The 144,179-nt window shown below is 44.7% G+C and overlaps 2 protein-coding genes across 3 annotated transcripts; both read left to right on the top strand.

Moving 5' to 3' along the window:
• The first annotated feature begins 1,795 nt into the window (after nt 1–1,795).
• On the top strand, nt 1,796–5,997 carry DNAJC22 (DnaJ heat shock protein family (Hsp40) member C22). The gene is made up of 2 exons (XM_044287421.1): nt 1,796–2,777; nt 5,676–5,997. Exons 1-2 carry the CDS (start codon nt 1,935–1,937, stop codon nt 5,859–5,861), a joined length of 1,029 nt encoding a protein of 342 aa, XP_044143356.1. The 5' UTR covers nt 1,796–1,934; the 3' UTR covers nt 5,862–5,997.
• A 42,287-nt stretch (nt 5,998–48,284) lies between these two features.
• Nucleotides 48,285–142,391, top strand: SPATS2 (spermatogenesis associated serine rich 2). 2 transcript variants are annotated; one of them, XM_044286235.1, is made up of 13 exons: nt 48,285–48,406; nt 78,922–79,118; nt 108,116–108,195; nt 109,001–109,109; nt 114,809–114,858; nt 116,939–117,200; nt 118,759–118,956; nt 121,173–121,308; nt 133,291–133,349; nt 134,169–134,278; nt 135,549–135,651; nt 138,166–138,359; nt 140,402–142,391. In XM_044286235.1, exons 2-13 carry the CDS (start codon nt 79,094–79,096, stop codon nt 140,708–140,710), a joined length of 1,635 nt encoding a protein of 544 aa, XP_044142170.1. In that variant the 5' UTR covers nt 48,285–48,406; nt 78,922–79,093; the 3' UTR covers nt 140,711–142,391. The 2 variants fall into 2 exon arrangements, with proteins under 2 accessions (XP_044142170.1, XP_044142172.1); XM_044286237.1 differs by lacking the exons at nt 48,285–48,406; nt 78,922–79,118 and adding an exon at nt 105,677–105,700.
• The last annotated feature ends 1,788 nt before the right edge of the window (nt 142,392–144,179 follow it).

Below are 144,179 nucleotides of genomic sequence, written 5' to 3'. Positions count from 1 at the left end.
AATACATGTAGGGTTGTGGTCCTGGTCAAGACAATCTCCTGAACTCCAAACTGAATGTCAGAATGGGAAAGAAAGGTGGCCTACAACAGCAGAAGACCCCACCAGGTACCACTCATCTCCACTACAAATAGGAAAAAGAGGCTACAATTTGCACAAGCTCACCAAAATTGGACTGTTGAAGACTGGAAAAATGTTGCCTGGTCTAATGAGTCTTGATTTCTGTTGAGACATTCAAATGGTAGAGTCCGAATTTGGCGTAAACAGAATGAGAACATGTATCCATCGTGCCTTGTTACCACTGTGCAGGCTGGTGGTGGTGGTGTAATGGTGTGGGGGGTGTTTTCTGGGCACACTTTAGGCCCCTTAGTGCCAATTGGCCATCGTTTAAATGCCACGGGCTACCTGAGCATTGTTTCTAACCATGTCCATCCCTTCATGACCACCATGTACCCATCCTCTGATGGCTACTTCCAGCAGGATAATGCACCATGTCACAAAGCTCGAATCATTTCAAATTGGTTTCTTGAACATGACAATGAGTTCACTGTACTAAAATGGCCCCCACAGTCACCATATCTCAACCCAATAGAGCATCTTTGGGATGTGGTGGAACGGGAGCTTCGTGCCCTGGATGTGCATCCCTCAAATCTCCATCAACTGCAAGATGCTATCCTATCAATATGGGCCAACATTTCTAAAGAATGCTATCAGCACCTTGTTGAATCAATGCCACGTAGAATTAAGGCAGTTCTGAAGGCAAAAGGGGGTCCAACACCGTATTAGTATGGTGTTCCTAATAATTCTTTAGGTGAGTGTATATTATATATATATATATATATACACACTGCCTGTCCCCCAAAAAAGTCGCTACCTGGATTTAACTAAGCAAATAGTTATGAGCCTCCTATTGGATAATTACTGCATGGGCGATTATCTTTCAGCTGGCAATAAGTTATTTAACCCCAACTGGTGCAATGAGTTGCTTCTCATTTCTTAAACAACCACGTTGAAAGACACATCTCGTGGTCGTGGAAAATATGTTTGTCTGTTTGAGAATGGTCAAATCATTGGCATGCATCAATCAGAGAAAACATCTAAGGAGATTGGAGAAACTACTAAAACAACACATTGCCCCTGGCAACCAGCATGCACGGCACACGTGTCACGGCGAACAACAACAATACCGTGACACAGCCGTGACACTGGTAGGCTTGAAGAAAAAGAAGTGCCTGAGACATATAAGATGTGGCCTCAAAGTTATGCAATAAGATGCAGTTCTATAAGAACAAGTCCTGTAAGTAGTTAAATGGGGCATCCATGGATAAGACTTTTTTCCCAGCATATCCCATTGTGCTCAGATTGTGATCTGGAAAATTTGGAGGCATGACGAATTTTGATGAGAATTAAGGCCCATCACATGCCTGCATGCAATCCCAATGGGTGCATTTTTACAAAGATTGTTGTCCCCCACTCACTGACAAACAGAATGGAGCAAAAAAGACATTATACATTCTGATGATATTACCTTCTTGCAGATTCAAATTAGAATTTTTACCAAATGAGGCTATGTAGACTGCAGTATCATTGCATTGGTAAATCATTTAGTAGCTTTAAAGATAGACAAAATAGTTTCTCAATCCAAAAAGTGCAATTATTCAGTGATTGTGTAATAACTGATCTAGCATGTATCTGGGTGGAACTACTCATACCGAGTTATGTCTGACTGTGACCTTTGGGACAAATGCTCCCTGAGATAATACAGTTGGTGCTAACAAGAGCAAAGTCTAGGTACATGCCTGAGTAAAGCCATTCACGTGAGACACTGCAAATCACCCACCCCATATGGATGATCAGCTTCTCCTCTCCTGAACTCAACAAAATGTCCAGAAGAAAGCGTTCTTCACAAGTTATCTGGTGACTGGTACTTTCCTAAAATGGGGAAACGGCTTATAGTAGCTTTTGGCCTTTGGGCCATAGGTGGTCCACTTGGATTACACCATATATATTTGGGCCGAGACAGCCATGCCTTGCTTCTGATGCTTACTTTAGGAGGTTTTGGAATGGGGTGGATGTGGGACTTCTGGAAGATTCCACGACTTGTCTCCCAAGTAAATAAGCAAGAAAAAAAAGGAAACAACAAGTTAAAAGAAGGAACACCACCAGCAAGCTCTATTCGTTTCATGGCACAGGTTACTACTGGCATTTATTTTGGTCTAGTGGCAGCTATTGGATTATCTTCCCTTACCAGTTACTATGTGATCGCTCTGCCACTAGCTGTTGGTCTAGGAGTCCATCTTGTTGCGACTGTAGGTGAGCAAACCTCTAACCTGAAGAACACACTGGTAGCTGCATTCATGACTTCACCAATTTTTTATGGCCGTGCTGTCTCCATGATCCCAATCAGCCTCACTGCAAGCATCACCTCTCAGCAACACCGGCAATATCGACGACAGCAACAGAAAGATGAAAATCTCAGCTTACGTCTATACCGCATTGGGCTAGCCTACCTAGCTTTCACTGGCCCACTGGCTTATAGTGCTCTTATAAATACAAGCCGCACTATTAGCTATGTGGCCGGATGTATTGGGTCTCTGCTTGATTGGCTGAGCTTTTTCCCCAGCCTGAGTGCAATGGTGGAAAGAATCCTCTTGCTGCCATACAGAGCCTGGGGGCTTTTTACAGGAGGAGGTTTTCATGATAATAACTTCAAACAATGGGAAAAAATCTATGAATTTGTGGCAAGTTTCCAGAATGTAAAGGAGGAGATGGCCTGCAAGGTAGGACAGTAACATATACTGCTTGTAGGACAGTAACATATACTGCTTGTATTTTATTATTATTATTCGCTTAAGAATTATTATAAATACATTATGAATAATGGGTGAGGGTGATTCTTTTATCACCAGACATAGGTCTTAGTCTGATCTGCAAGTAAAGGATTACCAAAAATTTTCCACCATCAATAAGACAACACATAGAAAAGTGACCAGAAAAGTTTCTTTTACATGCCCTGATGTGGGGCCATAACAAGCGCCAATCAATGATATAACAAGTCGCTTGGTCCACGTTTAAAGTGACAAACTGCCTAATGAAACCTGCATGGAGGACAATTACTATTACATTTGGTTGTCCCCCATAACGTTTGAATACTGTTGGCAGCTCAAGATGATGTGCTGCTAACAGGGCTGGATTAAGGGGACACCTAGAGCTCCAAGAGGAAGAAGGGGCCAGATCTGCAGTACCCTGCATGTGCAGCATGGGGCTAGAGACTGAAACTGTACCTGCTGCCTGCCTGCACCTAAGGGCTTGTTCACACGACCGTATGGCTTTTTCAGTGTTTTGCGGGCCGTTTTTTAACATAGCCGTTTTTCAGTTTTTTGTTTCAGTAGTGTTTCCGGTTCCATTCCGTATGGCATATACAGTATACAGTAAATACATAGAAAAATTTGGTCTGGGCATAAAATTTAAATAGATGGTTCCGCAAAAACGGAACGGATACGGAAGACATACGGCGTATATTTTTGCAGACTTATTGACTTGAATGGAGCCACGGAATGTTATTTGCGGGCAATAATAGGACATGTTCTATCTTTGAACGGAAAAACGGAAATGAATGGTTCCGAATATGGACCATATACAGAACTCCAAAAACGGTCCGTATACGGAACGCAAAAAACGTTCGTGTGAACGAGCCCTAACGCTGCTAGGAGGAAAGAGAGAGATGCCTATATCTCCAGATTCAGAAAGCATAAATAACTATCTCTCCCATGTTCTCGAGGTAAAAAATTATTGTGACCAGTAGGTGGCACTGTGATGCTACCGATGGCACTGTGACTACGCAGGAGGTCGACTGAGCTGGAGCACTACTAGTCAGTTAAGGAAAAAGGAGAGGAGGAGAAAGAACATGGGATGTTTACCTGCATCCCTTTCTCTGCCATAAGAAGTGGCTGGTATAATGAGAAGTCTTTACAGGTCAGTGGTACATGTTTGGTGGGAGCCAGAGATCTCTTGAAGCTGCTGTCTATGTTATGTACAGGAAGCAGCTTTAGTCGGATGGATTTTTTTTTGTGTCCCTCTACTCCCACACAAAGCCCATGATACCCATTTTCTCCCCTCTTCTTACACCAAAACCCCAGCCCACCTAACGTCCCTTTCACTACGAATTGGTATATTCACCTTGTCCTCCCTCCACCACAGAGCCTCTGGTGGGTTGTGTCTCACACTGCCCCTTACTGTCCTAACCTACCATATGCCTTACCCCCAGGTATCCCTATCAGACAGGTGCCCCCCGTGTGATTAGGACAGGTTTTGTTTAGACTAATAGGACGGCGGCCATTTTAATTTCCCTGATGATAACTCCCTATCCTAGCGATATGCCCCTGTAACACTCCAGAGTTGTGTTACTACACTCCTCTACTCTGCTACTGTCTTCTAGGAGCTTTTATATTGTCATCTGATATGATTTTGCTCATGTCTTCACAACTGTGCATTTAAAACTATGTTCAATGTAAATTTCCTTGTAATTTTCCATGTTCACCAGCAGGTGGCAGCATCATTGGTAGAGATAGTTTTAATGTTATGGCCGTTCAGAGTGGAACAATCCTGTTCTATTCTGCCCCCCTGCTGAAGAGAAGTGGAGGTTTCCAGCTTCCTGCAGCAAGGGAGGATAAAAACAGTTAGGACCAGTTCTAGTTTCCCCTGCATAGGGAAGACAGCAAGGACCAAGTCTCCTTCTCGTCCTCCAGAATTCCAGGAAGAAAGCATCCCCTGAGAATATATCAGTGAGTCAAGTCCAGAGACCCAGGAGAAGCCTATTCCTCCTCAGCTAGTCTGTCCCCAACAAAGCAGAAGCGTCTATTCCTGCCAATCATTGCCAAAACCTGCTGGGACCAAGAGACCAAAGCTGTTTACTGTTTGGATACAAGTTATCTTCAGTAAAGAAAAGTTTGAACTTCATCTAAAGGTCTGGACATAATTTCTGCTGCAAAATTCCTCTATTACTCCTACTATCACTACACTCAATTTATTGCAAGTGAGCCAGGAGTCCAGCCGTACCCAGGTAGGAGACACCGTTGACACTATTATAATCACCATACAGAGACATTATAGACCATTACACCACTCTGGCATTCCTACTCTGGGACGTGCGTTATAACACTTTAGAAGGGCCCTGGGGTAGTACCCTGCGCACGCTGCAATTGGCGTCACGACTAATACAGAACATTAAACAACCCGTACCTGGCCACTGCACCCCCATTGTCTGAGATGGGAATAAAAAAACATCATAAGGTCCATTTACACAGTGCAACTCCAACGCTATGAGGAGACCAGAAAGAGGACAATGCCTTCATTGTAGGTGACATGCAGGGCACTGTAAGGCCCAATCTATGTGCTGTTCTATATAACTAGCAATGCAGCAATTTCGTCTCCGCTCAAAAATCATGTTCTGAGCGTACACCAAACGGACCCCATTATAGTCTATGGGGTCTTTAGGCTCTGTTACGCTCAGTTAGGTGTCAGTTATCTGCAGAATCCGTCCTTTTCGTTCTCCTGCTCCTCAACGGAGCCGGAGAACGGAAAGGAGAAACGGTGATGTGAACGAGGCCTAAAACGTAATTGTGCTAATCATAGCACCTATATGCCCTCTTAAGTGTTGTTTTGTGCTTCTTCCTCAGATTCTAGGAGTGAACTCTGATGCCACCATAGAAGAAATAAGCCACCATTATCGAGACCTTGTAAAGGTTTGGCACCCAGATCACAACAGGCATCGCCCTGCAGAGGCTGAAAAGCATTTTCTTGAAATTCAGGCAGCTTATGAAACTCTCATTCAAATTCTGAAAATGAAAAATCGTGGACAATAAGAACTGTTCAACTATGTCCTGTCAATAGCTCAGCAACAGGTGAATGGAGACAACCTGTATTACATACATTCTCTGTTCTAACTGCTCCCAGGCAAAAAGTCCAAAAAATAAAGTTCACATGAACTGTGATAACAAAGTATTAAAGGGAAATTCACATCACACTGTAATGAGAAGGAGTCCGACCTCTCTGGCCTTTGCAGATCCGGGTAACAAAAGAATGTTTTGGATAGATGCCTTTAAAGAGGACCTTTCACCTCTCCTGACATGTCTGTTTTAGGGTACTTTCACACTAGCGTTTTTCTTTTCCGGCATTGAGTTCCGTCCTAGGGGCTCAATACCAGAAAAGAACTGATCAGGTATATCCCCTGCATTCCAAGGCCCCTTTCACACAGGCGAGTTTTCCGTGCGGGTGCGATGCATGCGGTGAACGTATTGCACTCGCACTGAATCCTGACCCATTAATTTCTGTGGGGCTGTGCACATGAGCGGTGATTTTCACGCATCACTTGTGCGTTGAGTGAAAATCACAGCATGCTCTATATTGTGCGATTTTCACGTGACGCAGGCCCCATAGAAGTGAATGGGGTGCGTTAAAATCGCATAGCATCCGCAAGCAAGTGCGGATGCGGTGCGATTTTCATGCACGGTTGCTAGGAAACGATCGGGATGGAGACCCGATCATTATTATTTTCCCTTATAACACGGTTATAAGGGAAAATAATAGCATTCTGAATACAGAATGCATAGTAAAACAGCGCTGGAGGGGTTAAAAAAAATAAAAAAATTATTTAACTCACCTTAGTCCACTTGATCGCGAAGCCCGGCATCTCCTTCTGTATCCTTTGTTGAGCAGGACCTGGGGTGAGCATTAAATACAGGTAAAGGACCTTTGATGACATCAGATCACATGCTCAATCACCACGGTGATGGACCATGTGATTGGAGCATGTGATCTGACGTCACCACAGGTCATTTAGCCCACAGCTAGTAAAGAAGAGACCGGGAACTACGCGATCAAGAGGATAAGGTGAGTTAACTTCTTTTTTTTTTTTTAACCCCTCCAGCACTATTATACTATGCATTCTGTATTCAGAATGCTATTATTTTCCCTTATAACCATGTTATAAGGGAAAATAATACAATCTTCAGAACATCAATCCCAAGCCCGAACTTCTGTGAAGAAGTTCGGGTTTGGGAACCAAACATGCGCGATTTTTCTCTACAATGCTTTGCACTCGCGCAGAAAAATCGCGCATTTTCCCGCAACGCACCCGCCTCTTATCCGGGCAAAAAAACTGACGCCCGTGTGAAAGAGGCCTAAATGGAGAGCAATCCGTTCAGAATGCATCAGGATGTCTTCAGTTCAGTCTTTTTGACTTTTCAGGACGGAGATAATACCGCAGCATGCTACGGTTTTATCTCCGGAACACTTGCCGGCATTTTTTTCCCATTGAAAGGCATTAATGCCAGATCCGGCCCCGAGTGTCTCGGCAAAACGGATCCGTCATTGTGGTCTGCGCATGCTTAGACCGGAAAAAATAAATAAATAAATGCCGGATCCATTTTTTCCGGATGACACCAGAGAAACGGATATGACATTTCAATGCATTTGTCATACGGATCAGGATCCTGATCCATCTGACAAATGGCATCAGTTTGCATACGTTTTGACGGATCCGGCGACGGAACTGCCTGCTGGAATCCTCTGCCTGAAGTGTGAAAGTAGCCTTAATAGCTTCATGCATTCCCCATGTAATAACAATTCTGGAACATTCCTTTCTTATTTCTACTAGAAGTTATGAATGAATTGCTAGCAGTCTGCAGTAAGGGTACAGAGGGGAGGTAACCAGTTGGGTCTGTACATGTACAGACTCACTTTATCCAATCAGTGCTGCCATTGCCAGACTGTGCCGGGACAACCCCCCCACCAACTGGTTACCACCCCTCTGTACCCTTACTGCAGACTGCTAGGAATTCATTTATAACTTCAAGTTAAAATAATAAAGGAAGGGCACAACACAGAGTCATAAGAATAGATGCCGCAGAATTATTATTATATGGGGTATCCATGACGCTATTAAAACATGGCATGTCAGGAGAGGGGACAGGACCTCCTTAAATGGAATGCTATATCTAGTATTCTAATTACTGTAGCCAAGTTTTCCAGGCCTGCTTTCAGGAATAGTTCGATTTTTCTCTTTTTGGGGAAGAAGCGGTGGTTGCTCTATTGTGCTTTCCTCTCTCCATTTCCCCACACACTTTTCCTTTAGAACAATTAGATAGATAGACAGATAGATACTTAGATAGATAGATAAATAGATACACCTAGTTACACGTAGAGGCTCTGCTCTCTCTGCAACTGCCGCGTCCTCTGCACTTTGATTCACAGGACCAGTTATTATGATGTTTTCACTGCCTGGCCTATCAATGAAAATGCCCAATTACTTTTGAGTCCCTGAAATGAGGAGGCTTTGTAGAGAAATGGTTGCAGTTCCTAAACATTTTTGTTCAATTCCTTGTATTAAGGAATTGAACAAAACCTTAAAGTCTACACTTTAATGGCATCTCAGTTGTTTCATTTCAAATCAAATATGGTGGCATGCAGAGCCCAAATCAGGAAGCTTGTGTCACTGTCCAAATATTTCTGGACCTAACTGTATCTGTATTGCTGGCTCACTGAGAAGGCCACAAATGCTCAGTTTCATCCTTCAATTGGCTCCTGATCTGTGATAGGGAGAGAGCTGCAGCAGAAAGGACACATCCCCTGAGCTGAAGCAGAAAGGACACTACCCTTTAACTGCCAGCTTGATATAAATCTAGCAGAAAATGTGAGCAATAAATGGGAAGATCTCTGGATCCTTGTGTGGTACAGGGCTGGTTCTAGCTTTGTTAGAAAGAGGTCGTCATGTACTATATGATGTTTGATTACAAATGTTTATATTAATCATGGCATAACCTCTTTAGTTGTCATATTCACATAAACAACCCTACCAGTTTTCCACAAGGGACAAACACAGATTACTAGTGTTGAGCGAGCATGCTCGGCCAAATACCTGTTCGGCTCGAGCACCGCTATGCTCGGCACATGGAAGTACTCGGCCGAGTACAGCATGTGCTCGAGCGCCATGCTCGAGTCTCCTCCCTGCACGTTTCGTGGCTGATAAGCAGCCAATAGACATGCAGGTAAGTACTGCCATCACTGTAATGACAGTAGCCATGTTGGCTACTGGGATTACAGTGATTGGCTGGCTGGAAATATAGCACCCAATGACGCAGGGTTGAGCTCATTGTGAGTCAGGGAGAGCTGCGCTTAGGAAGGGACAGAGAGTGTAGGGAGTGTGATCGCAATATATTCAATAGAAAAATGTTTGAAAGACCCAAAAGTCCTTGGACTATTGTGTGTGGTGGCAGGCTGGCAGCAATATAATATAGCCAGCAAATTTTTTCCCCCATACTTTTTAGATAGAGGGTGTCTGCAGTGACTTGTGACATCTGTGCTGCAATACCTTCTGTGTGCCAGATATTGGGAAAAATCTTTGCGAAAACAATTATACTTTTTCCATAATTTATCCACACTTTGCCTATAAACGGTGTCTGCAGTCAATTGTCACATCTGCGCTGCAATAGCTTGTGTGTGTCAGGGCCAGATATTGGGAAAAATATTACTGACAACAAATATATTTTTTACATAATTTATCCATAAATTTCCTATAAACGGTCCATGCAATCAATTGTCACATCTGCGCTGCGATAGCGTGTGTCAGGGCCAAATATTGAGAAAAATAGAGGCCGTGGTCCTGGACGCGGTGAAACTGTGTCTGCTGCCAGAGCACAAGAAAAACAATCATCCAAGATACCTAGCTTCATGTCCCAGTTTGCGGGGTGGTGCAGGACACTACTCTTGAAGTCAGCCCAGTGCGAGCAGGCGGTCGGTTAGATTGCAGCAGATAGTGCTTCCAGACGGTTAAGCACCACCCTGTCTTCCACCAAGTCCAGTCTCAGTAGCCAGGAGTCTGGTCCACATAATCCTCACCCTGATCCTCCTTCCTCCCACCATTTACAGTCTGGCCAAACAAGTGATCCCACACTCGGATATTGCGAGGACCTGTTTTCATCTCCATTAATTGATTTGGCCCTCTCGCCAAGCAAGATTGAAGAGGGACCTGATATCTTGTGCCCCGATTCCCAACCTCTTGAGTATCCAGAGTCACAAGAGCATGACACTGGGGAATGGCAATTAGTGTTTAATGAGGTGGATGATGATGAGACACAGTTGCCAATGACTCAACCACAATTACTGTCTCAAGAGGTTGAGGAAGAGGATGACACACAGTTGTCAATCACTGAGGTTGTGGTTAGGTCAACAAATCAGGAGGATCATCAGAGTGAGGAAGTGGAAGAAGAGGTGCTGGACGACAAGGTCACTGACCCAACCTGGGAAGGTGGCAACAAGCCGAGCGAGGAGAGCAGTACAGAGGGCAAGGGATCTGCAGCACTGCAACAGGAAGAGGCAGTGGGGTGGCAAAAGGTAGAATGCGGGCACCACCGAACAGGCCCGTAACTGTTCCACGGAGCACCCCCTTGCGTAAATCTCCCTTGCCAAGGGGTAGGTGTTCGGCAGTATGGCACTTCTTTGAGGAGAGTGCGGACGACAAAAGAATAGTAGTTTGCAACCTGTGCCACATCAAAATGAGCCAGGGCGCGAACACTAGCAACGTCGCCACCATCAGCATGATCCGCCACATGGCATCAAAGCACCCTAATAGGTGGGCCGAACGCCTAGGTAAACAATTTTTGGCAGCACTTGCAATTTATGTACAAGTAAATATACAGAAAAGAATATTTTTACTTTGGTTTTGTGCGTAAAACCTTAATTCAATTGTGGGCCTGATTATCAGTTTAAGGACTTTTAAGCAGCATCAGCAGCAGCATGGGGATAAAAATGAGTGGCAAGGTGACATACTGTGGAGATCGCAGAATGAGGACGCCACATAGTGGCACAATGACTGAGTCTTGATAAAAGACTAAGGACACAGATTGTTTAGAAAGATGCAGATGGAAACAAATCTGTGGAGCTGTATGACGTTCACCTGCAGATTAATGCAGACCAGGGGTGTGGCTATAGGGGAAGCAGGGGAAGCTGCAGCTTTGGGGCCCTGACCCAGAAGGGGCCCATTTAGGAGGAGAAGGACTAAAGGATAGAGTCAGGGCCCCTCAACAGTATTACACAATGAAACTATATACAGTAACAGTATAGACAGTGTATAAAACGGATGGAACAGCTGCCGTCCCTGGTCTGAGAGAGCGATCTTTACTAGCCACAGGAATGGGGGCGGCATGAGGGGGTTGCTAAATAATTACTGTGGGATGGAGCCCCATTCAAAAATTTGCTGTGGGGCCCAGTCATGTCTAACTTTGCCATTGATGCAGCCCACAAAAGCAAGTTGGGTTTATCGATTCCAAGACCTTAATTAAATTGTGGGCCTGGTGATCAGTTTATAACCTTAAATAAACACACCTTCCTCTGACACCCTGATTATCAATTTATCAGGGGTTATCTTGTCTAAAGATGAAATGTCTATTTTGAGGAAAGGACTGTCACGGCCATGGCCATGACCGTGACTCCTTAACCGCATGCGGTTGCCTGCGGTTTGTTTTTGGTTGTTTCAACCACAGGTGAGGGCTGCTTGTGTGTTGCCTCACTTGTGGTTGCCGCGGGCAACAAGTGGTTGGAGATTGTCGCAGATAGCAGCCTGAGCTGGTGCTAGGCAGCTTGCGGCATCTTCATGCGGTTACACCTAGCTACCTCTTTGTTAGGTGTGTGTGTATGTGTGCACTAGGTTTTATGTATTGTGTGCACGTCCCCTCTAAGTTGGTGTTTCCCTTCCCTGGTGCTGGAAGGGTTAACTCCCTTCCCAGTGTGTATGTGTGTCACTGGGTGTGTCTGACCGTTGGGTGTGGCCACTTAGGCCTATAAAGCCTCTGTCTTTGGCATGGCTCAGGAGGTTTCTTCAGCCAGGCATAGCTGGAGCAGCCTCCTGTGTGTTACCATCTTCCAGTAAGGGCCACCCTTCCGGTCATATGTTTCACTTCCTTGATGTTCTGTTGGATGTCCTATGTTTTCCTTGTTCTTCTGTGCAGCTATGGATCTGGGTCTCTGTGTATGGATGTGTGGGTATCTTCGGCTGGCCAGCACAGGGATCCAGTCAGCAAGGCTGTGGCAGGTAGGTGGGACTGGTTCTGTTCACCTGCCATATCCATAGATCTTTTGGTGTTCCCCTTTTCCCTGCAGCTTGGCCCGTGAGACCCCTGTTCCTCCGCGTCCAGTAGGAACAGGCCGTCTTACCCTGACTCCTAGCTCAGGGACCGGACAGAGGGTGAGTTAGGGATCCGAGGTTCCTGAGTATGGGCCCTCCTACCTTCAAGGTCGGCCCATGCAGCTAGGAGTTAGGGTCAGGTTAGGGACGCTTCAGGAGATGACCTGCTCCCTAATTCTGTGGCCCTGGCCGAGTAGCGACCGGGCATCTTCTGACATCGCACGGCTGAGGATTTTCCCCATCCTCAGCCGTGACAAGGACTCACTTTTGTTCCAACTACACGTTTTAACTGCTTTGATTGGATCAAAGATATACATCTCTTCACCAGAAAACTCTGATGGCACAAGATATTTGCGACATCGGACAAAAAGAGGTGCTCTGAGTTAGGTCTAGATAGAGAAGATCTAGAGAGTCTAGACAATTTGACACACCTACTAGATGAGAACGAACACCCAAGTGGACAAGGCCCCTTTACCTCCCTGAGAAATAAAAGTGTGAAAATGCCACCAAAAACACTGAACGAAGCCAACATTGATATTTTTCTCAGGTAAGTTACACGTGATTTGGAGAAAATTTTACACAATCACCCTAATAAAAACTATACTCGAACAGAGATGATGGCGCTACAAAATCTAAGTACAAACGAAAAAATTATAGTAAAGCCATCTGACAAAGAGGGAAATACTGTGATTCTCTCCCTTCAACAATATACAGGTATGTGTCTTTCTCTACTATCAGACAAAAATAGTTATGAAGTACTAAAGGGGACCCCACCAGCCTATATTCGGCTGGGTTATTCCAAATTGTGCACCGGGGTCTGGTAGACAAATGCATAGACCGTAAAGAACTTGAATTCCGGTTACCCACCAATCCGAAAAAAGCAACATTTTACGGACTCCCTAAAATACATAAGGGAACGGTCCACTTAAAAGGACGCCCTATAGTGTCAGGAATTGACAGTCTCACTCAACATGCGGGGACCTATATTGATCATGTATTACGCCCCTTTGTGTCATCTTTACCGTCGTATCTTCGTGATACGACGGATTTATTAAAAAGAGTGGAGGGTATAACCATGGAACCAGAGAGTTGGTTTGCCTCTATTGACATAGAGGCACTGTATAAGTCTATCTCCCATGAGAAAGGCCTCACAGCAGCCAAATATTTCTTAGACTCCAGATCCAAAGATATATACCACCATAACTTATTTGTCTTGCAACTTCTCAACTTTATTTTAACACACAATTATTTTTTGTTCGAGGACCGTTTCTACCACCAGCTGATGGGTAGCCCTTGTGCACCGACATATGCTAATCTGCTCCTGGGCTGGTGGGAGGACACAGAGGTCTTCTCGGAATCACCTTTCTGGACGTTGTTTTAGAGAGAGATGATAATAACTATATTAAAACAACGTTATTCCGAAAAAAGGCCTCAACCAACAGCCTATTACGATGGGAGAGCTTTCACCCCAAGCCCCTAAAGAAAGGGATTCCCAAAGGACAGTTCCTGAGGGTGCAGCGAAACTGTTCTGAACCTGAGACATTTACACGCGAGGCGTCTAAGTTATTCAATCGCTTTAAGGATAGGGGGTATCCCAGTCCGTGCCTCTATGAGGCATGGAACTGGGCTAAATCTAGAGACCGCTCCTCTATACTGCGACTACAATTAAAGAAAACCAACTCAAAAGGACCTATAAGAGTCATTGGGACCTTTGACTCTGAGTCACAACAGGTCCGCAACATCCTGAGTCGCTACTGGTCACTAATCAAAACGGATCCGCATTTAACGACCGTTCTACCTGAAAATCCGTCCATTACCTTTAGATGTGGTCGCAGTATAGGGGATACGTTAGTCCACAGTCATCTGGATCCACCTGTAATCAATACTTGGCTATCCAATAGACAAGTAGGTACCTTTAAATGCGGTAAATGCAAGGCATGCAATTTTATTTCTCTAGGAAATGCGTTCAAGAATAGCTCTGAAGATAGACTTTTTCATGCCAGGAGTTTTGCGAACTGCAATACTTCGGGAATTATCTATTTGGCTCAGTGTACTTGCGGACTTAAATATGTAGGGAAAACAAAGAGGATGTTCAAAAAAAGAATTCTTGAACATATTGGGGACATCCACAACAGACGGGATAAACCCATTTCCCGACATGAATGGGCCAGTCATGCTGGAACTATAAATGTCATTCAGTTCTCTATGATTGAAGTTTTGAAATCAACAAATAGGGGGGGGCGGGGTTTAGATAAATTCCTCAGACAAAAGGAGCCCAGATGGATTTCTATGCTGAATACTGTTGCACCTGCTGGACTAAACTAATATATTGATTTTGCGTGCTTTTTATAAAATGGTCTCCCACATCTGTCCTGGATTTGGTGGTTTAAACACCATTGACATCATATGTATATAATTAGTGGGAGGAGGAAGCTCCGACACTTATCCCCAATCCCTTAGAGCCAATAATCCTCTTATTTGACTAAAGGTATCTATTCTCAGTTTTTTTAAAATCAAGATAGTTTTTATTGAAAAACTAAAACACAGTGTACAACATATACACATACTGTATATCTATTCTCTGTTTTAAAAAAAAATTGACATGTCATCATGTCCAGCCGGGCACACAGTTTATACTCACAAGACAAGCACAAAACGTCGCCCTCTGTTTTAATCATAATAAATTACAATATGATTAAACATCTGTCGCATCTAGTATTGGGCGATTGATAATAGGCCACTATGTATGGCCATTTTGTTCATAATGGGATCGTCTGTGATAATTAATATAAATATATATATACAGTACAGACCAAAAGTTTGGACACACCTTCTCATTCAAAGAGTTTTCTTTATTGTCATGACTATGAAAATTGTAGTATCACACTGAAGACTATGAATTAACACATGTGGAATTATATACATAACAAACAAGTGTGAAACAACTGAAAATATGTCATATTCTAGGTTCTTCAAAGTAGCCACCTTTTGCTTTGATTACTGCTTTGCACACTCTTGGCATTCTCTTGATGAGCTTCAAGAGGTAGTCACATGAAATGGTCTTCCAACAGTCTTGAAGGAGTTCCCAGCGATGCTTAGCACTTGTTGGCCCTTTTGCCTTCACTCTGCGGTCCAGCTCACCCCAAACCATCTTGATTGGGTTCAGGTCGGTGACTGTGGAGGCCAGGTCATCTGGCACAGCACCCCATCATTCTCCTTCATGGTCAAATAGCCCTTACACAGCCTGGAGGTGTGTTTGGGGTCATTGTCCTGTTGAAAAATAACTGATGGTCCAACTAAACGCAAACCGGATGGAATAGCATGCCGCTGCAAGATGCTGTGGTAGCCATGCTGGTTCAGTATTGAATATCAATTTTGAATAAATCCCCAACAGTGTCACCAGCAAAGCACCCCCGCACCATCACACCTCCTCCTCCATGCTTCACGGTGGGAACCAGGCATGTAGAGTCCATCCGTTCACCTTTTCTGAGTCGCACAAAGACACGGTGGTTGGAACCAAAGATCTCAAATTTGGACTCATCAGACCAAAGCACAGATTTCCACTGGTCTAATGTCCATTCCTTCTGTTCTTTAGCCCAAACAAGTCTCTTCTGCTTGTTGCCTGTCCTTAGCAGTGGTTTCCTAGCAGATATTCTACCATGAAGGCCTGATTCACACAGTCTCCTCTTAACAGTTGTTCTAGAGATGTGTCTGCTGCTAGAACTCTGTGTGGCATTGACCTGGTCTCTAATCTGAGCTGCTGCTAACCTGCGATTTCTGAGGCTGGTGACTCGGATGAACTTATCCTCCGCAGCAGAGGTGACTCTTGGTCTTCCTTTCCTGGGGCGGTCCGCATGTGAACCAGTTTCTTTGTAGCGCTTGATGGTTTTTGTGACTGCACTTGGGGACACTTTCAAAGTTTTCAGACCCACTGACCTTCATTTCTTAAAGTAATGATGGCCACTTGTTTTTCTTTACTTAGCTGCTTTTTTCTTGCCATAATACAAATTCTAACAGTCTATTCAGTAGGACTATCAGCTGTGTATCCACCTGACTTCTCCACAACGCAACTGATGATCCCAACTCCATTTATAAGGCAAGAAATCCCACTTATTAAACTTGACAGGGCACACCTGTGAAGTGAAAACCATTTCAGGTGACTACCTCTTGAAGCTCATCAAGAGAATGCCAAGAGTGTGCAAAGCAGTAATCAAAGCAAAAGGTGGCTGCTTTGAAGAACCTAGAATATGACATATTTTCAGTTGTTTCACACTTTTTTGTTATGTATATAATTCCACATGTGTTAATTCATAGTTTTGATGTCTTCAGTGTGAATCTACAATTTTCATAGTTATGAAAATAAAGAAAACTCTTTGAATCAGAAGGTGTGTCCAAACTTTTGGTCTGTACTGTATATCCAAATGAGCTAATACATAGGTCACCTTGTCCATATGTAGAATCACCTAACTATGCGATCTCTATTTACCCTGACGATCGGCGCCTCAAATGGGAAGGCGGGGTCACGTGATTGGGATATAGACACGTGATCAATCGCGCCAGCCACTGGTGCGATCACATGATCGGAAGGTTGGTCAGCTGCACACACGTCATACCCGGAAGGGGGATTTAAATAGTGTGAGCGCGCCCTACCCAGTGCTGCCTCCATCTGCTGCACATCTTGGAGACTCCGGGCCGCCCAACATGCATCTATATGTAATTACTGCATGCTGCCTCCTCTGCACGGACATCTAATAAGCTGCCATATACATCCTATGGACACGCAAGTACTGCTGGTGGCCACCAGCTGATATACATATGCCAGGGGGATATTTATGATTGAACATGCTATGGCACCTATGTGTATTATCTTCATTTCTGAAATCTTTATCGACAACCATTAGCTTATACACCCATTTTGCCTCTAAAGGGCTCCCCCCTCCTTTCTTGTATCTAGCTATCATGTCCTTATAATATAAGAAAGGTATAGGTAGGGTTCACTACGAGTCTTAAAACTTGTTGATTGTCCTATGTGATGAAACTGTCTGTCCTCGTTCTTATTATTAACACTACTGAGTGATATAGCGGGGGCTTATCATAATAACGCCGACTCGGCCATGATGGTTTATCTAGGTTTTGAATACCTTTAGTTCAGAATTTATTTAATAATCTATATAGCGATGGTGTTTCATATTAATGATCACTAACCTATGGGACAAGCAATATCTTGGCTTTTTCCATTTAGGTTCTGAGTCTATTCATTCTAGAAGCTGCCTAACAATCTATATAGTGGTAGTTTATAAATAATAACTATTGATCTATGGGAGGAGCCACATTCGGACCTCTCTCTACTCTGGTGTTAAATTTTGGGTGATGAACACCCTTCCATTTAGGTATATATGTTATGTCCCCTGAGGAGCCTGTAACCAACTAGGCGAAACGTGTAGGGACGAATACAAGTGTCTGATTGACACTGGACTGATATAACTGTTGCACCACTTATTATTTTCATTGTATGTCATTGGGTGGCTCTCTTGTCACTCCACGGGGGGTTCTATTAGTGTACATTGTTTATTATTTTTTGGTATTTAGCCTAGGTCTCATCTTAGGACCAGCATCTCACATCCCCGAGTCAGGGTCTTCCAGGGGTTACCAGGAGGCACGAGACACGGGATCGCCCTTATCAGGGCGGCTATTCCGTTTGCAGGCAGGGAGACATTAATTAGGGCCAGAATTAGGAATATCGCCCCATGAGCCCATGCTATAGTTGTCTGCCACGCTGCAAACATAGGTGAGTGGAACATTATTTCCACATCTAGTTTTTTTTATTTATTTCATGATTTATATTTTCTTTTTGTAATATAAGGTGTCATTGGCTTTTATTAGTGATTTAATAAAAGTTATGTTTTAGTAATATGGTATTGCTGCGAAGGTTATTCTAAATTGACCATATTCTACTATAAGCCCGTGAACAGGGTTAAGTTCAATCTGTGGGACTCCAGTTTATAGCCTTTTAAGCAGCATCAGCAGCAGCATGGTGATAAAAATTAGTGGCAAGGTGACATGGTGTGGAGATGGCAGCATGAGGAGGCCACATAGTGGCACAATGACAAAGTCTGGATAAAAGACTGAGGCCACAGATTGTTGAGAAAGATTCAGATGGAAACAAATCTGCAGAGCTGTATGACAGTCACCTGCAGATTAATGCAGCCATCAAAATCAAGTTGGGTTTGTCGGTTCCACCTCAGCTCACCAGCAGGCCCGCACCTAAAATCTTTTACTGGGTCAGCTCACCTGCAGGCCCGCAACTCAAATGTTTTACAGGGTCAGCTCAGCTGCAGGCTCGCAACTCAAATCTTTTACGGGGTAAGCTCACATGCAGGCCCACACCTAAAATCTTTTAAAGGGTCAGCTCACCTGCAAGCTCGCAACTCAAATCTTTTACAGGGTCAGTTCACCTGCAGGCCCGCAACTCAAATCTTTTACTGGGTCAGCTCACATGTAGGCCCTTACCTAAAATCTTTTACTGGGTCAGCTCACCTGCAGGCCCGCAACTCAAATATTTTACAGGGTCAGCTCACATGCAGGCCCGCAACTCAAATCTTTTACAGGGTCAGCCTACATGCAGGCCCCCGCATAGAATTTTTTAGAGGGTCAGTTCAGCTGCAGGCCCTTGCATATAATGTTTTACAGGATCAGCTCACCCGCAGGCACTCGCATATAAGGTTTTACAGGGTCAGCTCACAAGCAGGCCTGCACCTAAACTCTTTTACAGGGTCAGCTCACCTGCAGGCCCGCAACTCAAATCTTTTACAGGGTAAGCTCACCTGCAGGCCTACAACTCATGCTGCCTTGCTTTAAAGTAGTAGTCGTTTATCAGGCTCCCTCTCCAAAATCGAACAATGATTCCCCGTTACCGGTGGTCACCATGTTAGGCACATAAAAGAACATGAAAGTTGATAGGGAAGATATCCAAATGGATCATGGATGTCACAGGGACGTTTGATCAGGCAGAAGTTATCTAGAGTCAGCAAAGCGGCAGCAGGGCCTCTCCTGTATAATGTTCCCTCCTCCAAAATACCGCAGTGACATTCCCTGTAATTTTTTATTACTCATTCCAATAACAGGGCATCTTAAGAGTCTTGTATTGTTATTTATCGTCTCTACCTCCACGAGTCAGGAGCGTGTGATTTGCGCGCAACCCACTTGCCTTCCTTGAATGTGGTAGCCGTTTCTCAGGCTCCCTCTCCGGAATCAAACACTGATTCCCCATTACCTGTAGTTTACATCGGTTTTGAGCTGACAATTACATTGAAAGTTGATAGACCAGACATCCGGATGGATCATCGCCGTCATGGGGACATGCCATCGGCCCCAGTTTAACTAGAGTCATCAAAGCGGCAGCAGGCCACCGCCCATAATGTTTTAGATGGTCCGATCAGCAGGCCCTTGCTCCTAATGTTTTTGAGGGTCACCAGCAGGCCATCAATCATAATTTTTAAAGGGTGTGTATGATGCCCTCCTTTATGTGTAACTAAGGGTGTATTGGAGTGCCTCTTGTAATTTTTGGCAGAACTTGCACTTTATATACTGACATTTTCTTATGAACCAGGCACCCTTCCCTCTTCAGAGCAGGGGGTACCTGGTTTAATGCTCGGGTTCTTCTATTGACTTCCATTATATTCAGGTGCTTGGTCGAGCACCCGAATATCACGATGTGTTCGGCCCAAACCCTTGAGCACTACGGTGCTCGATCAACACTACAGATTACTTTTCCCCATTGATAATATATTTATTCACGATGCTACTCCCATCTCACATTCTTGTGGGTGCAGTGTGTTATGCCATGGAGGCGATCAAATGGTACCTGGATAGTACAGCGTAATGTAAAATGCAATTGCTATTTGGATCTTCTTAATCTTTGATGGTCGTCAATTTGGAGACTGGAGTTGAATTTACTTGGCCATCACGTACTCTGATACCAGTAGAGCGTGACAAGTAACTTAACATTCATTTTACATAAAATACACCACAAAAATACAAATGAAATATGCTATCTCCCTGAAATGCATCAAAAGCACTTTACTACCACATGTATTGAATTCATATCCTTTCATGAGGGATGAACCTGCTATCCCCATTACCCACAAACACACGTAACACTTTCCTTTGGCAAAAAGATTTGCAATTACTGTATTATTAAAATAAAATCAGGACACAGCATTTCACCCCAATGGTCTTCCACTCAAACATCAAACATGCTCACTTTGCTCTGTATTTTTTGAAAGTGTATTGTGTCCATACAAAGTTCATTTGTTAAAACTGTAGATTTTATTTTTGTTAAACATAATTTTTTGCTATTACAATTAAATTATGTTAAACCACATTGTATCATATTTGTCTTGCTTCATAACATAAAAATCAGTTATAAAACAAGGAAAAGGTGGGCGTGGACGGTGAGCTAATTGGGTGGTGCTATGGGCCACTTGACTGGATTTGCCCCCCAGGACGGCTGCCAGCCCTCCCCTGGGGAAAAGTCACAGATTTTGTCGCAAACCACCCTTTTGCAACCTAAATATGACTAAAAATGGTGTAAAACAAATAATAAATGGCCGCTATATTCATATTTTTGCAAAACGGACATACAGTTGTGTTCAAAATAATAGCAGTCAGACATCACTAACCTGATCAATCACTGTTTTTGGTAGAAATGATATTTCTACATGGCAAATAATTTACTAGCAGGTGTAGTAGAGTAATAGAAACCCAACAGTCATGACATGCATGCTGCTGATTCTCTGTAATTCAATCACTTATTAAAAGGGGCATGTTCAAAATAATAGCAGTGTGGAGTTGAATGAGTGAGGTCATTCATTCTTTGAAAAACAGGTGGCAATTATTTCCCTTATTTAAGGAAGGAAGCAAATTTTATACATGCTGGTTACAGGGCATTTCTCTCTGAAATTCTGAGGGAAATAGGTCGTTTCAGATATTGTTCAGAAGAACAGCATACCTTGATTAAAAAGTTGATTGGAGAGGGGAAAACATATAAAGAAGCGCAGAAAATGATAGGCTGCTCAGCTAAAATGATCGCAAATGCTTTAAAATGGCAACCAAAACCTGAAAGACGTGGAAGAAAGTGAAAACTACCATTTAAATGGATAGAAGAATAGCCAAAATGGCAAGGACTCAGCCAACAATCAGCTCCAGGAAGATCAAAGAAGGTGAGTACTGTTACAATTAGAAGACGCCTATGTGAAGCAACGCTATCTGCAAGAAGCCCCCGCAAAGTCCCACTGTTGAAAAAAGACATGTGCTGAAGAGTTTGCCAAAGAGAAACTGGCCTAAAGAGACTGGCCTAAAGAGACATTTTGTGGACTGATGAAAGTAAGATTGTTCTTTTTGGGTCTAGTGGCCGGAGACAGTTTTTCAGACGACCCCCAAACACTGAATTCAAACCACAGTACACTGAAGACAGTGAAGCATGGTGGCACAAGCATCATGATATGGGGATGCTTCTCATACTAAGGTGTTGGGTCTATTTATCGCATACCAGGGTTCATGGATCAGTTTGAATACATCAGAATACTTGAAGAGGTCATGCTGCCTTATGCTGAAGAGGATATGCCCTTGAAATGGGGTTTCCAACAAGACAACAACTCCAAACACACCAGTAAATGTGCAACATCTTGGTTCCAGACTAACAAGATTACGGTATGGAGTGGTCAGCCCAAATCCTGTATCTTAATCCAATAGAAAACTTGTAGGGTGACATAAAAAATGCAGTTTCTGAGGCAAAACCAAGAAATAGAGAAGAACTGTGGAATGTAGTCAATCATCCTGGGCTGGAAAACCTGTTCACACGTGCCAGAAGTTGGTTGACTCCATGCAACACAGATGTACAGCATTTCTTAGAAACAATGGTTATACAACTAAATATTAGTTAAATGATTCAAAGGAAAGCAAAATCTTCAAACATTTTTCAGTTTATATAGTGAATGTTTGAGTTTGTAAAGAAGATTACAAACACTGCTATTTTCTTGAAAAGTCTAATATTCACTTTTCTTCAACTTTTTTAGAGGAACAACACAAATTTGATATATTTTTTTCATGTTTTGATTTGGAATAGAAATCGTAGTGTTCCCAATTCATTTGTGTGTATGGAAATAAAAGCTATTAGAAGGAATTTGAGCTTTATTCACTTTTTTAAATACATTGCTATTATTTTTAACACAACTTTATAGATGAAGAAAGCACTGTATATCTGTGCAAAATGCGGACCACAGACCCATTGAAGTACAAACCGGATTCCAAAAAAGTTGGGACACTATACAAATCGTGAATAAAAACTGAATGCAATGATGTGGAGGTGCCAACTTCTAATATTTTATTCAGAATAGAACATAAATCACGGAACAAAATTTTAAACTGAGAAAATGTACCATTTTAAGGGGAAAATATGTTGAATCAGAATTTCATGGTGTCAACAAATCCCCAAAAAGTTGGGACAAGGCCATTTTCACCACTGTGTGGCATCTCCCCTTCTTCTTACAACACTCAACAGACGTCTGGGGACCAAGGAGACCAGTTTCTCAAGTTTAGAAATAGGAATGCTCTCCCATTCTTGTCTAATACAGGCCTCTAACTGTTCAATCGTCTTGGGCCTTCTTTGTTGCACCTTCCTCTTTATGATGCGCCAAATGTTCTCTATAGGTGAAAGATCTGGACTGCAGACTGGCCATTTCAGAACCCGGATCCTTCTCCTACGCAGCCATGATGTTGTGATTGATGCAGAATGTGGTCTGGCATTATCTTGTTGAAAAATGCAGGGTCTTCCCTGAAAGAGATGACGTCTGGATGGGAGCATATGTTCTTCTCGAACCTGAATATATTTTTCTGCATTAATGGTGCCTTTCCAGACATGCAAGCTGCCCATGCCACACACACTCATGCAGCCCCATACCATCAGAGATGCAGGCTTCTGAACTGAGCGTTGATAACAACTTGGGTTGTCCTTGTCCTCTTTGGTCCGGATGACATGGCGTCCCAGATTTCCAAAAAGAACTTTGAATCGTGACTCGTCTGACCACAGAACAGTCTTCCATTTTGCCACACTCCATTTTAAATGATCCCTGGCCCAGTGAAAACGCCTGAGCTTGTGGATCTTGCTTAGAAATGGCTTCTTCTTTGCACTGTAGAGTTTCAGCTGGCAACGGCGGATGGCACGGTGGATTGTGTTCACTGACAATGGTTTCTGGAAGTATTCCTGAGCCCATTCTGTGATTTCCTTTACAGTAGCATACCTGTTTGTGGTGCAGTGTCGTTTAAGGGCCCGGAGATCACGGGCATCCAGTATGGTTTTACGGCCTTGACCCTTACGCACAGAGATTGTTCCAGATTCTCTGAATCTTTGGATGATGTTATGCACAGTTGATGATGAGAGATGCAAAGTCTTTGCAATTTTTCGCTGGGTAACACCTTTCTGATATTGCTCCACTATCTTTCTGCGCAACATTGTGGGAATTGGTGATCCTCTACCCATCTTGGCGGCTTCTGAGAGACACTGCCACTCTGAGAAGCTCTTTTCATACCCGATCATGTTGCCAATTGACCTAATTAGTGTTAATTGGTCTTCCAGCTCTTCGTTATGCTCAAATTGACTTTTTCCAGCCTCTTATTGCTACTTGTCCCAACTTTTTGAGGATTTGTTGACACCGTGAAAATTTGAATCAACGTATTTTTCCTTTAAAATTATACATTTACTCGGATTAAACGTTTGATCTGTCATCTACGTTCTATTACAAATAAAATATTGACATTTGCCATCTCCACATCATTGCATTCAGTTTTTATTCACAATTTGTTTAGAGTCCCAACTTTTTGGGAATCCGGTTTGTAAATGGGTCCATAAAAAATGTGGATGCAACACGGATGGTATCCGTATTTTGCAGATCTGCAATTTGTGGACCACAAAATACATACATACAGTTGTCTGAGTTTGTTCCTCGGACAGCTCTCTCTTTGCTGCCTCAGCTCAGGAGTTTCTCTTGTCTTTCAGCCCATCTTGTGATTGCTCGATACGGCCTCCTGCTGTTACAGCACTTGCATCCGCTTCCACTGTCTGCACACAAAGTCAGAGCTGCACTCCCTGCACAGTTTACTACTTTAACCTCCTTGTAACTCCATCCTATGCCAGCGCCATGGCACAGTATTCAGAGCCGCAACACTGTCAACTATAAGCTCTGTAAATGAGAGAGAGTGTGACTAGGATGAGAGACTGCCTACTCTTTATTGTTTTTGTGTTTCTTGATGTACCCTAGTGCCTCTCTACCTTAAAGGCACTCCACCATCTTTAAATCTCTACGTTAAGCACATTACACTTCCTCATTCCAACGTGCCTGAGATGTTTGCAACATTTCATGCCAAGTACCCAATGAATGTTTCTGACATCACTAGAGCTCTATGTGCTTTTCTTCTGTATAAATTAAAAGATCTTCACCATTGCCATGAACTCACACCTACTTGAGCTGCAATGTGCCCTTGATTTGTGTTTCAATGGACTTGTTACTTTATTTAGGTAGGCATCTCTCCCTATGGCCTGCTACTTGGGATTCCTGCATTTTTACCACCGTGGTAGTTAGTTAGTGCTTAGGGCTTGTCTTGTTTTTGTTTATTCATGTACTTTAAACCTTTGCCTTGCAGTTAAAAAACAAGGAAAGGGAGCCAGCTGGTACCTGTATCTTTGAGCTGATGCATCCCACTGCCAGAGATGTAAAAGAGCACCAACCAGATGATGACTTGCCTTTCAATAGGGGTATGTGCAGTATCCCAGAGGAGGTGTTCTTCCAAATGGTTTGATGTGTAATGCTTATCATGTTATTTAATGTCATTTTATGCTCTGTATATCCAATATGGTAATGTCTAGTACTGGAGTCAATCAACTTTGGCACAGCCCCTACAGGAAGCTTGGGTGTATATACTGGATTCGTCCCTTGCTGAGTCTAGAGAGTTCTAGCCTGGAGTTAGCTTGCAGAAGTAGAGTGAGGAAGCAACTTTATGTACTCTATTTCTCACACGACTGGACTAAAGCTACAGAGACTCACCGATCTCTGGATGATCTACAGAAAGGAAGGAAGAGAGGAGAATACAGAAATCTGTATGGCTGAGCACTAGAGTCAGTAAGTTATCCTGCTACCTAAGCTGTTTAGACTTTACTGCATTGAGGGGAATACTGTTAAGACCACCTTTACACATGGACACAACTTGGCCAGTCACACGTAAATTTGCACTATATATTGTGGGAACTGTGTTTTTGCTATCGTTGGATGTACTACAACTTCAATTTTTCACTACAGTCAAAAAGGGACATCCTCTTAAATCTGGCCTGGTTACTGACTTGTACTCCATACACTGACCACTGCACTTTACACGCCCTGCCTTGCACCTATAAAAACACTCAACGCTCATAGGCACCCCAACTACCATCAGGCAGGAGCCCCAGAACCTGGGTGTGCACTGGGGGAAGAAAGGTTGTGTGCTCCATTTATTGCACTGGCCCTAGGGTGCAACGGTGTGAGGAAAGCCATTGTGATTGTTACAACCAGAGCCACTACCACTCCCATCCTCTCCTACAGCTCCTCAGGGGCTTTCTGCAAATACACGGTTTTGCAACTTTTTTATGTGAGAAAACTGTTGTGAAGAGGATGATAAATTCCTCCCAACGTGGCAGCTGTCTTGTAGACTTTAAGATGCACACAGGAACTGTTCTTGTTCAGATCTCACAAAATACTTGAACAATTGCACAGAAAATGATAACATAATACATTTATGATCCACACAGTAAGCAATTTCTGAAACATTAGATTCTTCCGTTTCTACAGCAGCTAAAACCCAAGTGAATGGACTTTGGATGTTCCTTTTCAAGGAAACACTTGTCACTTTACAACAATCAATTCTAGTGTCGATGTCTTAATTCAGTTGTGGATATCTCATCTTCTTCACAGAGCCTCCATATCAGCAATACAACAGATATGAAGAGCAGGATGTTATCTACAGTTTCTCAAGTCATTCTCATATAGAAACAAACCTCTAGTTTCATAAAGTGTGACATGGTCTCCTGAGAATTCTCACAAGAGAAAATGATGGTTTCAGATGCATTCTTTGCCTTTATCGTAGATTTATTCATTAAAATGAAGCATCACGAATGTTGTACAAGTCATAATCTAAGAGGGTTCAAAATGCTTGCACCTCATCCTACAGAAAAGTGTATCCTTTCTAGTAATGTCTAGTTACTGTCCTATTGCTTATCACTCATATTGAACTGTTTGGGGCCATTCACATGGCAGAACACCACACCAAAATACCAGTGGTGCCATGTGGCATATGCCTCCCATTGTCTTCAATATGAGGCTGCGTTGCAGTTCCTGGTCTGGCAATTAGAAGTCAGGACCGCGCCAAGAAGGGACTTTTCCCTTCTTGAGATGGTGTGTGGACAGCTGGCACTTGAAGCTGCAGAAGCTGTCCAAGCATGGCATACCTTATGTGCCTGAAGCTGCTTTGAGACACCAGGGTGTAACCTAAATGACGTATGCACCACTGTGGATAAACACCTTCGGTATTCATGGCATGTTTAAAGAGATTCTGTCACCTAGATTTTGCATATAGAGCCATTTATAGTGTCTGCCAGATCTCCTATAACATGTCGCAATATTCCTTTGCCAATAAATATGAATGCTTTAGTTTATCCTGAAAAATCTATTTGATGAGTATGCAAAAAAAAATAAAAAAGAGACCAAGGGGTTGTTTCTAATGTCTCTGGAGCCCAGACGCGCCCATTCTGAAGGAGCTCCGCATCCCTAATTTTCCATCCTAGCTCCCCCGACGTCACTCAGAGGACTCAGCGCGAGAACTTCAGAATGGGCGCGGATGGGCTCCAGAGACATTAGGAACAACCCCTTGGGCTGTTTTCAGATGGAATTTTCATATTGATAAAATCGATTTTTTGAAAAAACTAAAGCATTCATATCTATGGCAGCGGACATGCTATAGGAGATCTGGTAGACCCTATAAACAGCTCTATATGCAAAATCTAAGTGACAGAATCCCTTTAAGCATACTGTGAGCAGGGACGTCACAGGTGATCAGAGAAATGTAGATAATGCCTGTGTGGGCCATGTAGGATATCAATCGATGCTACAGATGTGTGAAACTGCGCTGTGAGGGACATAAGTCACATTGTATTCATTGATAAACTGCATTGTAAATTGTTGCCATGTGCCTGGAAGTAAAGACTCAATTGCACTGCAGGCCACAACACTGGGCTTAGTCAGCGGTTAGAGTAGGAGTCAAGCCTAGAATGTCCTCACCTTGTGTAGTATGTTTAAACATTTGATAAATAGACATGCCCAGGAGAACTTTGTGGTAAGTATCAACTATGCACAAAAGCATAGGAACTTGGGTGCAGAAAATTGGCAGCAGGTGCTCCAGACTAATGAGTCAAAATGTGAAATATTTGGCTGTAACAGAAAGCAGTTTGTTCACCGAAGTTGTAGATTTGGTTATTATTAATGGGTTTCTCAATGATGTCGCCAAATACAGGCAGATAATTATCCATCATGCAATACCATCAGGGAGGAGTTTGATTGGCTCCAAATTTGTTCTGCAGAAGGACAAAGACTCCAAACATACAACTAGGGTTGAGCAAATCAGGTTTGGATTGCTGTAGCCGTTTCTTACTGTAAAATGTATGTCCTCTGCAGAGGTTATTCTGAAGGTTCTGCAAATATCGCGAGACTTACTTAAGTCTGGCGATATTTGCCGAAACTTCGAAAATACCTCTGCGGAGGACATGTATTTTAGAGTATGACAGAGCCCATATTATTAAGTTAGTTTTGAAAAGAATCAGGTTTGGATACAGCAATCCAAACCTGATTCGCTCAAACCTACATGTAACCAATATGATTAAGAACTCTTCAGTGCAAAGAAGAACAAGGAAATGGAAATTATGATATGGCCCCTCAGAGCCCTGATCTCAATCAACATCATCGAGTCTGACTGGAGTTACATGAAAAGACTGTCACGGATGGTGTTGCAGATAACTAGAAGACACAAATAAAGATCCGACTGACTTTATCCAAAACTAAGGAACATAAGGGTGAGCCCTATAAAAGCCCTAGAGCTCTCCCTGACTGCTCAGCCCATGCAAAGATCTTTATGATAGATAATTGCATGCCCTCGTACCGAGACTGTGTGACACCTGAAAACCCAATAAAAGTGAGGGGACACGACCTCCGGCTCCCTACACTTAATACGGAGGGAGTTAGGGTCACCTAGGATCAAGCCAACAGGAAAACACAAATAAAGGAACAGGCTTATCTGAGAAACCAGCAGTTGCAGCATCTAGCAGTGTGTAACAGTCCTACGGGCTCACCTGAGTCAGAGGACAGCTAGATGGAGGTAGGAGTGGAGCCCAGTGCCAAGGACCGCAGGCAGGTAGTAGGTGCAAGAAGCCTAGTAAGCAGGGCTACCGCCTGGGATGTGGCTGGTCACAGGTTTGAATCCTGACACAGTGAGCACAATCCAGGAAGTTGTATAAACCGCAAAGTGATGCAGTATGGGAGGGGATATAAAGGGATGCAATCAGTGCAACTAGATGACAGCTGAGAGAGGGAAACGAGATGACAAAACGAAAACAAAACAATAGAACCTCAAGCAAGAGGTACTGAAGAACGTCTGTCAGAGATCTGGCGGTGACAGTACCCTTCCTTCTACGAGTGGACTCCGGACACTCAGAGCCCACCTTCTCAGGATGAGACCTATAGAAAGCCCTGATGAGACGAGTGGCCTTATTGTCCGCTACTGGGACCCACATCCTCTCCTCAGGACCATAACCCTCCCAATGAACGAGGTACTGGAGAGAACTGCGGATAATGCGAGAATCCACAATCCTAGAGACCTGAAATTCAAGATTACCATCAACCACAAACGGAGGAGGAGGCAAAGAGGAGGGTACAGTGGGTTGGACATTAGGTTTTAACAGGGATTTGTGAAAAACATTATGGTTCTTTCAAGTCTGAGGAATCAAGCAACAGGATTGATGACGGACAGAATCTTGTATGGCCCAATAAACTTAGGACTCAACTTCCAGGAGGGAACCTTCAATTTGATATTCTTAGTAGACAACCACACCAGATCACCCACATTCAGGTCCGGACCAGGCACACGTTTCATATCCGCCACATGCTTATATCTCTCACTCATCCTCTTCAGATTACCCTGAGGCCTCTTGCACACTGCCGTGTTTCACGGCCGTATGCGGGCCGTGGAACCGCGGCCTGGATCCCTCCTGAGAGCAGGAGCGCACGGCGTCACTGGTTGCTATGACGCCGTGCGCTCCCTGCTGCCGGCACAGTACAGTAATACACTGGTATAGATCATACCAGTGTATTACTGTATTGCGGCGGCAGCAGGGAGCGCACGGCGTCATAGCAACCAGTGACGCCGTGCGCTCCTGCTCTCAGGAGGGATCCAGGCCGCGGTTCCACGGCCCGCATAAGGCCGTGAAACACGGCAGTGTGCAAGAGGCCTGAATCTTTTGCCAAATAAATGACAAAGATGAATAAAATTTCTCCTCATCAGGTAAACCAAAGGGCATAACCAAATTCTCAAAATGGCCCTTAGGAGTATTGAAGGCCGTCTTCCATTCATCCTCTTCCCTGACCTTGACTAGGTTGTATGCCCCTCTTAAATCTAACTTAGAAAAAACTTTAGCCCCAACAATCTGGTTAAACAGGTCCGGGATCAGAGGAAGCGGATAAGGGTCACGAATTGTGATAGTGTTCAGCTCCCTGAAATCCAGACATGGTCTTAAAGAACCATCTTTTTTCTTAACAAAAAAAAAAAACAGCGGCAACAGGTGACTTCGAGGGTCAGATGTGTCCCTTTCTCAGGCTCTCAGAGATATACGTACGCAGAGCGACCCTTTCAGGTTGGGAGAGATTGTATAAACGAGATTTAGGCAGCTTGGCGCCTGGGATGAGATTAATAGGGCAATCGTACTCCCAGTGAGGGGGCAGCTCCTGGACACCTCTCTCTGAAAACACATCCGAAAATTCAGAGAGAAAAGATGGTTGAGTCTTGGTAGAAACCTCTGAAAGAGACGCCAAGAGGCAATTCTCTCTGCAAAAGTCACTCTAATCATTTATTTGCCTTGCTTGCCAATCAATGGTGGGGTTATGTTTAGTGAGCCAGGGTAGCCCCAACACTATAGGCGTAGGTAATCCGCTTAGGATGAAACATGAGACATCCTCAACATGAGCATCACCCACAGTCAAACGGATATTGTGAACTATGCCCTTTAACGGTTTTTGAGAAAGTGGAGCGGAATCGATCGCAAAAACAGGCATATCTTTTCCCAAAGTGCATACCTGAAAACCATGTGTTATAGCAAATTGATTATCAATGAGATTGACAGCTGCTCCACTATCTACAAAAATCTCACAAAAAATGTTCTTGCTCTCTAGCGCCACCCTGGCAGGTAGGACAAAACGGAAACTACAAGCAAACTGAAAAGCTTAAATTTCCGCATCAAACTTGCCAATGGTAACATATGGAAAGTTTTTAGAGGATTTTTTTCTTTTAGTTTCTTTATTACCCTCAAAATTCTCCCTGAATCTTCTAGAGGGGCAAACATTTGCCAAATGAATTATACCTCCACAACAGAAACAAACCCAGCCCTGAGAGCTGAATCTTCTACTATCAGAGGCAAGCAAACCCATCTGCATGGTCTCCTGCTCAGAGGGGATTAAGAGACTGAGACCCCTGTGCACTGAATGAGACCGCCCCACTGTCCTTGAACTGAATATGACAGGAAGGAGTGATCTCTCCTCTCTCTTTAAGACGCCTGTCAATACAAACAGCCTGAGACATAGCAGACTGCAAGGAGGCAGGTCTCTCATGAAAGGCAAATGCATCTTTTAATCCCTCCGAAAGACCATAGCAAAATTGACTTTGGAGTGCAGCATCATTCCAACCAGTATCAGCTGCCTATCTCCGAAATTCTGAACAGTATATCTCAGCGGACTGTTTACCCTGGCATAAAAGACGCAATTTAGATTCAGCCAGAGCAATACGATCCGGGTCATCATATATCTGACCCAGGGCTGCAAAAAATTCATCCACCGATCGGATGGGGCCGTGCCCCCACCGGCAGCGAAAAGGCCCAAGACTGAGCGTTATCCCTGAGCAGCGAGATGATAATCCCCACCCTCTGCTCCTCATCACCAGAGGAATGGGGAAGTAGGCAAAAATGAAGTTTGCAAGCCTCTCTAAAACGAACAAAATTCTCACTACCCCCGGAGAACGTATCCGGGAGCGAGATCTTAGGCTCGGAACAAACTCCATGAACGCAAGCTGAACCGGTCACCTGAAACTGAGATACGGTTTTAAGGAGATCTGCTACCTCCAGTGAAAGACCCTGCATACGTTCAGTCAAGAGTGAAACTGGATCCATGCTTAAGACGGTTTTGGCGGTTTATAATGTCACGGATGGTGTTGCAGATAACTGACTTGATCCCAAACTAAGGAACATAAGGGTGAGCCCTACAAAAGCCCTAGAGCTCTCCCTGACTGCTCAGCCCATACAAAGATCTTTATGATAGATAATTGCATGCCCTCGTGCCTCCACTGTATGACACCTGAACACCCTATAATAGTGAGGGGACACAACCACCAGCTCCCTACACTTAATACGGAGGGAGTCAGGGTCACCTAGGATCAAGCCAACAGGAAAACACAAATAAAGGAACAGACTTATCTGAGGAACCAGCAGTTGCAGCATCTAGCAGTGAGCACAATCCAGGACGTTGTATAAACCGCAGAGTGATGCAGTATGGGAGGGGATATAAAGGGATGCAATCAGTGCAACCAGATGACAGCTGAGAGCGGGAAACGAGATGACAAAACGAAACCAAAACAAAAGAACCTCAAGCAAGAGGTACTGAAGAACGTCTGTCAGAGCTTCTCAGAGATCTGGCGGTGACAAAGACAGAAGGATTTGAGCAAGACTACATCCACATAAGCTCTGCCGAGGTCCTTCAAATACTGTATGCAAGTGTACATAGAAGAACTGATGTTGTTTTGAAGGCCAAATACAGCAGCACTGGTGATATTGTATAATTTGACGAGTGTATGTGAAGAAATAAGCTAGACAACAGCAAAGTAGAATTGCAGCATTGTAAATTTGAAGGTCAAGTACTAATCACAGGATTTGCGGCATTCCTGAATGGCCTCTCAGAAAGGAGATCCAGCTGGTAGTGAGTCCTTGCAAATATGTATGCAAAGAGTCTGTTATGAAACATGATTCAGGTTATCAGTCAAACCAGAGGCATCTATCCGTAGACAGCAATATTTCAGAATTGACGCTTCTCATCAGTAGAAGAGGGTTCTGGTTGTGTATTACCGGAACAGAACTCATCAGCAGTGCAAGACTTGATTTGGAGATATTCTGTGCATGATTAGGAGTTCACAACAGCTGAAACCTAGGTAAAAGTACTTTAAGAAGACTTCCTCAGATCATGGGCTAGAGGTAAACCAAGAAAATAATTCCTTGCACTGGCCGAACATCGGCCAGATAATCGCTAACATGCGTACATACGAATGCTCGGTAGTGATTGTCTGTCTTGTTCATATGGTAATATGATCGTTTGTGCGCTCACCAAAATCATTGTTTGCAGTCAGCAGATTGTGATATCTAAACACACTCTGCTGACTGCAAACAATGATTCAGTATGGGGACGAGCGATGGCATTAGCTATTGCACTTCCCCATACTGTGGAGGAGATTGCTGCATGTAAATGCAGTGGTCTCCTTCAGTGACGAGCATGCACTTGCTGGGAAGGGACATTTCCTTTCCGACAATCGTCTGTTTTATTGAACAGTATAAAAGGGACTTTAGGCTTTTAGGGTTGCACACACTGTTTTTGTCCAGCTGAAACCCGGCATTTGTGCTGGAAACCATCTGAATCCCTGCCAGTTAATGGGGTCCTGCGGTGAACAGCCCTATCCGGATACGATGAACTCTTGCTGTTCCTCTGCCGGATACTGTGCTCCCCACTTACCTGCCCAATTCTCTATATCACACACTCTATATAGGGTGATTTAGGGTTGACCTATAATATTCCTAATAGACTAGTGTAGTTTAGAGGCTAATTCTAACTATGGCTGGTGGTCTAGCGTGGGTAACCTGATATCACTGAATGCCTAGAGTGAGTTAAAGCGATTGTGTCATCAGAAAATAATCTATTGTTTAAATTAAGTTTTTATGGTAAACATATATTTAAAAAATTTTCAGCAGTCATCTCATTATCACAAGTGGGATTAGAATGACAAATATCACCTATATATAAATAACACAGGACCCACTATTCACAATAGGTGATATCATGGAGAAAAATTCTCCCAAAGAAGTCCATGAGTCAGCTACTGTCCATTGTGTCACTGGTCCATGGTAGCTGCTGTAAAGCATATCTCTAAATGCTGTTAACAACAGCTCAGGCAAGAAGGCCGCCCCATGAATAGGTTCAGGAAACAGAATAAAAAAAAATCTACAATCATAAAATAAAAACTGCTTAGAAAAAAGGATGTTTTGCTATCTGGTAGAAAAAAATTATTGGCGACACATTCCCTTTTAATGAGTTCCCGGATTTTAAGAAACTAAATCGTATAATAAAACCAGCATTGCTCACCCGCCTCAGACAATGACTGGTTAAAAAGCATACTGCCTGGCAGGGCTGATCATGGTTACTAAAATGAGCCCTTTCTCTCTGCAATCGGTATTACTGATGCAGATATATTCATATTTTACATATATGTAAATGGAGTGCTCAGACCACCGAGGGGCTGGCCTAGTCCCTCGGAGCACCACTTCATCTTCACCTCTCTCTGTAACCACTTCCATAAGGCCTCTTGCACATGACCGTATGTATTTTGCAGACGGCAAAAAACGTATCCGCAAAAAATACAGATGACATCCGTGTGCATTCCGTATTTTCCAGAACGGAACAGCTGGCTCTTCATGAAACAGTACTATCCTTGCCCGTAATGTGGATAATAATAGGACATGTCCTATTTTTGTGTGGAACCGAAATACGGACATACGGAATCGGAATGCACACTGAGTAACTTCCGTTTTTTTTGCGGACCCATTGAGGTGAATGGTTCCGCATACGGTCCGTAAGAAAAACGGAACTGACACGGAAAGAAAATACGTTCGTGTACATTAGCCGTTCCGTTTTTGCGGGTTCCGTTTGCGGTCCCTATGTGGAACAATTCATTTCAATGGTTCCACAAAAAATAAAAAAATAAAAACGGAATGTACTCCGTATGCATTCTATTTCCGTATATTCGTTCCGTGAAAAGATAGAACTTGTTCTATTATTGCCCGCAAATAAAGTTCCGTCGCTCCATTCAAGTCAATGAGTCCGCAAAAAATACGGAAACATACGGAACACATCCGTATTTTGCGGATCCATGCCTACTTTGCCCATGTGTTTACTTACAGTACATTACAGTAAGGATTACAAATTTTATGTTTCCGTTTGCGATCCGCAAAAAACGGATCACATACGGAAACCATACGGAGAAGTTTTTGTGGAAATACGGAACGGAAACAAAAAAAGGAACAACGGATCTGTGAAGAACGGACCATAAAATACAGAAAAATACATACGGTCGTGTACAAGAGGCCTAAGACTGACAGGGTCAGGTATCCTTACAGCTGTTATGCCTGGACCTCAAATCTCGCACATGCGCCAACGCAGTGAAGATTGCAGGGCGGCCATCCCAATTTCCAGATGGGAAATAGATAGAAAGGTGGCTGAGCACGGCTCTTTACATTCACTTTTCTCTGTGTCACAGACACAGCCAAGCATGAGCTGAGCAATATACACAGATTTTCCCATTTCAAATTTGTTCTCATATGAAAAGGCTCTCTGTTTAATATTGAAAACATGCCGAGTAGTGATGGACGAACATCGGCCCGGATGGTTTGCGATCAAATGTTCGCAAGCCGCGCGTTCGCGGCAGGCCCCATTGACTTTAATGGCAGACGAACCTGAAAAACCAGGTCATATTTGCAGCCACCAAATACTTACTAGAAGTGCACAAATAGTCCCACAACATGGACAGTAACATACCAGAGGGAGATCATTGGCAAAAATTTCCACAAAAAATATGTATTTTAATCAGGGGCCATTTTTATGCATCTTAAAGGGAAACTCTTAGAAATGTGCCCTGCTGGAGCCTAGAATTTTTTTATTTTAGGCCACGGGAGTACAGGCCCCAATAATTAGGCATTCACCTGACAGAAAAGAACTTGTAATGATGTGGCTGAAGGTACTTTAGGCGGTCACTGGATACAAATTAGGCACGAAAAGGTCTTTTATGCCGCTGTATATACATAAGACAAGGAACATTCTTTGTTCTGCGTGGTGGTGGATATGTGTGGTCTGGCATGAGGAAATTCAATTACACGTGGTCGTCACAGGTGTTGAATTCCTCCAAGATCCATGCCTCATTCATTTTTAGAAATGTGAGGTAGTCCACACTGTCGTGAGCTAGGCGAGTGCGCTTATCAGTCACGATCCCCTCTGCTGCGCTGAACGTCCTTTCGGACAGAACACTGGACGAGGGGCAAGCCAAGACGTTCTTCTCTACCTGTTGTATGATGTTCTTTGTTTTGGTTTCACTTTCTATCTCCTTTCCTTCTCACACCTGTCACCTTTTTGCATTGATTGTCTCCCTTTATATTCCCTCCCATACTGCCTCACTTTGCGGTTTATACTTCTTCCTGGATTGTCTTCACTGCTGGAGGCTGCTTCTCCTGATTCCTCAGATAAGTCTGTTTCCTTTATTTGTGTTTTCTTGCTGGCTTAATTGTAGGTGACCCTGACTCCGTCCGTATTAAGTGCAGGGAGCCGGTGTGTAACAGGGTTCCGAAGGCGCACTCGGTCTCCCATCAGCCGCAGACCTGCTGCTTAGCTTCGGGAGCGAGGATCTGTGTTTGACCTCGTTCCCAGGGTGGCTTTGCTAGCTGGGAGGCTCCCTGCTCCTAGGTCTGCCTTGAGCGCCGAGCTGATCACTCGGCGCTCGACTGGTCGGTCTGTCGGTCATGTGACGCTGGCCACGTCATATGACCCTCACTCCCCACTATACATACAGGCAGCCTGCTGGCCACAGGTTGCCTGTTAATTTAGTTTCCTGGCAGTTGTTGGATACCTGTGTACTTACCTGATCCTGTTCCCTGACGATCCTTTACCTGCTCCTCCTGTACTGCGCATCCTTCCTGGTATATTGACCTCGGCTTCCACCTGACTATTCTTTGCGGACTCCTTTGGAACTTCTCGACTCTCCTGGTATTTATGACCCCGGCTTCTCCTGACCTTTCTTTGCTTATCCCTCTGTACTGTGTTGTCCTCTTGGTTTTGACCCGGTCCGTTCACTATCCGTTATTTGTCTTGTCTGTCCTTCCCGCACGTATTCTAAGTTAGGGACTGCCGTCCAGTTGTCCCCTGTCATCAGGACTCGTGAGGCAAGTAGGCAGGGCCAGGGTTGAGGGTGGAGCGCAGTGGTCACTATTCTCCCCCCTGTGTGTGTGTGTGTGTGCACGTAACCGTTACACAGTGGTTGTGTCCCCTCTTTATTGTAGGGTTTTCAGGTGTCACATAGTATAAGGTACGAGAGCATGCAATTGTCTACCATAAAGATCTTTGCATGGGCAGACACTGGCGCGGTGAAAAGAAACCAAGATCCCCAGAACTTGTCCTGCTGCAGAGTTCGTACAGGTAGTCGTTAACTTAACGGCACGTTGCTGCTGGAGCAGCCTATTAAGCATATACAAGGTAGAATTCCAGCGCGTTGGGCTGTCACAAATCAGACGTCTGACGGGCAAGTGGTGTCGCTGCTGAACGTTAGCAAGGCGAGCCATGGCCATGTAAGATCTTCTAAAATGGCCAATGATTTTCCTGGCCTGCCGCAAGACATCCTGGACCCCGGGGTATTTGGCAATGAATCGCTGCACGACTAAGTTCAGGATGTGTGCCATGCACGGCACGTGTGTCATTTTGCCCTGTTTCAGCGCGCTCAGCTGATTGGCACCGTTGTCGCACACCACTTTACCAACTGTCAAATTGAGCGGGGTTAGCCACTGACCGCAGAGCTGAAAGCAGTGCAGGACTAGTGTGACTCTTCGCTTCCAGGCACAACAGCAGCAGCACAGCATGAAAACGTCTCACCTGGCAAGTCGAATAGGTTCTGGGAGCTCAGCGGAAGAGGCAGTAGTAGTGGAAAAGGAGGAGTCAGCCGAGGAGGAGATGGAGGATGGAGTAGGAGAAGAGGCAGGCCTGCATGCAATCCTTGGCTGTAACACCAAATCCACATGGGAGCCACGGGTTACATGCTTGACAGCCGTCAGAAGGTTCACCTAGTGGGCAGTAAGTTATGTACCTTCGCTGCCGGTGTTTGCTAGACCACGTGTCTGTGGTCAGATGTATCTTGGCACTGACACTGTGTGCCAGAGATATATTCACTTGCCGCTGAATGTTGCCATATAGCTCTGGGATGCTCTTCTCGGAGAAATATTTACTTCCAGAGACCTTCCATTGCGGTGTGCAAATGGCCACAAATTTTCTAAAGGAATCCGAGTCCACAAGTTTATAAGGCAGTAGTTGGGCTAGCAGTTCTGACAAGCCAGCAGTCAGCCATTGGGCAAGAGGGTTATTCGGCGTGATCAACTTTTTACGCTCGAACATTTGGGCTACAGAAGCCTGCCTTCTGCCATATGAATGCGACGACGGCACGGTGAAAGGTGGAGTGGGGGACAAATGGGAGGAGAGAGGAGAAGAGGCAGGACGTGGAGCACCAGGAGTGTGGCTTTGTGGGTTCTAACGGCGTTGCTCCCACTGGGCTCGGGGATGGGAGGCCAGGTGCCTTCTTAAGGCGGTCGTCCCTAGGTGAGTGTAGGGCTTACTGCGACTTATGCATTGACAGCACAAGCTGCAGATGGCAACAGTATTGTCAGCAGCTGACGTTAAAAAAATCCCACACTGCAGAGCTATGTGCCGGCATCCTGGGAGCACCAGATGTGACCGTGCATGGTGGATGGCTCGCTCCAGATACATTTGCAGTCTGCTTTTTGCCTCCTGTGCCCTGCGAGCTCTGCCTGCTTCTCCTCCCTCTCTGCTGCTCCGTCTCTCCCTCTGAACTCCCCTCCTCTCTTGTGGGCACCCACATGACGTCCATCGACACGTCATCATCATCATCAACATGGTCTGGGAAAATAATTCCTCTGACTCGAGTGGAGGGGCTATGGTGGTGGAGGTGTATTTGGGGGTGCACACAGCAGAGAGTGAGGACGGTGTAGAAGCAGAAGGGTGAGTGAGCCACTCAATCAACTCTGGTGCGCCCTTTGAAGTAATCGCACGCGCCTTCTCCAACTTCCCACTTAGGCTCTGGCCTGGTGCACCTGCCTGACCCCTACTACCCCTGCAGAACGGACTGCCTCTTTCTCTGCCTGTCATTTTCAAAATGACCCTGTGACTAAGTCTTTAGAGAAGAGCAGTATTTGTGGAAGCAGGTATATCGCAGGCCTCAATCAATATTTGGTGGAAACAGGTATATCGGACACCTTAATCTGTATTTTATGGAAGCAGGTATATCGCAGGCCTCAATAAGTATTTTGAGGAAGCAGGTATATCAAACCCCTTAATCATTATTTTGTGGTAGCAGGTATATTGCAGCCCTCAATCAGTATTTTGTTGAAGCAGGTATATCAAACCCCTTAATCAGGATTTTGTGGAAGGAGGTATATCGCAGCCCTCAATTAGTATTTTGAGGAAGCAGGTATATCAAACCCCTTAATCATTATTTTGTGGTAGCAGGTATATTGCAGCCCTCAATCAGTATTTTGTTGAAGCAGGTATATCAAACCCCTTTATCAGTATTTTGTGGAAGCAGGTATATCGCAGCCCTCAATCAGTATTTTGTGGTAGCAGGTATATCAAACCCCTTAATCAGTATTTTGTGGAAGCAGGTATATCGCAGCCCTCAATCAATATTTTGTGGAAGCAGGTATATCGCAGCCCTCAAACAGTATTTTGTGGAAGCAGGCATATTAAACCCCTTAATCAGTATTTTGTGGAAGCAGGTATATCGCAGGCCTCAATCAATATTTGGTGGAAGCAGGTATATTGAACCCCTTAATCAGTATTTTATGGAAGCAGGTATATCGCAGCCCTCAATTAATATTTGGTGGAAGCAGGTATATCAAACCCCTTAATCAGTATTTTATGGAAGCAGGTATATCACACCCCTCAATCAATATTTGGTGGAAGCAGGTATATCAAACCCCTTAATCAGTATTTTGTGGAAGCAGGTATATCACACCCCTCAATTATTTTTTTTGCCACAACTGTTATATCACACCACCCTGTTTATTTGGGGCAACAGGTATATCGCAGCCCTAAATCAGTATTTTGTGGAAGAAGGTATATCACACCCCATAATCATTTTTTTTTCAAATAGTTGTTCCAATAGCACTTGTCTTTCTATATAGCTGCGATATCGCAGCAGAACCGCACACAACTGCTGCACAATAAAAATGCACTATATACTTCCTATGTTAGAAAGTATATCACAGCCCTCAGTATATCACACTTATCGATAGCACACCTATACCAGTACTTAAAAAGACTTTTGTGGCCCTATTAGCTAGCGTTTGGTGTCCCTAACAGCCTGTCCCTGCTCCACAAAGCAACCTCTCCCTACACTGGCAAAACACAGAATGCAAAACGGCTGCCAGATCGGGTTCTTTGATAGGGTGGGGGTGTGTCCATGTGCTGAAACGTCTCAATTGGCTGTCCTGTCCCACCTGATGGATGTGTCATGGGTTGAACGCGCAAAGTTCGGCGTGAAACGACCGCCGGGCGAACCGCAAGGCCATCTCAAATGCCGAGCCACTTGTTGGATCTTTCGATTAATGCAAATTGCCAGGTATTAATCAAAGGTGATGCATAAAGCATGAGGTGACTTGACAATCTCACCAAAGGTGCACTGGCATACCATTGAAGCAGACCATGGCACTGTTACATGGCCCGTGGTGAGGGAGCTGGCACCAAACTACTCCTGAATCCTGCTGATTCTCTGCACTCCCTCATTAATGATTCAATTCTGTTTACCTGCAACGTCCACTGAGTTATACAGATCTTAGTGAGTTTGATGCTAGATGTCTACATCCTCATATATTCCATCACCGTATAAATGAACAACAAAAAAATTGAATACTGCCTTCTTCTGTAATAAAAGGGCTTTCACACCAAAGACATTTATGGCATAAACACAGAAAAGCAGGAGAATGGCAGGTTCTGCCAGGTGAGGCAAAGAAATAATGGAGAGATGACCATGCATGTTCAAGCCTCTCTCCATGGGGGATATAAAAAACATCTGAGCTTTCCCAGTCAGTCTCTGCCTGGATGGCAGGTGACCTCTGTCTCAGTTTTCTGGTACTGCCATTCTGACACAGGGCTCTCTTGTTTTTCACTGAGTAGTGCCCATAACCCTACAGCCTATTTACTGCATACCTTATTCTAGTCAACTCCTGCCCCACATGTTCTCTGCTCTTCATTTTGTGCCCCACATAGTCTCTGCTCCTCAATCTGTGCCTGTTCTCAGTTTCTCGTTTTGTGTCCCACATGTTCTCAGCTCCTCATTCTGTGCCCCACATATTCTATGTCCTCATTCTGTGCCTTGTGTTCTCTGCCCCACATGGTCTCTATTCCTCATTCTATGCCCCACATGTTCTCTGCTCCTCATTCTGTGTCCCACACATTCTCTGCTCCTCATTCTGTGCCCCACATTTTCTCTGCTCCTAATTCTGCGCCCCAAATATTCTCTGCCTCACATGGTCTCAGCTACTCATTCTGTGCCCCGCGTTCTTTGCCCAACATGGTCTCTATTCCTCATTCTGTGTCCCACACATTCTCTGCTCCTCAATCTGTGCCCCACATGGTCTCTGTTCCTAACGGTGTGCCCCACATATTTTCTGCTCCTCATTCTGTGTCCCACATGTTCTCTGCTCCTCATTATGTACCCCACATATTCCCTGCTCCTCATTCTGTGCCCCACATGTTCTCTGCCCCGCATGGTCTCTGTTCCTAATTCTGTGCCCCGCATATTTTCTGCTCCTCATTCTGTGCACAACATGTTCTCTACTCCTAATTCTGTGCCCCACATGTTGTCAGCTCCTCACTGTGTGCCCCACATATTTTATGTCCTCATTCTGTGCCCCACATGGTCTCTGTTGCTCATTCTGTGCCCCACGTTGTCTGCCCCACATGGTTTCTATTCCTCATTCTGTGCCCCACATATTCTCTACTCCTCATTCTGTGCCCCACATATTCCCTGCTTCTAATTCTGTGCCCCGTATTCTCTGCCCTACATGGTCTCTATCCCTCATTCTATGCCCCACATATTCTCTGATCCTCATTATGTGCTCCACATGGTCTCTGCTTCTTATTTTGTGCCCCTTATTCTGTGTCCCACATGGTCTCTGCTCCTCATTCTGTGCCCCAGGTTCTCTGTCCCAAATGGTCTCTATTCCTCATTCCATGCCCCACATGGTCTCTATTCCTCATTCCATTCCCCACATATTCTCTGCTTCTCATTCTGTGCCCCACATGGTCTCTGCTTCTCATTTTGTGCCCCTTATTCTGTGTCCCACATGTTCTCTGCTCCTCATTCTGCGCCCCATATATTCTCTGCCCCACATGTTCTCAGCTACTCATTCTGTGTCCCGCTTTCTCTGCCCCACATGGTCTCTATTCCTCATTCTGTGCCCCACATGTTCTCTGCACCTCATTTTGTGCATCACATGGTCTCTGCTCCTTATTCTGTGCCCCACACATACTCTGCTCTTCATTCTGTGCCCCACATGTTCTCTGCTCCTTGTTCTGTTCCCCACATGTTCTCAGCTACTCATTCTGTGCCACGTGTTCTCTGCCCCACATGGTCTCTATTCCTCATTCTGTGCCCCACATGTTCTCTGCACCTCATTTTGTGCCCCACATATTCTATGTCCTCATTCTGTGCCTCACATGGTCTCTGTTGCACATTCTGTGCTACGCGTTGTGTGTCCCACATGGTTTCTATTCCTCATTTTCTGCCCCACATATTCTCTGTTCCACATTCTGTTGTTAACTCTTTAGGTGTTCCACAAGAATTAATGGAAAATGGAGATGAAATTTCAGAATTTTACTTTTTTGGCAGATTTTCCATTTTAACCATTTTTCCCCCCGCTAACAAAGCAAAGGTTAACAGCCAAACAAAACTCAATATTTATTGCCCTGATTCTGTAGTTTACAGAAACACCCCATATGTGGTCATAAACTGCTGTACTGGCACACGGCAGGGCGCAGAAGGAAATTAACACCATATGGTTTTTGGAAGGCAGATTTTGAGGGACTGTTTTTTTTGACACAATATCCTATTTGAAGCCCCCCTGATGCACCCCTAGAGTAGAAACTCCAAAAAAGTGACCCCATTTTAGAAACGACACCCCTCAAGGTATTCAAAACTGATTTTACAAACTTTGTTAACCGTTTAGGTGTTCCACAAGAATTAATTGAAAATGAATAAGACATTTCAGAATTTCACTTTTTTAGGCAGATTTTCCATTTTAATCATTTTTTCCCACTAACAAAGCAAGGATTAACAGCCAAACTAAATTCAATATTTATTGCCCTGATTCTGTAGTTTACAGAAACTCCCCAAATGTGGTCGTAAACTGCTGTACGGGCACACAGCAGGGCGCAGAAGGAAAGGAATGCCATATGGCTTTTGGAGGACAGATTTCACTGGGATAATTTTAACTTGCCATGTCACATTTGAAGACCCCCTGATGCACCCCTAGAGTAGAAACTACAAAAAAGTAACCCCATTTTGGAAACTACGGGATAAGGTGGCAGTTTTGTTGGTACTATTTTAGGGTACAGATGATTATTTGTTGCTCTATATTACACTTTTTGAGAGGCAAGGTAAAAAAAGAAATAGCTGCTTTGGCACTGTTTTTATCTTTTGCTATTTACAACGTTCATCTGACAGGTTAGATCATGAGCTACTTTTATAGAGCAGGTTGTTACGGAGGCAACAATACCAAATATGACTATTCAGAAAGCTATATTTATTTTTTGGGTGACTGTCTTATGTAGAGGCTAATTTTTTTCAGTATGAGATGACGGTTTGATTGATACTATTTTGGGGTGCGTATGACTGTTTGATCGCTTGCTATTACACTTCTTGTGATGTAAAGTGACAAAATGGCTTTTTGATACAATTTTTTATTAGATTTCTTTTACAGTGTTCACCTGAGGGGTTAAATCATGTGATATTTTTATAGAGCAGGTCGTTACAGATGCGGCGATACCTAATATGTATACTTTTTATTTATTTAAGCTTTATACACTAATATTTTTGAAACAAAAAGAAAATAATGTTTTAGTGTCACCATAGTCTGAGAGCCATTTTTTTTTTTTTTTTGGGCGATTCTCTTAGGTAGGGTATAATTTTTGTGAGATGAGATGACGGTTTGATTGGTACAATTTTGGGGTGCATATGACTTTTTGATCGCTTGCTATTCCACTTTTTGTGATGTAAGGTGACAAAATGGCTTTTTGACACAGTTTTTTTATTTTTTTTACGGTGTTCACCTGAGGGATTAAATCATGTGATATTTTTATAGAGAAGGTTGTTAAAGTTTTAGGCTAGTTTCACACTAGCGTTCGTCGGTCCGCTCGTGAGCTTCGTTTGAAGGAGCTCACGAGCGGACCCGAACGCCTCCGTCCAGCCCTGATGCAGTCTGAATGGAGCGGATCCGCTCAGACTGCATCAGTCTGGCGGCGCTCAGCCTCCGCTCCGCTCGCCTCCGCACGGACAGGCGGACAGCTGAACGCTGCTTGCAGCGTTCAGCTGTCCGCCTGGCCGTGCGGAGGCGAGCGGATCCGTTCAGACTTACAATGTAAGTCAATGGGAACGGATCCGTTTGAAGATGACACCATATGGCTCAATCTTCAAGCGGATCCGTCCCCCATTGACTTTACATTGAAAGTCTGAACGGATCTGCTCAGGCATCTTGCGCACTTAGAAAATTTTCTAAGTTATTAATGCAGACGGATCCGTACTGAACGGAGCCTCCGTCTGCATTAATATGATCGGATCCGTTCAGAACGGATCCGATCAAGCGCAAGTGTGAAAGTAGCCTTATACACTAATATTTTTTAAGCAAAAAAAAAAATCATGTTTTAGTCTCACCATAGTCTGAGAGCCATATATATATATATACAGACGTGGACAAAATTGTTGGTACCCTTTGGTCAATGAAAGAAAAAGTCACAATGGTCACAGAAATAACTTTAATCTGACAAAAGTAATAATAAATTAAAATTCTATAAATGTTAACCAATGAAAGTCAGACATTGTTTTTCAACCATGCTTCAACAGAATTATGTAAAAAAATAAACTCATGAAACAGGCATGGACAAAAATGATGGTACCCCTAACTTAATATTTTGTTGCGCAACCTTTTGAGGCAATCACTGCAATCAAACGCTTCCTGTAACTGTCAATGAGACATCTGCACCTCTCAGCAGGTATTTTGGCCCACTCCTCATGAGCAAACTGCTCCAGTTGTGTCCGGTTTGAAGGGTGCCTTTTCCAGACTGCATGTTTCAGCTCCTTCCAAAGATGCTCAATAGGATTGAGGTCAGGGCTCATAGAAGGCCACTTTAGAATAGTCCAATTTTTTCCTCTTAGCCATTCTTGGGTGTTTTTAGCGGTGTGTTTTGGGTCATTGTCCTGTTGCAAGACCCATGACCTGCGACTGAGACCAAGCTTTCTGACACTGGCTAGTACATTTCTCTCTAGAATTCCTTGATAGTCTTGAGATTTCATTGTACCCTGCACAGATTCAAGACACCCTGTGCCAGACGCAGCAAAGCAGCCCCAGAACATAACAGAGCCTCCTCCATGTTTCACAGTAGGGACAGTGTTCTTTTCTTGATATGCTTCATTTTTTCGTCTGTGAACATACAGCTGATGTGCCTTGGCAAAAACTTCGATTTTTGTCTCATCTGTCCACAGGACATTCTCCCAGAAGCTTTGTGGCTTGTCAACATGTAGTTTGGCATATTCCAGTCTTGCTTTTTTATGATTCGTTTTCAACAATGGTGTCCTCCTTGGTCGTCTCCCATGTAGTCCACTTTGGCTCAAACAACGACGGATGGTGCGATCTGACACTGATGTTCCTTGAGCATGAAGTTCACCTTGAATCTCTTTAGAAGTCTTTCTAGGCTCTTTTGTTACCATTCGGATTATCCGTCTCTTAGATTTGTCATCAATTTTCCTCCTGCGGCCACGTCCAGGGAGGTTGGCTACAGTCCCATGGATCTTAAACTTATGAATAATATGTGCAACTGTACTCACAGGAACATCTAGTTGCTTGGAGATGGTCTTATAGCCTTTACCTTTAACATGCTTGTCTATAATTTTCTTTCTGATCTCTTGAGACAGCTCTTTCCTTTGCTTCCTCTGGTCCATGTCGAGTGTGGTACACACCATATCACCAAACAACACAGTGATTACCTGGAGCCATATATATAGGCCCAATGGCTGATTACAAGGTTGTAGACACCTGTGATGCTAATTAATGGACACACCTTGAATTAACATGTCCCTTTGGTCACATTATGTTCTGTGTTTTCTAGGGGTACCATCATTTTTGTCCATGCCTGTTTCATGAGTTTATTTTTTTACATAATTCTGTTGAAGCATGGTTGAAAAACAATGTCTGACTTTCATTGGTTAACATTTATAGAATTTTAATTTATTATTACTTTTGTCAGATTAAAGTTATTTCTGTGACCATTGTGACTTTTTCTTTCATTGACCAAAGGGTACCAACAATTTTGTCCACGTCTGTATATTTTTATTTGGGCGATTCTCTTATGTAGGGTATCATTTTTGCGGGATGAGATATGACTTTTTGATCGCTTGCTATTACACTTTTAGTTATGTAAGGTGACAAAAATGGCTTTTTTTGACAGTTTTTATTTTTTATGGTGTCTATCGGACGAGATGGATCATGTGATATATTTATAGAGCTGGTCGCTACGAACGCGGCGATATCTAATGTGTGTTTTTTCTTTATCTTTTCTATTTTTTACTATAAAATCAGGGGAAAGGGGCATTTTTTTTTCTTTTTTTAACTTGAAACTTTTTTTTTTTTACTTTTTTTCTGTCCCACTCTGGGACTTCAACTTTTGGCGGTCTGATCCCCTCTGCAATGCATTACAATACATCTATATTGTAATGCATTGCCTGTTAGTGTATGACACTGAGTAATACACTAACAGGTTGCCTTGGAGACCTAGCCTGAGGCTGGATCTCCTGGGCACCCATAGAAGAAAGGTCACAATGCCGTGCAAGGCTTCGGACAGCCTCTGCACGGCATCGGGCTGCCTTCTGAGACATCGAGTCCCCGCCACAGCAGCGCGTGGACTCAATGCGCTCCTTCACCCAACACAAACCCCTTCTATGTTGCGGTCAGTGTGGACCGCGGCGTAGAAGGGATTAATCCGCCGGCATCAGGTTTTACAGCGATGCTGGCGGATAAAGCAGGGGCCCGGCTACCAGGGACTGCCGGTCCCCTGCAGTGATCGGATGCGCACTGCTCCGGTGCCTGCCTGATCAGCTTGCATGTACAGCGGAATGCATTCTGGCAATACATCCCCCGTCGTACATGCACAGCGTTTTGCGTTAAGGGGTTAAAGGAGGTCACTGTGACCAAGTTCACCTTTTCACATGTGCAGGCAGGGTGCAGGGAAAAAAATGACTTAGGGGGTTATTTATCAAACTGGTGTAAAGTAGAACTGGCTTAGTTGCCCATAGCAACCAATCAGATTCCTCCTTTCATCTTCCAAAAGAGCTGTCTAAAATGAAAGGTGGAATCTGATTGGTTGCTATGGGCAACTAACCAGTTTGATAAATAACTCCCCGTAGTGCTGGGGCAACTGATTGCTGATTGGCAGGCAGACGTGACGCGTGCGTAGACAGCATGTCACACTTCCGGTCCATTGGGAACCAGAAGCAGAGAACAGTGACAGGAGAGTCTCTTTTTTTTAACCCCAGTCTGTACATATGAAAAGACGTTCCTGATCTCAGAGGTCCCCTTTAAATTATTCAATTGCAAGACATTTTGTTTTTCTTGGCATGGCTTTGAGGACGTTCCCAAACAAAGTTGATCTTTAAGGGATTGATCACCCCTGAAACCTCTCAGGTAGACCTCCCAGCTTGGTGGTCCTGTGGAGGGAATCATAATGACCTGACCCTGGTTTGATGCAGGTCACGTAGGCAATGAAGGTGGCATATCTCCCATGTGTCATAGGAGACATTTCACCGCTGCAACCAGTCTTGGGCTGCAGTGTTGACTGCGGCAGCCCCAGAGACAGAGCTGAGGCTCAGGTATGATTCCCCTCACAGGTCTGGCCATCAGTGGCCTCCAGGGATAGACAACCCCTTTAGTAACTGTGGCCATTTTGCCTTGTCCATCCCCTTTCTATAAATACAGGATATTATGGAGGGGTAACTGCTGGGACCACCACGCTGTCACCAGCTGCATAGTCAGTGGACGGTATTCTTCATAAAAACAGTTTTCAGGTCTTTGTGTATGATCGGTGTCACCCATAGCAATCACTGGCTGGTGACTACCATCCCGGCGCCGCCATGTATGCAGCACGTCACAACGTCCCATACTTCCATGGTAGGTCGTCCAGTTATTTCCCCTGGAATTGACCCCTCTCCCCTCGGTCATTTTCGCCCCCCTCCGTCTCTGATCGGAAATCTTCGTACATTTCCGGAGACTCCGTCCAATCCTAGCTTTTCTTTCAAATTTGCCCGTGGGACTACGACTATTTTTTTGTTCGCCTGTTGGCCACGCCTCCCTTGCGCGTATCGGAATGCGGCCTTCTCATTGGCGGATTCTGTTTTCCCCACCCACTGCCTGCTCGAAGCCCCGCCTACGGCTCCCCCTAGTTAGAGAATCCTCTAGCACGGCGGCTTCACAGGACCCGGCACCGGAGCCTCGGTGGTTTAGTCGGTGCAGTCAGCTCGGTATCCAGCAGGCGTATAACGGTAGGTGTGCACGGGGAGGACGGTGCGGGGGTGCGGCTCGTGCTCTGCTCCCATGGTAATCACGGAATTTCAATTGTGTGCTGCGCGGTGCGATGAGGGCCGCACACGGTTGTCTGGGTGGGGGGTGCGCACCGGCTGCAGAGGCTACGTGTGAGGATGCCCGGGGGAGAGGGGAAGAAGGCAGGGCAGGATGGAGCTGCCTGCACCTATGGGTGGCGCTATAGGACCTGAGCTATGTGCCTGGGTAGTAGTCGTCACCTTGAAGGATGCTGAGGGGCCGGACTATGGCGAGGTGGCAGGCCACTTACCGGTATCTCAGGGCTGATGTGGCTTCTAGACTGTCTCCATTCACTGCCCTGGAAATCTTAAAGGGTGTCTCCATTGTGGCCCCCTGCTCCTGAAGTCTGTTCTGTGCAGGTCTGTCCTCCTTGTCTACCTGTCAGATGTAGCCTGGAATAGGCTTCTGAGGGTACTTCTTGGCTCTGGGTTTTGACTGTTGGCCACTTAAAAAAAGCCATTTGACTGCTGAACTTTCCTGGCTCGCTCCTAACGTGTGCACCCAAATCTGTAGGCTCCCTTTATTGCTATAGGTGCCCTGGTGGCTTCTGGTTGTCAGAGGCCACAGCTTGGTAAGTGTTCGCTGCAGGGTAGATCTCCTCCTGGGTTGTTAGTCCTGAGGAGCGAAAGGTATATGAATAAGGCTACTTTCACACTTGCGGCAGAGTGATCCGGCAAGCAGTCCTGTCGCCAGGAACTGCCTGCCGGATTCGGCAATCTGCAAGCAAACGGACAGCATTTGTAGACGGATCTGTCTTACAAATCCATTGCAAGAACGGATCCGTCTCTCCGGATGTCATCAGGAGAAACGGATCCGTTATATATTTTTTTTCAAATTTTTTTTACTCGTTGTTCAGTGTCTGAACTGAAGACATCCTGATGCGTCCTGAATGGATTTCTCTCCATTCAGAATGCATGGGGATAAAACTGATCAGTTCTTTTCCGGTATAGAGCCCCTGTGATGGAAATTTATGCCGGAAAAGAATAACGCTAGTGTGCAAGTACCCTAAAATAATGCTGAAGTTATATAAAAGTAAATACATATTTCTAAATGAAGCTGAATTTATATAAATAACAGTAACTGTACTTTCACACTAGCGTATTTCTTTTCCGGCATAGAGTTTCGTCCTAGGGGCTCTATACCCGAAAAGAACTGATCAGTTTTATCCCCATGCATTCTGAATGGAGAGCAACCTGTTCAGGATGTCTTCAGTTCAGTCTTTTTGACTGATCAGGACAGAGATAAAACTTCAGCCTGCTACGGTCTTGTCTCCGGCCAAAAATCCAGAACACTTGCTGGAATGCCGTGTCCCGCGTTTTTTTTTTTTTTTTTTTTACATAGGAATGTATTAGTGCCGGATCCAACATTAAAATTACCAGGATGCCTGATCCGTCCTTCCAGTCTGCGCATGCGCAGACTGAAAGAAATGTGAAAAAAACTAAATGCCGGATCCGTTTTTCCGGATGACACTGGAAAGACGGATCCTGCATTTTAATGAATTTGTAAGACGGATCAGGATCCTGATCCGTCTTACAAATGCCATCAGTTTGCATAAGTTTTGACGGATCCGGCAGGCAGTTCCAGCGACGGAACTGCCTGCGGAATCCTCTGCCGCACGTGTGAAAGTACCCTTAATAAAGCTGAATCTGTCTAAAATAATATATAAACAACTAATAAATATTTTTAAAAAGCTGAGTGATCTGCAGGATGGGTGTGAAGTTGGTAGATTGACCTGAATTTGCCATGAATTAGAAGTAAATGCTGTTTACACCGCACAGGTCTCCAGAGATTGAGCAGTGAATCAGCGCTGATCGGGTCGACATAATGATGTATCATTAGGGCTGTTTGCACGCAAAAGGCCTTGTGTTTTTAGAAAGTGTAGTAGATTTTGTGACTGATTGACATTCTTTTGTGACTGACGCTTATTATTGCCCTCCCTGTAAATGGCCTTAGGCGGTGCGGAGCTCGGCCATGTAATAAATACCCCCGTCTAGCAGAGTCCTGTACTGCACTGTTTTCATAATATGCTGTTCAATGCTTGCCATGGCTTCCAGGTGGAAACAACGAAGGGTGGTCACATATGGATCATTGAATGTCGGCATAGGGTTTCTGATACCACGCGCACATGCTGTAAGAATTGACATGAAGTATCGGACACACAAGTTCATTAGATGGAATTCTTTCTTGGAAAACAAAGTCCATAACTCATTTCAGGGTCTAGCTCCTTCCTTGATCTCCGGATAATTGGAGGAAGGGGCTAGATCCTGAAGTGCATTATTGATCGAATTTATTTTCCAGTGTAGATTTTCATCTGCTGCAGCGTGTGCTTGGTACTTCAGCATTTTTACGGCGTCCGTGTGGCAAACTGGGAGGCCTTACCACACCATCAGGTGGGCACTAGTGTTGAGCGAACTTGTGTTTTATGTTCGGTGTCTAAAGTTCGGGTTATCGAAAAATTGCGTTATGGATTCTAAATTCCATTATGGTCCGTGGTAGCGGAATCCATAACGCGATTCTTCGATGACGCAGAACTTAAAACACAAGGTCGCTCAACACTACACTGTATAGACAAGTCTTCTGGACGGCGCTCCGCCCTTTTTTTTTTCTACTAAGGGCTCATGCACACGACTTATATGTATTTTGCGGTCTGCAAATAGAACAGCTGGTCCCTAATAGAACAGAACTGTCCTTGTCTGTAAGGCTACTTTCACACTAGCGTTCGTCGGTCCGCTCGTGAGCTCCGTTTGAAGGGGGTCACGAGCGGACCCGAACGCTTCCGTCCAGCCCTGATGCAGTCTGAATGGAGCGGATCCGCTCAGACTGCATCAGTCTGGCGGCGTTCAGCCTCCGCTCCGCTCGCCTCCGCACGGACAGGCGGACAGCTGAACGCTGCTTGTAGCGTTCGGGTGTCCGCCTGGCCGTGCGGAGGCGTGCGGATCCGTCCAGACTTACAATGTAAGTCAATGGGGACGGATCCGTTTGAAGATGCCACAATATGGCTCAATCTTCAGGCGGATCCGTCCCCCATTGACTTTACATTGAAAGTCTGGACGGATCCGTCCCAGGCTATTTTCACACTTAGCTGTTATATGCTAAAATAATGCAGACGGATCCGTTCTGAACGGAGCCTCCGTCTGCATTATTATGATCGGATCCGTTCAGAACGGATCCGATCGAACGCTAGTGTGAAAGTAGCCTTAGGCCCCATGCACACGGCCGTTGTTCACAGCCGTGTGCGGGCCGTGGAACCGCGGCCTGGATCCCTCCTGAGAGCAGGAGCGCACGGCGTCACTGGTTGCTATGACGCCGTGCGCTCCCTGCTGCCGGCACAGTACAGTAATACACTGGTATAGATCATACCAGTGTATTACTGTATTGCGGCAGCAGGGAGCGCACGGCGTCATAGCAACCCATGACGCCGTGCGCTCCTGCTCTCAGGAGGGATCCAGGCCGCGGTTCCACGGCTGTGAAACACGGCCGTGTGCATGGGGCCTAATGCGGAGAATAACAGGACATGTTCTATATATTTTTTTTTTTTAGAACGGACATACGGAAACGGAATGCACACGGAGTAACTTCATTTTTTTTTTTTTTTTTGCAGACCCATTGAAATGAATGGTTCCGCATATGGTCTGCAAAAAAAAAAAAAACTGAACGAACACGGAAAGAAAATACATTTGTGTGTATGAGCCCTAATTCTGATAGATCCCATCCTGTGTACCGCGTGAGTGAGGGATACTGCCGCCCAGACCCCATTGGTTTTTGGTTTTCCTCCATTTATCCAAACCTTGGCACTGAAAATATTAGTGAAGTAAGGGCTCTTTCACACTTGCGTTGTTCTTTTCTTCCGGCATACAGTTCCGTCGTCGGGGCTCTATGCCGGAAGAATCCTGATCAGTTTTATCCTAATGCATTCTGAATGGAGAGAAATCTGTTCAGGATGCATCAGGATGTCTTCAGTTCCGGACCGGAACGTTTTTTGGCCGGCGAAAATACTGCAGCATGCTGCGCTTTTTGCTCCGGCCAAAAATCCTGAACACTTGCCGCAAGGCCGGATCCGGAATGAATGCCCATTGAAAGGCATTGATCCGGATCCGGCCTTAAGCTAAACGTCGTTTTGGCGCATTGCCGGATCCGACGTTTAGCTTTTTCTGAATGGTTACCATGGCTGCCGGGACGCTAAAGTCCTGGCAGCCATGGTAAAGTGTAGTGGGGAGCAGTATACTTACCGTCCGTGCGGCTCCCGGAGCGCCCCATGCTCATGGATGACGTGATCGCATGGCACGTCATCCATGCGCATGGGGCGCTCTGACGTCATTCTGGAGCGCCCCGGGAGCCGCACGGACTGTGTGTATAGCGCTCCCCGCTACTACTATAGCAACCAGGACTTTAAATGCTTTCAGTTCACTTGCATTTTTCCGGATCCGGCGTGTAATTCCGGCAAATGGAGTACACGACGGATCCGGACAACGCAAGTGTGAAAGGAAAGAGGCCTAAATATTTGCACCGTGAAGAAGACCTATTAGTCAGTTTACAGACCGGCTATTTAAGGAAACACATGCAAATCGAAAATTTGGTTTTAGAGTTTATTTTTTGAGAAGATGCTGTAGACACCATCCAGACTTCCAGGGCTTGTGAAAGCCAGGTGTCTGAGACAGCCAGCTGAGGCTCTGTGACTGGGGTTTTTAAGGGGGGAGGGGAGTGGTCATTTTAATGTCAGTATGGTGTTGTAACTGGCTGAGATTCTGTCTGCAGACTTGGATGAGCATGTCTCGCCCACTGTGTCTACCCAACCTCACTTCTGCCACACGTCCCTTTGATGACTATTTAGAAATGCATGTGGTATTGGAAGTTGTGTAGAAAACTTTTTGGCAGATCTCAGGAGCCAGAAATCCTCTTGAATGGCTTCTGGTGATGCCTTTGCTTCCACTACTCCAACCACCGGGTTTTGAAACTTCAGAATATTGAGGAGCCTACCCTTTTCAGTTTAGGAACCCAAGTTAAGAGCCAGAGACTAGTCCGTGAAGGATAGGTCTACTCTTGACCCCTGTTTGCCCGTAATTTAAGCTTTGGGGAAATGTGATGCCAGGCCAACTAGGTTAGCAATATTTAATCCTCAGAAAACCCTGTAAAGTGTTTTGTCCCAAAATAACAACTTATCACCTATCCACAGGATAAAGCCTAATGCAGATTCTGCAGACGGATCCAGACATATTCAACTTCAGTTTTTTTTTGTAGTGCGGAGGCACAGAAAGAAACCTCAAGGAAGCACTCCATGGTGCTTCCGTGGGGTTCCGTGCCTCTGTTATGCACCGACATTCCAGATTGTGGACTTATTCAAGCGAGTGGGTCCACATCCGTGATGCGGTGAGCACATGGCCAGTGCCCACATATTGCTGACCCTCTGTTTGTGGGCATGAGGCCTAAATGTCTGGTGGCGGTTTGACCGCTGGGACCCACTGATTATAAGAAAGGAGTTCCTGTGTCCTTGGTTGAATAGAGTGGTGGTCAGATGCAATGGAACTGCTGGAGATAGCCATCCTTGGCAGTCCTGTAGACTTTGAATGGATTGTGCAGCTACTTTGCTCAGCAGCGGCTTTGGACACCCATCAATAAGACACTTATAGGGACATTTATCAAACATTACACTTAGGCCTCTTTCACACTGGCGTGTGCGCCCCATTGCCGTATTGCGGACCGCATTTGCGGATCTGCAATACACGGGTGGCGTTCCATGGGCATTCCGCATCACAGGTCTGGACCCATTAACTTGAATGGGTCCGCAAATCAAGAGATGCGGAATGGTGTGAAACGGAACCCTACGGAAGCACTACGGGGTGCTTCCGTAGGGTTTCGTCCCGTACTTCCGTTCCGCAAAAAGATAGGACATGTCCTATCTTTTTGCAAAACGGCAGGATCATGGACTGATTCAAGTGAATGGGTCCGCTGCGGCTGCCCCGCGGACTGTGCTCGTGTTTTGCGTGCCGAAATACTGCAATGGGGCTCACACGCTAGTGTGAAAGAGGCCTTATCCTGAACCTATAAAATCCATGTGCTGCGTCCATAAATTTGGTGCAAGTTAGCATAGCAATTCCAATGTTAAAACTAACTTCAAACACACTTACGATGATAACATTTCCCCCTCATTGGTTATCCTGTGTGACTAGGGAATAAGTTAAATATTACAATGTTGTTGTCTGGTTATTGCAATATGACGCCAGAAGAACCCCCCCCCCAGAACCTCCAGCAGTTCTGAAACTACTACTTCCATCATTCCTTTCATTCCTTGATAGGGTTCTGATTGACAGAGAGCCATAGGTGGGAGACCAGTGCCCCCAATGTGTGTACAGTGTATATTTTTTCAGTTAGGGGTTGGCATAGACTTGAGCTGTAACTTGCGCCAGTTATAGTAAGTCTGGCAGGCTGCGGGAGGCCCTGCCTCCTTTCTAACTACTTTACAAAAGTGTTGAAGCTCAAAAAGTCTCAATTTCTGCCACCAATATACCTACCACACCATACTTTGTGACTTTGTTACGCAACAATAGTGACAGAATATTCCCCCCCTCCCACAGTTACAGTTTTTCATGCTAGGTTCCCAGGCTGTCACTTTGCTGTAATAACCTATGAATTTATGGCTGCCGAGCCCCCCAGCCACATTCTTCCTCATTCTGGCATCGTGACTTCTGGAAAGAAAATGGATGCCTTGCATTGGCTACAATGAAGTCCTAATACCAAAAGTATGTGAAGGTTTACGACACCATACTGATTTGTTGGCCCATTTTTATTTATTTTTTTTGGAAGGAATTCAATGGCTAATGGAGTGGTTAGCGTACTTTCACACCTTCCACACTTGCGTTGCTGGATTCCAGCAGGCAGTTCCGTCGCCGGAATCTGTATGCAAACTGATCCCATTTGTAGACGGATCCGTCTCACAAATGCATTGCAATATCGGATCCATCTGTCCGGTGCCATCCGGAAAAACGGATCCGGTATTTATTATTTTCACATTTTTAAAGGTCTACGCATGCGCAGCCCGGAAGAACGGATCCGTCAATGCGGCAATTTTAATACCGGATCCGGAACTAATACATTTCAATGGAAATTAATGCCAGCACATATTCCAGAATTCTGGACGGAGAGAAAAATGCAGCCTGCTGCTTTTTTTTTTTTTTTTTTTTTTTTTTTTTCCCCCCTCCGTCCAAATACCTTGAAAGGACTGAACTGAAGACATCCTGATGCGTCCTGAACGGATTGCTCTCCATTCAGAATGCATTAGGATAAAACTGATTAGTTATTTTCCGGTATTGAGCCCGTAGGACGGAACGCATTACCGGAAAACTTTAACGCAAGTGTGAAGGTACCCTTAGATCCGACCAAGGACAACATCCGCATGGAGTTTTTATGTTCCTCCCATGTTTGTGCTCCGGTTTCTCTCCACTCCAATGACATTCTGATGGGGAATTTAGATTGTGAGCCTCTTTTGGAGACGGCTTTTGAAGCTCTACAGAATGTCTGCTTTATATGTAAAGCAAGGGTGACAACAGTCTTATAAATCTTATCAACCAGATGTCTTCTAGTAGCCACATAATACAAAGTTTTATTGACTTGGATAGAAAATAGCTCTAAAAGTTAGGTGCCAGCAGCCACCATCTCCTTGGATTTCACCAGCCCTGCCATGGTGGACACTAGCCATCTACCTCTGGAAGAGAAAATAATATCCAGACACAGGTTTCCTTGCAGTAGTTGATATCTAATTATGGAATCTGCTTGCTCAGCAGCTGTAGGTACCTGCCATTTCCTTCACATGGGCGTGCAGGTTACTGGCATTAGCAAAGTTCTGTAATGCTGTATAATGTGTTACTACACAGCCACATGCCCGGCAGTGTAATAGCGCAGAAGGCTACTTGCACGTAATACAATGCCAGCTAAGTAGATTATATTTTCATAAATCAGAAATGTGTGTAAATTGAGCTGCAGTTTGGATTTTGAAATCTGCAGCTTATCGATTGGTTGTGTGGACTTTCATCGCAGAGTTTACCCTTTCACAGTGAATAGGGTGAAATCCATGGTACAACCCACATGTAACATGCAGATTTTCCACAGGTTTTGTGTGGAAACTTGGCAAAATCTGGATCCATGCAGAAAACCAGCATTAGGCTATATGCCATGCACACGAACGTTGTTTGTTTCCGTGTCCTTTCCGGATAGGATGCAGACCCCTTAATTTTAATGAGTCTGCAAAAAATGCGGACAGCACACCGTGTGCTGTCCGCATCAGTATGTCCGTTCCATAGCCCTGCAAAAAAAAAAATATATAGAACATGTCCTATTCTTGTCCATTTTAGGCATTGCTACAATGGATCCGCTAAAAAAAAACTAACGGATGGCATACGATGTCATATTTTTTTAGGATCTGCAATTTGCCGACTGCAAAACGCATACAGTCGTGTGCATGTAGCCTAAATTACACTGCTGTGTACATGTAGCCTAAGGGTACGGTGACACTGGTTGGGTCATGGCCAGGATTGCTGACTAGCAGTTATCCCATGGAAATGAATGGGATTGCCACGACCGTTGAAAGAAATCCAACACTGCTGGATTTCTTGTGACAGGTGCAGCAATCCTATTCATTTCTGTGGGGTCCCCGCTACTCAGCGAGCCCAGCTGCGACCATGTAGCCGTACCCTAAAGGAGTCGCAAGGTCTTAAAAAAAATCCTGATTTTATTTTTGGCCTCATGCACACGACTGTTCCGTTTTTTATGAAATGCCTATTCTTATCCGCAAAACGGGCATGCTATATTTTTGGGGCGGGGCCACGGAACAGAGCGGCAGAATTATTGCCTTAGATGTGCAGTGTGCGCGTTAGTGGATCCGCAAAAGATTAGTCTGTTTAAGTGGCCGTTAAGCCTCATGCACACGACCAAGAGGCATGGAGGGTCTTAGTTTTGAAGAAAGATGAAAAGAATTTAATTTATTTAGTCTTGAAAAGAGACGTCTAAGGGCTCTTTCACACTTGCGTTCTTTTCTTCCGGCATAGAGTTCCGTCGTCGGGGCTCTATGCCGGAAGAATCCTGATCAGTTTTATCCTAATGCATTCTGAATGGAGAGAAATCCGTTCAGGATGCATCAGGATGTCTTCAGTTCCGGACCGGAACGTTTTTTGGCCGGAGAAAATACCGCAGCATGCTGCGCTTTTTGCTCCGGCCAAAAATCCTGAACACTTGCCGCAAGGCCGGATCCGGAATTAATGCCCATTGAAAGGCATTGATCTGGATCCGGCCTTAAGCTAAACATCGTTTCGGCGCATTGCCGGATCCGACGTTTAGCTTTTTCTGAATGGTTACCATGGCTGCCAGGACGCTAAAGTCCTGGCAGCCATGGTAAAGTGTAGTGGGGAGCAGTATACTTACCGTCCGTGGGGCTCCCGGGGCGCTTCAGAGTGACGTCAGGGCGCCCCAAGCGCATGGATCACGTGATCGCATGGCACATCATCCATGCGCATGGGGCGCTCTGACGTCATTCTGGAGCGCCCCGGGAGCCGCACGGACTGTGTGTATACCGCTCCCCACTACTACTATGGCAACCAGGACTTTAATATCGTCCTGGCTGCTATAGTAACACTGAACGCATTTTGAAGACGGATCCGTCTTCAAATGCTTTCAGTTCACTTGCGTTTTTTCCGGATCCGGCGTGTAATTCCGGCAAGAGGAGTACACGCCGGATCTGAACAACGCAAGTGTGAAAGAGGCCTTAGGGGGGAAATGATTAACCTGTACCAGTATATAAATGGACTATACAAAAAATACGGCGAAAAACTGTTCCATGTAAAATGTGCTCAAAAGACAAGGGGGCACTGCCTCCAATTGGAGAGGAAAAAGTTCAGTCTCCGGAAGTGTCAAAGCTTCTTTACTGTAAGAACTGTGAATCTGTGGAATAGGCACCTCCGGACGTGGTCACAGCAGGAACAGTGGACAGTTTCAAAAAGGGCTTAGACGAATTCTTTAAAAGTAAAAAAACATTAAGGCCTCATGCACACGACCGTTGTGTGCATCCGTGGCCGTTGTGCCGTTTTCAGTTTTTTTTCACGGACCCATTGACTTTCAATGGGTCCGTGGAAAAATCGGAAAATGCACCGTTTGGCAGCCGCATCCGTGAGCCGTGTTTCCTGGCCGTGAAAAAAATATGACCTGTCCTATTTTTTTCACGGCCAACGGTTCATGGGCCCATTCAAGTCAATGGGTCCGTGAAAGAACACGGATGCACACAAGATTGGCATCCGTGTCCGTGATCCGTGGCCGTAGGTTGCTTTCATACAGACGGATCTGAAGATCCGTCTGCATAAAAGCTTTTTCTGATCTAAGTTTTCACTTCGTGAAAACTCATTTCCGACAGTATATTCTAACACAGAAGCGTTCCCATGGTGATGGGGACGCTTCTAGTTAGAATACACTGCAAACTTTGTACAAGACTGCCCCCTGCTGCCTGGCAGCACCCGATCTCTTACAGGGGGATATGATAGTACAATTAACCCCATCATATCCCCCTGTAAGAGATCAGGGCTGCCAGGCAGCAGGGGGCAGACCCCCCCCCCCCCCCTCCCCAGTTTGAATATCATTGTGCGGCCCCCCCCCCCTTGTTAACTCGTTGGTGGCCAGTGTGCGCACCCCCCTCCCTCCCTCCCTCCCTCTATTGTTTTAATACATTGGGGCCAGTGTGCGCGCGCCCCCCCAACCCCCCCAACCCCCCCTCCCTCCCTCTATAGTTTTAATACATTGGGGCCAGTGTGCGCGCGCCCCCCCAACCCCCCCTCCCTCCCTCCCTCTATTGTTTTAATACATTGGGGCCAGTGTGCGCGCGCCCCCCCCCCCCTCCCTCCCTCTATTGTAATCATCATCGGTGGCAGCGGAGTGGAAGATTTTCATACTTACCTGGCTGCTGGCTGCTGCGATGTCTGCGTCCGGCCGGGAGCTCCTCCTACTGGTAAGTGACAGCAATGCGCCGCACAGACCTGTCACTTACCAGTAGGAGGAGCTCCCGGCCGGACACAGAGATCGCAGCAGCCAGCAGCCAGGTAAGTATGAAAATCTTCTACTCCGCTGCCACCGATGATGATTACAATAGAGGGAGGGAGGGGGGGGGGGGGGGTTGGGGGGGTGCGCACACTGGCCCCAATGTATTAAAACAATAGAGGGAGGGAGGGAGGGGGGTGCGCACACTGGCCACCAACGAGTTAACAACAGGGGAGGGGGGGCCCACTGGCCACCAATGAGTTAAAAACAGGGGGGGGGTAGGGGGGTCTGCCCCCTGCTGCCTGGCAGCACCTGCCAGGCAGCAGGGGACAGTCATGTACACAGTTTTTTTTGTATATTCTAACCTGAAGCGTCTCCATCACCATGGGAACGCCTCTGTGTTAGAATATACTGTCGGAAATGAGTTTCACGATGTAGCTCATATCCGACAGTATATTCTAACATAGAGGCGTTCCCATGGTGATGGGGACGCTACAAGTTAAAATATACCATCGGATTGGAGAAAACTCCAATCCGATGGTATAACAGAACTCCAGACTTTACATTGAAAGTCAATGGGGACGGATCCGTTTGAAATGGCACCATATTGTGTCAACATCAAACGGATCCGTCCCCATTGACTTGCATTGTAATTCAGGACGGATCCGTTTGGCTCCGCACGGCCAGGCGGACACCAAAATGACTTTTTTTTCATGTCCGTGGATCCTCCAAAAATCAAGGAAGACCCACAGACGGAAAAACGGTCACGGATCACGGACCAACGGAACCCCGTTTTGCGGACCGTGAAAAAAAACGTCCGTGTGCATGAGGCCTAATGCTTATGAAAACGTGTAGAAAGTCTCACTTCCTTCTGGGATTCGTGTCCCCACCAATCCCTTGTCTTTTTTTTTTTTTTCAACCGTATTAACTATGTAACATATTCTTATGTCCGCATTCGATCTGCATCTTTTTGCAAATATGATGTGGACCGCGTTCGTATGTCTGTTCCCTGGCCCCACAAAAGAGAGAACATGTCCTATTCTTGTCGGTTTTGCAGACAAAGATGGGAGATTTCTACAGGAGTTTAATAAATAAAAAAAATGGCGGCATGCACATGGCTGGGATTCGTGATTTATGATCGTTGTGTACATGAGGCCTTAATCTGCAAGATTGGACATGCTCCTTATTATTCTGCAGTGCAGACAAACACCCACTGGCGTTTATAAAATACCCCATCCACTTGTGTTGAATACCGAATTTTAGAGATTTTGGCAGAAAGTCCACACTGTAATCCTCATCTACTATGGCACAGCAGTCATATTTGATGTAGGGCTAGAACTCCTGAGCCTCTTGGGCACTGCCATATGGTTATAAAGGGCACTGACAGGCAGCAGGACATGTACAGAACATTTAAAGAGGACCTTTCACCTGAAAATTAAAGTTAAACTAAAGATATAGCCTTACTTACATGCCCCCGGTATTGCTTATTCAGTCATTCATTTTTCAATCAGTGCCCCCGTTTCTCCGCGCTGCCCCCGGAATATTTGCCGTCTTGTATGCAAATGAGCCTTTCGGCTCAACTGGGCGGGCCTTCAAAAGTTCTCCCGGGCGTGTCATTCTTCTCCCTGGCACGGAGCGCATCCAATCAGCACGCTCTGCTCTTAGCCAGGAAGAAGATGCTCCAGTTCTCGCGAGATGGCTCCGGATGGATGAAATTGCTCCAGTTCTCGCGAATCTCGCGAGAACTGGAGCTTCTTCTCCCTCGCTAAGAGCGGAGCATGCTGATTGGATGCGCTCTGTGCCAGGGAGAAGAATGACACGCCCGGGAGAACTTTTGAAGGCCCGCCCAGTTGAGCCGAATGGCTCATTAGCATACAAGGCGGCAGATATTCCGTGGGGCACTGATTGAAAAATGACTGAATAAGCAATACCGGGGGCATGTAAGTAAGGCTATATCTTTAGTTTAACTTTAATTTTCAGGTGAAGGGTCCTCTTTAACCGCCTCCGGACCGCCTAATGCAGATCTGCGGTCCGGAGGCGGCAGCTCTGCGCAGAGTCACGCATATACGCGTCATCTAGCGAGAGCCGTGATTTCCTGTGAACGCGCGCACACAGGCGCGTGTGTTCACAGGATCGCAAGGTAAGCGAGTGGATCTCCAGCCTGCCAGCGGCGATCGTTCGCTGGCAGGCTGGAGATGTGATTTTTTTTTTTAACCCCTAACAGGTATATTAGACGCTGTTTTGATAACAGCGTCTAATATACCTGCTACCTGGTCCTCTGGTGGTCCCTTTTGTTTGGATCGACCACCAGAGGACACACGTAGCTGTGTAAAGTACCACAAAACACTACACTACATCACCACCCCCCCCCCCCCCTGTCATTGATTACACCCCCCCCCCTGTCATTGATTACACCCCCCCCCCTGTCATTGATTACACCCCCCCCCCCTGTCATTGATTACACCCCCCCCCCTGTCATTGATTACACCCCCCCCCCTGTCATTGATTACACCCCCCCCCCTGTCATTGATTACACCCCCCCCCTGTCATTGATTACACCCCCCCCTGTCATTGATTACACCCCCCCCCTGTCATTGATTACACCCCCCCCCCCTGTCATTGATTACACCCCCCCCCCTGTCATTGATTACACCCCCCCCCCCTGTCATTGATCATCCCCCTGTCAGGCTCCGTTCAGACGTCCGTATGATTTTTATGGATCCACGGATACATGGATCGGATCCGCAAAACGCATACGGACGTCTGAATGGAGCCTTACAGGGGGGTGATCAATGACAGGCGGGTGATCAATGACAGGCGGGTGATCACCCATATAGATTCCCTGATCACCCCCCCTGTCATTGATCACCCCCTGTAAGGCTCCATTCAGACATTTTTTTTGGGCCCAAGTTAGCGAAAATAGTTTTTTGTTTTTGTTTTTTCTTACGAAGTCTCATATTTCACTAACTTGTGTCAAAAAATAAAATCTCACATGAACTCACCATACCCCTCACGGAATCCAAATGCGTAAATTTTTTTAGACATTTATATTCCAAACTTCTTCTCACGCTTTCGGGCCCCTAAAATGCCAGGGCAGTATAAATACCCCACATGTGACCCCATTTCGGAAAGAAGACACCCCAAGGTATTCCGTGAGGGGCATATTGAGTCCATGAAAGATTGAAATTTTTGTCCCAAGTTAGCGGAAAGGGAGACTTTGTGAGAAAATACAAAAAAATATAAAAAATTTCCGCTAACTTGTGCCAAAAAAAAATAATTCTATGAACTCGCCGTGCCTCTCATTGAATACCTTGGGGTGTCTTCTTTCCAAAATGGGGTCACATGTGGGGTATTTATACTGCCCTGGCTTTTTAGGGGCCCAGAAGCGTGAGAAGAAGTCTGGGATCCAAATGTCTAAAAAATGCCCTCCTAAAAGGAATTTGGGCCGCTTTGCGCATCTAGGCTGCAAAAAAGTGTCACACATCTGGTATCGCCGTACTCAGGAGAAGTTGGGGAATGTGTTTTGGGGTGTCATTTTACATATACCCATGCTGGGTGAGATAATATCTTGGTCAAATGCCAACTTTGTATAAAAAAAATGGGAAAAGTTGTCTTTTGCCAAGATATTTCTCTCACCCAGCATGGGTATATGTAAAATGACACCCCAAAACACATTCCCCAACTTCTCCTGAGTACGGCGATACCAGATGTGTGACACTTTTTTGCCGCCTAGGTGGGCAAAGGGGCACACATTCCAAAGAGCACCTTTAGGATTTCACAGGTCATTTTTTACAGTTTGATTTCAAACTACTTACCACACATTAGGGCCCCTAGAATGCCAGGGCAGTATAACTACCCCACAAGTGACCCCATTTTGGAAAGAAGACACCCCAAGGTATTCCGTGAGGGGCATGGCGAGTTCCTATAATGTATAATTTTCTGTCGCAAGTTAGCGGAAAATTATGATTTTTTTTTTTCTTTTTTCTTACAAAGTCTCATATTCCACTAACTTGTGACAAAAAATAAAAAATTCTAGGAACTCGCCATGCCCCTCACGGGAATACCTTGGGGTGTCTTCTTTCCAAAATGGGTTCACTTGTGGCGTAGTTATACTGCCCTGGCAATTTAGGGGCCCATATGTGTGAGAAGTCGTTTGCAATCAAAATGTGTAAAAAATGGCCTGCGAAATGCGAAAGGTGCACTTTGGAATATGTGCCCCTTTGCCCACCTTGGCTGCAAAAAAGTGTCACACATCTGGTATCGCCGTACTCAGGAGAAGTTGGGGAATGTGTTTTGGGGTGTCATTTTACATATACCCATGCTGGGTGAGATAAATATCTTGGTCAAATGCCAACTTTGTATAAAAATATTGGAAAAGTTGTCTTTTGCCAAGATATTTCTCTCACCCAGCATGGGTATATGTAAAATGACACCCCAAAACACATTCCCCAACTTCTTCTGAGTACGGCGATACCACATGTGTGACACCTTTTTGCAGCCTAGGTGGGCAAAGGGACCCACGTCCCAAAGTGCACCTTTTTGATTGCAAACTACTTCTCACACATATGGGCCCCTAAATTGCCAGGGCAGTATAACTACGCCACAAGTGACCACATTTTGGAAAGAAGACACCCCAAGGTATTTTGTGATGGGCATAGTGAGTTCATGGAAGTTTTTATTTTTTGTCACAAGTTAGTGGAATATGAGACTTTGTAAGAAAAAAATAAATAAAAAAAATCATCATATTCCGCTAACTTGTGACAAAAAATAAAAAGTTCTATGAACTCACTATGCCCATCAGCGAATACCTTAGGGTGTCTACTTTCCGAAATGGGGTCATTTGTGGGGGTTTTCTACTGTTTGGGCATTGTAGAACCTCAGGAAACATGACAGGTGCTCAGAAAGTCAGTGCTGCTTCAAAAAGCGGAAATTCACATTTTTGTACCATAGTTTGTAAACGCTATAACTTTTACCCAAACCATTTTTTTTTTTTTTTTTTTTATCAAAGACATGTAGAACAATAAATTTAGCGAAAAATTTATATATGGATGTCATTTTTTTTGCTAAATTTTACAACTGAAAGTGAAAAAGGTCTTTTTTTTTTTTTTTTTTTTTTTTTTGCAAAAAAAATCGTTACATTTCGATTAATAACAAAAAAGTAAAAATGTCAGCAGCAATGAAATACCACCAAATGAAAGCTCTATTAGTGAGCAGAAAAGGAGGTAAAATTCATTTGGGTGGTAAGTTGCATGACCGAGCGATAAACGGTGAAAGTAGTGTAGTGCAGAAGTGTAAAAAGTGGCCTGGTCATTAAGGGGGTTTCAGCTAGCGGGGTTGAAGTGGTTAAAGTGTCTATCACTGTATCAGTATCTGATCTGTGGGGGGCTGACTTCCTGCATCCCCACCAATCTGCTGTCTGAAGAGGCTGCAGCGCCCTGTGAGCACCGCAGCCTTTTCTTAGGCCAGTGACGTAACGTTCATCCGTTGCATGCCTAAGCACAGCTCAGCCCCATTGAAGTGAATGGGACTAATCTGCAATACCAAGCACAACAGACTTTTTCTGCCACCTGCCAGGCCCCTTTTCATTAAAATGTGGTGCTTTTTGGAGGCAGCTGAACTTTGTAATTCTGGATCCTTTAGGCCTCTTTCACACGAGCGTGACTGATTAGGTCCGGATGCATTCAGGGTGCGTTCAGTGAAACAAGTTCAGTCAGTTTTGTCTGCGATTGCGTTCAGTTGTTCATTTTTTTGATGCGCGTGTTAAAAAAACCGAAGGTTTACAAACAACATCTCTTAGCAACCATTAGTGAAAAACGCGTTGCATCCACACTTGCTTCCAGAAGCAATGCGTTTTTAATTGAAGACCCGTTCACTTCTATGGAGCCAGGGCTGCGTGAAAAACATAGAATATAGAACATGCTGCATTTTTTCACGCAACGCAGAACTGCGTGGAAAAACCCCCGCTCCTGTGCACAGACCCATTCAAAAACGAATGGGTCAGGATTCAGTGCGGGTGCTATGCGTTCACGTCATGCATTGCACCCGCCCGGAAAACTTGCTCGTGTGAAAGGGGCCTTAGGCTACTTTCACACTAGCGTTCGATCGGATCCGTTCTGAACGGATCCGATCATAATAATGCAGACGGAGGCTCCGTTCAGAACGGATCCGTCTGCATTATATTAGCATATAAAAGCTAAGTGTGAAAATAGCCTCGGACGGATCCGTCCAGACTTTCAATGTAAAGTCAATGGGGGACGGATCCGCTTGAAGATTGAGCCATATTGTGGCATCTTCAAACGGATCCGTCCCCATTGACTTACATTGTAAGTCTGGACGGATCCGCACGGCCAGGCGGACACCCGAACGCTGCAAGCAGCGTTCAGCTGTCCGCCTGTCTGTGCGGAGGCGAGCGGAGCGGAGGCTGAACGCCGCCAGACTGATGCAGTCTGAGCGGATCCGCATCCATTCAGACTGCATCAGCGCTGGACGGAAGCGTTCGGGTCCGCTCGTGAGCCCCTTCAAACGGAGCTCACGAGCGGACCGACGAACGCTAGTGTGAAAGTAGCCTAACTTGGCCTTTGTAGTCTTTTCCGTTAACGATGTAGAAAGCGGCAAAGGCTTCCCCTGTGTTGCTTGGGTAAATCCTCTGCTTTTGCTGTGGCTCTTTGTCTACCTGTTGTGGAGTCGTAGCGCCTTCCTCACTATCCTGCAAACTGCCACGCAGACAAGAACTGCCGGCTGCCAAGATTCTCCACTGTGAGCTCCTCTGGAAAAGATTTCTGCCATTTAACTCCATATTTTTATACTGCGTGCTGTCATCGTTCGCTAATCCTTTCCACTAGTCGTGCCTCCCCGGGCTGCCAAGAGCAAATATTCTGCCTGATGGTTCTAAAACGCGCTGGGAATTCCAACAGATAGCAGGCTGAGGAAAGTTGCTTTCCTTTTGAACTTGTCTTAGCCCCTGTGACACAGCTGGGATTATTTTCAGGTAGACTGGCCAGTGGCAGACAAGCCTCCTTTGTGCGGCTGGGGAGTCTGTGCCTCCGGTTTCAGCTTTCCTGCTCAGTCAGACAGGAGCGATGTGTTCCCAGTCATGCTTATTGAATGGGAGCGTAGGGGTGGAGGGAGCACAAGGCTGAGCAATTTCTCATTTCCCCCCCCCCCCCCCCCCCCCTTAGTGGCTTTAAAAAGGAAGAAACGCGCTGAATAAGACAGTCTTTTTACGATCTCTATTCCATATCCATTTAATTGCTAATCCCTATATAATCTGCTAATCGTACATTGGAAGATTCTATCCTGCAATGGCTGGGTCCTGGATTACACTGTATTGTGCTCCTAATCCATAATTTATTGTGCAGCTTCACATTTGATTAGTTGCTTATTGGGAAATTGCATAAGTGAGTGTTATCGGCCCCCTGGATTGTGCTTCCCCACGGCCTCCTTGTCAGCCCATCTGCACACACTGGTTACTTCTTGCCTGCTGATGTGTCTGCGGGGCACGGAGGTGGGCAATTACCGCAGCCCAGGGAGCTTACTATTGGATTGTTACAGCTGAAGAAAATCATTCTAAGTAGAGACCGACCGATTATCGGTTTTACAGATATATTATCGGCCGATATTCTGAATTTTCAAAGTTATCGGTATCTGCATCTATTTTGCCGATAACGAATCGGGAACAAGGATAGTGCTGCTGTCAGCGTGATCTGTGTTCCCTCAGCAGGACAGGGGAGAAGGAAGCAGTGTCTCCCTACCCCCTGTGCCACCGCTGCCGCCAATGAAAGGAGGGAGGAGCTGTGGCCACTGCGCCACCAATGATGTTAACTCATTCATTCAAATTCAACAGGCGATGGGAGCTGGCTGCAGAATCATATAGCCGCACCCAACCTCTGACAAGTAGCTGCCATCCGTGGCAGTTAACCGCTGCCACACCTGAGGGGTTAACTGCTGCAGATCGCAGCTACTGCTCAGAGGTTGGGTGCGGCTATATGATTCTGCAGCCAGCACCCGCCTTCTGTATATGAATTAATGGGCGAGTTATCTTCTCCAATCTCAGTATCAAAAACATTGGTGGCACAGTGCGCCCCGCCCCAGTATTAATCATTGGTGGCAGTGGCCACAGGGTACCCTCCTCCTCACTGGTGGCAGTGGCAGCTTCTGATCGGCGCCCCAGCAGTGTAATCCTGGGGCTCCGATCGGTTATCATGGCAGCCAGGACGCTACTGTGATAGAGCTCTCAGGGTGAATAGGACAAGGGTTCTAGCCCCTGAGGGGGCTAAAAGTAAGTAAAAAAAAAAAAAAAAAAGGAAAACCCGCCAAAATATTACGTATAAATGAAAAGGAAAGATTTTACAAAAAAAAGCTACACGTTAACAATAAACATGTTCATTTTCAGCAGATTTGTGTAGGAATTTTGTTTTTTCAAAAATGAAAATGCGCAGAATATCAGTATAAATTATTGGCTATCGGCCTGAAAGTTCACAGATTGTTGGTATCGGCTCTAAAAAATGTAATATCGTTCGATCCCTAATTCTAAGTGTAGATTTGCGAAACAGTTGGGTCAACTCCTTATTTCCTGTCACTTCTATAGAAATAAAAATGTTGGTAATGCAAATTAATCTAGCACATGGTGAAAGCGCACAAACTATATCTTGGCATTGGAAAATTCACAGGAACTGAAAAAGCCATAGGTTCCTGTCCAAGTGCATAGAAAGGAGCTGTTCCATAGAAGTGAATGGGGACGCCATACTTGTAATTACGCCTGCTCACCACTGCAACTTCTGCGGCAAGCAGGTAAACAGAGCAGAGAAGGCAGCACTCATATGAGCGCTGCCTTCTTTCAAACAGCTGATCGGCAAGGGTGCCAGATGTCAGACCGCTGCCGATCTGATATTTATTTATGATCCATTAGTAAAAAGCGGACAAACCCTTTAACCATCCACCTTACAGTCCAGACCTGGCTCCGAGTGATTACTTTCTCTTCCGGGAACTTGAAGATATATCTGCATGGGCAACAATTCCCTGATGATGAGGCGATAACAGGGTTCCTGCAACAGCAAGAAGTCTCCTATTCTGAGGGCATCTGACCACTGGTGAAGTGGAATAAGTCTATTGAAGTCAAAGGGGATTACACTGAAAAGTAATAAGTTTAAATCTTCTCAGAAAATGTTGTTTTCATATTCGGGTAGATACCTTATTGAACACCCCTTGTATTCTGCAGCACTTTGCAGACATTATCATTGCTTGTTGTCTCCAACAGAGCTCCTGTGGATGTTCGTAAAAACTATATTTTTAAGAATTTTTGGCTGTTTTTATTTTCATTTTGGCAGTACTTTTGTATTGAGGAGGAATCCATTCTTAGCTTACTGCTGCTGTGAAGGGAAGATGTCATCTGCTAGTGTAATAGTAGATTAGTAGTATTAGGGCTGTATTACACCAACAGATTATCTGACAGATTTTCTGACCAATCATTGGTCAGATGTCCAGTTACACACTCCTACTATTGGTCTGATTGGACAGAAATTGGTCAGATAATCTGTTGGTGTAATACAGCCCTTAGGATAACATAAGTTATAACTATTGTTCTATTGATGGGCCTGAATAAAGATGTCTGCAGAGGAGCACTACACTTATCAGTGTGATGATTCGAGTCCTACCTAGTTTTCGGGCCTAGGAGAAATCAAACACGATGGATTGGTGATTCTGTTTTCATCTTGCGGCATTGACAGGGGCTCGCAATCGAAATCATTATGTCTTAGGAGTATGGGAGGAAACCCACACAAAGATGAGAACATGCAAACTACATGCAGATGTTGTCCTTGGTCGGATCCTGGTGCCTCAGTGGTTATCCACCAGGGATAGGACAAAAATGCAGTTTCAGGAATTTAGCATTCGGAATGTGCTTTTTCCACAAAGGGAAAAGTTGACTTGCATGGAGAGTTTGGTGGTACAGTGCGCTTCTGGGTGCGGGCGTCTGCTTTTTTGGGCAGTCACATACGCAACACAGACCTCTGCCACACAGACAGTTGAATGCTGTACTGACAGTGAACTGAACCCACCAGTTCCTTGTCACTAAAACCACTGAACACAGGGCTCCGTATGAGAGAAGCTGGCTCTTCTGCATTTGGGGAACCCATTACAGGTACTCATTGTGCAGAAGGAGGCACAGTGGCCCAAATCTAGTGAAGTGATTGCACCTAGACATTGTAAAATGTGCCATCTAGTTTCTGGCCAACCATACAGTGGGAGCTTGGCAGTCAGTGGTGATCCGCATTGATCTGGAGCAGTATGTCTGTGTGGGATCTGTTCAGTCCCTGCCACCTGTGCCAGGATTAAAGGTGTTGTCCGGGCTTTTACTATTGATAACCTATCCGAAAACCAGTTAGCTATATGAGACAGCACATGCCGTCTCCTGTCTCTCTTCCCGTCCACCGCTGCTGTCTATAGCAAAGACCCCTGACGATCTGAGGCTAGGTTATCAATAGTAAAAGCCCGGACAACCCTTTATAATGGTGCGATCAGCAGGGATTCTACATAGGTTGCGCTGATGCACCACTCAAGACCAAAAAGTCTTTTGTAGAAATATGCATGAAACGTTTTGCAACATTGCATGTACAGCTGGCACTCCTAGATATTGGGTGTAAAAATAAAGTTACAAGACCCCTTTTTAGAGTACTTTCACACTTGCGGCAGGAGGGATCCGACAGGCTGTTCACCCTGTCGGATCCGTCCGTCCTGCTATTTTGTTGTGCCGCCGGACCGCAGCTCCGTCCCCATTGGCTATAATGGGGACGGGGGCGGAGCTCCGGCGCAGCACGGCTGTGCACTGCGAAAGGCCACCGGACTAAAAGTCCTGCATGTCCGACTTTTTAGTCCGACGGCCTCTCACCGCGAACTGTCGTACTGCTCCGGAGCTCTGCCCCCCTTTATAGTCAATGGGGACTGAGCGGTGGCACGGTGAAATAGCGGAAGGACTGATCCGACCCGGTAAACAGCCTGTCGGATCCGTCCTGCCGCAAGTGTGAAAGTACCCTAACCCTAAGTTCACACCTGAGCGTTTTACAGCGCGTTCAAACGCGCTGTAAAACGCTCAACACATGAAAACCAATGCTTCCCTATGGGAATGGTTCTCACCTGGGCGTTTTACAGCGCGTACGATCGCGCTGTAAAACGCCCGACGCATAATCAAGTACTTGAGCTTCTTTGGGGCGTTTTGACGCGCGTTTGTGGCCATAGGACACCGCAGTCAATCACACAAACGCGCGTTTACTATTACAAAAAACACGCGTTTGAGAAACGCTCAGGTGTGAAAGCAGGGTTACTCCTTCTCCCAGCTCACCAATCACAGCGCTGCACATTGTATAGTGGCTGGGACTGAGCTGCACCTAGGCCATGTGACTGATGAATGTGACTGGCCTAGGGTAAACTGTGGCGCTCAGTAGCACCAGTGCCTTCCTGGGTGTCAGACCCCCACCGATCAGAAACTAACAACCCCCCCCCAGGCTGAAAACGCAGCATAAAAACATGTGTTACAAAAAACGCTTGCACGTTTTTGATGTGTGTGTGTGTGTGTGTGTGTGTGTGTGTGGTTTTTTTGTTTGTTTTTTGGTGCCACTTGCGGTAGTGCTCTGGAGGTGCTAACGCCCCTGTTTCCGTAGAAGCAAGTATTTAGTGTTTGTGAGGATCTCCATAGAGGCCAATTACATTTATTAGATCTCCATTTGTTCTTTAGAAACTCAACATGTGGGAGCAAAGCATCTAAAGAAAGGGCCTTGTGTGCAGTTTGTTGTATGTAGTCTAGGTAAGCGCACAGTGGAATATTTATTATTAGATGCAATGGAGCAAAAGTGTACATGGCCTTAAATTAGGAATTTTTGTGTATGCAGCTCCTCTGCAGAAAGGATTGGTGCAGCTTCTGCTCCATGGTTACAGACCTCAAACAATTCCTGGAGTAGTCTGATCCTGTAGTCGTTTATTAGGGTGGCCATACCTCTACGTAAACATTGAAGGTCCTTAAAACAAACTGTTCATCCTCGAGCAGGGGGCCAAGCTGCATTTACATGCAGCACCCATCCCCTTTGTATGGGAATGAGTGAGTGCTACTGCAGTCGCCTGTCCCCATGCAGATTCATTGGGGTCCTTTAACAAAGAATGGCTTTTTACAAAGGTCTATGATAGCCCCTGTGCTGCTGGTGGATGGGCCTAATTTATGATGCGGCACATGCCTCTTCATAAATAAGGGTCAGTGTCCGGCAGTCTGTGCGCCTAAACTAAACGCCTAAATTTAGATGCATGGATGTTTTAAAAAGTCTGAGGGGATCATGTGACTGGTGTGAACAGTCTTGCTTGCAGGTCCCTGTTCATGCAGGATGCTTTGCTGACAGCAAATGATTATTTCTGGTGTTTTTATTAACAAGGTTTTCAGTTCTCGGTATACGTCATCAGTATCTGATAAGTGGGGGTCCAGCTCTCAGCAACCCCGCTGATCAATGGTTTAGAGGCCTTGGCGCTCCATCCTAGGCCAGTGATGTCATGTTCATCGGACACATTGCCTATGCGGACCTGGGCTGCAATACCAAGTGCAGCCACTATTCAATGTATGGCACTGCGCTTGGTAAGCAATGAGGAGGCCACACCACTCATCGGAGCACCACAGCCTCTTCAAACAGCTGATTGGCTGGGGTGCTTGGTGTTGGATCACTTCCAATCAGATATCAATGGACTGTTTTGTGGACAAGGCCATCAGTATCAAAATCCCATTGAATGATTACTTGCTCGCACATCAGGTAGTCAGCAGCATATTTACATGGGGCAATTATAGTGAACGAGTATTCCTAGGAGTGCTCCTACCCATTAACTGCACCAATTCATGAAAGTAGCTGTAGTTATGTAATGTTTCTTTCCCTTTATTGCTGCTATCTCCCGTTCTGGGCTGTGGTCACATGACCATGTCCATGCAGCTCTTATTTCCTGTGATGTTATGTCCATGGGCGGAGCAGTGATAGGGGAGCGTCTATGTAACTAGCTGGTGGGAGGAGCTGTAAACTAGCTGAGCGTTAAAGGGATTGTCTCACCATGCAATTAGCCTGCATCTGTAGCTGTGCACTTCCAGTTCAATCTGGGGGCGGTCACACCTCACTTGATTATTACAGAGCTGTCTGTGCCAGTCCCTCGCCCCCCTGGTCACGGGTTAAAGGGCAGCTGTCATGTATCACAGCAGACGGCCTAGATCCTGCACATGTAATAGGTTAGTCTCCCCCCCCCCAATGCCTGTAGCTGTTTTTTCTTGTGTTGAACTGCTCCGAGGCTTCTTACATTGCCGGTAGCTGTTCAACACAGCATATACGAGGTGGCTGGCTGGGACTGGAGGGACCAAATGCGCATGTGATCCCGGCCTCCATACAGGCCCTTTACTTCCCAATGAGCAGACGCGGCCACCACTGCAGGACCGTTACGGTCTGATAATGAGCATCCTATAAAGGGCTTCAAGATGAGGATTATCTAGGAGAGGAGGCAGTTTTGAAACATAACGTATGTTGTTTCCTAGGGGGCTATATTGAACATAACTATTATTGTGCCAAGTGAGACAACCCCTTTAAGGGTGGTGCTGAAAGGAAGTACATCATGGGTTTGGTTGGATACAGCAGCAGTCGATGTTACATACGAGATGAAAATGAACCAGAGTAATTTGTTCTCGTGATAAAACCGGGTTAGGCTACTTTCACACTTGCGCTTGATCGGCTCTGTTCTGAACGGATCCGATCATATTAATGCAGACGGAGGCTCCGTTCAGTACGGATCCGTCTGCATTAATAACTTAGAAAAATTTCTAAGTGCGCAAGATGCCTGAGCGGATCCGTTCAGACTTTCAATGTAAAGTCAATGGGGGACGGATCCGCTTGAAGATTGAGCCATATGGTGTCATCTTCAAGCGGATCCGTTCCCATTGACTTACATTGTAATTCTGAACGGATCCGCACGGCCAGGCGGACAGCTGAACGCTGCAAGCAGCGTTCAGCTGTCCGCCTGTCCGTGCGGAGGCGAGCGGAGCGGAGGCTGAACGCCGCCAGACTGATGCAGTCTGAGCGTATCCGCTCCATTCAGACTCCATCAGGGCTGGACGGAGGCGTTCGGGTCCGCTCGTGAGCTCCTTCAAACGGAGCTCACGAGCGGACCGACGAACTCTAGTGTGAAAGTAGCCTTAGAGTACAAATGGTGAAGATCTACAGGAGCGTATCTGATCCAGCATTTCATCTTCTGGCTATTTGCTACTGTTCTGGTGGCCATGTACTTGGAGAGGATATTGCTGCCTGAGAGCGTCCTCCTATTCCGGGTGCCAAGGAGTCTGAGAAAAAGATTGTTTTTCAGGTGCCATGCATCGTGTTGCCGACCAGTGTTTACAATGGCATTATATTTATGCCAAGCTTCTTTTCCAGCACTCGATCAACAAGCTGAAAATAGCGCGTTTAGGGACAGCTTTACTCAAAAGCCAATTAGCCAGATGTTGCCACAAGACGTTGACTTTGTTGTTTAAGCCGAAGAACAAAATCTCGCTCTCTGATAAATCTCCAGTGGTGTTTATGAAATCCTTTTAAGTAGCAGATTTCGGCTAAGTTTTAGCAGCATTTTTGTGAAATCTGCTATTCTTTCGTCTGGTGACTGATAAACCATGTGTGATTATTTGGAATTCTCCAATCCTGTTACAGAGCAGAGCTGCTGCAGAGCCTCCTGGGGCTCCCCGCTGTTGACCTGGTCTATCTGCCTGATCAGTTACTGAAACCGTCACCAGGTTTCCAATAAATGTCAGAGGCTTCTTTTTTCTCTTTTGGGTGGTCTTGTACATGACATTTTTAGACAACATTTTTATTTTATTTTTAATTCTGATGAAACAAAAAAAAAAAAAAACGGTGGCCAGATGTCTGCTGTAAGCTAATGCAGGAAATATTAATTTTATTAAAATGTTATGTTTTGTAGCTTTTTCTCACCTTTTTATTCTTTATAACATAGCATGCTCTAGGCATGGCAATTTTTTTTAGGTGTTTCTTATGGACATGTGTCAGAAGTCATGTCAAGAATATGAGCAGAAAGAAAACCCACCAAAAAACGCTTATAAATGGCACATGATGCTCGTGGCATTTTCAATAGGCCCTAAAAAATGTGAATGAACGAAGCCCAAAAGCAAATATTATAATAAAAGAAGAATCAAAGGGGTAGTCCTGTCTTGGGGCTGACAACTAGAGATGAGCGAATTTCATATTTTGAAATTCGTTCATGCTTCGTTTGGTGGTAAAAGCAGATTTGCATGCGGCATATAGAGAAGATAACAAAGGATCGTGCGGCACTCACCGAAGTAGCGAATATGTATCTCTTTATTCTTCCTTCTTCAGGACAATAGTGGAAGGGGTGCTGGGGCGGACAAACTATTGAAGATGATTAGCGACTACGGCTGTTTCGCGCGTACTATCGCGCTTCTTCTGGCTGCTATAGACATCATCGCCCAATGTTGCGCTTTATAGAAGTGACGCCCCACAGCCGAAGCCATCAGCAACCGTTAGTGTTGTTAAAACCATACATGTGAAGAGAACAGACACATGCAAATCAATACCAATGGTTAATTCAATCTTCATAGTCCATATTAACATACTCATATATTGCATATCGCTGTTCAATAGTACTAATTCATGTAGCATATAAAAGCAATTGCTATACAAGAGGGTCCATCTCGTAAGGGGTCCAAAAATCTTAACTTGACAAGGCTCAATACAAATGGGTTTCCTGGTGTCCTACTTCGAATCTTAAAGCAATACGGACATGTCATTTCTATCGTTCAGCCCCGCTGGTCCGGTGGCTCTGGTGAGTAAAATCCACCTTGCTTCCCTCTGCAGGAGCAGCGGGTGTCGATCCCCTCCCCTAGGGATGGGTAGAACCTGTTCCACTCCCGCAAAGGAAAGACAACGCGGACGACCACCATGCGCAGCTCTGATATGGTCAATCAAGCGGGGGACATCCCTTACCTGAACGGATAGAATTGACATGTTCTCGTATTCGCTCAAAAAGTGGACGAATTGTTTTGCTAATATAAAATCTCTTACACGGACAAAAAACAACATAGGGTGTACGGCAAGTTATAAAATCCCGCACAACGTGTTTAACTCCTCCTATGTGTAGCCACTTGCTACACACATTTAATGCACTAAAAGAGCAATGCCCACACTTCTAGTTTCCTCTTGACTTTTTGCTCGTGAGCCAAGTCTCCACCTGTGATTTGTGGAGTACACTATTGACCAACTTATCTTTAAGAGTTGGACACTTTCTGAACGTGACCAATGGTCGCTGTCTAGTGAGATTGCTCAAAGCTGGATCCCCTTTCAACAGATCCCAATTTTCATTTATGACCCGCTTAATAATGTCTGCGGCGGGGCTGTATTTAAATGCGAAGGCAAAACGAGGTTGTTCAATACTCCTGTCCTTCTCAGCCAGCAATGAGTTCCAATCGAGTGCAGCTGTAGGGCTGCTGAGACTACTCTCGGCGGGTAACCCCGGTCCAGCAACCGGCTACTAAGCTCATTCGCTTGCCTGTAAAACCTGGCGTCAGTGTCGTTGCTCCTCCGCAAACTGACAAATTGTCTGTATGGGACGGCTCCCTACACCGACGGCGGATAAAAACTGGTCTGATGGAGCAGCGAGTTAGTCGCAGTCGGCTTACGAAAGCCCGTGGTATGTAGTACACCATCCTTAGCTACGACGCGCACATCCAGAAAGTCAAGCAACTCACCCCCAAAATTGAGGGTGAATTGCATGTTCATTCGGTTGTGCGCGTTAAGGTAGTCCACGAATTTGAGACACGACTCCTCGCCACACGACTAGACCAGGAAAATATCGTCGACATAGCGTAAAAATAAATGTATCAACCGCAGGAAGGAGTTACCCACCGAGAATATGTATGTCTCTTCGAATACCGCCAGGTACAGGTTCGCAAATGTGCACGACACAGGCGTTACCACGGACCATAACGCAATTCTATGATGGAATGCATAACAGAATGCCTTTAGAGGACGCATCCGTTATGCAGGCCATAGTATTTTATTATGACGGAATGCCTCTAAAGGCATTCTATTATGCATTCCTTCATAGAATTGCGTTATGGTCCGTGGTAACGGAATCCTTAACGCAATTCTGCTTTTACCACTAAACGAAGCGTGAACAAATTTCATAACATGAAATTCGCTTATCTCTACTGACAACCCCTCTGGGGTCATCCCCTGTCTCCCTCAACATAACAAATTAACTAACTAAAAAAATCATCATTTCTCCAGTCCCAGGCCGTCGCAGTGGTCGAGGAACAAAGCCACTCCCTAGTCCTGCCATGAACAGGGGAGTGAGGTGTGTGTGTGTGTGTGTGTGTGTGTGTGTGTGTGTGTTTTTTTTTTTTTTTTTTTTATGTTGAGGGGACAGGAGATATCTGCTCCTAGGCCAGACAGCACCCTTAAATAGGTTGGTCACCTTTGGGGTTTTTATGGCAAGCCCCTTCCCTCCTGACCACACCTGCAAAGCGAAGAATACTTTGCTATAAGCAAAGAGGTGGTTGGCACCCTGCCTTTCTAAGCAGACCTGCAAAGGGAAGCATACTCGCCAGCTCCCCAGTGCGGAGTCCCTTTTTCCTTCGCTTCCCAGCCTTGGTTGCCTTACTCAGGTACCCCACTCAGTATCTGCTAATACAATTAAAGCCAATGACTGGCCACAGCAGTGACCTGCACCCCTTGTCATGTCAGTTGATCACATGACAAAAGGGGTACAAGCATTGGCCTACATAGAGAAGTAAGGGCCCCATAGCAAGGATCAAACCAGCTTCCCCCGCCCCCCCTTCCTCCACCCAGAACAGAAGGGTTTCCGTCTAAACCCCTTTCAGTGACCTTTGGGCCATTGTTTCCACTGCTTCATTTGCTAAAAGTTGTTATTTTAGACTAGAGGGTAGAGTCCTGACCAAGTTTTCACCCCCAGTAGAAGAGGAGATGATCCCAACTAAGACTAGGTCCCATAGCAGTCGCATGGTCTGCCGCTATGGTAGTTGCACCCCTGGGTACAAGTCAGCCCTGCAGCAATATCAAAGCAGATTTTGATAGCGGGGGGCGGGAGGGACCCAAATGAGGCGGTCGGTGAGCGAAGGAGCTGAGACCCAACACTGGTGAGCATATTGTGCCTTCTTCTCGCACACTATTTTCAATCGTATGTATGTATATATCCTGCAGCCACATGTGTTACCTCTTATGGCAGGGCTTCCAACTGGCATTTTTCAGCAGAATAATGCTCGCCCAGACACTGCAACACTTCCTTAGCCTCTCCATTTGCCAGATTTATTGTGAATTGAGCATCTTTATGACCTGCTGGGACGCCAGCTTTGGTAACCCATCAGTGTGTGGGATCTAAAGGCCCAGCTGCAGCCTCGGTGGGCAAATGTGTCACCAGATTCCCCTCCATGCCCAACCTTATCTTGTATCCAGGCTATAGGCACCCAACCGGACACTAGAGCCTCCTTTTGAATTGTACAGCTTGTTTTTGGTAGTCCCGCATATTATACCATTTGAGGTATTAAAAGTGATTGCTACATTTTTTTTTATACCAGTTTGCCGATAGATGAAACCCTGTCGGATCTAATGTACCTGTGTGACGACCATGTGCCCCATGTGATTTTATAAATGTTAGCTTTGTATAAATAAAGCAAGATTAAAGACTGATGTCTGTGTTTACTTTGAATCAGGGCTCATGCTCACAACAAAAGTAGCCGTTTTTTGCGGTCCTCAAATTGCGGATCTGCAAAACACTGATACCTGCCGAGATCCAGCCACCATTTTTTTTTAGTCCTTTGGATGTCCTATCCTTGTCTGCAAAACGGACAAGAATAGGACTGTTTTTTGGCAGGACCACAGAACGGACTTATGGATGCTGACAACACCCCCATGTCTGCATCTTGTACGACCCCCTTAAGATGAATGGGTCTGTATCTAATCCGCACCAAAACTATAGCCGTGTGCATGAGCCCTAAAAAAACGTTGCACTAAGCTTCAGGCTGCAATCTCTATTCCTTCAAGACAGTGTTTCCTCTGTAAAAGTGAATGGAGAGGTGCCACTGAACTGACCTTTATATCTATATCTTTCAGAATTCTGTTTATAACTGAGGCTTTGACACAGTACCGGGCCCGCTCACCCTATTGATTGATTTGAGTCCTTGGGCAAGCTGTATGGTAGTGATAGTATTACCAGGCTAGCTTGAAATATAAACATTGGGCATTTGTTCTATTGCAGGTAAAGATTTGGGCAATGGCTCGTTGATGCTTGGGTAGTGTCATGTTCTACACTCTGGTTTCTTTGCAGTTTTATTAACCTCAGATATTGCGGCATGAAGTAGCCCTCTTGTCTAGGACTCAAATAGACTGCTGTCTCTCTTTTGCAGGGTCCAGTAAGACGTGGCGGAAGAACCTGGCCTGACTAGTGTAAAGAAGCATTTATGCACCTTCCTGGCAGCTGGCCCAGACTTTCCACCAGTCCTGACGTCTCATCCCAGCTAAGCGTGTGAACAAGGAAACTTCTTTGTGCTTTACATTTCTTCAGTAGTGCTAAAAAAGATGTCTCGGAAGCACAGTAATAAGGGTGAGTTATTAATGTACTACACGTTTTATTCTCGTAAATGATTTTTATTTAGTTTTTATTTTTTTGTCTCGTACATGCCAATTATGTGTCTTATGAAGAATATCTCAAGTTTTGAGGTACACAAGCTTGTATTCTAGTGGAGTTCTTAGGTGGGATTGAGTAGGCAAAGTAAAATTATATTTGGAGGGTTGTTAAAAAAAAAAAAAAAAAAATATGCAACTCGCTGGTTAAAGGATTTGTCCAAGATTTTCTTATTGATGGCCTATCTTCAGGACAGGCCATCAATATCTGTTTGGTGGGGGTCCAGCTCCCAGTGCTCAATGCCGATCAGCTGCTTCAAGAGGCCGCCGAGTTCCAGTGAGCACTGTGGCCTATTCCTAGGACATTGATTGGTCCCATGGCTCAACCGCATACAAATGAATGGGGCTGATCTTCAATCCAATTGATGGCGCTGTGCTTGGTAAGCTGCAAGGAGCACTGCGGCCTCCTGAATTGGTAGATTGTCAGAGGTGCTGGGACTTGGACCCTCGCCGGTTCTGAGGATGCCATTAATATTAAACTACCAGACAACCCCTTTAAATCCTCCACCGTTCCAGTGGTGCCGCTGCAGTCCTCACCTCCAGTCTGTGTTTACTTGGCTGCAGAGGTCATAGCCGTATACACCACATGACTGCTGCAATCGCTCACTAGCCCGACTGTTCCTATGCCATACGCTGCTGAAGCCAGTGATTGGCTGTCACATGCATTATACTGTATCACTGCTGAAGCCAAGTAAATACAGGCTGGCAGAGAGGACCATAGTGGCAGCGCCGGAACCGAAAGAGATTTAACCAGTGAGCTTGCCTTCTTTATTTTAGATCTTTCACCTTACCCCAACCCGCTCTGGACAAATTTTCCAACAACTCGAAAGCCGTTTTTAAGCCTCCTTCCACAACTACCCCGTTTATGCTGTCGCAAGCTCCCTAAGCCACTTCCAAAGAAGACTAGGGTTCCACAGAATCCGTCTTGAGGAAACACGGATTTAATGATTGTGCCTATCATTACTGCCTATTACACAATCTCAGAAGTTGGCACACATCTGTACACTTTTTTTTACTTCAGAAAATCTTCTATTTGGTGAGCTCACAGAAGGCTTACATTGTTAAAAATCTTGGCTGACAACCACTGAGCTATAGGCCTACGCTGGATAAGTAGGGGTTTGCATGAATGGCATTTATTCTATTCTTACAGATTATAGTCATTATTATTCTTCACCGCAAAATAAATCTGTAATGGGTCGAGTCTCCAGAATTACCTGTAATTGGCGCAGAAAGGGGTTGTCCCATTACAAAGATTCATCTCCTCCCCACGGGACAGGGGAGAAGTGTCTGATCGCTGAGGGTCTAACTGCTGCTTTCCCTGTTTGAATGAAGTAGTGGTCACACATGCCCGATGTCACTCCATTCGCTCTGAAGATAGCAGAGTGCTTGTTATTTAGTTTAAAAAAATAAAATAAAATTAAAAAATGTGCCCGTCTTTAACATTTTTTACATACTGATCTGCATTGGTGCAGAATTGCATGAAGGTGCCCAGAAGTGTAATATGCTAGGGGGAGTCTTTACAATGTGTCATATAGGGGTATTTGATTTTATACATACAGTATTTTTTAAAATCTAATTTATTTATTTTTTCTTCCATTTTTTTAATTCTGTTGTATTTGCACATTGTAGAAGTATGAAAATTTACTCTGAAACCCCCTGACTGTGAAAGGGTTAAAGCACTGCAGCCTAACGTGTTAGTCTGGCCTAAGACTTGCCCCAGTAGTAGTGACTTCAGTGGGTCCTTGGTCTGCATGCTGTGGCAACGTATAAAACGGGGATCAACAACCTCCAGCACTCCAGGTGTTGTGAAACTGCATTTCCCATCATGCACACTTGCATGCTGGGCGTTGTAGTGTCACAACAGCTGCAGAGGCGAAGGTTGCTGATCCCTTGTATAGAACATGTACTGTCTTTTGCTGGGCGGCCATATGGAAGCCCTTCCACATCTGTGCGGCCGCTCCGCAAAAGACACTGCGTCTTATACTTTGACACAACATGCAGACCACGGACCCGTTGAAGTCAATGGGTCCACACAGTGATGATGCTTAAACACGGTTGGTATCCGTGGTTTGCGGACCATAAAACGCTTAGTCATGTGAATGCACCTTTAGTGTAGTGACAGCAGTGAGTTCCCCCCCGCCAAGGCAGATGGGATCACGCAGTTTGAGAAAGTTCAGTAATAATGTTAAGTAATACAAATACGTATCTAATAGCTGCAGGTTGCTGCTGCAAGTTGGCTTTTGCACTGCAGTCCCAGCAGAGTTGTACCTGCCCATTTATTTGACTTTGGGTGGTGCTGACCTACTTTGTATGACTGGTAATCTGCACCGAATATTCATGACCAGTTCATAACGTGTAAATTCACCTTTAGGGATGTGATTTATTTTTGTCGCTTCCTTATTCCTTTGTGCAGATATGATTGATTCTATTTAAAGATATTGACCTGCAGCTCCTCTTCATCTTGTGAAAAAAATCTGTTCAATCAGTGTTGTCGTAGGGACACTGTGTGACTCCAGTGCAGTTGGTTACAGATGTCGACGCTAGTATGTGAGTTATAGATGTCGAGGATAATAAAATTCTTGTATTACAAGATGGCCCAGTGTTGACCACTGTTCACATCTGCATGGTGGCGTCCACTTATAACTGAAGCCACAATGCTGTACCAGAACATACGGTGGATTGAAAAAATTACTAGCGCTGCAGCTAACGATTATTTGAATAATCGATTAGTTGTCGATAATTTCATCTATTAATCGGGGGGGAAAAAAACCCAAAATGACAAAAGGGTTTATATGATTTTACTTAAAAAAAAAAAAAAAAAATGTTCAAAGGCCATATTTAAAACAAATTTAGGAGTTACATAATTATAAAAATTTTGCATTGCAATCTAAACAAGACAACATGTCCACATGGCCAGGGCTGAGGCTAGCTCTCTTACGCGCTATGTTGCCTGTAGTTGAGAAGAGGCGTTCCGATGGTGTGGATGTACTTGGGATAGACAAGTATGATCTTGCAAGTTTAACTTTTATGGGGGATCTGTGGATGGCACTATGTAGCATCTTATGCTACATGTGTCATCCACAGATCTCCCCCATAAGTGTCTCCCGAGTCCCAATACACTAACCCTGCCGCTCACAGCAATATCTAAAGAGTATTCCTTCAGTTACCCTGCAGTAACTTTTACTTAAACCAGCGCTATGAATTGATCTTTAATACCTTACAAAATCAAATACAATGAAGCTCCGGTAACAGGCAGAGTGGGTGGCGGCGTAACGTCGCTCACTCATGTGATGCGCCTGCTCCACCCACTTTATGAATGACTCAGGCGGAGCAGGCTTGTCACGTGAGTAAGTGACGTCACGCCGCCGCCCCCTCTATGCCTGAGCTTCATTGTAAGGTAAAATAAAGATGCGCTTATTTAAAGTAAACCGCCTGCATAGCAACGAATCTGCGATTATTCGGTAACGGGATTCGTCAACAAAGAATCCAGTTATCGAATATTATCGATAGTCTATTAATCGTTGCAGCCCTACATCAGACCCAGGACTCCATCTGGTTTTGCCATAACAGGTCAAAATCCTGAACGCCATGTGATCATAGCCTAAATCATTTATTTTACTCGCATATCCGATTTTTCAGTCAAACCGGATACCGGCTGTGTGCTTCCTGCATTTTCCCTTCCACACAAATTACAGATGCTTATTCTTGTCCACAGAACAGACAAGAGTAGGACATGTCCCTTTTTGGCGGTGTACTGGAACGGACATTTGGATGCAGACAGTACATTGTGCTGTCCTCATCTTTTGCAGTCCCATTGAAATGAATGCATCCGCAAAAAGGTGGAGTGGATGCAAACAGACAATACGGGAGTGTGCATGAGGCCTTAGTATGTCTTTGGACTGTGGGAGGAAACCAGAGTACACAGAGGAAATTTGCGCAAACACGGGGGGGACATTCTTGGTCAGATTTGAAGCTAGGGCACTAGCACTGGTGCCTTGCAGAGCTGACCACTGAGCCTCCGCACTGCCCATGGTGCTGATGTATATTGGTCATTTTTAGATTTTTGGGTTCCCCATTCCCTTGTGTTTGAAAATACTACTGTATCCCATCTGAGTGGTAGCCTCTGTGTGACTAAAGTTAAGAAATGATGGTTCCAGTTCACATTCTGTCTCGTGTGGTTTGGGACCTCACAATCCCTGTGGGCATCATATAATGGAGCAAATCTAAAGTAACAAATTAAAACCAGAAAGTCCCATCGCTGTAAGAAGCTCAAGGGAAATCCAGCCCTAATCACTTGTGAATTAGCTACTGTGACCTGTGTGTGACTGGCTGTGGAAAGCACAGCACTGAGCCCCGCAGACCTTCACGTGCCAAGCTGGAAATCTGTTCCTTCAGATTTTAATCAGTGTTAGAGAATATGAATTCTGTGGTTTCTAAAATACCAGGCACACATAGTAAATCAGTAGCGGTTTATGTGTCAGGTGATGAAATAAATTGTTGCACTTCTTAAAGGTGAACACAACCTTTTTTTTTTTTTATAAGATTGTCCTATGAGCGGTTCTGTCCCATTCAAGTGAACGGTGCTGAGCTGTAATTCCAAGAATAGCCACTATACAATGTACGGCGCTGTGCTTGGTATGCTGTGAGGAGGCCGCAGCACTTGCCAGACTGCCGCGACTTCTTCAAAAAGGGTGTCAGACCAACACCAATCAGGTATTGATAGGATAAATCATCAATATTGCACTCCCAGAATTCCTTTTTTATCCCCCCCCCCCCCCCCCAATTTACATAACTATATGAGGGTGTGTGTTCCTTGTGACAAGTTGCACCATTTAATATTGCACACCATTTACGTCCCAGTTTTAGGGTGCATTCACACAACCGTATAAATGGATCTGCATCCGTTCCAGAATTTTGCAGACCCATTTATTTCAATGGGGCCGCAAAAGATGCAGACAGCACACTGTGTGCTGTCCGCGGCCCTGCAAAAAAATATGGAGCATGTACTATAAAGATAGGCGTTCTCTATATAGCGAAAATGCCGAACGCACACGGCCTGTATCTGTGTTTTGCGGTCGTGTAAACGCATCCGAACGGCTTTTTGTTTTTACCACATTCCCTTATGTGGTAAAACTGAACTTTTACCTTTATTCTCCCAGTAAGTACGATTACAGCAATACCACACTTTTTTTTTTTTTTTTTCCTCTTTCTTTTTTTTTTGCGTTTTAATACTTAAAAATTAATTTCTGCCCCCCATAACATGGGCATTTTGAGACCCGGCAATGCCAGTTATAGTTATTTTTTTTTAATATGGAGAAAAAGATTTAATTAGAATTTTTATATATTTTTAAACTTTTTTCATTTAACATTTTAAGTCCCCCTAGGGATTGTTTCTCCCATAAACGGCAACAAATTACTATTGCAGTTTATGGGAGATTCACTACGCGTGGGAACATCGCTCTCACAGGCCTCGAAGCCTGCAGAATGCCCAAGGCTGCCACCTCTAATCCAAACTGCGTTGAGTCTATTAGACCTGGCGAAAGCTCTCTCAGATGCCATGGTCACAAATGACCGTGGGTTAAAAGTCACTGATTGGCATTATCGTGTGTAAAAAAACAAACAAAAAAAACCCAGAAACCTGGCAGCTAAAGCACCTGTTCTGCTCCTGGCGGGCGTCTTTAAAGACCCAACATCTGCCGTACATATATGGCGAATGTCAAAGGATTAAGTTTTAAAACCATTAACTAAATTTTTGATGCAGCATAAGCCAACCAATAGGTGGTTAAACTTTAAAGTTAGAGAAAAGCGTCTACAGATACATAAGACTTCTCATCCAACATGAGCCAGTGGTAAATTTTGCACATCTTTTAGATTAGCTGAGCACTCATTCTGCTGACAGCCGTCTTTCCTGATTCCCACTAGGCACCTGTATGCCGACTCTTCACTGCCGATAAATCTGCCCCAGTTTCTTTTGTTTGTCATGGAAACTGTCTGTGCACGGCTCTTTCTGTCAGAAAGAAAAGTTGCCCACAGCAGATAATGCATTCACAGTTTAACATTAGTAGTCTTTTGACTACAGGGTGGGCCATTTATATGGATACACCTTAATAAAATGGGAATGGTTGGTGATATTAACTTCCTGTTTGTGGCACATTAGTATATGTGAGGGGGGAAACTTTTCAAGATGGGTGGTGACCATGGCGGCCATTTTGAAGTCGGCCATTTTGAATCCAACTTTTATTTCCTCAATAGGAAGAGGGTCATGTGACAGATCAAACTTATTGGGAATTTCACAAGAAAAACAATGGTGTGACTTTATTCTTTCATGAGTTATTTACAAGTTTCTGACCACTTATAAAATGTGTTCAATGTGCTTCCCATTGTGTTGGATTGTCAATGCAACCCTCTTCTCCCACTTCTCACACACTGATGATGTGTTTCCCTCTTTATGCACTGAAGCTGGCACGTTCCCTGAGTTTTTCCAGCAAGATGGTGCACCACCACATTATGGGTGTCAGGTCCGAGCATTCCTAGATGAACAGTTTCCTGGAAAGTGGATTGGTTGTCGTGGGCCAGTTGAATGCCCCCCCCAAGGTCTCCCGATCTGACCCTCTTAGACTTATCTTTGGGGTCATCTGAAGGCAATTGTCTATGCTGTGAAGATACGAGATGTGCAGCACCTGAAACTACGGATACTGGAAGCCTGTGCTAGCATTTCTCCTGCGTGTTGCTATCAGTGTGTGAAGAGTGGGAGAAGAGGGTTGCATTGACAATCCAACACAATGGGCAACACATTGAACACATTTTATAAGTGGTCAGAATCTTGTAAATAACTCATGAAAGAATAAAGTTACGTTAAAACCAAGCACACCATTGTTTTTCTTGTGAAATTCCCAATAAGTTTGATGTGTCACATGACCCTCTTCCTATTGAGGAAATAAAAGTTGGATTCAAAATGGCCGACTTCAAAATGGCCGCCATGGTCACCACCCATCTTGAAGTTTCCCCCCTTACATATACTAATGTGCCACAAACAGGAAGTTAATATCACCAACCATTCCCATTTTATTAAGGTGTATCCATATAAATGGCCCACCCTGTAGTTTGTTTTGTTGTCATTTTATCTGAATTTGGTTATGTAAAGAGGTCCCCCCCAGAAACTTTTTTTTTTTTTTTTTTTTTTTTTTTTTGTGTACCACTAATGAGGCTAGATAAGGCGATCGCCTCAGGCAGCACCAGGTTAGGGGTAAGACAGGGGGAGCTGAAGGTAAGGGGTTAGGTTAAGAAATTGGCACTGGGGAGGGAGGGGCAACATTTCAGTTTTTTCGCCTCGGGCAGCAGAAAGGCTAGGTGCACCCCTGCCCACCCTTCCCTCTTTGGTCCCATTTGTAAGCGGGCTGGTTTACATAATTATTTAAAAAATATATATTATAGCTTTTTATTTCTTACGTTTTAGTATCAGATTTAAAATTTAACTATTGCAATGGGTTCTCTATTTCTGTTGGCGGCTGTTTACATTTTTTATTTTTATTTTTTCTTGTATTTTAATTTATTTTTGGCACATGTCCTCCAGGAGGTCATTAAAATAGCTCTGGAGGATACTGGCTTCTTTTTTCCCACTAACTGGGGAATCCACAGGAGCCCGTTACAGGGGAAAACAACCCCCTGTGGTGGTATTGCACACAGACAGAGCTTATCAGGGTCTCCTTAGACCCTGCAGCTCTGTTCCTGCCCCCGACACCCTGCTTTCCCCCCTGCGCAATTGCAGCGCTCTCCTGCCAGCACAGGGCAGAGGTGGTAATAAACCGCCCCTGTCTTCTCCTCAGGGTCCCCGCTGTGTCTCACAGCCGGGACCCGACCTGCTCCCACTAGATTGCAGGAGCTTTAATTCCAGCGCTGCCTGAACGTGTATATACGTGCTACCTGCACGGGGCATGTGAAGATGGGACGTATACCCAGTGGGCAGTCAGGAAGGGCTTAAGCTCTGACTCTTCAGTTCTCTTCCTTCAGGATTCTGTTACTCTTTGATGGCCACGAGTGATGAAACAATGCATTCAAATGTGTCCTTCCTTTCCTCCACATGAGTGGCATGAGATGCGGGCCCAAAGCCGGTTGTCTTGTGCCACTCATCTCAAGAGATCTCGAGCCAAGAGAAAAGGTAAGAAAGGAGACAGGTGCCTAATGGATCCCTTATAATAACAGATTTCATTATATCCATTGTGTATCGTGTATGAACAGGAGCCAGGATGCGACTCTGGTCCCACATGTTAATCTTTCATTGTATTAATTTACTTACAGCCAGTATGAAAGGGACTTAAATGTGCATTATCAATTATTTCTGGTCTTCTAATAAATGTCCTTCTTACAGCGAGCATACCAATAAATAATAGTCGTCAGTAATTCTGTGCATGATGGAGCACATTGTCCTTGTTGAACTGGCGTCTGCAGCGGATGTCTAAAGTATGTTTCTCCTTTCATGGAGAACATGACACGGCCCTATAGAGCGGTGCGCCTTTCCTCTTATGACTTCTCTGAGAAGTACTTAGAGCAATGTAAGCTATGAAAACAGAGCTGCAGAACTCTGTAGCTGTGGAGCCAGTCCTGAAAATATTTGCTAGCTGTTAATTTTGGAAGGGAAGATTGTTATATTATCTTTTCTACCAGGAGTTTGTCAAAATGTAGGTTATGTACAACATGACCTTTTTATTCTTAAATTGCTATGTCTTTAAGGCCTCATGCACACAACAGTATTTTTTCACGGTCCGCAAAACGGGGTTCCGTGATCCGTGTCCGTTTTTTCTTCTGTGTATCCGTGATTTTTGGAGGATCGCCAGACATGAAGGAAAGTAAAAAAAAAAAAAAGTTGTTTTGGTGTCCGCCTGGCCGTGCGGAGCCAAACGGATCCGTCCTGACTTACAATGCAAGTCAATGGGGACGGATCTGTTTGACGTTGACACAATATGGTGCAATTGCAAACGGATCCGTCCCCATTGACTTTCAATGTAAAGTCAGGAGTCCCTATCGGAGTTTTCTCCAATCCGATGGTATATTTTAACTTGAAGCGTCCCCATCACCATGGGAACGCCTCTGTTAGAATTTACCATCGGATTTGAGTTAGAATATACTGTCGGATGGTGATGGGGACGCTTCAAGTTAGAATATACTAAGAACTGTGGACATGACTGCCCCCTGCTGCCTGGCAGCACCCGATCTCTTACAGGGGGCTGTGATACGCACAATTAACCCCTCAGGTGCCGCACCTGAGGGGTTAATTGTGCATATCATAGTCCCCTGTAAGAGATCAGGTGCTGCCAGGCAGCAGGGGGCAGACCCTCCTCCCTCCCCAGTTTTAAATTCATTGGTGGCCAGTGCGGCCCCCCCTCCCCTGTATTAAATTCATTGGTGGCCAGTGCGTCCTCCCTACCTCCCCTGTATTAAATTCATTGGTGGCCAGTGCGGCCCCCCCTACCTCCCCTGTATTAAATTCATTGGTGGCCAGTGCGGCCCCCCCTACCTCCCCTGTATTAAATTCATTGGTGGCCAGTGCGGCCCCCCTACCTCCCCTGTATTAAATTCATTGGTGGCCAGTGCGGCCCCCCCTACCTCCCCTGTATTAAATCCATTGGTGGCCAGTGCGGCCCCCCCTACCTCCCCTGTATTAAATCCATTGGTGGCCAGTGCGGCGCCCCCCCCCCCCCCCCCATCATTGGTGGCAGCGGAGAGTTCCGATTGGAGTCCCAGTTTAATCGCTGGGGCTCCGATCGGTAACCATGGCAACCAGGACGTTACTGCAGTTCTGGCTGCCATGGTTACTTGGCAATTTTAGAAGCATTATACTTGCCCACGCTGTCTGTGACCAGCCGGACTCTCCTCCTACTGGTAAGTGAAAGATCTGTGCGGCGCATTGCTTATGCCCGGTCACATACAGCGCAAGTAAGTATAATGCTTCTAAAATTGCTAAGTAACCATGGCAATCAGGGCTGCAGTAGCGTCCTGGTTGCCATGGTTACCGATCGGAGCCCCAGCGATTAAACTGGGACTCCGATCGGAACTCTCCGCTGCCACCAATGATGGGGGGGTGGGGGGATTTTGTTTAGCTGTTCATTGGTTAGATCTGCAAAATTTGTAACGACAAGTCTTGGGCGTGTTGGTTCAGCATGCTTCAATCTTTGTTCCGGCAGCAGATAAGGCTACTTTCACACTGGCGTTTTGGCTTAACGTTTGTGAGATCCGTTCAGGGCTCTCACAAGCGGTCCAAAACGGATCAGCTTTTCCCTAATTCATTCTGAACGGAAAAGCATCCGCTCAGAATGCATCAGTTTGCCTCTGTTCCGTCTCCATTCCGCTTTGGAGGCGGACACCAAAACGCTGCCTGCAGGGTTTTGCTGTCCGCCTGACGAAACTGAGCCAATGGGGACGGATCAGTTTTCACTGTCACAATCTGGCACAATAATAAACGGATCCGTCCTCCATTGACTTTCAATGGTGTTCAAGACGGATCCATTTTGGCTATGTTAAAGATAATAAAAACGGATCCGTTCTGAACGGATGCAGATGTTTGTATTATCTGAACTGATCCGTCTGTGTAGATCCATGACGGATCTGCACCAAACGCGAGTGTAAAAGTAGCCCAAGCCACTACCAGGGGAGTCTGGAGTCTGCTTATGTCCACTCCTCCCATTGAAAACCAGGAATCGGAAGGAAAAGCAGGCGGCTGATAAACTACTACTCCCAGAATCTAAGTTGTATGACCAGATTTCGTAAACCTGTGTTTTGCCTCATGCTAATTCTTGCAGTTATGTTTAAAAAGCAATTAACCCTTTAGCTTATAAAGTAATCTATGTAAGTGAACAAGCAGAGCAGGAATTTGTGAAACTGTCATTACAATCTGTGGCTCGAACATAGGAAAACCGTATATGGATAAATTAGAGAGCAGACAACCAGAAAAGAAAATTGCAATTTTTTTTTTCTTCAAAAAGTGCCATTATTTACAAATACATTTTTATCACTATCTGAAAGGGAACAGATGGTGAAGCCATTTCAGTATTCTTCATGGTATCTAAAGAAACAACTTGCAGGAACCCTAAGCACTTAAGGTTATCATTAACTCTTGTAATTCCACCTCAAATTAACACAAAAATGACACCTCCTATTTTGAGCTCATTCTTCTTGTCTGGTAAACAGTCGATATCGCTGACACTCTTAAACTGAAATACCGAATAAGATATTACTGGGAGTCTTCCGCCTGATATTTAGTTCTGTATTGGATTTCACGTCATTGGAGGATATGTGCTGTATTGTTACTTTCCATAGTACTTCTATACACACGGGCTCATTATTCAACTGTGTATGATCGCATTTGCTGTAGATGAAACATTCGTCCAGTTTGTACTTTATTTTTGCCACCCTAAGGGGGCATTGTTATCATTCTGTAAAAAATTTCTAAAAACTCTAAATGTTGCTAAAAAAAAAAAAAAAAAAAGTGTACTTTTTTAAGTGGGTTGCTAATTCGTTAAAATGTTTAGGATCAGCCCATAAACTGTTATTACGCGACTTGCATCTGTATATCACATCGTGACTTGCCTCTGCCGTGTTGCGGAAGGCCCCTGGTCCACATCTGTGGTATGTTCTGTCCCAGCACTCATTCTCTTCCGCGCTGAAAACTATCAGCACTTGCCCAGGAAAAGGTGCGGTGGATGATTTGCATCACTGCCACCATCTTGTGACCTGCGGACGCAGCGTTGGAGGATTCGAGTGTTTGCACAGGTCAACAATGAGGACCCAAGGGCCTTTTGCAGCACGTTTGGGGGTAAGGTATGATATGACATACAGGTGTATGTCTCATAAAAACAGTTTATATGCTATTCCTAAGCATTTTAAGAAATTTGCCAACTATAAAGTTGTGAACACATAAGGCTACTTTCACACTAGCGTTCGTCGGTCCGCTCGTGAGCTCCGTTTGAAGGAGCTCACGAGCGGACCCGAACGCCTCCGTCCAGCCCTGATGCAGTCTGAATGGAGCGGATCCGCTCAGACTGCATCAGTCTGGCGGCGTTCAGCCTCCGCTCCGCTCGCCTCCGCACGGCCAGGCGGAGGTGAGCGGATCCGTTCAGACTTACAATGTAAGTCAATGGGAACGGATCCGCTTGAAGATGACACCATATGGCTCAATCTTCAAGCGGATCCGTCCCCCATTGACTTTACATTGAAAGTCTGAACGGATCCGCTCAGGCATCTTGCTCACTTAGAAATTTTTCTAAGTTATTAATGCAGACGGATCCGTACTGAACGGAGCCTCCGTCTGCATTAATATGATCGGATCCGTTCAGAACGGATCCGATCAAGCGCTAGTGTGAAAGTAGCCTTAGTCTGCTGAACCTACTGATGGGACTGGCACGACTACTTGTGCACAGGGAGCTTTTTGACCCTACCCCGACAGCCGATGAATTTCTGCATGCCCAGTCCTGTTCTCAGGGCAGACGAGCCTCCACCAGAAGTGTCATGCAGCGCTTCTTTCCCCAATAATGATTATTTATATTAAGGCACCATTCATTCCATGGCGCTGTAGATATAAGGGGTGCACATGCATAATACAGACAATTGCACTAAGCATGAACAAGACGAGTTACAAACTGGTACAGAAGGAGAGAGGACCCTGCCCTCGAGGGCTTACAATGTACAGGGTATGGGGGAAGGATGCAGTAGGTGAGGGTGAAGCTGGTCATAGTGGTATAGCAGTAGCAGCAGGATTACTGTAGGTTGCAGGCTTGTCTGAAGAGGTGGGTTTTCAGGTTTCTTGTGAAGGTTTCCTCTGTAGATGAGTCTGATATGTTGGGGCAGAGAGTTCCAGAGTGCGGGGGATGCACAGGAGAAATCTTGGAGGTGATAAGAGGAGATAAGTAGGTCCTGTGAGGATTGGAGATTACGTGTGGGGCTGTATCAGGAAAGTAGCTCAGAGATGTAAGGAGGGAACAGGTTGTGGGTGGCTTTATACCTATTGGTTAGTAATTTAATCTGAATTCATCAGCATAAGTGATACTATAAATCCGTGGGACTGAGCTGTCCCAGACTGAAGGTGTACATTGAGTAGAGCAGGGGTCCTAGGACAGAGCCTTGAGGGACACCAAAATAGAAGGGGATGAGACGAGGAGGTGGTGTGAGAGCGGGAGACACTAAATGTCCGGTCTGTGAGGTCTAATGTGATCCAGGAGTGGGCCAGGTCAGTGATGCCAAAAGATGAGTTTGTAACAGAAGGAAGTAGTCAACAGTGCCAAGGCAGAGGAAAGGTCGAGGAGGAGGAGGACAGAGTAATGTTTGACAGTTAGCAGGTTGCTGGGGACTTTTTAGTTTCACACTAGCGGCAGCACAGATCCAGCAGGCTGTTCACCCGCCAGAGAAGGCTGGCGCTAGTGTGAAACTAGCCTTAGGGCAGTTTGAGTTGAGTGGTGGGGTCGGAAGCCAGATTGGAGCAGGAAGAGCGGTGAGATGCACAGCCAGGCCGCTATATGGTGTACTTTGTCAGTGTAAAATCTAAGCTGATTGAGAACAGAGATACTGACTGTAATTGCAGCCGGCAGGCAAATGTCCTGAGGAAACCACATTAGACTGTGAACTCCCTGCCACGTAACGGACTGTGTGCTGACCTCTTGGTTTCGCAGCATCTGCGCTTATTGTAGCGGAGCACAGAAACATGTAAATTCCCAGCTGCACAGGTTTCAAGTAGAGAGCAAAATGGCCAGGTGGCTTGTGGCCAGGAAGCTTACTCCGTGCCTGGTGTCAGCCAGGTCACCCTAGTGATGTCTCTCTAGATCTGCCTCAGTCTAGATGTGGGGTGTTGTGTACAAGTGGGAATACTGAAATACTTCTGGTTCTGTAGAAATGTGTGATGTCTGCTAAGGAAGCGACTCCTTCTGGGGACAGGCGTTGGCCGCACGTAGCAGTAAGCTGGTCTGCTGCCTCCTTTATCTTGGTGCAAGCTTTTGGAGACTTATTTTGCCAAAATAAAATGTGACTAATGCTTTTGGTTTCAATCTGTCTTTTCCATTTTAATCCTGCCTGCTTGGGAGACATGCAGGGTGGTTTGATGTTTTTTTGTAAAAATAAATATAATAAATGTGGCTGAAAAGTAACCCTGCTTGAAGCCACCCCACAGGGCAGCACAAACAAGAATTATTTTTGACAAAAATGCCTCAAGGGGGTTGTCCAAGTTATTGCACAGTTTGCCCCACGCCAGTAAATGTTTAAAAAAAAAAAATTCATCCTGTACTCGCTGGATTTTCCTCTGCTGTTTCCAGATTTGCAGCTCCAGTCGTATGTGTGTAAGGGTGTCGTAGAGGTATACGTCATTTGACTGCTGCAGCCAATCGCTGGCCTCAACAGTTTATGACGCAAGACTGCTAAGACCAGTGATTGGCTGCAGCAGTCACATGCTGTATTCCTCTATAGCACTACTGCAGCATTGTATACAAACCCCAGAAGGAGGATCGGCACTGGGGTAAGGCTACTTTCACACTGGCATTTCTGGGTCCGCTTGTGAGATCCGTTCAGGGCTCTCACAAGCGGCCCAAAACAGATCAGTTCAGCCCCAATGCATTCTGAATTGATGAGGATCCGCTCAGAATACATCAGTTTGAATGCGTTTAGTCTCCATTGCATTTTTTAGGCGGTCACTAAAACGCAGCTTGCAGCGTTTTTGTATCCGCCTTACTATGCGGAGCCAAACAAATCAATGGGGACGGATCCGTTTTTCACTGACACAATATGGTGGAATTGAAAACGGATCCGTTATGAAAGGATACAAGTGTTTGCATTATCGGTGCGGATCCGTCTGTGCAGATACAAGACGTATCCGCACCGAACGTCAGTGTGAAAGTAGCCTAACACAAACATTGGGAAAATTTTAAAATGAATGACACCTCTTTTTAAAGTACTGATGGCCTAGGCCTGCGAGCTTACATCCATCATCTGGTCTTTGTTCATCTCCGTCCTATTCAAGTGAATGGAATTGAGCTGCGACACCGAACAGTCTCTATACGATATAAGGCACTGTGCTTAGTGTAGTATGAAGAGGCGGGGGTGCCAGCAGTCAGTCTGCACTAATCGTTTACAAACCTTTTTTTTTTTTTCCTCCCCACTTTGTCTGAACTCCAAGTGATAATTTTATAGTGGTAATGGAAATGATCGCACCTTCTTGTAAAAAGCCGTTAATGTTAATCCCAACCATGTTAAACGGAATGAAAATTATAAAATGGAAGAAAAATTTAAAATGTCTAATTCTGACACTGATCACATCTGCGTCAGAGGCATTCCTGTCAAAATGACGGACACCTTGGTGGAATCCTGACAGACCTGACTTATGCAGAGGTCACGAGGGAGTAGATAAGCTGTGATATCGCCTATTGTAACTGATGGCTTCTGTGTTACCTATATACAGGTGATATCGGTACACAGTGATCATTGTAATTCTGCTAGTAACACTGTACTTGTATAGAAAAGGAAATGACCCATTAGACCTAGTGGCCAGCGCGAAAATTGCACAATTATATACATTTTTAATATAGCTATGAAAATTGTAAAAAAAAAAAAAAAAAAGTTTTAACTTGCAAACGTGATTTTAAACGGGTCAACGGGACCCATTCCCATTAGAGGACATGTGAGCTCTCCTGGCATGTCACTTTTTACTAAGTGCTTGTATTCCGGAGTGCCTTTTCTTAGCGTCAGTGTTTCCTTTGTGCTATTCCTCTCTTATTCCCACCAGAATTTTATGAATAAATTGACAACTGGGCATGACGGTTCCTTTTGTCTGGGGTGGGTGTCCCTGCACTATCAGCACCAGTTGGACAGTTTTTTTTTTTTTTTTTTTTTAAGGCAGTGTTGTTGAACCTTTTAGAGACCAAGTGCCCAAACTGCAACCCAGAACCTACTTATTTATCGCAAAGTGCCAACACAGCAATTTAACCTGAATGCTTAAAAATAGCGGCCAAGTTAAGCTATGGGGGCGTGACTTAACACAGGCCCCAGTAAAATGAATGCCCCTGTTGGCACCCCCTAGTATTAAAAATGTCCCTTTAGTGGCCTCCAGTATTAATAATGGCCCATTCGTGGCCCCACTAGTAGTAATGCCTGATTAGTGGCCCCCAGTATTAAAAAGGCCCCCATTAGTGGCCTTGAGTATTAATTAGGCACCATTAGTGCCCACCTACTATTATTTTCCCCCATTAGTGACCCCTAGTATAAATAATGCACCTATTAGAGGCCACAGTATTAATGCCCACTTTTATGCAAAAAAAAAATAATTATATAAAATTCACCTTAACCATTTGATTGCGCCACAGGAAACAGTCGCTGCTCACAGGATGTACAGGGCCTGCGCTCCAGCGTGATGACGTTTCTCAGAACTGACTGGTTGCAGCAGGACCTGTGAAACGTCATCACACTGGAACGCAGGTCTTGTCCTGCACATCTAGTGAGCAGCGACTGTTCCCTGCGGCGAGATCAAATGGTGAGTTTTGAACGGGGAGGGCAAAAGCTGTACTAATGAACACTTCACAGCGGAAGCGCTCATTAGTAATAGTGTACAGGTGGCAACCCTATGCATGGCCTGCCCATACACTGGGCTCTGTGACTCCGCTGGCATGCGAGCCATAGGTTCGCCACCACCAGTTTAAGGACACACCCCTAACTAGTAACTGTTGTCTTGTCTATTAATTCCTACCTTCCTGCAAGGTGGAATAACAGAAACGGAAAAACTGAAGTGAAATGGAAATGCTACTGAAACAAAGGGAAAAAATTTAAAAAAATCTGTTTAAAACGGAACGGAAAACCATACGGTCGTGTGCAAGAGGCCTAAGGGTGCTTAGGATAGGTCATCAGTATCTGACTGCTGGGGGTCTGACACCTGGGACCCCTGTCAAACCGCTGTTATCCTGAGGACAAGTCATCAGTATCAAAATCCCAGACCACCCCTTTAATGGACCCAAAGCCATGTACAGTTGTCTCCTGTCAGATCTCTGTAGCTTCCTTCTCTGATGGATTTGGAACGTGCCACCAAAATTGACATTTAAAACCAGATAGCGACACTTTTTTTAAAATTTTATTTTTTCTGACTGCTGATTTTTTATTTTTTTATGCTATTTCATGAAAATGATTATGGGGGAAGCCCTCTTGCCTGAACTGCTGTTAACAGCATTTTAGAAATCCTGCTTTACAGCATGCACCATAGACACAATAGACAGAAGGAGCCTCATTGACTTCTATGGGAGAGTTTTCTAGGCATGCTTTGTGACCTGTGCAGAGATCAGGAAGGAGTAGATGAGCTGTGATGTCCCCTATTGTGTATGGTGAATCCTGTAAAAAAATTATATATATATATATATATATATATATATATATATATATATATATATATATATATATATATATATATATATATATATATATATATATATTATGATTTGTCATTCTAATCCTGCCTGTAATGGTAACTATAGTAAAGTGATCTGTACAGTGTCAGCCCAAGGAGTGGCATGCTTGGTGCCCAGTGTAAAAACTGCAGGATTTTTATGTTAATGTTGAGAGGGGGGCACGTGCGATGTGTGGAGAGGGAGGGAGCACCCATCGGGTCCCCGTGCTGCTGTGACGGGGACCCGATTGCTTGGACGGCAGCCCGATGCCTTCCTTAGACACCGTGGCTGCCATCCATGTGAGCCTGTGAGATCCAGCCTCCTGGATCTCACAGGCAGAAAGCTGTAAGTGTATTACACTGTGTAATACACTTACAGCCAATGCATTACAATGCAGAAGTATTGTGACCCCCAAAAGTTGAAGTCCCAGAGTGGGACAAAAATAAAGTAAACTTTTTTTTAAAAGTAGACCTATTGGGTATCGCCGAGTCCGTATCGGCCGGCTCTAAAAAAAATATCACATGATACACCCCGTCAGGTGAGCGCCGTAAAAATAAAAAAAAAGTGCCAAAAAAGCTATTTTCTGGACACCTTGCCTGACAAAAAGTGTAATGCCAAGCGATCAAAGTCTTATGTACCCCAAAATGGTACCAATCAAACCGTTATCTAATCCTGCCAAAAAGAGAGCCCCCTACCTAAGACAATCGCCCCTCAAAAAATAAAAAAAATATGGCTCTCAGAAAATGGCAACACAAAAACAAGATTTTATTTGGTTCAAAAAGGATTTCGCTGTGTAAAACTTAAAAAAAAAAAAAAGACACATTGGGCATCGCCGTGTCCGTAACAACCTGCTGTATAAAAATATCACATGAGATGGCCCCTCAGGTGAATGCTGTAAAAAAAAAATAAAATAATAATAATCTATAACCTCACATTTTTGTCACCTTGCCTCACAAAAAGTTTGATACCAAGCGATCAAAGTCTCATGTACCCCAAAATGGTACCAATGAAAATGTTACCTCATCCCTCAAAAAATTAGCTCCCACATAAGACAATCACAAAAAAAAATGAAAAACAATAGCACCAATCCATCAAAATCTGCGCTGCAAAAGCCATATGGCGCTCCTTGAGTCCTGCCATGTGTCCCCCTAACAGTTTACCACTACATATGAGGTGTTGCCGTATTCAGGAGAAAATGGGTAACAAATTATGGGGTGCTTTTTCTCCTGTTACCCCCTTGAGAAAATGAAAAATTAGGGGCTAAAGCAACATTTTATTGGAAGAAATGAAACTTTTCATTAGTCAAATGTTTCCAAAATCTGTAAAATAAAATATATTCTATTAAGGGGTGTAGTTTCCAAAATGTGGTCACTTTTTTTTGAGTGTTTCCACTGTAGGGGTAACTTTAGGGTTCTTTAAATACAAAATGGTGCCTAAAGAGCATTCTAGCAAAATTTGCCTCCAATATCCATATGGCGCTGCTTTCCTTCTGACCACTTGCACATACCCATAGAGCAGTTTACCACTACATATGGGGTATGTATGTAAACTGCAGAATCAGAGTAATGCATAATGCATGAGGTATTATTATCTGTTTTAAAAGCCGAGAAATTCAAATTTTGAAAATTGTGAATTATTCCCAATTTTTGGTAAATTTGGGATTATTTTATAAAGGTGAAATATATCAACTGAAATACCTCTATCGTGAAGTACAATCTCAGAATGGCTTGGATAAGTAAAAGCGTTCCAAAGTTATTACCACATAAAGTGACTCTTGTCAGATTTGCAAAAATCCGCCTGGGATTTAAGATGAAAAGTGGCTCGGTAGTGAAAGTGTTAAAACCCCTTGGATCAAACATGACTGCCGTGAATTGGAAGCAGGCGGAATGACGATGCTGTTTACAGATGGAGTGCTCGAGGCGACCATCACACGAATTAGGGTAAATATTTGGACCGTGGTGAGTGTCTTTCCTCCAGCTGAGCACTGCGACTCCTTATGAGCAACTTTCTCCATAGTCTCAACACTCAGATGCCTGAGTCTTCCATCACAACAAACGTGCGGAAGTGCCGATGGAGAAAAACATGTTTCATGTGCTTTCGTTATAGTCGAGGCTGATGATCCATCAATTAAAGGGACCCTGTCATCAGGATTTTGTGTAAAGAGCTGAGGACATGGGTTGCTAGATGGCCGCTAGCACATCCGCAATACCCAGTCCCCATAGCTCTGTGTGCTTTTATTGTGTAAAGAAAACGATTTGAGACATATGCAAATTAACCCGAGATGAGTCCTGTCCCTGACTCCCCTCACATACAGGACTCATCTCAGGTTGTGCTTCGTGGAGGCAATATTGGTTAAGTCTTAACTTCGGCCTTCAAATCTAGAACTTTAGAAACATTTTAAAACTGCAATCCGAAGTCTGCTTTAGTACCGAGATACCAGTCTGTACCGAAGCAGACTTCGGATTGTTTGATGTTGTAGAATCGAAAGCCAAAGTTATTCACCGAAGTCTCGGGAGACTTTGAACATAAAGGTGTTCTCTGGGCTTTTATTATTGATGACCTATTCTCAGGATGGGTCATCAATATCAGATTGGCGGGGGTCCGACACCCAGCACCCCCGCTGATCAGCTGTACAAGGAGACAGTGTGCACGTGCCGTCTCCCATCTCTCTTCCAGTTCACTGCTGCTTTGCCATACAGGTCATCGATGCTAAAAGCCTGGACAACCCCTTTAATGAATTTTGCCTCCACGTAGCACATACATTTTAATGCTGTACAGAGACAGGTCTCCATACAGCTGTAAAATGAAGTTGGGGATCAACTGGACTCTGGCTCTTGGATCCAAAACGCGATTCACTCACCCCTAGCTATTAACGATAATCACTGAATAAAAAAATAATTGTTTGTACAGCCATGAGGTCAGGTTTCTGCATGCGGTTTTGGAAGCCAAAATCTTCTTCTTTTTTTTGACTCCGTCTCCCCCCTGGTTTTACACTGCCATTATGAGTTTAAGCAGAGAACAGCCTGCCAGAGATCTCTGGTTCATGCATTGCCGGATGTTACCTGTTATCTGCTGGCAGTATGAAACGGGTCGTACTCTGCAATAAAGTGTCCGGTAAGAGGATCGCCTGCAGCATCCTTATCCTTCGTTACAGACCGGTGCTGCCATGAAAACAAATCCTAGTGTAATTGAGCAAAGTAGCATTTGCCCCAAAAATAAAACCTCAAATTTTCTTGTGTATAGTGATGTCAAATACATAGTGTCCTCGCCTCTATACTGTATTATAGATTTGTAAAAATGTTGCTGATTGATGGCACGGTCTGTAAATTATTCTTTTATTGCAGATACAAGGGTCGGAGTGACCCATGTATGATGTGACCGAGGCCGTTCTTGTGGATGGATTGCTAAACCGAGCCGTTTCTGTTTCGACTAAACTATTGAAATGAGTGTTTTCTTGTCACAGAAGGGACAGGTCACACTGACACAGTTTATACTTGGAGGCTTTTTATGTAACCAGGACACCAAACCGTTTTCCATTCCGCCCTCGCATTTGGTCTTTATTTGCTTTTTCAATGAGAATTTGTTGTACTGGACTATCGCGTACGGAAACCGCCCTGTCACGTGATCCAGGTGCGACTGCCAAGGGTCTATCTATTTCACGCACTAAATCTCTCGCGCCCCTACACACAGGCTTCAGATTGAGCCTCGATCACACCCTGACACAGCCTCTCATGCACCCCAACACGCTGCCACCATCTATGACATTTAAATCAATACACCGATTAATTAAGGGCTCATAGAAAACCCCACAGCGCCCCACTCGCAAGCAGGCTCACAGTGGCACAGGCCACACATATAGCAAATACACTGTAATGCAAACCGCACTCATACACAAGGCAAAAGCATTAATGATGTGCTTTAATGTACTCAAAAGGTACAGTACTCAGTTACAAAAAGTTAAAAGAAATAAGACATACAAAACGTGCACAAAACAATAAAGAAAAAGATAAAAAGCAGAAAGGTTCTTATTCTTACTCAACAAATTGTGTGGTCAGAGTTCCTTCTTGTTTCTGTGGACAGGAGGAAAGTTGAACACAACCTGATGTTCAGATCCCCAAATTGTGTCCAAGAAATGTTCCTAATAGTTTATTTTTATCTCCCTCCTATTCTGTCCCAGTCTTCGAGCAAGCGATCAAAGTCATATGCACCCCAAAACAGACAGACATAAGAATAGATTCTCCCTCCTCTTCTGTCCGCCAAAACATACAGACATATGAATAGATGCTCCAGAATTGTTATTACATGGGGAAAGCATGACTATTAAAACGGGCATGTCAGGAGTGGTGACAGGTCCTCTTTAACCCGTAGGATACCATCGCCGTACATGTACGATGCAAAAAATGCATAACGCGAATGCCAGTGCAATACATGTATGGTGCTCTGATCGGGCGGCTGCAGGAGCTGTGCCCACCTGATCAGCGGCAGCGGTCCGGCAGTCACTGATAGCCGGACCACTGTTGTATGCGCCGCATCGGTAAAAACACAGGATGCCAGCACACTACCCCTTGCACTGCCGCAGTCAGCGCTGACCGCGGTATGCTGCGGGGTGGCCATCTGGTCCCTGCGCTGCTGTGACGGGGACCCGATGGCAGGGAAGGCAGCCCGATGGGAAGGCAGCGTGTAATATAGAACAACATAAAATCATATGTACCCTAAAATAGTAGGGTACATCTTAAAATTATCCCAGTGAAATCTGCCCTCCAAAAACCATATGGCATTCCTTTCCTTCTGCGCCCTGCCGTGTGCCCGTACAGCAGTTTACGACCCTGTATTGAGTGTTTCTGTAAACTAAAGAATCAGGGCAATAAATATTGAGTTTTGTTTGGCTGTTAACCCTTGCTATGTTACTGGAAAAAATGAATTAAAATGGAAAATCTGTCAAAAAGTGAAATTCTGAAATTTCATCTACATTTTCCTTGTGGAACACCTAAAGGATTAAGGCTGGGTTCCCACGGGCATTGCAGGAAAATGCGCGATTTTTCAGCACTAGTGCAAAGCGTTTAAATGCGTTTTGCACGCCCGTGAGAAAAATCGGCATGTTTGGTACCCAGACCTGAATACGGACTTCTTCACAGAAGTTCGGGTTTGGGATCGGTGTTGTGTAGATTTTATTTTCCCCTTATAACATGGTTATAAGGGAAAAAAATTGCATTCTTAATACAGAATGCTAAGTAAATTAGGGATGGAGGGGTTAAGAAAAATAAAAATGTAACTCTCCCTATCCACTTGTTCGCGCAGCCCCGCTCGTCTTCTTTCTTCTTCTTTGAGGACCTGGTGACGTCACTGCGCTCATCACATGGTCCATCATGCAGCCCCATTCAGTTCTATGGGGCCTGCGTTGTGTGAAAAACGCACAATATAGAGCATGCTGTGGTTTTCACGTAACGCACAAGCGATGCGTGAAAATCACCGCTCATGTGCACGGCCCATTGGAGTGAATGGGCCGGATTCAGTGCGGGTGCAATGCGTTCACCTCACACATTGCATGGAATTCTCGCCCGTGTGAAAGAGGCCTAAGAAAGTTTATATAATCTGTTTTGAATACCTTGAGGGGGTGTGTGTGTGTGTATATTAATATTAAAAATAATTTATTGGCGGTCATTTAACAAACTTGTGCATATGTGATCAGACAGATGCCTATATATGCCCACATACCACTAATTTGTGGAACTTAAGTTATCAAATATGCTAAACACATAATGGGGAAATGCCTGTCAAGAAATGGACCTTGCTGATCTTTGCTTTTCCATGTTTTTTGTGTTGGTTGTTGTCGTCGTGTTAGAATATAAATTGATCTGGTTTGTCCAGGTCTATATCCTGGTACAGCCCTGTGCACACAATACGAGTTACCTAAACTCATTTGTGTGTTTGTTTCCTTGAATGTACTGAATCTCGTCCTGTAACCCTGGTAGTCTGCAGCGTAGACAATGGTAGGTTTAACTAGAGCGCTTTATCGTGGATTCGGTACTCTAGGTGATTCATTCTTGGGCACTGTGACCCTAAGCGGCACGGCAGTAAAGCTGCTTTATTTACTCGTGGCAGTCTTTGACCTGATCCACCACTGGTTGCACGGGTTTCTTTAATTTCAGGTCAATGCAAATCCATAGATCTTTAAGATCTTCTTCTAGATCCATCCTCCTTAAATGATTTATAGTGTTCCTCTACGTCTCATGTGTAGTCTCTTCTGATATCACTGAGCTGTGGACTCTGCTAGAACATGACTGTCATAGTGAGCAGCGAGCAGGAAATTGTTTGATTTGGAAAAACTTGATGAGCCTCTCCTTAATTGTATTCCCCATTGTGGAGCATCTTTTCTCATTCCTCTGTTATTCCTGCTAAAAGTTTATGAATGAATTGCCAGCAGCCTACAATTAAAGGAGTTGTCTCATCTGAGAAATTGGTGGTATATTGCTAGAATGCCAACTCTTGGACCCGCATCTATCTCCAGAACAGGACCCCTGAAGCGAGTGAAGAGCAGCCACGTATGTGTGGATACATTTCTGTGGGAGTTCCGAAAAAAGCCAAGTGCATGCTCAGCTATCTCAGCCAGTCCCATAGAAGTAATTGCAGCGGTGGCCGTGCTTGCGTGGTGCGCTGTCCATTCATTTCTATGGGACTTCTGAAAAAAGCCAAGCTAGCCGCTCAGCTGTTTTTCTGAACTCCCCATAGAATTGAATGGAGAGCGAGGTGAGCTCTCCTTCACTTTCAGGGGCCTGTTCTTGATGTGGGTGCAGGTCACACCTCTGGGAGTTGCAACTCTCGGACTATGGTCTCAAATGAGAAACCCCTTTTAAGGTCCAGCTGGGTGTTACCAGTTGGGGTGTGTCCCAGCACTGATTGGATGCAACGGGTCACTAAATGAAAGGTATCATTACATCCAGATGAGCTAATCCTACAAAGCATTGTGCTTGGGTCAATAGTGAATTTCATGGTGATAGTCCCTATAACCATCTCCAAGGCTCATGCAGGGCCACCCTTAGGTGTTCAGGCGCCCTGTGCGGGCTAACCTTGTGGCGCCCCCCCCCCCCTCCTTATACCTGGTCGCATAAACGCACACAAAGAGGAAAAAAAATGTAAAACCACAGATAACACTAGTGCTGATAATGTGGTAGTGTTACCTGCAGTCCTATGTAAAACCACAGATAACACTAGTGCTGATAATGTGGTAGTGTTTCCTTCGTCCTTAGTGTGCCTTCCTGTGTCTATCGCACGGACTCCCTGCTGGCGGCGCTGCCTCCTCTTCCTTCTTCCTCCACACAGAACCTCCTGATGCAGCTGCGTCAAGACATAGGAACACTGTGGGCATGGTGATGGTGACAGACAGGAAGAGACACACACACACACACACACACACACACAGGGACGGACACACACACATACAATAAATATGATCACATCACAGTTCCTGCCTGTCTGCTTTGGTAAAGCTGGGCTATGCCAGGCTTTAGCAGAGTGGGCACAGGACAGTGGATACAGGGCACAATATGTATGCAAACACAGCTGAGCGAGTGCAGGGCAAGGGCCCGCATACACATTGCTACTCCTGCCTTTAATACCCCCCCATCACACCTGGCATTTTGGGGGGCATTAGGGTTTGGATGATGCGGAGTGTGCACATAGCCACCAATCAAACCCCCCCCCCCCCCCCCCCCCCCCCTAAAGGTAACTGATGTGCTGGGGGAGAGGAATATGATTGGTGGCTATGTGCACACTCAACATCAGCAGCAATGAGTTAAAGTCAAACCCTTAATGGCCCCCAAAATCTCTGAGGACACTGTCCCCCTGTCCTCTGAGCCCCCCCTCCCCCATTGCACACTTCTCCCACTCCATGGGCCAGTGGGCTGGCAGCAGCACATCCCCCCCCCCCCAGTCACCATGGCACATTTCTCCCCTCCAGATGGGCAGCACCAGCACATCTCTGTCCCCCAGCCCCATGGCACATTTCTCCCCTCCAGATGGGCACTGCAGCATCAGCACGTCTCTGTTCTCAGCCCCAGCCCCCTATGGCACATTTCTCCAAATACCTACTTGTTCTTTTGCTGTGTAGTGCTGCCCGTGGGCCTTCCTTGCTGTGGCTGCTGGCTGGCGCTCGGGCACACTCAGTCTTCTCTCTGGGGGCGGAGCTCAGTGGCAACGTCAAAAGAGAAGACGTGCCTGTGCGGCAGCTATGCTCCAGCAGCCACTGGTCTGCTCTCTTAAAGAGGCAGGCAGGCCAGCCAGGCAGCAGAGCGGAGCTCAGAGCGTCCAAGGGCTCCACCCCCTCCTCACTCCTTCAATTGTCAGGACCGTGCGCTTTGAGCGCTGTGTTAGTCGGCCGCCCGCAGTCGCAGAATAATCGTGAGTAGAGACTGCTCTAGACTTAGTTCACGGCGGGCTGTCGGCTGCCCGGCGCCCCTGTTGCTATGGCGCCCTGTGCGGCCGCACACCCCAAAGGCCGGCCCTGGGCTCATGTACATGCTACGGCGGGTGTAGGATGCCAGTTGAAAATGTTCCGAATGTATGGGGAAAAATGCTGCATGTGAATTCATCTTAACCAGTGCCAAGTGACAACCTTTATGGTACTGAGCAATGCCTGCAAAACTACTTTTACTTCCTGCTCCACCTCTGTGTCAGTCTGCACTGTAGATGTGGCATTTTGTCCATGACCCAGGAAGATGGGATACACTGTACTCTTCAGCTCCGTCCAGATTGTGTCTTTAGATGCTGGATTTGAACCGGTTTCCAAGTCCACAGTATTATCAGCCATACCGCACCCCCTCCCGGCTGTATTGACGTCAGTAAGCATGCTATGCATTTATGACCAGGGATAGTTGTACTTGCTCTGCGTGCTCATTGTCTTCTGACTGTGACCGGTGTGACGGCAGCCGCGTCAAGAGCTTTTGACAGTGCGAGAGGTGTGGTTTGGAAAGCGTCCACCTGTAAAACTGGGCTACGTTCCAGGACTGCTCAGAGCAGGTAACTCTGCTTGTACTGTACCTTGTCACATAGCTAGCGCCTGCGGTGTGACTCCAGCAGCCTGAGCTCATCCCACTGCATACTGGTAAGCTATAGCGGTCAAATGCACTGCAGTGGAGTAGTGTTTGTACTTATGCTGCTGATGGCTATGTGGTCCTTGTCGGTCTGACTAGGATGGAAGGTGCCTTATGTATATAGATGTTTTACTTGGTGAGCTCCGCAGGTGCACACAGCTGTACTGAAACCATTTAGAATTTTTTTTTTTTTTTTTGTTAAACTGGGGAATCTAGCGGATCCTTAACATGAGTCTGCTCAGATGCAGGGACATTCCTGAGCTGTGTCGTATGGTTTACAGGACAGCTGGTAAATGTTGGCAGTCTTTAACCGTGATTCAGTCAAACTATTGCAGAAATCGATGTCTAACACTCTCCTCACTCCCTTTAATACCTGCGTAAATTCTTAGCTTCTTTGCATGATTTGTACAACTTTTTTCCCCAGTTTACATTCATACCTATGAGACTAAAATGTGATACTTACCTGTAGTCTCTGTGATGGAATGGACTTTTCTGCATTTTCAGAAGATCCCTGTCCTCTCTCACACCTAGTACATTGGGGCAGTGTACAGACTTGAAACACCTCTGGTATTCAGCCGATTGTGCCATATGCTTGCAGCTTCAGTTGACATTGGGCAAGAAAAATAGTCCCACCTGGAATTTTTGGCACACAGTCTGACGTTGGCCACCCGAGCAGTTGTTTGCCTACAATTCTCATACGATGGTGGGTTGAAATGGGCCATTAGAAATTTCCTGCAAAGTGTAATGTTGTCTCCTTACATTATTACATGTTCTATCTGCACCCATATATTTAGGATATCCTTTTTTTTTTTTTGGGGGAGGGGGGGGGGGGGGGTTAGTCACTTCTCAGTATTGGTAATCGTGACTGCAGAAACATAATGCTTACAAAAAGGTGAGTCTCCCATGTAGGGCTGCAGTAAACGATTATTTAACGAGTACGGTAATCTAATAAGAAAAGCCTTCTTAAAATAAAGTATTGCTTTACAAAAATGTCCCCCACTCCCAGTGCCATCAGCCCCTCCATCCCGATTGCCATGATGTCCCCCTTCCCCAGTGCCTCCATGCCATCCACAATGTCCCCTAATCCCCCCGATCAGCCCCTCCATGGGCCAAATAACAGGTGCCTCCATTAACCCCCCCCCCCCCCCAATAACTTTATACATGCCAAATCACAGGTGCCACCATTTCCTGCTGCCCCTGCTAACTTTCATCCCAGCATCCACTGGGGACATGACGTCACACATAGCGTCAGCCAGCGCACGGTCCTGCAGTGCGGTGCTGACGGGAGGCCACGGTGCAGTGAGTGAGAGCTTCATTTCACTCAGAAAAAACTGCATCAAGGATTTTTTTTTTTTGCCTCGATTAAATCGATGAATCGTTTCAGCCCTACTCCCATGTTCCCACTTCGTACCTAGCTACACAGCAGTATATGAAAGCTTTACATATATTTGGGACACATTTCACTCTAGAAGCCTGTGGGACCACTCCAGGAACCAGTTAGATCATTTAAAAAAAATATTCTATGCCAAGGCAATGGGAACACAAAGAAATCCATAGAAAACGACTAAACAGCAGATGCTAGAAGCAAATTCCTAGGATCATTGGCCACCTGGCTCCTTTTGGAAAACATTATTATTTAAAAAAAAATAAAAATTTCTTGCGTCCCCTGCTATATCCTGTCTGTACATCCACATCTAACCAGACTTCGATGTATCCATGTAACATACATTTGCAGCTGTGTCCATAGTTCTTACATTACTTGCATAACTTGGCAGTGGCCATACCACATTACGCACAGTGATGGAGTCCAGCTGCAGGACTGTCGTGTACAGTAAAAAATCTGTAATCTGCATGTAAATCTCCATATGATAAATGAAGTCGGTGGGGCTGATTTACATGAGATCATCCTAAAATTGGTGGGGATTTGGGAGTCTTCTGTGATGTGAAGAACTCCATGTCTTGGATTAAGGGAATGTAGTGGTTAATGGATGCAGTTTTTTTTTTTTTTTTTTTCTTCCAGTTTTTCTCGTTTGTGCTGTAGAGTAGCCACGCATGCAGACGTTAATCTGAACCTCCGCTGGATCTGTTTGCTACTGAGGCGGAGTTGCCAAATTTTTCTAACACAAGACGACTACTTTAATCTGTCTGCTGGAGTGCAAGTTATTTCTGTGGGGTACAGTCTACCTCATCTGTACCATCGTGACTCATTGCCTTTAGTTACTGCATTCCTTATGTGTTCATCTTTTATTTTTGCCTACTTCTGCTCTGTCCGTCTGTAACTGTTAAAGAACTAACCCGAAAAGTTTGCTGCCGAAGCGAATTTTCTTTAATTTTGGAGTCTATGCCTTAACATGTACTTTTTAGCTTTAGACAAGTCGGTCTTTTTGATTTTGTGAGATTACATTCTCTTTCCTTTCTCCTGACAGATCCTATAGGCTTTGTCTTCGACGTCCAGTCAAATACGGTCATGGCACAAGGGGGCTCGTATGAGAATATGAAAGAAAAGGTAAGAAAGTTGGAGTCCTTATCAGCATTTCGGAATCAGCGTTTTGGTAGCGCATGGTTGTACTTTCCAGAAACTGCTTCGGTTTTCTATCCCTACTTGCCATGGGTCTTGCATGTGTAGTCATGTAACTGCAGATATCGTCATTTCCACAATATTGCCATGCTCAGTATCTCTGATTTTTTTCTATAAATTAAACTTCCGCCTCATACCATTAAAGGGATTGTCCCATTAACATTTATGGCATATTGTTTGGATGTGCCACAAATTTTAGATAGGTACAGGGACACACTCCTGTCTCTTGAACAAAGTCCCCCCTGGAGTCAAGGGAGAGCATCTGTGCATCCACGTCCACCTCCTTTCACCACTATGGGAAATAACGCTGGCTCGGCTATTTCCGGCATTCCCATTGCAGGGAATGGATAGGTAGATGCGCTTGTGCAGCTTCCTCCCAATTCACTTCTATGGGACTTCCAAAATTTGCAGAGTGTGGCTAATTTTCAGAAGTCGCATAGCATAGAGGTGACACCGTGCATGTGGGGGGGAGTGTTCTTCTTCACTACTTTGCTGAGAAACTGCTTACTACAGAGGGCACATCGCAGTAAAGCTCTGCCTCCTTGGCACTTGCTGGTGCTGCACCTGGCAGAATAAAGATCATATTCACACTGCTCCTGATAATAAAAGTATGTTTGCCCTGCTATCCCTGGCCCCTATCTAGTGCTGTTCTCTATTGTTAAAACTGCTGACTGATTTCCTAAAGAATCCAGTAGTTTCTTAAATGAGTAATAATGTCACATTTTTTTCCTAGATTAATGCAGTACGTTCTGTTGTTCCCAACAAGAGTAATAATGAGATCATCTTGGTGCTCCAGCACTTCGACAACTGTGTGGACAGGACTGTACAAGCTTTCATGGAAGGTAGGTTGTATCAAATGAACATACAAATGATAATATATGTTGACAAATTTTATAGGTCTGTGTATCAGCCAGTATGTGGTAAGCATACCAATTTGTAATACATAAATCCATGGACGGTCCTCTTTAACGTCGGAGGGACCAGCCACCTATCTAATGGATATGAGGGCCTCCCGACTCTTTCCAGATAACATATGTCAGGGGACAAAGGCATTGTGCATTTGGAGTTTAACTTGCTTGATCATTTTGTTCTTAAAGTGAAGCAATCGGGTGGTTTTAGCAGGACATGATACAGGGAAAGGTTATATAGGTGTGTATGATTTGCAGCAGGATTTCTGAATAAAAAAAGTGTAAATCCTTCTAGAAAAGGTGAGTTCCGATTACCCCTCCCCAAACAGAATGATTGACAACTTGCTGTATGCACGCACAGATATAGGCAAAGCTAGCTGTCAATCATTCTGTGTGGACAGGGTTATCAGGACTCTCGCCTGCCAGGATATACTCTGCTTTTTACTCAGAAATCCTCCTCAAGATCATATACAGTGCATTTGGAAAGTCTTCACATTTTCTTATTTTGTGGTCTTGTGCTAAAATAAAATAAAAATTCAAAATGTTCCCGATCATTCTGCAATCAATACCCCATAATGACAAAGTGAAACAGAATGTTTCAAATCTTTGCTAATGTTTTTAAAACGAAAAACTTAAATATTCCTGGTCCCAAATGCTTTTTGGAATTTTCAATGCAGGAGAAATTTATTTTCTCCAGAACAGTCTCCACACGACACTGTCTCTGAGCTCTACAGGCAGTTCTCTCCTCCTCATAGTTTGGCTTTTGCTCTTCTTCCGTCATTGCTCAGTCTCCAACTTTAGTAACTTATCCTTCCCACTTTCTGACCACAATCTTCTTTCATTTACCATAAAGACATTTCGCTTTTCTCATGGCAATCCTACTTTTCACACTTACAGAAACCTACACACTATTAACTGCCAGCAACTTATTAACACCCGACAATTAGCTCTTACCCCAATCACTTTCCTCCCCTGTCCAGACTTGGCTGCCAATCATTACAACCAGACCTTCAAAACCACCCTAGATGAAGTTGCTCCAATATCAATCCGACCCTCTTGACACAGAACACGGCAACCCTGGCACACACCTGAAACGTGTTTTCTACAGCGCTGCTCCAGATGTGCAGAAAGCTTATGGAGAAAATCATGAATATCAGCAGACTTCCTCCATTATAAATTTATTCTCAAAACATGTAATTCGGCTCTCAACGTTGCCAAACTAAAGTACTTCACCTCTCTCTCATCTCCTCCCTCTCAAATAACCCAAAACGACCCTTTGACACTTTTTTCATTCCCTTCTAAGCCCTTCTAAGTTCCAGAACCTCACCATGCTCTCTCTCCTCTTTTGACCCTATAACAGAGGAAGAAGTCTCCAGGCTTCTCTCCTTCTCGACCCACAACCTGTAGCAGTGAACCTATCCCATCACACCTCCTCCAGTCCCTCTACCCGGCTGTCATCACTCACCTAACCACAAATTTTAACCTCTCCTCTCTCTTCTAGTATCTTTCAAACACTCTATCACCCCACTACTAAAGATGTTTCAGTCTGCAGCACTATCATAACTCCTGTTCAACATGGCCACATTTGACTCTGATCTTTCCTTCCTTCCCCATATTCAATCACTTACATGCTCTTGTCTGCACCTCAAGAATATTGTCAGAATCCACCCTTTTCTTACAGTGGAAACTGCAAAAACTCTTGTTGCCTTCATTCATTCTCGTCTTGACTATTGCAATGCATTACTAATCGGTCTCCCTCTCACTAAACTCTCCCTCCTTCAGTCTGTCCAAAATGCTGCAGCCAGGCTCATCTATCCATCCAACCGCTACACTGATGCTACTAGTCTGTTACAGTAACTTTACTGGTTGCCCATCAACCACAGAATACAGTTCAAACTTCTCACCCTCACCCACAAAGCTCTCCACAGTGCTGCACCTCCATACATCTCCTCCCTCATCTCCATCTACCACCCTACTGGTGCTCTCCGTTCTGTTAGCGACCTAAGATTAACATCCTCCATGATTCGTACCTCTCACTCCTGTATTTAAGACTTTTCTCGAGCTGCACCCACTCTCTGGAATACTCTGCGCTGGAATACTAGGTCAATTCACAACTTCTCCACCTTCAAACGTGCCTTAAAAACACATCTTTTCAGACAGGCTTATCAAGCTACCTAAAATGACTTTTTCCAGACTAAACATTTCCCCAACCAATTCCTATGGCCTAAACTCGATCCTTTAGTAGTCCCAAACCCGAAGCAGATTGGCCGGCACCACTCCTGTCAGTTCAATAATGGCTCAAGTCCTACTTCACAATCAACTACCTTATGTGTCACCCCCAATTCCTCATAGATTGTAAGCTCTTGCGAGAAGGGCTCTGACTCCTAGTGTTGTCTATTAGCCAGTTTTGTTTCGTACATGAACCCTATGAATTTGTAAAGCGCTGCAGAACATGGTGGGGCTATATAAATAAATTGAATTATTATATGCATTGTCAGCTGTGAGACCTTATATAGATAGCACTGTGTCTTTCCAAATCATGTCCAACCAACTGAATTTATCACAAGTGGACTCCAATCAAGGTATAGAAACATCTCAAAGATGATCAAGAGAAATGGGTGGCCCTAGAACTAAATGTCACGTATTGTAGCAAAGGGTGTGCATACTTATGTCCATGTGAAACTTTAGAGTTTCCTTTTTAATAATTAGCAAAAATAGATCACAAATTTTAATACTTTTACAGGTGGGCATGTGCACATATCTATAAGGATTATATAATTCTCTTTCATGTTAGGATTTGACCACTTATCTGAGCTACAATGATGTCTAGATAAGTTGTCACTTCAAGCCTCCCCCTCCTCCATTTGACAAGTCATTTAGATTGTATTTTTACCCTTGAAAGTTTACCTCGAGGATAATTATTGATGGCAGTCGTTGCTTAATCATTGATAAGTCCCATCATAAGCTGGTTTATGTGACCATATTTCAGTGTTCCCTCATACAGCTCAGTAGAGCAGTGTAGGAAAATCCTTCTCATTATTGACAGATGTACAGAGGGAGCACGTACCATACATAGAGCCAGGTCTACCATAAATGAGATGTCTGTTTTATATTTGCGACCACTGACCTACTTCAGTAAAAGTCTATTTAATGTATTCTACTCAGATTTTTAATTCATAAGTCAAAGTCCCCCTTCTTGTTTACCCTTCCACCATCCACCCACTCAATTTCCAAAGACCAGAATCTGTCAAAAAAACAACTTTATCTTTAATCAGTAAACCGGTTGTATGACATGGTATCGCATACAGAGTCCATGCAGTCCTGTGCTCTGGAGACGTAGGCTCTCCATGTACCGCAGTATGGTGCCTTCATAGAGCACTGTATAACAGACATTCTCCCCTACAAGCAGTGATTCTGGATGAGAATACCTCCTTACATACAGCATCCATATGGCACATGCCACACTTTTTTGCCACAGAATCCACTTGGAAAAAAAAGCTTTGCTTCCATGTGAAACCAGAGTCATACAGAGGTACAGTTGGGCCCCATACATCTCTATGGGTTCTGCATTGCATCTCCATATGCTACAAAGACTGTTCTCTTCCCTGGAAAATGTTTAGGCACAATAAAACAAATACGCTTTCTCTACCTCCGTTTTTTGTTGTGATGGAGCTCTTACAATGGCTTCTCCACTTTGGAGTTCTTTCTTATTCCAGGCCTCCCGAGATGAGGTTTCAGTGGTGGGTCTTGCCTCTGGGAACTGACCTCCCAATCAGACAGTGCCCATGTAAATGAGCATTCATTGAAAGTTTCACGGGAGTGCCACCCTAGCGACCCATCCTAATCAATATCAGATTGGTGGGTATCCAACTCCCAGCATCCCTGCCAATCGGTTGTTGCTCACGGCATAAGAGCGCCTTACATTGAATAGTTGTATTGCAACCCAGGCCCAATCATTTGAATGGGATTGAGCTGCACATAGACCATGTGACCAATAAGCATGGTGTCACTGGCCTAGGATGAGTCTTCTCAATGGAGCACCATGAGCTCTTCAAAAAGCTAAGCGGTGGGGTTGCCAAGAGTGGAATCCCCACCGGTCTCATGTTAATGATCCTATTTTGACTGTGGCGTACATAGAGTGGTAAGGGGCCCCATAGCAAGGATCAAACCAGGCCCCCCAAACAGTGACAGAAGGGTTTCTGCCTAAACCCTTTTTTAATGACCCTTGGGCCATTATTCCACTGCTTTCTTTGCTAAAATATATTTTTTTTTTTACCCCCAGTAGAAGATGAGATGATTCCAACTAAGACTGGGCCCCATAGCAGTCGCATGGTCTGCCGCTATGGTAGCTATGCCCCTGATAGTGTATAACGTACCTTCATAGGTTCACCTACTTTCTCATTTTTATTTATTTTTTCTTGCCTTGATTGCGTAAACAACCACTTTCCAATAATTATCAAAATGACTTATTTTGTAAGTGGGGGCTCTCTGATAGTGTGGTGGAGCCAAAGTCATGGTAGATTTATATTCGCCATGGCTTCCCTGTCAGCCTATCAGCAAAAATAATCCTTTGTTTGCCGCCCTAAAGACAGAATTCATAACCCTTAGGCCTCCTGCACACGACCGTTGTGTGCACCCTTGGCCGTTGTCCCGTTTAACGTGTTTTTCCGCGGTCCCATTGACTTTCAATGGGCCCATGGAAAAATCGGAAACTGCAGCCGTATCCGTGATCTGTGTTTCCTGGCCGTGAAAAAAAATATGACCTGTCCTATTTTTTTCACAGCCAACGGTTCACGGACCCATTCAATATGGGTCCGTGAAAAATCACGGATGCACACAAGATTGTCATCCGCGTCCGTGATCCGTGTCCGTTTTTTCCTATCATTTCACTGGCAAACTTGACCTCGTGTTTTTTTTTCTTTTTTTTTTTTCTTTTCATGTCCGTGGATCCTCCAAAAATCATGGAAGACCCACGGAAGAAAAAACTGACACGGATCACAGTACAACGGAACCATGTTTTGCGGGACGTTAAAAAATACTGTTGTGTGCAGGAGGCCTTACTATGTCTTCTGCTGACAGACTTGCAGGATGATGGTGGAGCATTTGACATCCTGATATGAATTTTTCGTTGGATCTCCATAAAATCCTATTTTAAGAGGTTAAGTTGATTTTTGGAATGCTAATAGCAATGATGAGGTTGTGCTGTCTTTCTCCATGACACGAAAAGGGAGCTAGACTGTAAGATCAACCATGCTCACACAGTAGAGGAGGAAAGGTTATGCTCCTCAGGCTGTGGTCACATCTGCTTTATGGTCTCTGTCTGTAATGAAAACCAAAACGTAGTGCTGGACCCGTCACACGTCAAACACCAACTTATAATAATGTCTGTCAGGTTTCGCCAGTATCCTTTGTTCCCCCGCATGCAGTGCTATTTTTTAATTTTTTATTATTTAACTGTCAGATATGGCAAAATTTAAAACTAAGCCACCAACTCAAATGTTGACAAAGCCTTATTTTTTTTTTTTTATTATGTTTATCTCCGTATTCGATTAGATTGGCAGAGACAATATACAAGTACAAGTTGGCTGTTTTGCATCGCTCCATATATGATTTGTGTGCATTTCTACCCCCAGGTAATGCAGTGGAAGTTCTAAAAGAATGGACAGTTCTGGGCAAAAAGAAGGTAAAGCTAATGCGGTTTTCTGGATGGCTCAAACATTCATTAAAGGGGTTGTACGCTTTTGAAAATGTCTTTTCATTAGATGGTCCCCTGAAGATAAGCTGATGTCCCACTGCTTTGACCTCCACCACTCTCGAACCTGGCAGGAGGTGTCCGTTTCCCCTTTAGCATCACCACAGGGTGAAATGAAGCATTACACAGTTCTCATGGACCGCTCAGGTTCTCCACAGTAAAAGGCACTCTCTACTCTAGCTAAGAGATGTTAAACTCAACTATTTTAACAGGTTTCCTCTCATAGGGAATGTTAAAAAAAATGGTTTTATCTAAGGTGTACAACCCCTTTTTACGGTACATTCACACGACAGTATGTGTTTTGCGGTGCGCAAAACACAGCGGCCGTGTGCGTTCCGTTTTTGTCCGCAGTTGCGGAGAAGAATAGGACATGCACTATCTTTTGGGTCCACACGCAGACATACATATGCGGTCGTGTTAATGTACCCTTAAAGAGGACCTGTCCCCTCTCCTGACATGTCTGTTTTAGAAACTACCTGCATTCTCTGTAATAACAATTCTGGGGAATATTTCCTTCACTCTGTGCTGATTCTTTATGATTGAGTGGCTGGCAGTTTGTAATGATGGTCCAGACGGGTGACAGTTGGGGCGTGTCCCTGCACTGACACTGGCAGCACTGATTGGATGCCACACCCGCAGTTGGTTAGAATTTCTAACAGGAGTAATAAAATAATGCCACAACATAAGAATAGAGGATCCAGAACTGTTACATGAGAAATGCAAGGAGTTGCCAAAAAAGACTTGTCAGGAGAGGGCGCAGGTCCTCTTTAAATGTTATATTGTAGACCCTTGGTGATATTCATTCTTCTCTGAGAATTTAATATGATCAGGACCAGCCTCTAGGTGCAGACCATGTAAAGCTGTGCTGGTCATACACTGGAGCCTGCAATGACTCCCTGATCAGATGACAAGTGTTGGCTTTAAAGGGGTTGTCCACTTCTTCTTTTTAAATATTGATGACCTATCCTCAGGATAGGTCATCAATATCAGATCTGCAGGGGGCGATCCTCAGCTGTTTGATGAGAAAGCAGTGCTTGTGCCAACGTAGCCTTCTCTTACATCTTTACCTGCTCTCCGTCGGTGAGCAAGTATAATTACAGCTCAAACATCCCATTCACTTTTTGGGACGGCTCTGTAGTATTCACTTGAGTAGGAAGGAGCCATGCCATTGACATGATTGGGATGGCTGAGCTGTAATTATACTTGCTCACCATTGCCGATGTGACGGCGAGCAGGTAAACAGCACAAGCGCTGTGTTCTCTTCAAACGGCTGGACATAAGACATCAATATTAAAAAAGTGGACAACCCCTTTAAGCTCAGACTATGGAAGAGTAAACCTCATGAAAGTAATTACTTTTAGGGATGTGTCATATGGGACGTATAGTTATCTTAATGTGTTTGTTGCCTCTACAGTGACTTTACAATTCCACTTTGCACGTAATGTAAATGGCAGGTCACTTCAAAGAGCACGCTCTGAACACCACCCCAGCATTCTCAGAAAAAATCCACATTTAAGGGTCCATTCACACATCCGCAATTCTGTTCCGCATTTTTACGCAACGGAATTGCGGACCCATTCATTTCTATGGGGCTGCACTATGTGCTGCCCGGATCCAGAATTGCGGGTCCGCAATTCTGTTCCCGAAAAAAATAAAACATGCCCTATTCTTGTCCGCAATTGCAGACAAGATTAGGCATTTTCTATTAAGTGCCGCCGATGTGCGGTCTGCAAAATGCACTCTGATGTGTGAATGGACCCTTACATTGGTAACGCCGGCACAATGCAGGTGATGTCGGCCTATCTCGTGGCCACTGTACGTTCAGACTGCCAGGTGGATATATTGCCTTTGTGTGACGATGCTGTGCATAAATTCATAGGCACCAAACCTACGTTCCGTCACTTCCAAGTCGGAGACTCCTTTATATTTGGGGTTTGACACCTCTATTGCTGTGGCTGCTTTGTGTAGAACCACAGCTTCTGTCATTTCTCATTTTCACATTATTCAATAGAACAAGAAGAAGAAGACTAAACCAAAAGCTGAACCTGCACCTGCCACCAATACAGTGGTCGCTGGGAAAGTGGCCCCTGCAGAGGGAGAGCAGAAAGCCACATCTCCTGACAAAAGTGGACTCAATGGTTATCATATAAATGGTTCCACCCATGACACGGAGTCGGTGGATTCCTTCAGTGAGGGTTTGGATGCGCTTTCTTTGGATGCCAGAGAGCTGGAAGACTCTGAGCCGACCACCCCTGATGTATCTGATCACCCAGGTGAGAGAGAAATGTAATTTATGGGCATTGCAGTCACTGAAAGGTGTTTGTCCAGGGTTTTACTATTGATGCCCTGTCCTCAGAATAGGCTATGAATATCTGATAGGTGGGGTTCCATCACCCTACATCCACACCAGTTAACGGTTTTGGGGCTAGTCTGTGTCAGAAAGATATACAAATCCATCCATTGTGCGGTGGACTGCAGCTTCCATTCACTTCACTGGAGGCAGCAATGCAGTGACCGGTTCTGTCCACTAAGTGGATGGAGCTGTGATGATCCAATGCCGGAGCTACTGCAGAACAGCTGACCAGCAGTGATGAGGGCTAATTAGTAGTAAAATCGTGGACAACCTTTTACATTATGGGGTTAAAAGTAGGGATCGACCGATTATCGGATTTACCGATATTATCGGCCGATATTCAGGCTTTTAAACCCTATCGGTATCTGCATTTATTTTGCCGATATTCCGATAGCGTATGGGAACACAGATCGCGCTGCTGACAGCGCTCTCCGTGTTCCCTCAGTAGCAGCACAGGGGAGAAGGAGCAGTGTCTCCTCCCCCTGTGCTGCTGCTGCTGCCGCCAATGAAAGGACAGGGGACAAGAGGAGGGGAGGAGCTATGGCCACTGCGCCACCAATGAAGCTTAATCTCTCATTCATTCATATACAGGAGGCGGGAGCTGGCTGCAGAATCAAATAGCCGGCTCCCGACCTCTATGAGCTGTAGCTGCGATCTGCGGTAGTTAACTCCTCAGGTGCCGCGGATCGCAGCTACTGCTCATAGAGGTCGGGAGCCGGCTATGTGATCCTGCAGCCAGCTCCCGCCTCCTGTATATGAATAAATTAGAGATTAAGCTTCATTGGTGGCGCAGTATTACCCCCCCCCCCCCCCCCCCCACCCAGTATTAAGCTCTGAACGGTTACCATGGCAGCCAGGACGCTATTGAAGCCCTGGCTGCTATGGTAAGCTCCATGCTGCTGTGTGCACAAAGCACACAGCAGCAGGGACAGTGTGAGCTCCTATTCACCCTGATAGATCTCTATCAGGGTGAATAGGACAAGGGTTCTAGTCCCTAAGGGGGCTAAAAGTTAGTTTAAAAAAAAAGTTATAAAAATAAAAACACCAAAATATTAAATATAAATGAAAAAGATTTACAAAAAAAATAAAATACACATTAACAATAAACATTCATTTTCAGCAGATTTGTGGGAATTTTTATTTATTTTTTTCAAAAATGAAAATTCCCAGAATATCGGGATAAATTATCGGCTATCGGCCTGAAAGTTCACAAATTATCAGTATCGGCCCTAAAAAATCAATATCGGTCGATCCATAGTTAAAAGGTAAGGAGTTGTCTGCTTTAACTCAGTTTTATGTGCTGAATTGGGAAAAATGGATGTCCTAGCGGGATCCACACTCTTGGCCCATTAGATTGAAGACCTGTGGCAAAGAACAGCTCTCTCCTTTTGAAGGACCAGTTAGCCTCCCATAACACAGGCAGCCCAGGGATTTCATATCACTATTCTGTATTTTATGCAATGGTCTTCTCTTTGCAGCCACCACACTTCATAATGGCCGTCCAGATCTAGACCTCAAACTGTCCACATCTCATCTGCCTCCGAACCTGCAACATAAGCATGGCCACTCAGACCACAGACACAACAAAGCTCGCTCTGGAAGTGTATCTAGCTCTCAGTCACTGTCTTCATCTTTAGCCGAGGATGTTCATGGATCCTCAGGATCTAGGAAACTTGGTAAGGCAACGGAACCGACATGCCATATGCTGATCATTTCCCTTCCAAATCCAAACCATTAAAAATCTGTAAATGGTGGCTGGGCTAAAGCCTCCAATAACTTTTGCTTATTCCACATTGTTACGATGCAGGGTACGTGTTAGGCTTCTACCTTCAGACATATGCACTACTGAAGGCACTGACATGTAACTGTATAGGTATATAGTGGCATGCTGTGTATTGCCCTATACCAATATAAGAAAGGTACCACACTGTGTTCTTTTGTGCCTAGAAAAACTACGTTTGTCTATACAGTACGAAAACACTATACCAATGTACCAGCTCGATGGAGGCCACTATTGGCTTAATTTGGATGAATGAGACCCTGTGGATATATTTGACATGCACAGGATAACTTCCTGACCTACAGTACAGACCAAAAGTTTGGACACACCTTCTCATTCAAAGAGTTTTCTTTATTTTCATGACTATGAAAATTGTAGATTCACACTGAAGGCATCAAAACTAAACTATGAATTAACACATGTGGAATTATATAACAACTGAAAATATGTCATATTCTAGGTTCTTCAAAGTAGCCACCTTTTGCTTTGATTACTGCTTTGCATTCTCTTGATGAGCTTCAAGAGGTAGTCACCTGAAATGGTTTTCACTTCACAGGTGTGCCCTGTCAGGTTTAATAAGTGGGATTTCCTGCCTTATAAATGGGGTTGGGACCATCAGTTGCTTTGTGGAGAAGTCAGGTGGATAAACAGCTGATAGTCCTACTGAATAGACTGTTAGAATTTATATTATGGCAAGAAAAAAGCAGCTAAGTAAAGAAAAACGAGTGGCCATCATTACTTTAAGAAATGAAGGTCAGTCAGTCCGAAAAATTGGGAAAACTTTGAAAGTGTCCCCAAGTGCAGTCACAAAAACCATCAAGCACTACAAAGAAACTGGCTCACATGCGGACCGCCCCAGGAAAGGAAGACCAAGAGTCACCTCTGCTGCAGAGGATAAATTCATCCGAGTCACCAGCCTCAGAAATCGCAGGTTAACAGCAGCTCAGATTAGAGACCAGGTCAATGCCACACAGAGTTCTAGCAGCAGACCTATCTCGAGAACAACTGTTAAGAGGAGACTGTGTGAATCAGGCCTTCATGGTAGAATATCTGCTAGGAAACCACTACTAAGGACAGGCAACAAGCAGAAGAGACTTGTTTGGGCTTGAGAACACAAGGAATGGACATTAGACCAGTGGAAATCTGTGCTTTGGTCTGATGAGTCCAAATTTGAGATCTTTGGTTCCAACCACTGTGTCTTTGTGCGACGCAGAAAAGGTGAACGGATGGACTCTACATGCCTGGTTCCCACCGTGAAGCATGGAGGAGGAGGTGTGATGTTGTGGGGGTGCTTTGCTGGTGACACTGTTGGGGATTTATTCAAAATTGAAGGCATACTGAATCAGCATGGCTACCACAGCATCTTGTAGCGGCATGCTATTCCATCCAGTTTGCGTTTAGTTGGACCAGCATTTTTTTTTAAACAGGACAATGACCCCAAACACACCTCCAGGCTGTGTAAGGGCTATTTGACCATGAAGGAGAGTGATGGGGTGCTGTGCCAGATGACCTGGCCTCCAAAGTCACCGGACCTGAACCCAATCGAGATGGTTTGGGGTGAGCTGGACCGCAGAGTGAAGGCAAAAGGGCCAACAAGTGCTAAGCATCTCTGGGAACCCCTTCAAGACTGTTGGAAGACCATTTCAGGTGACTACATCTGTAAGCTCATCAAGAGAATGCCAGGAGTGTGCAAAGCATTAATCAAAGCAAAAGGTGGCTACTTTGAAGAACCTAGAATATGACATATTTTCAGTTGTTTTTACACTTTTTTTGTTATGTATATAATTCCACATGTGTTAATTCATAGTTTTGATGCCTTCAGTGTGAATCTACAATTTTCATAGTCATGAAAATAAAGAAAACTCTTTGAATGAGAAGGTGTGTCCAAACTTTTGGTCTGTACTGTATACGGCAAAAGTAGGACTCAATTGAATGCAATATGCTCTGTTCACATTGGTTTTGAGTATCAAGTTTACTGTATAGGCCAGGAAAGTTTCTGATCTACAGGTCAACACTTAAAATCACTGCCCCACTTTCTAAATGACTAAAAGAATAATGTGTAACTTTAAATTAAAATATCCAGTCATTTGAAACATTCTTTGTATTTCACAGGTGCTAATATAGAGAAGTCTATGAAGGACCTGCAGCGCTGCTCTGTGTCCCTGGCACGGTATCGCATAGTTGTGAAGGAAGAAATGGATGCCTCTATCAAGAAGATGAAGCAGACTTTTTCAGAACTGCAGATCTGGTAAGCTGGCTACCAGTCAATAGGGGGGAATTATCATAGACCAGGGTGTTACATTGGTCTATGATCTCATCTGTGCTGCCTGAGGATGTGCCTAATTTATGATGAGGTGCTCCCCTCGTCATTAAATGGATGCATTCTCCAGCAGTCCGTGTGCCTAAAGAGAAATCTACGGCTGGCTTGGATTTCTTTTCTACCCGAAAATTTCTGTAAAAGATGATAAACGTGTCGGATATGCTGGTCCCGTTCCCTCGCGTAATGCCACTTTTTAAAAAGTTGCAAGCACAAGGTTTGCAGCTTTTTTTTACACCAGAAAACAGGGGGTAGTGATTAAATTCCCACATAATATTTTATGTAACTTTCTGTAATACAAGTTGTGTTTTCATGATTGGAGAATAACATTTCTTTCCGAGGCTTAAGTTATTAGTGTCAAAATAGCTTATATTTATGCGTGTATGTGTGTGTGAGTTTCCATTTCCAAGCGCTTCGCTGTTGTTTTTTCCTATCCCACTGCCTTGGGATATGACAACACACATGAGAAGAGGCTGATAAAACCAGTGCGAGGTAAAGATTTGTTCAATAGCAGCCAACCGGATCGGTACATAGGTTTTTCTTATATATTTTAACACTTGGTTCCCATCTGTGTTAGAGGTTTATTAAGGGCCTCCTCGCAGATTCTGTCTAAAGCGCTTACATGATAGACTAAATAAGGTGCTATTTTGTTCGGTGACTGATACCATGAAGGAATGGGGCACGTCGGACGGCGTTGTTGGATCCAGCACTGCCCTTATTTTCTGTGGTGTGTACAGAGCCTTATTATGTGAAACTACTTTTCCCCGTAGTTACCAGCAATGTCAGTTTATTAGTTCTTCCTGTGGCAGTTTAGTTTCTTGCATGCTGAATTGCCTGCTGGTTATTGAATAGCCATTTAAAAGGTTATGTTCTCATACTGTGCATTAGTGGAGGTGATTAACAGAAGCTCATACGATGGCCCTTGTCTTATCTGTGATAATCAAAAAATGGATCAAAGGCAGGGAATGTGTTAAAATAACCTAGGATCCTATACTCGGTCTCCCTCTGCTCCAGCGCTGTTATTTCGATGCTCCGTGCAGGTCTATTGTTTAATTGGCTGCAGCGGTGACATGCCCTGACTCCCCACATTATTGCTGCAGCCAATCACTGACCTCAGAGGTCTATAAAGCCGTACAGCACTGAGGGAAGTAATTGGCTGCAACTAGAGATGAGCGAATCGACTGAGTGAAACATACAAAGTGGATTCGCATAAAACTCTGTTCTAATACTGTATGGAGCAGGAGCTCCGTACAGTATTAGAATGTATTGGCTCTGATGAGCTAATGTTATTACCTTGCGAAGTCTTGCGAGAATTCCCATATTAGCTTCAGAAATCTAATTTATACTGTGAAAAACCATTTCCCTCTGGTTCGGTTCCAAGTGGGGACACATCAGAGAAGGTTTTAGACCGGTATCAGCTCTCTAGCATGTACCGTTCCTGAGATATTCCCCAAAAATGTGAATATGGCACAGCACATGACCTACATTATCCAATAGAAGCCTGCAGGTCTTTCTCTTCATATCCCAACTGCCATACACACGGTCACATGTCCCTTATCAGCCAATAGAAGCTCGCATGTCCTTAGTCTCAACCTACACACAGTTTTACACTAGGTTTCCATAACCCAGCCATTTTTCTTCACTGCTGCAGGTCAGCTTTAAAGGGGCAGGGTGCTGTGGATGACACTGTCAAGGGAGGGGAGTGCTGTGGAGGTCACAGTTCAGGGGTCAGGTAGGGTGGCCCCCAGGTCCCGCTAAGCCAAGACCCCGATCTGGCTATGTCATGCCCCTTCCCATTGCAAAGCCGACAGGGATTGAAAAAATGGGTGGGTGGGAGTAACTGTAACTTTCTCCCTGCAGCTCACGCTCAAACAGCACAGTGCTGCTGTCTGAGAGTGAGCTGTTCAAAAGGACATCCCTGCGTGAGAGATTCCCAAAAACATGCATTAGCTAATAGAAGCCTGGTCACATGACTCTTATCAGCCAATAAAAGCTCACAGGCCCTTAGTCTCCACATACAGTTTTACACCAGGTTTCCATAACAACCCAGCTATTTTTCTTCACTGATGTAGGTCAGCTTTAAAGGGGCAGGGCTCTGTGGATGACACTGTTTAGGGAGCGGAGTGCTGTGGAGGTCACAGTTCAGGGGCAGGTAGGGTGGCCATTCAAGCCACCCTCAAAAGATGGACTTAAATCCCGCCCCTGCTAAGCCTTGCCGCCCCCCCCCCCCCCCCCCCGTTCAAAAGGACATCCCTGTGTCCGTCAAGGCCCTGCACCGGACGGAGGACAGGGAGTCTGAAAGCTGGACTGTCCAGCCTAAAACCGAACCTCTGGCTACCCTAGGGGCAGGCTGCTGTGGAGGTCACAGTTAAGGGCACGGTCCACTCTGGAGGTCAGTGTTAAGGGACAGATTCCTGTGGAGGCCACTGTTAAGAAGACGGGATGTTATGGAAATCACTGTTAAGGAGATGGGGTACTGTGGAGGTCACTAATAAATGGGCAGCTTCTGTGAAGGTCACTGATAAGGGGACAGGAAACTGTGGAGGTCACAGTCGAGGCAACGATCCGCTATGGAGGTCAGTGTTAAGGGGCGTTGTGCTGTAGAGGTCACTGTTAAGGGGGCAGGGTGTTGTGGATGTCACATTTTAATGGATCAGAGCTCTGTAGAGGTCACTGTTAAGGGGGCGAGTTATTGTGAAAGTCACTGATAACGAGATGGGGTACTCTGGAGGTCACTAAAGGGGCGGCTGCTGTGGAGGTCACTGTTATAGTGGATACGGTCTATCTTTAAACGACACACAAACATTAAATGAAATATATCAGTGCGAAGCTGGGTCCTTCTGCGTGTTTGTGTGTGTGTATATATGTGTATATAATCTTTATAGCAGAAATTTTTGGGTCTCTATAAATATTTGATCTTGTAAGCGGAACTTCTAAGGTTTGCACGTGGTAGTCTTAAAGAACTTTTCCATCACTAATTTGTGGCCTTACATGTCAGGAATGGTCTGCTCTGGTGGGTCACCGCTGATGATTATGTCTATTCTTTAATCCCCTCTGAGCCCACTACCACCAATTGTTGTTAGGCTCGTAAAGACCCATAAACTGATTTAAATATTTCTGCTTAAGATTCACAAGCATCTCGTTCATTATCACATCCACGTGTAGAATCCCTGTAGAATAGCTTTATTTCCTATTATTCGCAGTCTTTCATGAGGTAACTCCTGCGGTTGTGTGGTGGCTTCCTTTTATGAGCGTTCTTTGATCCTGTGCTCATAACTTTCCTATTAATCCAGCTTTGGCGGTTTCGGTCACTCGCAGTCACTTTCCTTTCCTCTCTCACTCCTGTGTTTCGTTTCTTGCCGTTCACATGTTTACTGTCAGGAAACATGGCCTTGGGCTGTTCCAAGTCCCCAGCACCTTTGTCAGCCTGCCTCACCAGTACTGCCTTGTGCAAGGGAGGATTTTTATGACCTGTGATAACACCCTACGCCTCATACTAGCAAACAGGATCTGACCTGGAGAATTTCTGCTACTTAGCCTTTATTTTTTATGTGCAAATCATTCTTGATTTATAGATGATTGCTTTACAAGCTGTATTGAGTATCTGGCTGAAGCTGTGGCTGCTTTATAGCTTTTCTTTAACCATTTCCCAGCCTTAGAAGTTTAGTGTTTTTATAATTGGTCTGGGGGCCGCATTATCACATTGCTTTATTTCAAGGGGCTGCAAAAAAAAAAATTAGTTAATCAGAAATTGTTTGCATCAGCCTACTACCCCGGGCGATGCAAAGTGAATGGGGAGGAATAATCGCTACCAGTCATTGCTCCCTCATTGAGTTCTATTGATTATCGGTAGCCCATCCCGGATTACACGGGGAGATGTGCTGACGATAATCGTACATCTTTCATCCTGATAAAACATGCAAATCAGCCGACAAACGAGTGATTCCTTGTTTATCAGCTGATCGGGGCACAATTATACAGGAATGAGCGCTCCTATGAAGACTTGTTCCCAGTAATTGTCCCGAATATCGTGCCGTGTAATGATTACTGACACATTCCTGCAGCATGGCCTTGAAACAGAAGATTCATACTTGCCTGCTCCCTGCCGCTGTCTCCATCCTCCGGTCCGGCTGGCTATGGGCATAGTCACATGCTCCCCTCCAGCCAATGACTGGTTTCAGTGGTGATGTGGCCACAAGCAGTGTTCCACAGCTGAAGTCAGTCATTTGCTGGAGACAGCGAGACAATAACCAGTAAGCACTTCCCTTCACCACAGAGGACGGCGCTTACTGGTTATTACCCCCTCCTGCCCCCAGTTATAGGGGTCCTACAATAACCAGTAAGCACTTCACTGCAGAGGATGGCACTCACTGGTTATTACCGCCCCCTACACCCATAGATATACAGTAGGTGCCCACAATAACAAGTAAGCACTTTCCCTGAGGGCTCGTGCACATGACCATTGTTTTGGTCTGCATCAAATGCGGACCCATTCACTTCAATGGGGCAGCAAAAGATGCAGACAGCACTCCATGTGCTGCCCGCATCCGTTACTCCGTTCCACAAAACAGTTCTGCAGAAGACACAAGGCTGGTATCCGTGTTCTGCGGACCACAAAACACGGTATGGTCATGTGCATGAGGCCTTACTAGTGGGGAAACCCTTTAATGAACAGTCCTGATAAGGCCTTAATGACCAGTCACTTTGTGGTTTAGCGCACGGGGTTCAAACACTTGTAACTTTTTTAGTTGTTGGTCTACCAAAATAACTTGCACCTTTTTATTATATGACACAGGGCTTTTTAATATATTTTTTAGTTTTAGATTAGTTTATTTTATATTTTTTGTACAGGAAACTGTACAATTTTTTAAGTCATTGCCGTGTCATTGCTCATTCTTTAAATATGCAAATTATTATAATTAGTTCCCTATTTAGTTTTGATTCGTTTTATTATGTATAGTTTCGTGTGAATGGGGTGATAATAGAGATGGTTTTGGTTGATGTGGCCTTTGTTTTTCTTATGTATTGTATTATTTTTTCTTTAACTTTTTTTTAAATAGATTTCTGCTACCAAAAGACACTGACTTTTTTTGTTTTGTTTCCTTTTTATTTGTATTTTATTTATTTTTATATAATCACTTTATTTCTTATTTTTAAAATATATTTTTGCCACATATATCCCTCAAGAGGTCATAAAAAGGCCGTTAGGGGACAGTGAACAATTTTATTTTACACCTTTTCCTTTTTATTGTATTTTATTTATTTACATTATTTGTTAAAATTCTATATTTTTTTGGAAACACTATTTTCAAAAGACCTCTGGGGGATCATGTGATCACTGGGTTTAAACTGCAGAACACTCCTTGAGGAGGAGGCAGAAGCGCTGATAAACTACGCCTGCCTTCTCCTCGGCTCCCCTACTCTCACTAATAGCCAGGGAACCGTCCTGATCCAGACTCCTGCTACAGTGCAGGGGCAGGAGCTGTCATCCTTCCCTGTGCGGCGCTCCAGGAAGAAACACAGCTGATCGCACGATCAGCTGTGTTTGTCTAGCAGGACGGGGGCCGTAAACCTTGGCTCTGGGGGCCGCAGTTTGTGCACCCCTGACATACATATTGGGGTCCTTTTACATGGCTCGATGTGGGGCCACAAAGAGCATTGACTGACAGTAACACAATGTATACAATATATCGATCGGCACTGCGGGAAATAGTGGCGATGCGCGTGTCCCAGGGCAGGAGTCCCATGTAGATAAAAGGAAAAACGGACCGGCACTCGCTGTTAGTATATAATCTTGTCGTTTATTGTCACATTTCAGTGACTTGTTTCGGCATACAATCTGCCTTTATCAAAATGATGGATTGTATGCCTAAACGCGAGTGCCGGTCTGTGTTTTTTATCCTTTTATTGACAGTAACCCAAGTCAATTGTCTTTCTTTCTGCCGACATCCCCACTATCATCATGGGTGACTTCAACATCCCTATTGACACATGCCACTCGGCCGCCTCTAAACTCCTATCGCTCTCTTCCTCCTTTGCTTATCACAGTGGTCTTCAGCTCCCACCCACAGAGATGGTCACACTCTGGATCTGATCTTTTCCCGCCTCTGCTCCCTATCTAACCTTTCTAATTTGCCTCTCCCCCTATCTGACCACAACCTACTCACCTTCTCTTCATTGGTCTCTTCTGCAGCTCCCCCAGTCCACACACTAGCACACCCCCGCAGGAACCTCAAACATCTCGACTTTCGCTTGCTTTCTGACTCTCTTCTCCCACTCTCTACCATCTGTTGCCTCCAAGACCCAGAAGCTGCTACCACCCTATATAACATTACAATAAGTACAGCTCTGGACACTGTTGCCCCCCCCCTCACACACAACAAAATCCGGAAAATCAACAGACAACCCTGGCACACCAACCTGACCAAAAAACTCAGACAAGTTTCCAGGGCTGCTGAGCGGCGATGGAAGAAATCCCATTCTAAAGATCATTTCACTGCATACAAGCAATCCCTCCTCATATTCAAATCCTCACTCGCTGATGCAAAACAGGCTTACTTCTCATCTCTCATATCTTCCCTGTCAGACAGCCCTAAACAACTTTTTAGCACTTTTAATTCCCTTCTCCATCCCCCAGCGCCCCCACCCTCTCCTCTCTTCTCAGCTGAGGACTTTGCCAAATATTTCAAACAAAAGATAGTCCACATCAGAGAAAGCTTTACTACACAGTCCCCACAGACCCTCTACACAACTGCTCGGTCCTCTTCTCCCAAAACCCACTTCTCTACCATTACAGAAGGAAAACTCTCCACTCTACTCTCCAAATCTCATCTGACCACCTGTGCACTTGACCCAATCCCATCCCACCTCATCCCTAACCTCACCACAGTGTTTATCCCAGCCCTAACTCATCTCTTCAACCTATCACTAAACTCTGGTGTCTTCCCCTCTGCTTTTAAACATGCTACCATTACACCCATCCTCAAAAAGCCTTCACTTAACCCATCTTCCTTGTCCAGTTATCGCCCCATATCACTTCTTCCGTATGCCTCAAAGCTACTTGAACAACATGTCCATTCAGAACTGTCCTCCCACCTCTCCTCCTGCTCCCTCTTTGACCGCTTACAATCTGGCTTCCGACCCCACCACTCGACCGAGACTGCCCTTACCAAAGTCACCAATGACCTACTCACAGCCAAAACCAAGAAACAATACTCTGTCCTCCTTCTCCTTGACCTGTCCTCTGCCTTCGACACTGTTGACCACACCCTTCTGTTGCAAACTCTCTCATCTCTTGGCATCACTGACCTGGCTCTCTCCTGGATCACATCATACCTCACAGACCGGACGTTTAGCGTCTCCCACTCCCGCACCACCTCCTCGTCTCATTCCCTCTCTGTTGGTGTCCCGCAAGGCTCTGTCCTAGGACCCCTGCTCTTCTCTATCTACACTTTTGGCCTGGAACAGCTCATAGAGTCCTATGGCTTTCAGTATCACTCCTACGCTGACGACACACAAATCTACTGGTCCAGACATCACCACCTTACTATCTAGAATCCCACAATGTCTATCTTCTATATCATCCTTCTTCGCCTCTCGCTTTCTTAAACTTAACATGGATAAGACAGAATTCATAATTTTTCCCCCATCTTGTTCAACCCCCCCAACAGACCTATCTATCATGATCAATGGTTGCACACTCTCCCCAGTCAACAAAGCTTGCTGCCTTGGAGTGACCTTGGATTCTGCCCTTTCCTTCCGACCGCACATCCAAACTCTTTCCACCACCTGCCGCCTCCAACTCAAAAACATCTCCCGCATCTGCGCTTTCCTTAACTTTGAATCTGCGAAAATACTTGTACATGCCCTCATTATCTCCCGCCTAGACAACTGCAACATTATCCTCTGTGGCCTTCCATCTAGCACTCTCGCACCCCTCCAATCTATCCTCAACTCTGCTGCCCGACTAAGCCACCTCTCACCCTATTATTCCTTTGCCAATCCCTTCACTGGCTCCCCATTGCCCAACAAATTCACTTCAAAGTACTTAGAAATACATACAAGGCCGTCCATAACCTGTCCCCTCCCTACATCTCTGAGCTAATTTCCCGATACACCCCCACACGCACTCTCCGATCCTCACAAGACCTCCTTCTCTCCTCTCCTCTTATTGCCTCTTCCCACAATCGACTCCAGGATTTCTCCCGTGCATCCCCCATCCTCTGGAACTCGCTACCCCAACATATCAGACTCTCACCTACATTGGAATCCTTCAAAATAAACCTGAAAACCCACCTCTTCAGACAAGCCTACAACCAATGACCCTGCTGCCTCTATACCGCCATGACCAACTTAACCCGCACCTTCTGTGTCCTTCTCCCATACCATGTAGATTGTAAGCTCTCACAGGCAGGGCCCTCTCTCCTTCTGTACCAGTTTGTAACTCATTTTGTTTATGATTAGTGCAATTGTCTGTATTATGTATGTGCACCCCTTATCATATGTACAGCGCTATGGAATGAATGGAAATAATAATAATTGTCACTTTTGCACGGGCTGATGCAAGCTTCCTGGGAGACATACGATTGTTCGCCCCCAATACAGTTTGTAGATTGCTAATCGCACCTCCTCTGTTAACGCAGCGAGATGTGCTTTTGACAACTCTTAATTATGTTTGTGGCTACCTAAAAGCGCTTGCTTGTCTGTCAGAGGGGGTAGTAGCGCCTAACGAGCCTTCGTTCCCAATCATCGGTCTGTGTAGGAGTGCCTTAGGCTCCTTTCACACGAGCGAGTTTTTCACGCGGGTGCAATGTGTTACATGAACGCATAGCACCCGCACTCAATCCTGACCCATGGGTTTTTGTTTTTTCATGCATCAGTTCTGCGTTGCGTGAAAAAACGCAGCATGTTCTATATTTGGCGTTTTTCACGTGGCCCTGGCCCCATTGACGTGCACGGGGCTTCAGTGAAAAACTCATTGCACCCGCAAGCAAGCGGGGATGCAATGCGTTTTTCACTGATGAATGCTAAGAGAAAGTTTGTAAACCTTCCGTTTTTTTATCACGCGTGTGAAAAACGCTTTGCACTTGCACAGAAAAAAAACTGAACGCAATCGCAGGCAAAAATGACTGAACTTGCTTGCAAAATGGTGCAAGTTTTACTGAATGCACCCAGAGCCAATCCGTATCATTCATGTGAAAGAGGCCTTAAAGGTTAACGAGACCTTTGGCGAAAAATAAAGGGGCAGTAGCACTACTCGGAGCCTTCTCTCTCTTCGGCTTTCATTAGATCTGCTTGGCCTTTGGTGTGTGTGGACTAAAGAACCATAGAAAGTATATGGGATATGTACTCCAACACTTGAAAGCAGAGCCAGTGAGAGTGGAAGAGGCCCCTTCGTTTTTAATCAAAGGTTTAGTTGCCCTTTATGTATAAAGCAAGCGTTAACCAGGACGCTCAGATCCGTATGGTGGGCAGAACTACAGTTCACTAGGCTGCTTTGGTTTTCTGCCAGCTGGAACCTCCTTCAATAAATATCAAGGGAAGAACTTTCTCCAGCTTCAGACCGGATTTTGTAACATTACTGTTCCAGCTAGGGTGGTGGCCTGTTTTTTACTGCACAATGGACACAAAATATTTAAAGGGAATGTGTCATCAGAAAAATACTTTTAATTTTTTTCAATAACTTTGTGATATTTGGAATTTTCCATGTCACTGTCTATATTAAAAGAAAAAAAATCCTGCAGTTTTTGTACTGCCCGCTAAGCCTAATAACAGGCCCTACTTGGTCTGTACAGATTACTTTTCAGCAGTCATCCCATTATCAAAGGCATGATTACAATGACAGTTATCACATATAATATAATGTGTGTGTGTGTGTATCACACAGAATCCTCCATTCTCAATAGGTGATATCACCGCTTATCTACTTCCTCCTTACCTCTGTATAGAGCATGCCTAGAAGACTCTCCGATAGAAGTCAGTTAGGTCGCTCTTGTCCCATCGTTGTTTCTGTGGCCCATGTGGCTGCTGTAAAGCATATCTCTAAATTCTGCTCAGACAAGATGGCAGCCCCCATAATCAGATTCAGCAAATAGAATTAAAAAAATCTGCAATGAAAAAATAAAAATTTAGAAAAAAGCATGTGTCAGTGGTTTTAATTTGGACCCTCAAGCAATCACGGGAGCTAAAGGCAAGTGCCTCTGTAGTGCACCATGAGAATTGAGCGGTGGTGCGCATGCATGTCCACCACCACACTCGCTTCTATTGGACGGCTGCTAGCACTGTGCTGGGCAGTCCCATAGAATAGAATGAATCAGGACGCGCACCACCACTCCGTTCTCGTGGAGCAGTTCATTGGTACTTGTGAGACCCCTCATTCTCAAAATTGCCAGTGGTCCTAGTGGTCAATATTCAAACATAACCCCTGCCCTGTTGGTAGGGAATAAGTGTCATCAGTGACACAACCCCTTTAAGTTCACAATTTAGGTCTTACTTTACTCCACGCATTGTACATACAATGAGATCTAGAGGTCCTGTACAATACAACAGGGCGACTTAGTCCAGTAATTATTGGGATGGATGCTTGCTTCCTTTACTTTGGACGCTTCCATAAAGCCAATAGATTAGATGGTTTTAAAGCAATCTGTAGCCTGCCCCTCATGATCAAGGTATAGATTAGCTTAGAGGTTATACAGCAACTTATATTGATGACCTATTGTCAAGATAGGTCATCAATATCTGATCGGCAGAGGTCCGGCACCTTCACTGATCAGCTGCTTGTAGAGGAGGTGGCGCTCCATGCAAGCCCTGCTTCCTGTTCATTGCAGTGCCCGTTGTCCCAGAAGCGCAGTGTAATTACAAGTACTTGCTCTTTCCACTTGAATTGAGCGAGTAGATGTAATTACACTACACCACCGCTCCAGAGGAGACGACCCGTAGTGTAATGAAGAGGAAGCGACGCTCGCATAGTTAGACCTCCGCCGATCAGAGATTCATGAGCTATCGTGAAGATAGGTCATCAGTATAAATCGCAGCACAACCCCTTTAAGGGTTAATGCACACGTTGGGAAGTTTCCATGCAAGAAGTGAATAACATTTGCCAAAATTCACATACACATTGCATACTGCGGATTTTAAAATCCATGGCCTGTCAATTGTTTGTGCAGTTCCGCACCTTATGTAGATTTTACCTTTAGACCAAAACGCACAGAAAATGTGCATCAAAAGGCTTAAAAAGTTTGGATTTGTGTGGTTTTTTTTTTTTTGGTTTTTTTTATTTCATGGATTTTCTGCGGTTTTCATGCTGATTTTCTGCATACAAATACACAAGGTGCAGGTACCCTATGTGGGGTTTTCCAGGCATATAGAATTGATGAGGTAACCTAAAGTGCAGCAAACAAAATGCCAACTTTTACAATTATGCACTGTTCACCCTGTATTTATTGTAACCAGTAAATTCTCTACATTTTCATAAGTATATTCAGAAGTATATTATGTAAGTTTTTGCAAGATTTAATAAATACTGCAAAAGAAATTAAAATGGAGAACAATCAATCTTTTAGTCCCAATTGGTGAGTGTTTAAGCTGTATTTTCTAATGTGCGTAAAACGCAAACAGTGCCAATATGTACATAATCTGTGTGCTGTAGATATTAATATTATACACAGCAGTTTTTTTGTTTTTTTTATCTACCGGCAGGACAGGTAGATGGGAAATTTGTCCCATTTAGGGACAATGAAGCTCTGATGACACCTACTGGCAGGATGACCGCCTTTCAGCCACATAATCCAAGCTTCCAGTCATAGTGTATATACAGAAATGTGCATTTCTAGACCTACAGACTTGACTGTCCCCACCATTGGGTGGCATTTTTAAATATTAATGATAATGACAATTTTTGCTTTGATTTCTCAGCCTCATGGACAGAGAAGTGGCATTACTAGCGGAAATGGATAAGGTGAAAGCCGAAGCAAGTAAGTAAAGAATGACCCCTTACAAATATGAAATGATATATGGGTAACTTATAGAAACCTCGTCTCGCCAACTTGAACACCATCTGCTTTTGCTTACTGTTTAAATATCCTGATGGTTTTTCCTTGTTTTAACTATTGATTTTTATACCATTTTAAAATAGAGACAAAAAAATAATAATCAGACTATATACAAAAGCATGTGCAAAACCAACTGACAGAGTTCTCCCAAGGTAGCTCCAAATAGTATTAAAGGTTTTTTCTGGGAGTACAATATTGATGAACTATCCAGCGAAAAGGTCATTAATATCTGATCAGAGGGGGGTCTATTTCCCAGTACTCCTGTTGATCAGCTGATTTAGAGAGGCCGTGGCTTCTTTTTAGGCCAGTGACGTCACATAAGTCTCATGGCCCATGTGCAGCTCAGTCCAAAGTGAATGGACCTGAGCTGCAATACCAAGCACAGCCACTATACAGTGTATGGCTCTGTGCTTAGTGGTAAGGCCGGAGCAGACCAGATTGCCCCGGTCTCTTCAAATGGTTTATTGGTGGTGGATGTTGAACCCCCACCAATCTAATATCCTCTACCCTGAGGATAGAATATTTTACTCTCTGAAAACTGTCTTGTAATATGGCACCAGAAGACTGTCCCAACATGTAGTACAATCTATAGCGGCAGCCTGAGGCTAGACTGCTGTGGTTTTTTTTGTTTGTTTTTTTTTTAAAATTTTTTATTCTCCTCAGTTGTGTTCAACCTTTTAATGAGACCAAGGGGGGTGACTTCTGTTTAATCACTGATCTCTCTTCATGTGTCTTTCCTAGTGGAGATCCTGGCTAGCCGTCAGAAGAAGGCAGAGGAGCTGAAGAAGCTGGCAGATGTAGCTGTGCGGATGTCTGAAGAGCAGTTGTCAGAGCTTCGTGCAGACATCAAGGTTAGGCACTTATGGTGAAAACATTAAATCCCAGCAGAAGTGTGGATTGTTAGGTTGCCCGTACATGTTGCACCCAAGCCATGGTAGTTGTACACGGATTACCACTGAATGCTCTGCTGCACCTGCACTTGTTGTCGTATATGGCAGTTAGTAATATGCTGCAATGTGTGCTGGCACCCTTGGGGTGCAACCCGTGGTGCAGCTGGCCGCATGCGACAAGCAACGCACCCCTACTACAGCCAGTGGCAGCATGATTTTGCAGCCATTGACCACCACGGACAGGTGTGGCTTGGCCGCCTGTGGCCATCTGCATTGTTGACTCGTACTGTTACAAAGCTCAGGATTTTTATTGAAGTCACAGCCTAAGGTTGGTCGTTAATCTTGCTGGGCACAGTCTTTATATATGGTCTAAAAGGTTTCAGAAGATTTTTGCTCCCTCTTACCTGGTGTTAAATCTGATATGGTGTAACTAGTTTTATGACTGTCCCTGCTGGATCACCCCTTTTAAGCAAGAGACTGCAATGTGCTGAACATTTAAAAAATAATAAACTTACCAGTAGGTCTTTATTAGTCTTTGTATGGCCATACTCTGATAGCCCCTCAAACGCACACAGCCAGTGCCCGTATATGGCGGACCCACCATTTGCGGCCTGTAATAGAGGTACAGGCCACACCTGTTCGTGACGCTGAATCCAATCATGTAATTTTTTTAATCTTTATACTCATTTGCATTCTGACGACATGCTCCAACAAGTCGGCAGTAAAATGCATTGATAGGACTCCTCGTTGAGTCCTCTCCATTATGTGCTTGAGCACGGGAGTCCTCTTAATGCATTTTACTGCTGGTTTGTGGCAGCATAGCCTCAGCATGCAAGTATGAACAGAAAAATTACATAAGTGAACTCTGCACCATATACCCTATTCACTGCTTACTCTAGTTTGGGGGGTGTCTTAGCGCTGACTGATTCCCTTTTAACCGCACAAAATATTATATAGTGCATGGTATCGTTCAGGCATTTCAGCTGTAGAAAATAATTATTGGGGATAACTGTCTTCAATAGTCTTTTGTATGGCCAATAGGTCACCTTTGGTCTTTGTATAGCGATGCTCTGGCAGCCTATTTAACGCTGCAACGTATTATACAGTGCCTGGTATCATACAGGCATTTCAGGTGTCGAAAATTATTTTTGGTAATGTCTTTGTTTTCAATATATTTAGAGCTTAAGTTAAGTGAATATGCTCAAACTGGTGCTACATTTATGTTTTACAGCATTTCGTCAGTGAGAGGAAGTATGATGAGGAGCTGGGCCGTGCTGCAAAGTTCACTGCTGACCTTGAGACTCTGAAGAAAAGCATTGATTCCTTTGGACAAGGTTGGTCACCGTAGCCTTATATTAAAGGATTGGGTGCCTACTCCGCTATTTTTGTAACTCTCATAGAAGTGAATAGAGGGAACCGCAAATGCTGCCTCTCCACACAGCAGCCAGAACCACCTATGGGACATGCACCTGTCGGGCATTGATGGCATTTCCTGTGGATATGCCATGAATGTCCAGACGGGAAAATCACTAACTGTATAAGTTAAAGTGACCCTCCGGTTCAAGAGATAATTTTCACCTTAACTGGGGAAGAAACGGAACACTTGCATGGTGGCCTCCTTCTCATCTTTTCAGCTGCAGATCCACCAATTGTCATGGCTTCTCTCCAAAATTGCTGCATTTGGTAGCCCAAGGCCCTTGAATTGGCCAGTGCTGCTCATGAAAACAATGCCGGTGAATCCAAGCAGCGGGGCTGGACAAACAGAAAATGTTTTGGGCTACCAAATGCACAGGGTACATCCGTTAGTCTGAGGAGGAGTCCAGGAATGGACAGATCTGCAGCTGAAAAGATAAGGAGGGACACTATGTTCTCTAGTGGGGTTGTTTAGATACCAAAATTTTGAGTCGGTTTAGATACCATAAAAAAGTATTGCGATACTAGATACCATCCAAAAATAAAAAGCACCGTGCATTCCGCATTTTATAGAACGTCCAGCCCATAATCTAACAGTCCTATCCTATTTTTTTGGGGGGGGGGGGGGGGGGGGCAAGGTGACTAAATAAAAAAAGGCAAATGGTGCGTTTAAAAAGAATATATATTTTAATAGTTTGGACTTTTCGGATGTGGCGATATGTAATATGGTTATTTATTGTTTATATATTTTACATGTAAAATTGGGAAAGTGAGTGATTTAAACTTAATATTTTGGTGTGTTTTTTATTTAATAACGATTTCCCCCCTTAGGGGCTAGAACCTGGGATCTTTTAATCCCTTGTCCTATTCACCCTAATAGATCTCTGTGCCGCTGTCACCAATGGGAACAAAGAGGAGGGGAGGGCGCAGTGCGCCCTCCCCTCCTCTTCGTTCCCATTGGTGGCAGCGGCGCAGTGCACCCTCCCCTCCTCTTCGTTCCCATTGGTGGCAGCGGCGCAGTGCGCCCTCCCCTCCTCTTTGTTCCCATTGGTGGCAGTGGCGCAGTGCGCCCTCCCCTCCTCTTTGTTCCCATTGTAGGCAGCGGCACAGCGGGGAGGGAGAGACTTCTTCCTTCTCCCTGTGCTGCTGAGGGAACATGGCTGCGCTGAGAGCAGCGCGCTCATGTTCTATGACACTGGGCTGTGCAGTAGCACAGCCTAGTATCGATAAAAGGCAAATCCCGGTATCGTATCAATACCGGGACAAAAGTATCGATTGGGTACTGAAAATTCGATACCCGAAACAACCCTATTCTCTAGTTAATAAAACAATTAAAAAATTCTCGAACCAGAGGGTAATTTTTATTACAGCAGAACCTACTGCTACTCATACAGCAATATCTACGCACCGCCCCATCCACTGCGCGCACACAGGTATTTGTTATTGCTGCTTGCCTTCCACTGACAGCTTTATAGGTTCCTAATTGTTTCCATTATCACAGTGATAAAAATCCTGCTTACTGCTACTATAAAAGTGATGAACGTCTCTCGGCAGTGAGTTTGTGTGTGTTTAACAATGGAGCTTATTGCCTATTAACTGCGGCTGGAAGGATACATCTCTGATATTGGCGATGGCTGCCTTAAGTACGCAGATGTTATAGTGGTATAGATCTGAAACCCATTCCGTCTCATGTCCATAGGGGCGTTTTCAGGAGTCATTGCTCCATCATCAAATACAGATTACATAATATGTCATTCCTATACAAATGCAATTCCCTCCAGAGCTGCTAAATAGCTAATATAACCTGCTGAGCATGAACCTTTTATTAGTAAATGACACTTAGTGACACTAACAGGAGAATGCAGTGGTATGATTTACCAAGCAACGTATAGTCAGATATACCGTACATGGCATCGGTGGTAAGCGGAAAGGCATTTTCACAAGGTGGAAGAGAATGTAAAACTTTTCCTATTTCTATAAATGTAATGCAAAGCGCACAATTCTACTTTGTCTGCTTACAGGAATATATTTTACATGGTCACCCCAATGATTGGCTGGCTGATATAGGTCCGGCTGCTGTAACCCTGTGCTGTGAACACAGTGGATCTTAAATTACAAGGTGCCAAATCAGTGGTCAGTAGCCAGAGTGGCTCTACCTTCTGCCTGATAAAGGGGCATTGTAGCATGCCCCTATAACCTAATACTAAGATCTGTGCAGCCGTCTGATTTTTCAGCCATCATTAGATACATTGCCTTGTGACCAGTATCTGTCCTCCTCCGCTGCCGCAGGCTGAGCAAGCAGTAAGAGGTTTATATATTCATGCTGGCAAGGTAGGGGTTACAGTTAGATCACAGTCGACACATGCTGTGCTGTTTAGTAATGCCATGTTCTACCCTGTTGTGATCTTAGTGCTCCTGCTGTTTTTACCTTCCAGTGTCCCACCCAAAGAACAATTACTCTACCCGCTCTCGATGTTGCTCCCTAAATATTCCCAGTGATGCCTCCGCTCCGTCCACCCCAGTCCTGTCTTCTGCTCCCAGCCTTACTTCAACCAATCGAAAGCCTGCAGCCATAGGAGACTCTGCTCCCGGTCATAATGTTACAAGGCAGAACCAACCACCCAGACAGGTAGGTTTAGCTTTTTCATCCATGTTATTTATTGACTTTGTACAATGCAAATGTATTTATCACTAGCAAATGACTGGCTGCAGCAGTCACATGGAATATGTAATTGCTGCAGCCAAACAAAGCCTGGCGGAGAGCATCATAGCAGAGGAAGGTAATATAGGGAAGTATATGTTCTATTGTTTTATGACCGTTCCTGCCTGGCGGAAGCTTTGTGTATAACTCTGACCACCCTTTTAAAGGGGTTCTGTTTTCATTATGAAATTTGTATCTGCCCAGAGTACCCCAAACACTGCATATTTTTATCCCATATACGTGTTTTTCATGTTGGCACTTTCCTCCCCGTTATGAGCATCACGGCCGGATGTTTACATGCAGAACTTCCTGTTTTCATCAGCTTCTTGTTGAGTTTGCCAACCAAAACCTATTAATTGGGCAGAAGAATCTTTGTGAAACATAACAAGACGAAGCATGCTGGGTTTGGTTAGCAAATCCCACTGAAATCTGCCTGAAAGTCAGGATGCAGTGATGCTGAGAACAGGAGACGGAAAAACGGGTATATGGGGCAATGCATGTATGCAGTATATGGGATATTATGGGAAGATTCAAATAATTTTAGTATGGGTACTTAGAACCCCTTTAATATCAATTTATCCTGTGAGGCTCTGTGCATATTGTGTCAAAGCCCTATGTTTAATGTATACGTCGGGAAAAGGTTTTGGGATATAATTTAAATGCATTCATAGAACGCCATGTACCTGGTGTCTCTTGGCTGGTACAAAGTGGCACTCCATGGATGTATGTATGCCACTATATGCCTATTTTCAATGGTAACGCAAAACACAGTGTGTGCAAAGCTTTCACCCTTTTCTTCCTATCACCCAGCTTTCTACCAACCTAACTTAAATGGGCATACAGATCCATATGCTAATTATAAATTGTAGCCCTTATAGACTTGTTCTCAATCTTTGGAAAGCTAGGTGACCAGCTTTTAGGTATTGTAATGCATTTTTGGAAAGGTGATCGCTCTTTAAACGGTCACTGAGTTTTTATACAACTTTTGATATTTCATAGCGATATATCAAAGGTTTTGATTGGTGAGGGTCTGATTGCTGAGACCTCCACTGATCGCTAGAACGAGGAGAGAGAAGCACTCGCATATCGGCACTCGCCCACCTATCAGAACCTTAGATAAGTCTCAATGACATTAAAAGTTTTCTGACAACTCAGTGACCCTTAAATGGACTCCAGCAGATGTTGGCCCAAGGTAACACTGAAAGGGCTAAGGCTCCATTCACACGTCCGCATCTGTTCCGCAACTTTGCGGAATGGGTGCGGACCCATTCATTCTCTATGGGGACAGAAAAGATGCGGACAGCACACAGTGTGCTATCCGCAAAGAATCGAACATTTCCTATTCTTGTCCGCAATTGCGGACAAGAATAGGCAGTTCTATGGGGGGGGGGGGGGTGCTGGCTGAGTGTATTGCGGATCCGCAAAACCCTACGCAATTGTGAATGGACCCTAAGGCTTTGAGAACAACGCCAGCATTTGTATTTTATTTATTTCTATTATTTGGTGGGGTTTTTTTTTGTTTTGTTTTTTATAATTAAAAACTTTGTAATACAGTGCATCTTGGGCATTGTTCTCTCTTCAATATTCACTAAAATGTTGATGGTTATGTACAGTTGTACAGGTATTTTTTTTTTGTTGGTCTATTGCAATGAAAATAGAGAATGACAAGCAACGTTGCTAATACTTTTGATTAAAAATATTCTTCTTTGCTTCCATTACAGATTATGGTCCTTTTGTAGACCCCCTCCCCTTCCCTCATGTAGTTTCATTGTGCAGTCATTTTCTCTACCTTCTGTCACCTACTTCTTGTAACCTACTAAATGTCCCTTAGGAAGAAAATTCTAGTTTCTGGTGGCAAGACAAAATTGAGAACTGAAACTTAAAGTGCAAACCAAGTCTTAAATGTATAGCCAAATGTGATACTGTTGCTTTACTGTTAAGCTAATATTGTCTTATTTTAACTTTACTAGGGATATCCTATGAACAAAAGACCAGGGCAGGGCTACCGACCTCAGGGCCCACGGCAGAACTACAACACTAACAATGCAAGATATGATAATGCCAATCGCAACCGGAACAGCTCCTGGTACCATTCTAACCCACGAAACCAAGGCTATCCACAGACACAACGTCCACCTAGTGATCGGGTATCTACCCATCCGTCTGGAACCAATGGACCTGCTGCAACCCCCGAGTCCGTCCAAATAGGGGTCTTGGACCCTGATAATAAAGCCCTACCACAACGTAAACCGAGAGCGAACCCTTCGTCAGCTTCCTGAGACAGGAGAGAACCTACGCCTTTAGTCTGCACTTTCAACATTCAACTCTGTAACTTGACTTTAGAAAACTGTTAGATATATTAACAAAAAGAAACGTTTACAGCCAGCTGTTTCGTGCCACTTTGTTGTTTTTATCTTGTCTTTATCAATGCCTTGGGGGTCTTTTTCCTTCTTAATGGACACTTCTCGCCCATTCACGTTCAGATTTCCAGCCTCGCTTCTAAAGTAAAAATGGGCTTTTCCATGAGTTGCTACCTTTGTATATGCTTCCCCAAGCTTAGTCCCCTTCTTAGATGTCCTCAACTAAGAGCACAGGCAGGTGTTGGCTAGGACATATGTCATATTAGTGCCAGCTTTTCAAAATTCTGCTCCCCAGCAGCTTCTGAAATTTTTTAATGTATTGCTCGATTTTATAGAATGGAAATCTATGCAATGTCACATACGACCATTCTGTATGCTCCTCATGGAGTGACTTGGCATTGCTCGGTTTCTGCACTACATAGATCTATCTATTCAGACCGTGTACCTTTTAGCTCTGCCAGTACTTTAGTTTACTTTCTAGATGCCATTTCCTACGTCTGTCTTCAAAGTGCCTTGTTTTTTGTACTGGTATCAGCAACTTATACACATTCCCTCCATTTCTTACAGTCCCCAAATGCTGAACTCCTTTTAAAAAAAAATAATAATTGTGATCAGTCATTTGTGGCACTTCCACGACTGACATTATTTCCGTTAATGGCATACATTTAGCACTGCTGGATGCCATGGTTCAGTTTACCACATGTTGTTTTTCTTTGGTTTTCGATTGCTTACTTGTCCAAACTGGAAGTCTTTAAGTCTCTCTCTGTGCAGATTCCAGAAGCATTGTTGAGTACAGTGGGAGCCAGTTCAGTCTTATTACTTCCTTGGCCCTTTCATCCAGCTGTTTTTTTTCTTTTTGTTTGTGGACCAAAGAGTGAACTTGCAATGTTCTATTGGATGTGGCCTTGGGCCGCATGTTGCAGTTTTTTTCCCCCATGTTCCTGTAAATTAGGGCAGTGCCCCTTTCCTTATTTTTCCTCTTGTCCAAAGATGCACCTTTCACCAATATTCATGTGTCTTGTTTTTTCTTTTGGCCATGGGAAAGTGAGGGGGATAATGTTATAGATATAGGTTTTCATTTTATAATATTTAGTTCAAGGGCTTTGGTGTTGTCGCATTCCTAGAACAACACTTAAAGAATATTGAAATATTCAATACAGTACATTATACAGATCTAGCGCAGGTATGTTGAGCATCAGCAGAGCAATCTGTATCAGACATTGATTTAGGTGTATATTGTGACAGCTATTGATCTGCTTGCCTTGGGACCTTTATCAGCTTTCGTCTATGTGGCTGTTTGAGTTTATGGTGGCCACTAAGACCATCCCACAGGCGAGCCTTTACGTCTCTTACAATGACAATCCTGCAGTGCTAGTCTAATGTACTCTGTACCGTGAATCATATCTTGCTAGTTACATAAAATGCTATGCAGAACTTAATCTCACAGTTTAATTATATGGAAATAGTACATAAATACAGAAGGAATATTTGAATGAGTAGGCTGTTGGATACTGAAATATGTAAAGAGGTGCATGGGGCATTTTCTTCTGGAATAAAAAAATTTGCAACAAGGAAGGTCAATAAATGGGATAGTTTTGAACTTGCCTATCATTGATTCTGGAGCTGGTCAGTGTGCGGAGGTCTTTCCTCTGCAGCAGAGGCATGTAGGGTTGCATGTAGTGACCTCCTCGGGATCATCAACCCTTGGATCTTGTCAGTTATATTGAAAGTGTATGAAAAATGAGCCCAAGTAAGCACACTCATACTTTTTGAAAAGGCCAATGAGGTTCAATGTATCCAATCCTTGAGCAGCACCCAGAGACGTAAAAAGGCCATTCACACTGTGCCATGTGCATGCACTACGCAATTATTGCAGTCTGTTGCCTTATCACATATCATTTGCCTTAGGGCTCATGCACACGGACGTATTTTCTTTCCATGTCCATTCCGGGGTTTTTGAGGACCGTATGCGGAACCATTTACTTCAATGTGTCCGCAAAAAAAAAAAAATGAAGTTACTCCGTGTGCATTCCGTTTCCATATGTCCATATTTCCGTTCCGCAAAGAAATAGAACATGTCCTATTATTGTCCGTATTACGGACAAGGATAGTACAGTTCTGTTCCGCAAAATACGGAATGCACGCGGATGTCATCTGTATTTTTTGCGGATCCGTTTTTTGTCGACTGCAAAATACATACGGTCGTGTGCATGAGCCCTTAGTGAAATCTAATCAAAAGTAGAGCCGACAGTGTATTGTAAATTAAAGGGACACTGACAGCCCCAATTAGCATATTTAGGTATATACGTGAGTACAGGTCTTATAAAGTCTATTAAAATGATCTAAGTATCCCCCTGTCCACCTTATAAGTACTAAAATATAAAGTTTTATAACCTGCTTGTCCGGTCACCAATCTGCCCAAGGGGCGGCGTTTCATCACAAAATGCGCCCAGCCAGCCGCTCCTAACTGCCGTTCTGAAGCCCCGCCCAGCTCATCAATATTCATTTAGCTGGGCGGCGGCTACAACTCTCCGGACTCAAGTGCTGCAGCCTCTGCTTTATGCGCATGCGCCGGGCACTTGAGTCGGGAGAGTTGTAGCCGCCGCCCAGCTAAGCGAATATTGATGAGCTGGGCGGGGCTTCAGAACGGCAGCTGGCTGGGCGCATTTTGTGATGAAACGCCGCCCCTTGGGCAGATTGGTGACCGGACAAGCAGGTTATATAACTTTATATTTTGGTACTTATAAGGTGGACAGGGGGGATACTTAGATCATTTTAATAGACTTTATAAAACCTGTACTCACGTATATATACCTAAATATGCTAATTGGGGCTGTCGGTGTCCCTTTAAGGATTACTTACACAACCCTTGTTGTGTAGTCTGATTTAGAGCAATAGACACTATACAATAATGAATGCTTAAAACGTCAAAAACACTGCATGACAATTACTTCTACCTAAGGCACATACAGTAATTCTGAGTGAGGTGAGAATCTAGTACAGGGATGGCCAACCTGAGGCTCTCCAGCTGTTGCAAAACTACAACTCCCAGCATGCCCAGACTGCCTACAGCAGGGCATGGTGGGAGTTGTAGTTTTACAACAGCTGGAGAGCCTCAGGTTGGCCATGCCTGATCTAGTATGTCAATTCCTGAAGGTTATTGATTGGAGTGTCTGGTGTTTGGACTATGTAACTGCATTACTTAAAGGTGTTATCCCATGACTAATGTAAAAAATTAAAACACAGACATTATCTAGTACATGATAGTCTCTTGTTAACAAAGCTAGAACCAGCCCTGTACCTCACATGGTTCCAGAGATCTCCCCATTCATTCCTCTGCTAGATTTATATCACAAGCTGACAGCTCAGGGGAGTGTCCATTCTGCTG

Source organism: Bufo gargarizans, chromosome 3 (assembly GCF_014858855.1).
Source record: "Bufo gargarizans isolate SCDJY-AF-19 chromosome 3, ASM1485885v1, whole genome shotgun sequence".
Lineage (NCBI taxonomy): Eukaryota > Metazoa > Chordata > Amphibia > Anura > Bufonidae > Bufo > Bufo gargarizans.
Note: the sequence above shows the minus strand (reverse complement) of the source record. Positions and strands in the feature narration are given on the sequence as shown.

Excerpts from the sequence above, each read along its gene's own strand:
- SPATS2 (XM_044286235.1), top strand. The coding sequence starts at position 79,094 with ATGTCTCGGAAGCACAGTAATAAGG. Across the intron at positions 109,110-114,808 it reads TGTACAAGCTTTCATGGAAG|GTAATGCAGTGGAAGTTCTA; the intron begins GTAGGTTGTATC and ends TTCTACCCCCAG. Across the intron at positions 114,859-116,938 it reads CAGTTCTGGGCAAAAAGAAG|AACAAGAAGAAGAAGACTAA; the intron begins GTAAAGCTAATG and ends ATTATTCAATAG.
- DNAJC22 (XM_044287421.1), top strand. The coding sequence starts at position 1,935 with ATGGGGAAACGGCTTATAGTAGCTTTTGGCCTTTGGGCCATAGGTGGT. Across the intron at positions 2,778-5,675 it reads AGGAGGAGATGGCCTGCAAG|ATTCTAGGAGTGAACTCTGA; the intron begins GTAGGACAGTAA and ends CTTCTTCCTCAG.